This window comes from Lytechinus variegatus, chromosome 15, assembly GCF_018143015.1.
Source record: "Lytechinus variegatus isolate NC3 chromosome 15, Lvar_3.0, whole genome shotgun sequence".
Lineage (NCBI taxonomy): Eukaryota > Metazoa > Echinodermata > Echinoidea > Temnopleuroida > Toxopneustidae > Lytechinus > Lytechinus variegatus.
This window is the reverse complement of record NC_054754.1, coordinates 30,391,257-30,535,435: the sequence shown is the minus strand read 5'-3', so window position 1 is coordinate 30,535,435 and position 144,179 is coordinate 30,391,257. Positions and strand designations below refer to the sequence as shown.

The following is a 144,179-nucleotide window of genomic DNA, read 5'->3' as shown; positions in this document are numbered from 1 at the left end:
GAGTTTACGTTTGAATGAATTCAAGGAGACACTGTCTTTAACATTATTAGCGAGTGAGTTCCAGAATTTAGGACCGTTGAATAGGAATGTATTTTTGGCCAGTAAAGTTCTGTAAAGTGGGATGTGAAGTTCGTCAGAGTGTCTCGTGGGGTAGTTATGATAAAATTGATTTTTAGGGAACATGGCATCAAAAATATGGGGAAGTGCATTATTATTATAACTATACATGAAGTGCCCTAACTGTAGTAAATACAGGTCTTTGACTTTCAACAGTTTACTTTCTAGAAAAAGTGGGTCCGTATGAGAACGGAAACATGTACTATTGTGTCGTCTGCGCACAAAACTCCCTGATTCGTTGAATTATATATAGCCAATATTTTTTTCCAAGCATCTCTTTTTTTCTCTTTTTTTCTTGTCCTGCACTTAGGGTGTTTTTAAAAAGAAATCCAAGAAATCCAGTGGCCTTCCCAAAGTTTCTCGATCGGAACAGAATTCTTTCGGCAAAGAAGCTCTGAGGTCACACAATGATTACAGACGTCATCATGGAGCACCACCATTGGAAGAATCACGTGAGCTTTCAAAGAGGGCACGAAAATGGGCTAAACATCTCGCAAAGAACAACCTTTTCGAGCACAGCAAATCGAACGACATTGGAGAGAATGTAGCCATGCATTACTCTAGCCTTTCTACTGAATATTCAGGTACATTGACAAAATTTTGTACTCCATACTTCTACCACCACTACCACTCCCACCACCACTACATCTACTATTACTACTACTACTACTACTACTACTACTACTACTACTACTACTACTACTACTACTACTACTACTACTACTACCGCCACTACTACCACCACCACCACCACCACTACTACTACTACCACCACCACCACCACCACTACCACCACCACTACCACCACTACTACTACTACTACTACTACTACTACTTCTACTACTACAACTACTTCTACTACTACTACCACTACTACTACTACTTCTACTACTACCACTACTACCACCACCACTACTACTACAACTACTACTACCACCACCACCACCACCACCACCACTTCTACTACTACTACTATTACCACCACCACCACCACTACTACTACTACTACTACTTCTACTACTCCTACTTCTACTACTACCACCACCACCACTACTACTACCACCACCACCACCACTACTACTACTACTACGCATTTACTTAAAGAAAAACTGAAATACTGCAATCAAATTGATTGCAGTATCAAGTCAAGTAATCATATCAATTTTCATGTTATTTTTTTTTCAGGAAAGGAAGCTGCGGCCCATTGGTATAGTGAGATTCATAACTATGATTTCAAGAAACCAGGGTTCACAAAGGGGGCCGGTAAGTATGTTTCTTATTTCAAATATTTATTTATGTCGTATTTTAATCATATACTTATCTGTACTGTTAATAATAATAATCCGCTTTTATTTAATCCATCGGAACGACGTGTCTAAGCGCTTTAAAGATATATTATTACCCCAGTCATCGGATTCAATCAGTCATTCCCGCACACAATGTGTGCACATCCTCCACTCCCTGAGGAGTATTCCAGTCAGTCGCCTGTGAGGCGCACACAGTACTAGACAAGCTACAATGTTTTACTGTTTATTTACCCAAAGCTACAATGTTTTACTGTTTATTTATCCAAAATATCGTGTACTACAAAACTTGAAGTGTCAAACTACACATCGGTGCTTACTTTACAGATAACCATTCATATAGGACTACCGAAAATAAATATACCGTCAGTGCTAGATATATGGTGTAACGTTGTACCCCTGTAATGTTGCCAATTGGTTTAGTTATAACGTTAATAAGTGTTATGTCGATACACCAGAGGGTGTAATTCAACACCTGATGTCCCCGGTTCCATCTTACAACACAGAACTTTCTTTAACACCCAGCATTTGTATTTCATTTCTTACAGGACACTTTACTCAGATGGTATGGAAAGGATCTCGTGAATTCGGCATCGGGAAGGCAATCGACCGTGAGGGTAAAGTCATCATCGTCGGTCAGTACCGACCTCCTGGTAACATCATTGACCACTTCGAAGAGAATGTTTTCAAGCGTGATGATGGTATCATGCCCCCACCACCCCCTGAGAAGGAATCAACCCAGGTTACTCGGGTAGTAAGATCAACAGAATACGAGTCAGGGCCGAGCAGAGAAGTCAAAGCTGCTGAAGTCAATGAAACCATCAGAAAGGTATAGCTGTAAGATTTTTTGTGAGGGGGGGGGGGGATATCGTTGTTGTTTCTTATATTCATTGTTGACTAAAGCAGTCAGCCAGTTGTGTTCGGGGGAAAACAACTAAACTTTAAAAATCACTTAAGAAACAACGCTGTTATCAGGAGATGGAGCTGTTGCGATCTCTGCGCTATCTCTAACCTGCTTGTCCTCGATGCATTTCGAATTGGCGTTACAGTATTAGGATAACTGCTCCTATTTGAAGTAAAGACGAACAAGTATCGGAAAAGCGATGTTTCGTATAATACTACCCGTGCTATTCAATAAATGATGTCACATTTACGTCGCCCGTCCTCCCCCATCAAAATGTTGGGGAGGCGAGCCGTCTCTTCATGATTATGATACGCCATTAGATATGTATGGATAACACCCGCTGTAGGCCCTTTTAGCTACACCTTAATCATGCTAATCGCCTTGTCATTTCGAATGTTCTCGTTAGTTATATTGATTATTTCAGTGTAGATGATTTTTCTTGTTTTACTATTCTGCATTTAGTTCCATTTTAAAATAGATGAATGAAAAATTCTTTCACTTCTATTTTGCGTTCAGATGGGTGGAGTCAAGTTAAAAGAAGCGGACGTATCACCAGCGGATTTGAAGACATTCCAGAAAGACAGCGTGGCTGCTCTTAATAAGATCCGACAAAAACATTCCGTACCAAAACTCAAGCAATCAGATGAACTGGAAAGAAGAGCTCAGGAATTTGCTGCCAAACTGGCTAAGAAAGATGAGTTTAAAAACAGTGATGAGAAGGACGTCGGAGAGAACATTGCGATGCACTACAATAGCGCCAGTACCGAGTTTTCAGGTAAATGAAGCATTTCGTCAACATCAGTTTTTACCTCATCTTCATTATCATCGTCATCCTCCTTTCCCTTCTCCGCATCCTCGAAATCATCATCTTCTTCCTCTTCTTTCTTGTCCTCATCACCGTGTCATCCCAAATGCCAGTATGCCACCAACTTTACCATGACTACCTCAACCATTCTCAATTATCATCATCATTACCAACAACAACAGACATGTCAATATGATTTTTCTAATCTTCGTTATCCTCGTATCACTTCGGTCAATTCGTCTCCCGCTCCTTCTAATAACAATAAAATCCATCACCGGCACCACCACCACAACCATCATAACCATCATCATCACCATTATCACCCTCATCAGCATCACCATCATCATCATCATCGTCGTCATCATCACCATCATCACCATTATCATCATCATCACCCTCATCACCATCACCACCATCATCACCATCATTACCATCATCATCATCATCACCATCATCATCATCGTCGTCGTAATAATCACCATCATCGTCATCATCATCATTGTCACCATTATCATCATCACCATCACCACCATCATCACCATCATCATCATCATCGTCGTCCTTATCATCACCCGCATCATCATCATCGTCGTCGTCATCACCATCATCACCATTATCATCATCATCACCCTCATCACCATCACCACCATCATCACCATCATTACCATCATCATCATCATCACCATCATCATCATCATCATCGTCGTCGTAATCATCACCATCATCGTCATCATCATCATTGTCACCATTATCATCATCACCATCACCACCATCATCACCATCATCATCATCATCGTCGTCCTTATCATCACCCGCATCATCATCATCGTCGTCGTCATCATCATCATCACCATTATCACCCTCATCATCATCATCATCATATCAACTAATTTCCCCTTCTCTCCTCTGCTATATCTTTCGCTGCCAATCGATTTGTCTCAATTCATTCGGTTTTTTTCACTCCTGAAAAGCAATCAACAAAATCACTTCACTGTCTTTCGATCAGTCTATTAATTAGACTCTCCACATCTTCAATCTGTACACCTAATCCGCCTCCTATACCATTTAATCCTCGACCAACTATCATGCCCTCCATTCAAATCCCTTGATAAGCTGCGTAAACGAGGGAGGCTGGAGATCACCCACCCCCACATAACCATGTAACCATGTATAAGAACAAATTGTGAGTTTATGTTCAACCCCCCCCCCCCCCCCTCCTTCAAAATCCTTTTGATACCCCTGGAAAGCGAAAATTCATCCAGTTGGTCACGGAAGGCATAATTGATTTAAATTTGTGTAGAATGTGACTTTGTTTTCATGGAAATATTAGGTAATAAATTATGTTATAAGAATGTAAGATATGAAATAAAGGACGGATACGTTGCCAGGAAACGTACAGGTCTACAACTTAGATCTTCAAACAATTAAAGGCAGTAATATTATATTCTTTAACTTGAACATTATTCATATACTTTAGCGATGTTCTATCTTTTAAAAATTATACAGGTCAAGAAGTGGTGGATATGTGGTACAAACAGATAGATAAATATGATTTCAAGAAACCCGGTTTCACTTCAGGGGCAGGTAAGTAAAAACAAAGAAAAAAAAGGGAGGGGATGGTAAGAAAAAGAAGACAAAGATTCCTATAAACTTAAAACTTTTTATTCATGTATTTTTCTTTCTAAAACTTTATTTAAACTCTTAAAGAATAACTGTAAAAGTCTATAAGTTAATAAGGTTGCATAGAAAATATAAATTGTAAAAAAATGTTTTTAGTTTTTACTATACAATACTGGCGTACAGATGGGGGGGCTTGGGGTCATACCCCCCACCCTTAAAAAAAGTTTTTTTAAGAAAAATCATATTGTTTGCTCATTTTTTTGGGGGGGGTCGCTTTTAGAGTTTTTCTCCCATTTTACGTCCCTGCTTCATTGCATCTTTTACGTTAAGATCAAACTAGATTTGGTCAAATTTATATGAAAGCTAAGGCAACTTGGTGCAAATGACTACGTCAGTTATTTTTTTGTAATACAACCGATTAGTAGCCTTTGTCCAGAACGCATTAATAAATTAGAGCATCCCGTTTTTATGCCAGTTTACAAAAAAAATACAAAAAATTATATACATGTATATATAGCTCGTGCTTCGCGATGCATATAGCAATTTCGATGATGATTCATGTATTACTGTCACTACTCAAATACATAATCAGAGAGGCACTTCATAGAATTCATGTCAAACAATTAAAATTATCTTGTCAAAAGGACATGTACCTTATTTTAATCGAACAGATTCTGCATCATTTATTTTCACAACAACCTCTCATCCTTTTAAGATAAATTTTGTATATGTGCCTTTCTGGTAGGGTATATCGATTAAAAGTAAAGCACAATGTTTCTGAGGTGTAGTCATTACATTTCGAGTACTTTGTTTTAAAGTGTATTTACTCTCATTACCACGACTAAATATCATTTTTGTTGTTTATCTCTTACAGGACATTTCACTCAGATGGTATGGAAAAACAGTAAGGAGTATGGTATCGGTAAATCAATCACCAAGGAAGGAAAAGTTCTCACAGTTGCTTTCTTTAGACCACCAGGAAACGTCATGAGGCAGTTTGAAGACAATGTACTCCCCGCTAAGAAATAGATACTCTGAATTTCATAGACTAGAAAGTAATATAAAAGCAAATTAGCTGTTAGGGAACAATCCGATACCCGATTTAACAAATTGATTTCATTTTTTTTGTTATAGTCTTTATATTAAATTTTTAAAGCATGTCGTAAGGTTTGGTAAAGGGGCAGTATTGTGAATTATGCTTGAGTATCATCAAACATTACAAAATTACGTAAGTATAGTGGTCATTGATTTTTTCAGCTGTTTGATGTATATGTAAATCAAATAAAGATCATTTTTACTTATATAATTATGATGCCATGTACTGTCATTTACACACATTAATTATGATCTATCATGCCCTTTTATGGATTTAACACAAGTAAAGATAGTTTTAATGATATTTTGATTTTGGATTATTTCCTAATCACAGCATAAGGATATTCGTCTGGATCCATACTTGATGGCTGTATTTTTTAATTAATAAATACATAACAAATCGAATAGCATATCCAGCATCAATTATGACAAAGCAATGTATGTGCCCTTACACAAGCATATTAGAGTCACTATTGTCCACAGACAATTATTGGCCCCAAGGAATAATTTGTAGGATCTGCTGGATACGCGCCTGAACTCAGTCAGGTATACAAACGTATAAACAAACAAGAATATATAAACATTTCAATCAATATTACTTATACCCTTTGAGCAAAAAAAAGCATGATAAAAGGAATAAGTATTTTTATTGTCTACTCGTTTTTAATCCTTTTTAAGCAATTTGGTGATCGTTAAAGGTTTGGAAAGTTATCGATTTGTAGTTGATAGACCTCAGTAGAGAGGGTTTAATAAATTGTAAGTATATTCTAGACGTTTTATATACTTTAGAAAGATACCTAGCTGTTAAATATTTTATATACAAGGACAGTTACAGGTGAGCAGGGACATGCGGTCCTGCTTCCTATTCTGAAGTGAGAATAACGTATTTATTTCAGAGGAAAAAGGGACAAAGATTTTGGAGCGATGGCCCGTTTTTGCCTGTCAATTTTTGTGCCCCCCTCTCCATCTCATATAAGGAATCCTGGGGTTCTCCCCTGTATACCCCTGTATTCAAAACATTCGTCAATGAGAACGGAAAGGATCGATAATAGTCAATATTTGGTCCTATATTGAATTTAAAGATGTTTTTCATGATATCATCATCAATATGTAATATTGTCATTATTGTCATGTAGGATGTAAATATCAGCTCTGTATTACCACTCGTCATCACCACCAATATCATTATTTTCATCCTCATTGTCGTCTTCATTGTCGCCAACATGGTTTCGTCACTGTCATCGTCATCACCATCATTATCACCACCACAACCACCATAAATATTGCGAATACATAGAATAACATATATGTTGTGAACAAAGTTATTACGAATTATGTATTATGTATAGATGTGGATTTGAAAATATCTATAATCACGTTTACTCTAACGTGAGGAAGTATATCTCAGTTAATTTAACGAGTGAATATTCGAAATCAAGAGTTGTGTCTTTTAAATAATCATGTGCAATCATTTTTTTCAAATTATTATCTATATTTCCAATATTGGTCTTTCACATCTTTTGTATACCAGTAGCAGTAATTCGCACATCACGAACAAAATTTGTACATAATTAAAGTGAGGGTCAGTATGAATTTTCAGATGTATTTCATGATTTCTCAATACATGTAGTTTTCTATCTCTGTAGAAATCGACTCGTAAATTCATTTCACATGATATCAATGTTGCTGGAGGACTTGCGTGTAGTGCTACGTCTATTGATGTCTTAGACAGTAGAACAATGTATTTACAGAGGTTAATTGAGTATAATTATGAATAGATGTTTTGCATTTTATTCCAATAACATAACAGAGAAAGTGGTGGCCAGAGAGGAGAGAGAGAGAGAGAGAGAGAGAGAGAGTAGATCACATGCATTTAGTGTTTCTATCATTTTTTTTACCTTGATCCCTATACGTATTCTATTTCTAATAAATTGTATGAAGTTTAAATTGAAATTAATTTATCATGCCTTGTTTATATTATATATCATTGTTTCCATTTATTATCATATTTCTCGTTTGACACTTGTAAGAAAGCAAAAACAACATTACATAATACAACAAAAAAGACAAATGAAATACAAGTAATAAGTTATAACTAAATCTTTAAATCAAAGAAATAATCGGAGCTACAAAAAAAACCAAATTTTTTTAGAACTGCGAGCCCCGGTGAAATGGGTTGAATGGCAGAAGATGGATAAATTTTATGACCTAAAATAAATCAGTTGGATTTTCATTTAAATAGTTTACTTTCCCCTTTTCTGCCTTGATCTCCACATTCGTATTTTTTAAAAAAAGCAAAGACTCTAGCCATCAACAACATTTTAAATTTGCCATTTATCAAAAGTTTGATTCCATTCAATGTTGATAAAATGTTTACTGTGTAATTGATTGATTGATTGATTTTATTCGTCAAGAATATCACAAGAGATTACAATGAAATTGAAGAATACCTTGACAGGATAGCCCATGAAAGCCGAAAGGCTTATTTCCAATGGGGTCCTATAGTTAGTATAAAACATAACATATTGTCACAAAACTGGAATATGTAAAAAAGATAAAATACATAGATGTTACATCAGTCAAATAATATGAAAACATCTGAAGCAAACAACAATCCTCCTAATATGTGAAACAAGATTATATTTTAACATGCCCTAATGTATACATTATCTAAAATAGTAGAAACCAACAGTACAAAATGTGTGATTTTTAATGGTAATATTGCTCCCGAGTAGCTTCCAGTTTTAGGTGCTTCTTTAATGCACTCTTAAACTGAGAAAATATTTTAACTGCTTTTACTTTATTGGGAAGAGCATTCCAAGATTGAATGCCATTAAAATAAAAAGTGTTCCCTATATGTCCTTCACGTTTTGGCAATATAAAATTGAAATTACTATTTCGAGTACCGTACCTATGGATATTTGATACACGGGTGAAATTATTGGTTACAGCCCGATAGACCGCGGGTCCGATAGACCGCGGGTCCGTTAGACCGCGGGTCCGATAGACCGCGGGTCCGATAGACCGCGGGCCCGATAGACCGCGGGTCCGATAGTCCGCGGTGTGTTTTAAATTATGATCAGGACAATATAGTGAAATCCATGTCATCAAGAGGTCAAAAGGCCATCGATACGAGTCCATGGGGTTCTATAACGATGACCAACAGGACAATCGCCCCCTGACATCTACTTCAAGGAAAATATTATCTCCATATTTTTATCGTCTGGGACTGTTACCCCCCCCCCCCCGAAATATGCCCTCTAGACGCCATACGGAGCCTCGGAGTTAAGGCATTTTCACAATTATTATTTTCATAATTATCTGGGGTAATTGTCTGGTAAAAAATGGGATAATATTTTCCTTGAAGTAGTTGTCAGGGGGTGATTGCCCTAATTGGGATTTCAAGGGGAGGGAGGGAGAGCAAATTTGACCTGATGTTTGGCGCCCATGTGTACTTTTCAAAAATGGCGCCCACTCCCTCCCGGCCAGGCTTCCTTAAATTATCTTATAATCACATTAAAAGACCACTCTTTAATGTGTTCTTGAAAAAAACATGAATACATAAATACATAAATACCAAAAGGTAGGGAGGACACAGGGGCTTTTCCAGCCTTCGCCAATAGGGGGGGGGGGGGTGGGCGGAAATTTGTTTCAGCCATATTTTCCCCGATCGGCAGCTCGAAATTAATTTTTGTTTGCTTATTTGAAGGGCTAGTCCTCATTAGTCACTTCTTGGCTTTATTCTTATAAATTAATACATAATATCATCATCCTCATTTATATGATGCGAGCGCGAAGCGCGAGCTAATTTGGGGGGAAAATTTATGTATTTTTCCTAAAATTTGAACTGATTCTGGGCAATGTTTGTTATCCTGAAAAAGACATGTATGCAACTTAATAATTACTACGACCGCAAAGCGCGAGGGGAAATGAACTGATGAAAAAGATACATGTTAAAGTAGCATTTAACAATCAAATAATACGAGCGCGAAGCGCGAGCTGAATCTTTTTGAAATTTTCACCCAAAGAAAGAAAATTCTAAGCACTTTTTTTCAACTGACGCAGAATAGGTATATGAGTAAACAATTAAAGCAAGCGCGAAACGCGAGCGGAAACTTTCTAGATTTAGTCCTATAATATTTACTGAACGAGACACTCTATTCATAATTTGTAAATCCTAAAAAAATATGAGTATTAATAATGCGAGCGCAAGCGCAAAAAAATCATACGTTGTAAACTGGTACCTGTTAAGGACTACTTGCACTTAGCCATGAAGGCGTCACATATTTCAACAATAAAAAATGCGAACGCGAAGCGCGAGCTGAACATTTTTGAACTTATTTAAAGAAAGAATGGAAAATTTCAATCAGTTTTTGTAATCATGAACAGGATAGCTATTTAATTTAACGATTGATGCAAGCGCGAAGTGCGAGCAGAAAAAAAAAATCGAGATTTAGACCTAAAAGTGGGCCACTCTGTTAATGCTTTGTATTTCATCAAAAGGATGAGTAATATGGGGGCTTCCTACTTTAATAATGCGAGCACAAAATGCGAGCAGAAAAGTTTTGATATTGTGATCTGAAACTGGATGATGATTTAAATTAGAGAACAAGTTGGGTATCTGAATAAACATGCGCGAGCGTGTTTCGTATTTAGACCTAGAATCTAGGCATTCTAAATACAACTTTAATCATGAAAATCATGAAATTTTGATAGTCCGATCTGAAAAAAGAGTCAATTTCAGCTTTATATTTCTAGCACTTTGTAGAAAAATTGTAAGGTGGATATGGATTGCACCTAAAAAAGTGCTGATATTTTTATTACTTTGAGTTTTGACATAGGACCGGGACATCCTTACGACATGCCATCATATGAAAATGATGACTACCTTCCTATTCATCTTGCTAAGCGTGAGATGAAACAAAGGGACAATTTAATTATTAATGCCTATGAGGCCGCGAAATCTGATGATATCATGGCATAAAACATTTCACTTTTGTGATTATGAATAGGATGCATCAGTTTATATATTTCTAACCATTAATGCGAGCACAAGTCGCGAGCTATAATTTTTGATAAACTGTCATGAAAAGGGGATTTTAAGTAGTTTGTTGTATAAACAATATTGAAACATTTATATAACTCGCCAATCAAAATGCGAGCGTGCAGTGCTCTAGCTAATGCGCCTTAACAATCAGACCAGAAAAGGGATATTTTGAAAACTTTATGGAATACACGAAAATATAGGTGCCTGATAAATCAAAATTTGCGAGCGCGTAGCGCAAGCAGCAAATGTTAAAATTCAAACCATAAAATTGACACTTTTACAGAGCACTATTTAAAAACCAATTTGTAAATCACACAACATAATGAAAGTTCGATTTCCGAGGTGAAATATGTGTTGTATATTGACTTCCAAACTTGATATTCAAACTCCATATTGAACAAGATATGTAAATCACCTAATAGGCAATGTGAGCTCGAAGCGCGAGGGAAAGTTCTATATAGGTGAACGAAAGATTCTTTTTATTTTCCAAGTATTCCCCTCATCTTATTTCATGCCTTCGTCGTCCTTTTCTTTCTTTTATCCTCTCCTTTTCCTCTTTTTTCCTTCTTTCTTTCCTTTTTTTTCTTCTTTCTTTTTGCTCCGCCAAGAGGGGAGGGAGGGGGAGCTCGGCCCCCTGGATCCGCCTATGGGGACAAGGGGCGGGAAAATATGACAAGCAAAAAAAAAAGGTTATCATCGTCAAAGTAAGGTCATCTTGTCCTAAAATACATGTTTTATTTCGATTTAGAACGATGTATTTCTATGATTATCAAAGACCAAAATAGTAGGGGGACATTTGATATTGTGTCCCCCCTACTATTTTGAGTAGGTGGAACACGTCCCCCCTGTCCCCCTGGGATTTCCGCCCATGATGTAATGTCAATGGGAGCGCGAAGCACGAGTGATTTTGGGTGGTTTCAATTTGGTTTAACTTCTCATCAGAGTAGGCCCTACTAGAATATTGTGAACGGTAGCTGTAGTTTCTGTATTGTTGTTTCAGTATACCCTTCAATATTATTAATGATAACTTCAGGAAATTTGCAATCTCGACTAATTATCCTCATCAGTGGCGCATTTATTCAGCATGGGTGCAGAAGGGAGGGCCGAGGGCACCAAGATAAAAAAAAAATAAATGAAATGGGGGGGGGGATAGACGTTGAAGAAAATCAGAGATTTTATTCTTGAAAAACACATTGAGGTATCTCACAAGGCCTAAATAAATAATGAGAATTTAACGCGAAGCGCGATCTGATTTTTTTTAAAAGAATTTTCCTGTATTTTATCCTGAAAGCCTTAGTCAGGGGTCGGACCCAGCTTCCGCCAATAGGGGGAGGGGCCATTTTTTCACCCATATTTTCCCCGATCAGCCGCTCAAAGTTGATTTGTCCAAGTGCCGTAATGAGCCAACAATTTCGAGGGGGCTCGATATGGCGTATCGCATAAAATTAATAAGAAGTTGGCAGTGAGCGAAGCGGGCATGCAAATATGTTGACACTTATTAAAAAAATACAAGGTTGTGATAGATTTTGACATAATATTTGGAAAATAATAGTATATTTCATCCTAATCCCTTTCTTTTTCTCTCCATTTTTTCTTACCCTTGATTCTCTCTTTTTTGTGGGGGGGGGGGCAAACGCCCATGTCCTAACAGTCATTTTCTAGATTTACTTTATAAGCAACATAAATGTGTTAGAATCTCATAAGCCATAATTACGTAAGCTAAAAAATAAATTTCATGTATATTGTCCTGAAAATTTAACATTCTGGGCAATGTTTGTGAACCTGAACAGGACGCGTATGTAACTAGATAATTACCACGAGCGCGAAGCGCGAGCAGAAATGTTGAATATTATGGACTGGTCGAAAAGTTAGTCATTAAGACGATACATATTTCAACGATTAAACTGAAAATTTTTGATATTCCAACCTAAAACGATGAGATTTCAAATCCCCCAATGGGACATTCATTTCCATCTCTCTTTGTCCTATCTTTCTTCCCATCTTTCTCTTTTTTAAATATTATTCTCTACCTATTTTTTCTTATTATTTTCCTTTCTTTTCTTTTCTTTCTTTTCCCTCTTCCTCTTTTTTTCTCTTTCCTCCATTACTTATCCCTCTTTCTTTTTTTCTTTCCCCTTTTTTCTTTTATTTTTTTTCTTCTCTCCCTCCCCCTTCCACTCTCTCTTTTTATTCTCTTCTTTTCCCCTCTTCCTCCCTCTCTCCTTTTTCTTATTTTTCTTCCCATCTTCCTTTCGATTTGAATATTCTTCTCTTCCTTCCTCTTTTTTTTCTTCTTTTTTCCCTCCTATTCCTTTCTCCTAGCTTTCTTTTCTTCTCTTCCTTTTCCCCTCCTCTCTTTTTTTCTCTGTTCTTCTCCCTTTTTCTTTGTCTTTCCTTTCCCCCTCTTCTTACTCTCTTTTCTATTATCTTCTTTTCCCATCTTTCTCCCTCTTTCTTTTTATTCTCTCCTTTTCCCCTCTCCCCCTCTTTTTTGAGCGGGGGGGGGGGGAGGCAGTTCCCCCTCGCCCCCCATGGATCCGCACCTGATAGAACCCCATGGTCTCGTATCATTTGACCTTTGGACCTCTCGATGACATTTGATATATCTGATCATACTTTTACAAGCACTGCGGACTATCGGACCCGCGGTCTATCGGACCCGCGGTCTAACGGACCCGCGGTCTATCGGACCCGCGGACTATCGGACCCGCGGTCTATCGGACCCGCGGACTATCGGACCCGCGGTCTATCGGACCCGCGGTCTATCGGGATGTCCCCAAATTATTTGCTATATAATGATCTAATGTATCCGAATAGAATATTTTATGCACATGGTGTAATACTAATTGTTGTGATCTGTGATCTACATGAAGTAATCCTGCCCTTTCAAGTTCATTACATCCGACATGTGCTCTTGGTCCTAAAACATTTATGTATCTCACAATTTTATTTTGGATTATTCTAAGCTTTTTCTTATCCGTAATACCCAGGCTACCGTACCAAGCCGCATTAGCATAGTCAAATAGACATTGTATCAAAGCAAAGCATAAAATACGTCTAGACTTCATATTCAAACAGGTTTGATATCTATACAAAAATTTCAAGCGCGAATTTGCCTTTTTGACGATTGAGTCTACCAAACCCGTCCATGATAGGTTACTTGTTAAATTAATTCCCAGATATTTCACTGAATCTTTTCTGTCAATTACCTGATTATTATATGAAACCTTGAAATCGTGTGTATAACTTAACTTTCGTTTCGAACAAAATAAAATGCTTTCTGTTTTCCCAACGTGTAAATAATGAAAGCTTGAATGTTTTTCATTGATAATTCATCCAGATAAATAATTTGATGAATTCGATGCGATTAATGAAGACAATGTCATGACAAAGGATCACCTTGGCGACATTTGACACAGAGCCGGATGCCTTTCTAAAATCGAGTAACAAGTAACACTCGAGTTAAGCTAATACTCTAAATGTAAAGAAACGCCTTGTAACTTAAGTAAACGCACATTAAATTTTCTACAACAAGGGACCTTTCCAAAACCCTGTTTGGTTACAGTGTGATAAAACTATTTAAAACCTTTACCTTGTTCTTGGTTGTAAGATCCGAATATTATAGGTACAATTACATGACGTATGTGATAGATAAGCAACAATGATGCATTCATATAATCTGAAATAAAGGCCTGACTTGAATCCTTGTTGCTCATGATATAGAAAAATGAAAAGAATTGAATTATCGTAATATGATAACCATGCTTGAGAAAAGAATATACGCAAAATATAATGATTTTCAGGTATTCTGTCCCCTAATTTTCATCTCTCACTTGGCGAAATGACATTTCTCAAAATAGCAATATGGTTTGGTACATCTTTGAAAGAAAGAAAATTTGCATCCGCATTTTTGCTAATGATTCCGCTCAACTGACTCGGTTTAGAAAGGCAAATACAGACCGAGATGCTGTTAGGTTTGCATGGTGGTATGAACAATTGCTAAAACTTCTACCTCTAGCCTCTTTCTATTGATCCTTTACAGAACTTACTTGCACGGCGTATGAAACTACGGTTATACCAACCCACAAAGCTCAAAATACATGGAACAGCATGACACGCCACAAAAAAAATTATCACGCATTCGATTCGGCTTGATGAGCGATCAAAAGAATCGACACCCTCAGATCATTGTTTTTTAACTTATCATTAGGGACAGTGCTACAAGGGGATGCATGGTGCAATTACCCAATATGATTTTTCGAGTGATGAAAGCAATGGTGAAAGTAAAAGAAAAGGAAATCGAGGATCAAAAGAAGAAGAAAGAGTACTGGAAAGGTTTTTTTTTGTAACTTTAACTCTCCACATATATTTTTAAAGCAAATCGACGTCAACATTATTTTGTTGTCACCATGCCCCTCGACATATCAAAACGAACTGGCATCGTCCTTTACTATACTATATTTCTACTATTGCTGTCAGATGTATCAGATTAATATATTATCACGATTTCCATTGGAATACGTTCTTCAGAATGGTCTGCCGACCATAATTATGCCGTAAAAGGTTTCATTTATCATGCACTCAAATTCAGCAATCAGTCAGATTTCCAGTGGAGTGCAAAACTTGGGCTTAATGAGCTCATACGTTATGTCGTAATCCCTGGTCATAATTTCTGCACTGATCAAGGAACACTTTATCGTTTTGGCGCTTAATTCGATAACGATTTCACATCGACTTTCCTGTCTCCTTTATAATCTAGTACACTCAATGTTCAATGCAATGATTTCTTCACCCATCAAAAACGTGAACGGCGTTTATTCATTTATTTGGTCTTCTTTATACAGGGTAACCCTTTGACGGCGTATAGTCGTTAGCAGGTGTGCAGATTGACTGCGTTGATGTACTTCTTATTGACGTCAATTGCCATAATATTATGAACCAAACGACTGCCATAGATAAGTCTCTGCTGCTTGATGGTTCTCAAAATGTGTCTGGAATCGGCAAGGGATCCAACAAATTAACATCCATATTGGCAATATCCCATACGCTTTTTGCCTCCTTGTACCCTAAGAGCTTCATGGTTGTATGGCATATCTGTTCGACCTGCCGAACCTGCAACGGACGAAGAGACTGTCTCCAACGGTACGCCGTCTCGATGGAATTCTTGTGCGTGCTGAAGAGCTTGACACTCCGTTGATCATTAGATCGTGTATTGGTCAAGATCCATTCGATGACAGCGGGTGGAAACTCGAGACCAACGAAGTCATAGATCCGGCGTGCGGCACCAAGCGGGTCAAGAGCAAAGTCCTCGTAGCGGACTAATTTATATCGGTTGCGAAGCCATGACGGCCTCTCGTTTTGGACTTGGCGGATGGAATCTCTGGTCCACTGACAAAGGCGGGGAATGGTATGCACCACGTGGTCTGGGTAGTCGCCCAATAGTCCTAGGGCATCGAGTTTACCTTGTAGGAGAAAGAATAGATAAGTAAAATAGCCTTAAATGCTTAAGCGTTTCGACATGCACTCATCGGAAGAAAATCGCATGGATCAGAGTTTTTGAAAATGGAAACGTTACTGTTGCCATATTTTACTTCATTTTGCTTTGCTTGAATAGACATTCAACATCAATGAATTTTATGTAACTGTAGACCTACAAGTCCGTACCTTATTGGCTTTTTGCTACTCCCTCAGCTTTCATCCCATTCATTACCATATTATTTTTTCCAAATTTTATAACAGCCATTGTTGTTTTATTTTATTATGGAATTTTTATTGATTTCATTGATTCGTACGGTATATGTTGTTCGTTTTTATTTGTTTTTTTTTAGATATGTGAAAAAATAGATTTTAACTGAACTATTCAATGTCAAATAATCATACCCACCTTTAAATCTTGGATGGCCAGTTGTAGTTGTTTTTGGTAGATGCGGCTTGCTGAAATTGTAATAAAGTCTCCTCGAATTAGCAGTACCTCTTGGATCCCTAACTAGGTGGATGATCTTTACATTTACCCCTGCATCAATCATTGGTTTGAAGTAGTCGAGGTCGGCACGGATCGTCTTTATACAGAAGCGTCGGCGATTCTGGCTGCAGATGTTGCGCATGTCATCCACGGTGATGAGAGTGCAATTGCGGTAGCTACTAAGGGGTCTCGGTGGCCTTTGGCAGAGGGGTACGATCTTGTTGCTCCGGACTGATCCACCGTTCCACTTCAGCCATGATTGTGTGAGGTTCCCCTGAAATTCACACCGGGTGTAATTAAGCAGGAGTTGAGTTGATATGTCCTTGTGTTGGCTGACATTGACATCGCCCGATCGCAGTAAGTGATCAATAGATATCAGAGGTTCGAAGATAAAAAACAGAGATGGATTCTGGTTAAATATTTCTCCTATCAAGGTCGATCCTGTTCTCATCCTCGCAAGAATAACAATGAAAATAGGTTGTTCAGATTTCCCTTTCACGCTACCCGCAGAAAGGTCTTCAGATTGGTCACTCTTAGCGACGAATCCTTCCGTTGGGCTCGTTACGTCCACATATTCATCAAATGTAATGGCCTCTCTTAGTCTCCCATTTTCATCAAAGGTGTACCCCAGGTGGATATTTTCCATCTTAGGTTCTAACGGTCTGTGTTCTATTCCTGGTAGGTTGATAGTTCTGTGCTCGGATGCTACATGGCCCGTTTTCTCCCCCTGTCTCATCCGTCTGTTTCCTTGATCAAACGCCCCTAGTCTGGAATGGTCATTGGAAAACACTTTTCTTTGATAACTATGTATTCTCATTGATTTGTTGTCACTTATCGCTCCTGAAAGACGAGAGGCACTCGTGTTTAAGTAAACAAATAACAATACAAGAAGTATGCTCATTAACACGAGGAAAGATCGAAATATTCGAGACGTACTGGCTGATGAGATAATTTTTAACCCCCCAATTCCGTGACCGAATTTCCGTTCTGTTCCAGCCATGTTGTTTTCTATGACCACCACATGAAGATCAAATGGTGCTAAAGAAATGATCAACTTTGGTAACGTTAATTAAAAAGGAGCCGATGTGACGATATAACTATGTAACCTACATCCTCGCTATATTGTCTGGTTGATGTTGTTGCTCAATCGCGAGTGCATAATTTTCGCATCACAAGTTAATTATAAGGATTTTACTGACGATTACGTATTCTTTGATCATCTACAATCGCTATCATGTAACCAATCTGTCTGGACGGTCCCGTTGTCATTGAAACTCATAGTATGACAAATCATTTCCTGGATTGAATCAGGACGGCAGCGGCCAAAGTTAAATCAAAACATTCAGCATTGAAGTGCAAAGTCATTTTTTTATCTTTAAAAGACACACCTATGAACTAATTAACATTATGCTCTAACACCTGGTAGATCATTTGACGTCGACGAACATTCTCTCTCTCTGATATCCGGTAATGATTCTCAGTAACTTTGAGCACCTGCTTGGCTACGTTTCTGAGCAGGGCAAACGACCAAAACATTGACTGTACGACGGGCTTCCGCATATCAGTTCATGTCTGGACTCCGCTGGGGGTTCATGGTGATGATGTCATCCAAACACTTGCCAAGTTCAAGAATGCTCTCCTCAAATGACAGTTATTTGACAGCATCCTGTGCAATAATATGAAGAGAAATAATGATTATTAGGGATGTAATTTCGAATGGTAAATATTACAAAACATGAAGACCTGCACACACCTCCATCACCTTTCATGCACACACCCACCCACACTCATTCCTCATACACACAGATATAAACTACACATCCATAATTGAGTTTGGTCAACCAAAGAGTAGAGCAATATTTATGATAACACTTCCATTGAAGCATTAGTAATTTAGTCAAACATGTACAGACAAACCTTCACACAAACACATACTTTTTGGAACCGGTCGAAACCTACTGTAATTTAAATATTTCACATTTCTCTCAATGAAACTTGATATTTTCGGTTTAAACGCTTGGGCCCGTATTTTGAAATCGGGTTTGACTCAGACCATGGTCTAACTCTGTGCTATAATTATGGAAAGCCAAAAGTCTCAAAATTGTTTATTAAGTTGTATGTTTCTTATGTTTACTGTGCTCTTTCCTGATTCATCGATGGTGAAGACAATCATCTATTTATACTTCCAACACAATTATGAATGATTTGAGAACCAAATGAGGTGAAATATATCTCTACTGTTAATGATTTATGTAGCAAATTGGCTATCCATACTTAAACCATAACTTTAAACCCGAGTTTAAGTTAAACCCGACTTCAGAATACGGGCCTTGGTGGTTATGCTTGGATAACTTTTATACGAGATTATGTGATAACCTAATAGAAATATCATCGCACGGAAATCCAATTAGAAAAGATTGACAACTAAGGACACTCTAAAGTAGAAGAGTACGTATTTACAAAACTGGGTATGCTCTAATTCTGTCAAACAAGGGTTAATCATTCGTTTTATTAAATTCTCTATAATTTTCTAAATTTATGACTACTATTTGTTGGAGCATCCTTTTCAATTAGCGTCCCATGTTCCTCAAACATCATTATCCATATTTGCCATGTTTGTCAAATTGCCAGTTCACGAACACACGCGCCATGCTTGTACGGGAGTTCAAACATCTCAAAAACATAATTGCTATTTTTTTCATCTCATTTTTCGTGATAGCAAACAAATTGATCTTGATAGCAAATTGTGCAGAATTAAATCCCGTTTCTACATTAGCTTTTTTTTTCTTCAGAGAATAACAGTGAATATTTTCCTAATAAAGATCCATACATTGATGAATAGCCATTAATCATGATACATATATTATACAAGTAATTTACACCGTCTAGAACATGCACGCATGAATTACCTCAAACTATAACGTTTAGATTGTTTCAACTGTAACCGTGGTAACAAGCGCGTGTAATTATTCTTGTAATAATAATAATAATAATGTCTAGTATACATGATGATTGATGTAGATCCTTTTGATAAACTATCCTTTTATCTCAAAAACAATGACGGGCCTTTATATTAATATTCAATACCAGTCATAAGCACATTAATGTTAGCAAAGATAAATAATCGGATGCGTGATATATAATAGATCATTACGACTATGCGAAAGACATCCATAGCTTCAACTTGATCATGATTATGTTAACAAGAGAGAAAAGGAGAGAGGGGAGAGGGGGAGAGAGGGAGAAATACAGGGAGAGGGAGAGAAGTAACTAAACAGGTAGTGCAGGAATAAAGAACATAGTGAATTAAAGCAATATAATCAGCCAAATCATATTTACCAAGACTATAAATATGAGACGTCATAATTATTAATTCGACCTGAATAGGTAAGCAGCAGATTTTTCCAATTCTTTTTTTATTCAATTTTCTTTTAGAACAGGTTCATTTTCATGATTATAATGGTAAATCATCAATGCATCACATCATCTACTTGGAACGGATGTTATGTTATCAATGAAATTAGATGAACTACTGACAGAAGCTACAATAAAACATTGATCTGCTGCGACAACCAACCCTAACTGAGCTATACTCCATTTAACATGTTGAACCAGAGCCCTTTGGCCCGGGGGGGGGGGCACTCGACCAAAAAAGTGGTGGGGTGTGCCGCGGGCGAGACAAAAAACGGGGGCCTTGGAGCGGGCTTATTGTAAAAAGGAGGGTCCTCGGAACGGGCTTCGGAACGACAAATGTTTGTGAAAACGGGGGTCCTTGGAACGGATCGCCAGCGTGTGAGTGCGTATGCATCCCTATGGAATGGTCATGCGTGCATGATGCAGCTAGCGCGGCCTCCGCGGGGGGGAGTTCTGCGGCCGCTTTTCACCAAAATTGCAGCTCATTCAATGCGATCGGAGCGGCGTAACGAAAAATATGCGAAGCTTTGGAGCGGATTTCTCTCTTCTTTTTTCTCGATAAGAAGAAAATGCTATGCCTTGGAGCGGCTTTCTTTGTTCTTTTTCTCAACAAGGCAAAAATGCTATGCCTTGGAACGGAAATTTGAGTGTGAAAATGGGGGTCCCCTCCGCGGCACATACCCACTTTGCATTATATACTGAGTGCCCCCCCCCCGGGCCCTTTGGTATGAAACTCTTTAAAATAATGTTGAAAACATAAAAGTGCCATGGGGGAAATGAGACACATACAGATCATCATAATCGCTGCGGTTTACAATTTCCGTTTCTTTTTTTTTCCTTTTTGGTTATTCTATGACATTCCATAATATGAAAGATTGAGATTAGCCTACATGCAATCGAAGAGAGGATTCATTTTATTGGACGGTTAAGATTCGTACGGATACAATATTCATATAGAAGGGAACATATGAGCAGAGTTATCAAGAATTTTTCTGACAAGCAATAGTAATAATGATAATAATAAAAAAAAATAACAAAAACAACAAACACAATCATGAAAATCTTTTATTGCCAGATAGGAGCAATTCTTCCCTCCAAAGAATAAAAAAATCCTACCATAAAAGTTTAACCAAATGGAAAATAACTTTTCATAATTAGGGAGACACAATATATTTTTTATAAGGACGGGAGGTGTATCTCCATCGTTAATAAACAGGCAGTGTAAATTTCATGGAATCCTTGATTTTGATTGGCTGTTGATCATCGTTACCATGGTAGTTGGAGGGCAAAGTTACCATAATGTAGCGGGGTCCTGGGACCGTTTCATATAGCTGTTCGTAAGTTAAGAGCGACTTTAAGAACGACTGATGATCCTTTCTTACTCGCTAAATAATCACCAATGAATATTAATGGTGAATTTCATTTACCAGAAGAAAGGAAACACCCACCTGGAAGGTTGGATGTGGTGGTCCTATACCTGCAACAGAGGTATGGATGGGCTCACTTTGGCTGCAACTTTCAACTACTGAAAAGGGAAAGACAAGGAGCTATCGAATGATGTCGGAGTCAAGGAACCCTGTGTGAGAAGACGAAATACAGTGTAGTAAGAAAGCAGCATAGCTGGCGAAGTGAGAAGAGTAGTCGCCCAAGAATAAAAAGTGTATATTTTGTGAGTGAGGGGGGTCCATTATAAAATAGTGCTAATAATGATAAAATAAATTGGTATTGCTTTGATAGGGGAGCGGTCGGCTGCCCGCCCCCCCCCCCCCCCCCCGGTCTCTCCTCTCCCCCAACTTCGATTTTTCTTCGAAAGAATGTTCGTTTAGAATGATGTATATTCATTATCTTTATAGTTTTTCTTGAAAATTCAGCGTGCTTCTCTTTGATTACAAAGGACATTGTGCGAATTTCCTTACGATGAAAATGATGATATTGATGTATTTCATTATACTTGAGGTTGATCTGATCAATCGTAACTCTTTGTTAGACGGGGCCCTGGAAGCTGCTGTTAAAATAAGTTATCGGGAATACTTTCTTGATTTGAAAGCTTATTCAAATCAAAACGTGATCGAGGGGTGCTCTGCTATCATTTACCCTGATCGATTACAAAATTATACAATATAGGGATGTAATCTCCTTCAATTATTACCAATGATATACGTATAGGTTTCGTTTGTGGGAAAGCTTTGACTGATCTGTCACGTCTGCTCGAGATCAACGGATTTACAATAATGGGGAAAAAAACGCAATCGCGAAAGAATCGCCAGCTATGTTGGAGTTAAAAAACCTTGAAATCCATATATCTTGCTTCAATTACAGGAGCTTATCAAAAGAAGAAGCAACCATCCCTTCTTTTTGCATTTGAAAATGGTGACAGAGTTTGCGACTTGAATTGACTTGACTTGAATAAGAAAAAGTATGTTGAAAAGTATAATGGTTAGGAATATATTATTTTCAAAACCGATTAGTAAGAACTGTATGGTTATGAAATTATGGAGGGGGAGAAAAGTGCCGGAAAATGATAATTGGGGAGAGTGAAATCTTACATTTGCAAGGGATTTGATTGGATTCCAAGTGGAATGCGACCTATATTTGTTAATCTTGCAAAAGGAACTTTAAAACATCATTTCCACGCTTCTGAGAGACTATTGAGTAATTAATTGAGAGTATATTATACCCAACATGCAGATGAACAGAATGGCATTTTACATTAATAAATAATGTATAAGAAAAAGATATTACCGGATATTGATTCAACCTTTTTCCCCCAAGGAATTTCCACGCTTCTGAGAGACTATTGAGTAATTAATTGAGAGTATATTATACCCAACATGCAGATGAACAGAATGGCATTTTACATTAATAAATAATGTATAAGAAAAAGATATTACCGGATATTGATTCAACCTTTTTCCCCCAAGGAATTTCCACGCTTCTGAGAGACTATTGAGTAATTAATTGAGAGTATATTATACCCAACATGCAGATGAACAGAATGGCATTTTACATAAATAAATAATGTATAAGAAAAAGATATTACCGGATATTGATTCAACCTTTTTCCCCCAAGGAATTAGCCTACTTTATATCATTTATACTAATATTGGTGTGGAACTGATAGGTGATTGTTGATTGCATTGTTTGCGGGAATAAAATGATTCATAATCGTAATGAAAGAGGTATCATGCCAAGTCTAGTCTATTCTTTAATCGGTTAATCATCTTTATTAGGTTTTTAGGTTAATATTTAGGTTTTCAGGTTAATTTTCATACTTCATTATTCTTTTATACATACAAGAGAACTGTTGTTGAGCTAGCGCCATAACCGTCATAGTACGTGTGCGCTATTATTATCACCATCATCATTGAATTCAAGAAGATCTCAATTTGGGTAAGGGTTGCTGCTTTTGTGAAGTATGGACACTTTTAGATGCTGCACTCATCAGCGGTGTGTATTGATATATATATGACAAAACGTCTTTGAACACTTTTTCTTATTTATCGTTCACGCCAGAAGTAAGAATAATCAAATCCCACTCGATTTCGAACGGAAATGCATCGGACTTTAGGGAGATGAAGAAAGATTGGCAATGTTACTCCAATGAAAGTGCGTAAAAATCCATTTATTCATTTGAACGAATCGGGGAACGAATATCAAAATTAAATTCATGCATATATAGGCTTCAGAGGACATTTAAAGATCATTTCGTACAAAAAATTAAAGAATAGAAACAACCTTGAATTTCAGAATTAAGATCACCCTAAAAGAACTTTGCGTTTATCATGTTTATATGGTACTGCAAGACTTATGGCAGAGCGATTGTCCTCACGCCCCCACCTCACCCTTTAAACCTTTCCAATCCGCGATCATTTAAACAGATTGAAAAAGAGTGGAAGCGTTTAAAAAGTGAGAGTTCATGGGTATTGCTGGGACGTAAATCATGAGGAAAATATACAGGAAATTGTTGACTTTCGCTTTCTTTGCTTTCTGTTAAAATGAGAAATGTTATCTCTATCGAGTTAGTTGAGAAATATATCCATTCATTTTACAAGCAGATTTCTTTTAACCAATATTAAACTGGCAGGTTAACCAAAACCATAGTGGTTAAACCAACCTAAGAGTATATGAAGAGTTTGGTTGCGAAAGGGGTTATAGGTCCACTTTGAACCATTCCTAGAAAAATCGTGTTTTTATTCTTACTTATTGCAATATTCTTATGAAAAACTAAATTGTCATGACATACCCTATCATGCGAACATAAAATTGGGTATAAAAGAAATCTACCTGTCTGCAATTTTTTTTCTATACATTTTTTTAAAATTATGATTGTATGATCAAATTTGGTGCCGCCCTTCCTAGGTCAAACCTCAATTTGGCGCCCCCGCTCTTATATTAAATTTTTCCTCTCTCTTCCCCTCTTCCCTCCTTTTTCCTTTTTTTCTTCCTTCTCTATTTTTTTCCCCCTTTTTCCCTCCTTTTTTCCCTCACCCTTTTCTTTTTCTTTCTTCCTTCCTCTTTTTGGCACCCCCTTTTCGCCTACACGGGGTGCCCGGTCCCCGAAATCCCCCCAGAATACGCGCATGGTTAGAGCATGGACGGTGAGAGGGAGTAGATCCACTCTTGCTCTTACATTCTGTCGTGACGTAGGTCTATATGAACATGGATTTATCATCAGGGTTCGCACGGTCGTTCAAAGTCAAACGTAATTTTGATTCCAGATGCCTCGTTTCCCGATAAGCAAGCAAGGCCTACAAGGAAATCACATCCCAATGGCGGATCTAGGGTGTGCCATAGCGGACGTAGTACCCTCTTCAGGGTGGATTTTTTTTAATGCTTTTTTTTTATAGTCATGCACATTTCGCGAGACTCCGCCCCCATTCCCCTCCCCTCCCCTACTTGTGAAATCCTCACTCCGCCAATCCCGGAATATTAAAGCTCGTGGATAGTGTTGGTAAAGGATACAAAAATTGCGCTTGAATGGATCTTTTCCATTGAATAACAATTGCTGATAATAGTTCAATGAGAAATTGACAATATTTCTTCTTGGAAATATCAAAATTTCAAATAAATGCTGAGAAATGACTTCATTTTCCTCGCTGAATTTTGCTGAATTTACGAGCACTCACATAGCGCCCACTACCGTCCACGACTGATTATTTCGTCGATCGCTGGTCATTCCACTTTTACCAACCCGAAATATCCCTGCGAGTATCGTCTGCTAATTCCGTGTACGCTCGTCAATCAGCTGTTACAGCAATGCATCCGTCGAGTTTCTCCCCCAGCGAGTTCGTCGAGGAGCACAGTACAGGCAACGGTAACATCGAAAATAGATTGGTTAGCATAATGCATAGAGAATAAAAAATATATGGACCTTCTTACCCTTATGCTGTCCGTCCAACCTGTAGTTCACATGTTACCTTCATGTTACGTTCATGTAAACGTATGTTCATGAAAACGTACATATTGGAGATGTTTCTGTGAAAATTTTGGCTACAATTTTTCTCGTACGAAAAGGTGCAAGATTGGTTGAACCACGGGATACATCTTCTCCATGCATTGAACTACACTGCGATCGACATTGGCACGCTCGCTGAGCAAAACAGTCACATACACATTTTTGCGTGTACAACGTATGGTGTACGATGATTGTGTTCATGATTTTCACGTCATATTTCAACGCATGCATTGGGAAAGGGAAATGGGAAAAAGGGAGAAAAGAAAATGAAAGGTAAACAAAAGGAAGAAGAAGAGAAGAAAACAATGAAATTGATAATAAAAGGAAAAGAAAGAACATGGAGAGAAGAAAGGCGAGAAGAAAGGGAAGGAAAGAGGAAAATGAAGAGATGTAGGCCTGCAAGTGAGACAATCGCGAAATACTAATAAATGATGGGGATTAAATATATATATATATGTATATAAGAAATTGGAAAATGGAACGGGAATTTGTCTCGTGAAGGGGAAGGAAATGAGGAATAAGGAAACAGGAAATTAGAATGGAACGAGCTATTATGATAGCAGGGGCGTATCCAGCTTTCGCCAATATGGGGGGGGGGGGGGTTCACCCATATTTTCCACGATCGATCGCTATAAGCGGGAGGGGAGGGGGGCTGGGGGATTTACCCCCCCCCCCCCCCAATTTTTTCCAAAACCGTGTACAAAAACGTAAAAATTACCATATGATTGCGATTGTTTAATGGTCAGCCCCCCCCCTTGAAAACCATTCCGCGGCCCCTGTAATAGTCAACTTTATTCTCAACAGCATAAATGTTTAATCCTATAATCCCCTATTCAATAGTGCGAGCGTTTTTTTGGAAATGTCATATTTTTTCCTGAAAAAACGTTCTTAGTAGTGATTTTGATCCTGAGCAAGATTCGTATATCTAACTAATAACTACTGCGAACATGAATCTGAAGCGCTAGCCTGATAGAAGGGGACCTGTTCTGATTGCAGTATAGCCATGACGATACATTCATGTAGGCCTATTTTCAAAAATCGAGTAATGTGAGCGCGAAGTGAGAGCCGATCATTTTGACATTCAAACTAAGAAAATTGGCATTCTACAGTTCTATGCATTTTCTTTAATCCTGAACTGGATGGGTATATACAATACGAGCGCTAAGTGCGATGGGAAAAATTGAGATTTAGAGCTAAAAACGGTACACAAGATGGGTATAACTAGGTAATCTTCCTACATCTATAATGCGAGCGCGAAGTGCGAGCAGAATATTTTTGATATTAGATATGAAAACGTCAATATATAAGCACTAGATTCAAACACTGACAATGACAATTGTAAATTGGAGTTAGATCGCACTTAAGATTCGAGCGCGAAGCGCGAGCTGATATTCTATTTTTTGTCATCATATGAAAATGGTAATTATCGTCCTATTAGTCTCCCTAATCGCGAGACTGAAACTTGTCGACATTCTGAAAAAAGGACAATATAATTGTTGGAAATTCATGAAATTGTTAATTATCTCATAAGCTCGATGAGAGCGAGAAATTTGTTGATATCAAGTTCGGAAAATTGGATATTCTAAGCATTTTTGTATTTATGAATAGAAAGCACAAATCACGAACCGAAAATTTTGATAAATTGTCATAAAAGAATTTTTGAATAGTTTGTTTTAGAGTTAAATTTCTCACCAATCAAATTGCGAGCGTGCAGCGCTAGCTGATAGGTTTTGACAATTAGACCTGAATAGGAATGTTTCGAGAATTTATGGAATATATGAGTACTAGAGAATGGGTACTTGACAAAAATTGCTAGGTAGCGCGTAGCGTGAGCTGCATTGATAATGATACCATAAAACGGATTACGGCTGCAATTAAAAAATGTAAATCAAACAAAATAACAACAGCTCGATGTCCGAGCTAAAATAGGTTTTGTATATCATATATATATATATATATATATATATATATATATATATATATATATATATATATATATATATATATATATATATATATATATATATATAGGTTTTGACAATTAGACCTGAATAGGATTATTTTGAGAATTTATGGAATACATGAGATTATGAGTACTAGAGAATGGGTACTTGACAAATAATGCTAGCTAGCATACCATATCGGCCTGTTGAGGAAGATTTGTATCTCGACATCAAACATGCAAGTGCGAGCGCGAGCGAAAAACTTGTATCGTGATATTTTGCTCCGCCACTATATAGGGGGACCAGGGTACTTCGCCCCTGGATCGGCCTATGTGATAACGATGAAGATGAATTTAAAAATAATGCTAAATCCTAGCCAAAGAATTTGGGGGCATACCCCATGCACCCCCCATTTTCGTTTTTACCGCCATGTATGTATGGGTGTCCAGTGTCGGTTTTCATGGGATTGGATAACTGACACAATTAAGTTTGGTCCCTGATGGGAGTATTTAATTTTTTTTTACATTTAGGCCTATAATTTATTATTATCATTATGATTACTTTTTTAAAGGGGGGGGGGTGGTTAGTTCCATAACCAGTCTAAGGCCTATAATTTTTTTATTAACATTATGATTATTTTTTGAGGGGGGTGGTCGGTTCCATAACCAGTCCAAAATTTGTACGGGGGGCACGAGTGCATAAAAGGATAAAATTATTACTATTGAAAAGCTACGAGCGAGCAATCTTTTTTTTACCATTTGAATTCAATACAAAAATATAACTTTGTGTTATATTTTGACGTGATACTCATGTTTCACTTCTCTTTTACTATTCTTTTCTCTTCAATGGGGGGGGGGGGTCAAATGCACCATGATGGGGGAAGACCAAGTCTAATAAGTGCTAAAAGGACTATATCAGCAATGCTAGCGGGAGTTTCGATGGTACCAGAATTATGATCATAATAATGTACTCCCTCCTTATCATGAACATACTTGTCATTATAATTCATAAAAACTTATGACTGTCGAATTAAGGGAAGTTAATGTATTCCCTATCCCCCTGGATCGACACTCACCCCCCCCCCCTCCCCGAACTCCGAGCAATTCCTGGAGGGTATCGGACTCGTATTATTTTGGAGAGAAATGGGGAGAGGGAGTATTAGATGTGCATGCGCGTAAATGGATCTCAATTTATTTGAAAGGGGGAAGAGGTCATGTCCTCGATATCAATCGATGGTAGTGGGTTATTTATGTTTCGTTCTCGGTGTTTTTTGTACAGTATAATGTAATTTTAGGGTATATCTTAATTTTTTTGGTGTATATGAAAATTCACGAATATGGTATTATGAAAAATGATAGAGAAATGTTACTTCAGCTACCTTCAAGCACTATGGGAGAATTGTGAAGCGGATATTGAACGCAATTTGTGAACGCAAAGCGCGAACTGATATTTTGGAATATGAATTTAGAACTTTTCTTGTATTTCATGAAGAGTATGTGTATTGCTGAATAAAAAAGACAATTAATATTCGAATCGTGAGCAGAATAATTTGTACTTATTGACTAGACTTGAAAAATAGTTTAGGGCAGTTGATATCCTCTTGAACATGTTGAACAGATTGTTATGTCGCTCAAGTCAATGCGAGTACGAAGCGTGAGCAAATTTTCTGTTTATATTATGAACTATTTCTTTTTTATTATCTATCCCTTCCCAATTAAGTTTTATAATACTTTCTTCCTTCTTTTATAATTTTCTTCCCTAACTCATCTTTTCATTCCCTCTTTTTCTTATAGCTTCCCTTTTCGCCGCCAATAGAGGGGGAGGGGGCTATAAGTGGCCGCTTCGCCCCCATGGATTTGTAAGCCTTGCCTATACATGATCCTGTCATCATTACAGAATATTTTCACTTTAAACTTTCACAGGGGTCGACGGATCGTCCCCCTTTTTGGCGGAGCAAAAACCAAAAAAAAGGGGGGAGAAATAAGTGAAATAAATTAGAGAAGGAAGACGAATGAATGAAATAAAATGAGGGAAGACTTGGAAAATAAACAAATCTTTCATGTCACTTTATAAAATTTTTGCTCACTGTTCGTGCTCGCATAGCCTGCATGCTAGGTGATTTACATATCATGCACAATATGGAGTTTGAAGTATCAAATTTTTAAAGTCTGTATACAGAACATACTTCAGCTCAGTAATCGAACTTTAATTCAAAAAGTTACAAATTGATTTTTAGAAAGTGTTCTGTAAAAATGTCACTTTTATGGTCTGAATATTAGTATCTTCTACTCGCGCTGTGTAAAATTTGATTGGTTTATAGGTAATAGGCCTATATACCTATATTATTTTCTATACCTATACGCCTACCTATTACGCTTTGCTCTCGCATCATTGTTCAGTGATATACCTATCCTGTTCGCGTTTACAAAAAAATCCTTCGAGTTCCCTTCTTTAGGTAAAAAAAATTGCGCTCGCGCTATTTGATTGGTGAAACATGTAACGCATTCATTGTTAAATGCAAAAAGTCCTTGACAAGGTCCCTTTCGATCAGATCAAAACGTATATTACAGATTTCTACTCACTCTTCGCAATAATTATTTAGTTGCATACACAATTTGTTTAGGACCACAAACATTAATTGCCTAGATTGATCAAATTTTAGGACAAAACACATAAAATTTAAAAAACAAAATTAGCTGGCTCTTCGCGCTCGAACTATTTAGATAAAGCTTATGAGATTATCATAATTATATTCATGCCAATTTTTAAGAATAAAGGTATAGTGGTGCTCCCCTTCAAATAGTACACAAATCAAGCTTCTAGCTGCCAATCGGGAAAAATATGGCAGAAACAAATCCGCCTCCCCACCCCCATCAGCGAAGGCTGGTACCATGCAGAGGCGTCGATCCTGGGGGGCAGGGGGGGGGGGCGATCGCCCCACCAATGAAAATATTGGGGGGGCAAACATATCATTTTGCCCCCCCCCCCAATAATTCCGGATATGCATTAAAAAAACAAGATTGTAATGTTCAGCAAGCGAGATGGTGATACACAACTCGTTCTTTATTTAAAATCGTGCTCAAAATGTCCGCTTTTCAGATTGGAATATACAAATTTTCAGCTCGCGCTTCGCGCTCGCATCATTTCTGTAGCAAAAACCCATACTTTTCATGATTAAATAGGTGAATGTAAATGTCCCACTTTCAGTTCTAAGCCTCAAAAGAACTCCTGCTTCGATTTGCAATCATTCTTTCTTTGATATATATCTTGTTCTTCATCAAAAATGTCCACTAAACTGTTTTTCAGATCGAAATATCAAAATTTTCAGCTCGCATCTATTGTTCTTTTAGATACAAATCTTATCATTGGTACCAAAAATGCTTAGAATATCAAGTTTTCAGGTCAGAATATAAGGAAATTTCAGCTCACTCTCGGCACTCGTACTATCTGTGTAGTGAGATATGTATCCTCCTCATGAGTTACTACAAACAGTCCTAAACAGGCACGCTTTTCCTGTCAGTATACTAAAAAAAAATCAGCTCGCGCTTCGCGCTCGCATTAATTTGTGAGATACGTGTCTGGGTCTCATGAGTCATATATACATATGTATATATGCATATATATTTATGTGTGTGTGTGTGTGTGTGTGTGGTGTGTGGTTGAGTGTTTTGTACGATCGAGCGCCTTTGGAACATTAATGATTTTGCCCCCCCAATCTGAAAAATGGATCGACGCCCCTGGTACCATGTCTGTCTCCGATATATTAGTTGTAAAGATGCCTCTAAAAGAGCTATGTTCTTCTTTACTAAATTGTATTTCTGCTCAGACTCATTAGGAAGGTGCAAATTGGAAACTTGAAACTGAGCATGTACCCATTGCCATTATTTTGACCAGGGTATAGGTGCATGAACAACGTTTGTTTCTTAGCAATCTTGGGACAAGAACGATTTATCAGTATAATGTTCAGTCAATATCAAATTGGAATGAATGTGTCAGGCAAGCTCAAAAATTACAGTAAAAAGGTTCTTATAAAATTCTACGTTTTGAAGAAAGTTTGAAATGGTCACTCGTTTCGTGTTAGATGTCAAGTAAGATTTTTTTTTATTTATTAGAACGGGTAAAATGAACATTGAGCATTGTCACAGCACCCCAGTAACAATATAGATCATCCTCCGTGGCCAGGTCCATTATTATTTCAATGCACTATGAATTATGTTGCAATTAATAATTTAGGCCGATAACGCACCATATTTTTTTTTTAGCTTTTCTCTCATAAATACAGTCCGATTGACAATATCCTGATATTTATCCATTTTATAATGAGGGACGTACATGTGTATGTGCATGACTTGTTTGTAAAGTTAGAAACGGAAAGTTGCAATAAAGTTTTGAGGCCATCGTTGTCAGAACAAATTCCCAACGACGCGATCATTTTAGCCCCTCCCCCTTCTTCAGTTCTTTCTTTATCTACTAATTTCTCTCTTGCAATTTTTCCTTCTCGTTCTCAGTTTCTTCTTCTTGTGCTTATAATGACTGGAACAATGTGCTTATAATTAAATCATTGTCCCTGCTATTTTTGCATTGCGCACATGGTTCAATGTCCACCCCAGAAAGTATTGATTTGAATCAATTAATTAAAAAAATCAAACACTGCATAATTTTGAAAATTCCACGAAAATCGGATGTAAAATGAAAGAAATGAAATTGTTTGAATAGTCTTAGAGATTTGAAAATAAGGACCAACTTGAATGCAACCATCAAAATGTAATCCACAACGGTTATCCACATATTCAGGAACAAATAACACTTTTTGACACATTTCAATGAGGAGGAAATTAGATAGTCATATTTCATACACGTCGTCAGTCATATACAGACCAGGATGTGCATATAAATTACTGTTATGTGAAATTATGATCATAAAAAAAGTTTACATCCCATTTTGATGAAATGTTCAGTGCTTGGATTTTTCTTTTTATTCAAATAAACTTTTTTGTTGCGATGGACTCCGTTCAATTGATCGCTATGCTTCTCATGTGGATATAGGACAGTTAGTTGCAGATCAAGTGACCGTTGCCATTTTTTCCATATGAAAATGACCCCGCCCCCACAAAAAAAAACACGTTATAAAAATAATATATTCATTCAGTCTAAAGTTATAAGAAGGTAAAATCTGCGCACATCGATCTGCATAGAGATCAGAAAAGTGAGATAGATATTCATAACAGTAATATGGCGTCATGCAGTGTCCCCCCCCCCATGGCAGTTATAAAGAGAAAGGAGAAAATAGAAATATGGAGAAAAGTATGACGATCGACCAACATTTCATTTTTTTGGCAGGCCTATTTAGTTAGTGGTTTACCATGTGAAATTTTGGAAAAATATACTTTCAAACTGAATGTCATTTTATGTTTTGTTTGACAAAAATACTTTTGTTTATCTGTTTATATATATATATTCTTGTTTTGAACAAAATGTTGGCAATTGCCGGTGACGTTCTGTAATAAATTCCATAACTTTATGTACAAGTTCATTACTATTTCCATAGGATTGCCAGCTTTCCAAAATTGGACAATGATTACATACTGAGTTTTAGTTAGAGCTCGATTATCTCTGGGTAGGAGATGAATTCATATGTTCTCCTGACAGAACATCAGTGACTGAGAAAAGTGAACATGCATGGACCAGGGATTTGCATATCCTGCATGGATTCTAACTACATGTACGTGTACAACCAGTGGACTGAACTGTCCATGACCTTTTATTACTACGAGTACAGTATAAATTCAGCGTGCAGGGCAAACCTCCTTACGTAACCTGCAGTGATTCTTCAACACAAAAACACACATCCCGGCCTCGCACACACACACGTATCATGCAAGTGAATGAAATTCCCATAGGCCAGGCCGATACATATAGCCAACGTGCATAGTGAAGCTAGTCTATAAATTCAAACACTGGTAACCCAAAGACGGTTTGTATATAATTTTATTGAGAAATCGGTGCATTTCCAAAAAATAAAACAGGATGCATAATCTTGGAAATTCGTTTGTAAGGGTTTCTTTCTGTTGGTTTTATTTCCCCTTTTTTCTCTTTATTAATCAGAATCATAGAATAAACTTTTTTTATTAAACGATCTGAAACAACATATGAGCCGAGACTAACACGCGGGAAGTCAGAGAAGAACCGAAAAGATGTGTTTTTTTTCCAGTTCTGTGCCAGTTGTGTATTCATTCTATATTCAGTTTTACAAATTGTTCCCGTGTTATATCGACAGTTAGAGAGCATATTTATGTGCAACAGCGTATCACACCGTGGTTCCACTTCTTTTTTTTTTAAATGAGGACGATCGGGTTTGTTTATCGAATGCAAGCCCCAGCCGAGGCAAGAGCAAGGAAGGTAGGAAAACAGAGTGATGTTGCATGTAACGTAAAGTAATATCGATATGCGATCGAGGATTTTAGATCTAAAGTCTAATCTGATGCAAGAAAAAAAAAAGGAAAACGCAATGTATCAACATCAACGAGCCTTGTAATGGTAAACTGAGCTGAGTGACAACTAAATTGTGTAGCGGACTACATTGTCGTTCTCGCGTAGCACACGCACGGCAGCAGTGGTGATCCGCCCGCAGGACCTAGGCCTATGGTATCTTTGAAACTTTATCGGGTATCCCCGCAGAGTTAAATTCACACAAAAAGAGCATAATTTATCATGAAAAACACCATTTCATTTCATATCATCTACATCATGACTGTTTTAGGGCATACACATTCATATTACATACAAATTAATTAGAATGGTGACAGGCCGATTTCGAGGAATTTACCAAAACTATCCACCCTCTTTAAGCGCTATAGCACTTTAGCAGTGGTGACGTGTATACCGTGAGTACCTAACTAGTACAGAACATGTACTTGGTACAAATGTATAATATTTGATTTTGATTTGATTTGAATTTATTTTTCCACTTTCGTTTACAATAACAAATCAAATATGACAATACATATCAATCAAGAAATAGTTACACAAAATCGAAAAATTAACAATAATTTGTCAAAAAAAGATAACAAAAGTGGGGGAACCTAAATTAAAAGCAAAGCTTGTATTGCTTAGGACCCAGTGAAATAACATTTTTTATTTATACAACATTAACAAAAAAATAAAAACAAATTTGTTGGTTGAAAAATACTTGATTTTGTAAGAAAAGAGAAAAAAAAAATGATAACGGTGACAATATTTATAATAGCAATTATTATGCTATAGTAACTATAATCCTGCGAAGACGGACATGTAAAATAGAATATAGGACAGACAAAATTACAAAACACAAACATATAACAAGAACAAAAAATTATAGCACAAAAATTAAACGAAAATTAAATATTTCATACCCTGAAGAATTACTGTCGAAACAAAATTGTCATAGCATCAGATAAAACATTTTAAAATTTAAATATTTAAATAAGGTAACACTGCGCGTATGGAATAAATAATAAAAGAAAGCAAGAGTGATAATGCAAAATCATTCAGATGATCAGGACAGATAATGTATGGGTGCGCGCGTAGCAGGAACAATAAATTAATCTTTGTATTTTAAGAGTAACGATAATTTCAATCTTTTTTTAAATACATGTAAAGAAGGAGAATTTTTTAAGTAATCAGAAAAGGAATTCCAGAGGTTTGGACCTTCATATATAAACGTATTTTTAGCGAAGAGAGTTCTAAGCAAAGGCAAATGAAACTCTTCTGATCGTCTCGTTGGGTAATAATGAATTGCGCGATTTCTTAAAAACATATTCTCGAAAGAATTTGGCAACAAATCGTTAGTATACTTAAACATAAATTGACCTAATTGAAGCAGATATAAATCTTTTACTTTCAGAATACTACTATCATAGAAAAGTGGATCAGTATGAGCACGAAAATCTACTTGATTAATAATTCTAACCGCTCTTTTTTGCAACATTAAAAGTTTGTCTAAGATAGTTTGGTGAGCGTTGCCCCAAGCAAGTAAGCCGTAATTCAAATACGGTAATGTTAGAGAAAAATATAATGTTAGTAAGGCAGAAGGTGGAAGTTGGATCTTTAGTCTATTTAGTATACCTATGTTGCGTGAAATCTTTTTAGAAATATTATCGATATGAATCTTCCATGAAAGCTTATTGTCAATTATTACACCAAGAAACTTAGAAAATAATACCTTTTCTAAGGGAGTGTCATCAAAAACTATATCAGCTGGTAAGGCATCAATTGAATTACTAAAAAGGATATATTTGGTCTTTTCTAAATTTAGAGATAATCTATTTGCTCGAATCCACTGAGTAATGTTTTTTAGTTCAGTATTCACAATTTCAACAAGGGTGTTTGGATTTGAATGAGAGAAAAACAAGTTTGTATCGTCAGCAAATAATATAAAAGATGCCATATCTGATGATCTATAAAAATCGTTGATATAGATAATAAACAATAGAGGGCCTAGCAAACTCCCTTGAGGGACACCACAAGTAATATCCCGCAATTCAGAGGAACAGCCATTCAGAAAAATATATTGTTTTCTATTGGAAAGATAACTCCTGAACCACTCCAAAGCCTTCCCACGTATACCATAATGTGAAAGTTTATGAAGTAAAATGTTGTGGTTGATAGTGTCGAAGGCCTTGGAGAAGTCCAGGAGTATTCCAACCATATGAGAAGATGAATCGAGAGCATGGGCTACCTTTTCAACAAGTGATAATAACGCATGATTTGTACTATGTTTTGCTCTAAACCCATATTGATTTTCACAAAAAATATCATGATCATTTAAAAAAGCAATTGTTCTTTTATATATCAATTTTTCTAAAACTTTTGAGAGGGATGACAATAAAGATATAGGGCGATAATTGTTCACATCTTGATTGTCGCCTTTTTTAAACAATGGAATGACCTTTGCTATCTTCATCGTATTTGGCACTATCCCATCTAAAAAAGACAAATTAAATATATGTACGAGTGGATCAACAATAAAAGGTATTATCCCCTTTAATATAACATTGTTGATACTATCAAAACCAGAACTCTTTTTGTTATTTAAATGAGAAACAATATCCATTACCTCATTCCTGTGAGTTGGAACAAAGAAAATAGAGCTTGAATTTGGAGGATTTAAAAAATCTCTAAAAGATTTATTTGATGTAGGTATTTTTTGTGCTAACTTCTCACCAATTAAGGAAAAATGTGTATTAAACAGGTTAGCAATTAGGTTGGGATTATCGATTACATCATTATCTCTTTTTATCTTAGTAATTTCATTTTTGTTTTTGGTTAAATTCATAGCTTGTTTGAGGACTTTCCAGGTATTCTGCATGTCGCGTTTATACAACTCTAAGCGACTTGTAAAATATTTCTTCTTTTCAAAACGCAAAATTCTGGTTAAAGCATTCTTATATGAAGTATATTTTTGTTTTGTTCTATCTGTAAATTCGGATTTGTATTTGTAGTACAATTTATTCTTTTTATTTATACACTTTAAAAGAGATTTCGATATCCAGGGAAGTCTAGGAGTAATTTTATAATTTGTTTGACATTTTTGAAGGGGAATACACGCATCTAGTTCTTTATTCAGAATATCTAAAAATATGTTGTACGAACTATTAACATTATCAGTGTTGTAGACATTTGACCAGTCTACGTGTTCTAAACTCGCTCCGAGTCTAGCTATGTTTTCAGGGGAAGCTTGACGTCTTAATTTGGGAGGCTGTCCACCACTACTTAAATTAGAAAGAGTAAACTGAGAGAAAATTGGGTAATGATCAGATATATCAGACAGTATGACATATGAATTGGGATGCGGAATAATGTTACTGAAGATATTATCAATCAATGTTGCCGATACATTAGTGACACGAGTTGGCTTAGTAACAAGAGGAAAGAATGCATTTGATAAAAATGTTTCTAAAAAATCATGACATGAACTTTCATTATTATATTTTAGTAAGTTGATATTGAAGTCGCCCATTATACAACAATCTTTATTATTCATTACTGGATTATGCAAAATATTCCTGAGGGATGACAGGAAGTCAATGTTATTGCTATTTGGAGGGCGGTAAATTACACCAATTATCATATTTCTCCGGCCTGGCAATTGGATTTCAATAAAAAGGGATTCTAAGATATCATTCATTATAGTAACATCCTTGCAAATGTTGAAAGAATATTTTTTTGAAACGTATAGGCCAACACCGCCCCCAGACTTTTCTATCCGACTATTGAAAATAAAATCGTGTTCATATAAGGCAAAAGGTGGGTTAGGATTCGTGGACAACCAAGTCTCAGTGAGCCCAATTACAGAGGGAAGACATTGAGATGAATTATCTAAGAGCAATTGAAAATCATCAAAGTGTCTATTAATGCTTCTAATATTCAAATGAAATAAAGAAAATATATTTTTATCGTTATTATTGCACAAAATGTTTTTAAATTGCTCGTTAGAAATATACTCAGTTAAGGAATTGGCTATAGCATCGTCGTATTGATCATCTGGAAGAGAATTAAACGCTAAATGATTATGTAATGTATCCATTTAAACCATTGATAATACGAGCGTTTTGTGACGGGTAGAAAATACAACAAATATGATAAAGCACAGTATCCTGGAGAGGTGATTCAGAGTATAGACCTACTATTCCGGCGAGGGTATGAAAGAAAAAGGTAAGACAAAACAAAACATGTAAATGTGAACAGATACAAACGGAATACAAACACATAACATTTACAAAAACATATGAATTAAAAAAGATCTTCGCAGGATTGAAAAACACATGACTCAGGTATGAGAAATCGTAATACATCATTACAAAAAACACGAAATTTGAGCTCCCTGGTAGTAAACAAAGTTTAAGAAATAGATTTTCAATAAAGCAGACAGAAAAAAAAAATGAGATTTTTGTAGATGTAAAGGAAACACATTATGAATTAATACTTAATGTAGGAAACAAAGGAAGGGGAGAGAGAGAGGAGATTGCAAGTGAAAGGGGAGAAACAAAATTGTATCTTCTTCAACGTCATAGTGAAACAAATATATGACAACTTTGCACTAACTACAATATATACACTATCAATATACTCATATCAACTGACTCTTACGAACATAAGAACAGAACAAGAACAAAGTTAATTTTTTATAACATGCAACAATTATTGGAAAAATGATCACGACAACTAAGAACTGTCGAAAAAAAAATCTAAGAATGATTTGATCTGTTAAAGATAGTTTTCTTCTATTTTTTTTTTTATTGAAAACGAGATTTGTTTATAAAAGAAATCAACAGAAAAAAAAAGATAAGGATAGTTAAGATAATTTCAAACAGTAAAAAGTAAAACTGAGTGTCTTAAGAGAACGCAACCCGCTAAATTTATTAAACAATTACGCCATCCATAAAGGACGAATACATTTAATTTGTGCTACCTAGATGAAAATCTAATTAAGTATTCCGTAATGGCCAACAAATCTGCCATACAACAGATGCATTTAGCATGCCACGAAGAAATGAAAACAGATGGAAATAAATAAGCGAACAAATAAAAAAATAAAAATACATAGATGCATATAGGGAGGTTCATATACAGCTTTCAGAGTATAGGAGTAAATACATCAATAATTATACTTCATTAAGTAGGCGTGACGATATAATGAATACTTGCCAACATTTATGAAGCTTGTCATTAGAGCTGTGATAGAACATGAATTATCAAAAGGTAAGGTAACGGTCATTGCCTTGGTAAATCAGTAAGGTATTCAATTTTGTCTCCCTGATCGTTTGCACCGGAGATGCCAACCATTCCGGAACACTCATGAGAATAAAAATAAAATACGACGAGCCGAAGAGCCAAACAAAATAGTTTTAATCCTAAGAAATCATGAAGTGCAGCCAGACTCCTTTGCCTAGCCATCAATTTAAGAAGAACCGTACCTACATGAGAATAAATTGTATTAAGTGTTCCACATGCCTAGCGAATCTGTGTATATGAGCATGCCATAATAAAGGGATATTCACAAACGTAACAGACACCTACAAAGAATTAAACTAATCAAAATAAACAAATGCACAACAAAACGCATACCACTTACGAAGTCATTCTGTGCAACGAGAATGAATGTTACGTAATAGCACGTGTGGGAAGAGAAAAACAAAAACGAAAGAATAATTCAGTACGACCTCATCATTAGACCTTGAACAGGCCAAAAGGATGAATTAACAAATGGTCATTGCTTGAGTATTTGTATTCAGCTTGAGTATTTTTACTGCGAGCAGTGAAAAGCTGATCAAAAGGTTTGCACATGCAAACAATGACAAGATCAATTCCTTCACCCGTCATCAATTCAGGAAGAGCGTAATAGAACATTTTGGATCTAAAATAAAGTATGCCGCAAAGGTCGGCAAATCTTTATTATAATTTCATTTTGCGAAAAGAGTTCAACCGAGGAACCTTGTTTGCATGAACTGAAAATAAGCAAACAACGAAATTAATCGAAATAAGAACAATTTTTTGGTTGTCCAATGAGTGAAATTTTTAGTCGGAAAAAAGGTTTTTATTTAAGAATGATTTGCAATTTTTGGTCGGAAAAAAATTAATTTCGTAAAATATTTATTATTTTGAAACCTTTTTTTTTTTTTGGGGGGGGGGGTGGCAGAAATAACTGTCAAAAACCTTCCAAAGTAGTTTTTTAAAGCTATAATTCATAGTTCCATTTTCAGAGGGTCTGTCGGTTGAGGACAACAACCAAAAAATAATCTTATTTTTGCCTAAATACGGGGAAAGCAAAACCTTTTCAAGATATCTAGGATACATGTATTAACAATGGCATTAACACGACGTATTTGAACACATGGAAACAAATGAAACAAAATAAATAAAAAAAAATGAAAACAAATGACCATGCATTGAATGTCAATTGGAATGATCAACAAATATTAACACAACTCATAGTTGAAAAAAAAAACATATAAACTGCATCATTGAATACTTAAATCATGACAATTTGTGATCCCATGTATAGAATATAAAGTAAAATTGAACTGCAAATGGAAACATTGGTAGAATTACATGTTGGCAATTCATCGAATTTCAAATAGAGTAATTCAGAAATCCTGAAAAAGTTAATATATTATAATGACCTGAACATTTTTATATTGTTCTGTTCATGATTTCAACAGTTTTGACCAGTTCAATAAAATAGTTCGGCATTTAAAACTGAGATTTCTTCGAAAATAAGTTGTGGAGAAATTATGTATGACAGACAGATTACTTGACTTCACAGGTCTTGTCAATGTTCAGATGCAGTGGTTGCCATGTTTGAAGGAAATCTCTTCGTTCTGTTTATGCGGATTCCTGTAGACAGATTTTCCTCGCTGTGGAGCTTGAATGCAGCTACAGCAAGATAGACGTCCGCGTTCCTCGGGGATCGTGGCCATTTGCAATTCCACGTAGATAGTGTGAATGTACAGCAAATGAAACATTGGTAGGCCTATATAAAAACATGACACTCAAACACTCTCAGATCGGTTGTCATTTCATCAAATTTGAAAAAGGTAATTTATAAATCCTGAGAAGTGAATACATTATAATGATCTGAAAATCCAGTGTTCTGTTTATGATTTCGATAACTTTGATCAGGTTGGTAGACTAGTTCGGCATACAGTATAAAACGGAATTTCTTCGAAAATTATTTTCGAAGAAAATTCAATAATTTTTAGCAGTTTAAAGTTTGGCATATAAAACTGGAAATTCTTCGAAAATAATTTGTGAAGAAGTTATTACATAATTATTAAAGACAAGATTACTTAACTTCGAAGTTGGTCCACTTTCCGGGTCGAGTCGATGTCCCAGATGCTGGTTGCCTCGTTTGAAGGAAAATCTTCGTTCCGTTTATGCGGATTCTTGTAGACAAACGTTCCTCTCTGCGGAGCTTGAATGCAGCTGCAGCGAGGCGTCCACGTTCCCTTTTCATGGCGGGTGGGAGATCCGTTCTGATGGTGACACGGGAGAATGGTTCATCGGGCGTGGTCATCTGATCGGACGTCCCTGGCGTGGTCGCGGCCTGGGGGATGTTTCGAGTAGGGTCCTGGCTCGTAGAAGGCATGTCATCAGCCTGCTTGGGGCGTTGCCTTGAAGACTGCTCATACGCGTTCAATAAGCGATCGCGATCCGCCATTCTGACGAATCGTATGATAATTGGTCGAATCGTGGGCTGGTTACTAGCTCGTTGGGGGCAGGCAGACGATGTGAATTTACGAGGGGAATCCGGACAGCTTCAGTTCTCGAGATTTTCATAAAATGAACAAAGATGTCATAAACAGTTTCATACACATTCTCATTAATGCCCCGCTCCCCGACTCCATACACCAAAAGATTTTGCTTTCTTTCGTGAATTTCTAAGAGAGTTATCTTTTCCTCCAATAGTTTAGTTTTTGAATCAATCTCCTCTTTCAACCTGGGCAATTTTTCTTTTTCTACTTGATCAATCCTACCCGAATTGAAGTCTACCGACTCTCTCAGCCCCTCAATCGCCTTCCTAGACTCAGCAATGTCAGCCGAAACAGAATCGAAGCGTTGGCTCATATCGGCAGAAAGTTTGGCGAATAATCCCTTCATTTCGGTGATAAGATTGCTCCCAGTTGAGTCGCTTTGCTTATGTTGATCCGAATTGGGCGGGATCGCGGGATCTGCGGTCACGTGACTATTCCCGCCAAGGTCGTCGGCGTTTGCGTGTAGTTGCGTTAAGGCACCCTCATTGGTATGAAGAATTTGAGGTTCAAGTACTTTTTCTGAAGCAGAATTCGATGTAGAATCCATTTTTTTCTTCGCTTTCTTGGTCACTTTCTGGTGATGATGAAGTCTTGGTGGGTGTCTAAGGTTGTAGGACCTGTTGCTCATCTCAGATCTATTTCATATCTTTAAAGCGGTACAATGTTCGGGAGCTCAAAAATACGCGTGTGTCACCTACGAGAGCATGTTGTTGTTAACCACATGAAGTAGTACTAGCCTTGATCATGACACATTCATCACGGTTTCGTGACTATGATGACAATGTCATGACAATGAGAGGTTTTCATCTCCATGGTGAATTCGTTGATGCCACGGAGCTTGTTGGAACCACATGTTAATTCTTTATTTTAATTTAATATAAAGGGCACGTCCATACAAGCAGCTAGTACAATTTGATTTGAAAATAAGATTATAGAATGTAAAAAGTATGATACTTAAATTTCCATCAAAACCGTGTAAAATCACCATGTAAAATTAAACAAAGCTGTGGTATTTGAAGTGTTACTTATATGGGTTCACCAAGGGGGTAAAAACTTCTTGGTTTCACAGAATAGTCAATGTGCGAGAAGTGGATGCAATGGTAATAAGCTAAAAAGAAATATTTCACGTGTGATCATTTTTTTATTGTTTTAATACATTGAAATTACTGGGAATCAATATGAGTAGAAGCAGCTGATGGAATCAAGAGTTTCATCGATGATGAATTCATATCAAAGGGATGATCCGGGCTGAAAATATTTATATCTAAATAAATAAAGTAAAATTCACAGAGCACACTGCTGAAAATTTCATCAAAATCGGATAAAAATAACGATGTTATTAAATTTTAATATGCACATCGTCATGAATATTTATCAGGTGGGCTGATGATGTCATATCCCCACTTTCCTTTTTCTTATGTTATTACATGAAACCATAATTCTTTATTTTTTTATACATGTAAATGATGTGTCTCCATTATAATGAAATAAGTGGTGGCAATCAATAACTAATGCACTTAATCAGTGGTCAATCCAATTGTTTAGTTCTTGGTAGAAAATTTTGAATAAACCTAATATCATAAAGTTAAATACAAAAGAACAAATGGGGATATGACATCGTCAGTCCACCTAATGAATATCCATGAAGACATGCCTAGAACTGTTTCACCGGAATAATGCAAATCTTTAAAATGTAGTAACTTCCTCAGAAATCCGATTTTGATGAAATTTCAGCATTTTGCTCTGTGAATATTCCTCTATTTATTCAGATATAAATATTTTCAGCCCGTACCACCTCTTTAAGAAGGAAGTATTTCAGCTGTGTTTGTCAATCCATTTCCTATTTCAACCCCAATCTTTTCATAACGACTATTTGGAAGTCACTAGTACCACATAAGTACATTACAGAGTGTATACTGTAAATACGCTTACGTAGACTTGATTTGATTTGGTATATTTTTTAGTCTAATGCCATTACGTCCATCAAAATTTTGTCTATCAACTATTTGGTCCAATAGCCAATCGGTCCAATCATCACTTCGTCCAATCACCAGTTCGTCTATGACCATTTCGTCTCGAAACCAGTTGGTCTAATATCCATATTATTTTCATTAATTTCGCCCAATTAACACTTAGTCCAATTAGACGAAATGGTATATATGGACTAAATGGATATTGGACCAACTGATGAAATGGTGAGTCGACGAAATGGCAATTAGACCATGTGGACATTGGACGAACTGACAGGAGACCAAATGATATTACAATTTGGTAATTGGGCGAATAGAAAATAAAGCCAATTTTCACAGGTGCATATTTGTGTTTTTTTTCATTTAGGGTAGACATGCTAGGGTGCAAGATGCCGGACTGCCATTAGGACTACCTTATTGCGTTGGATTTTAAAAAACAGATTATCCGCTGAATTATCAATTTGTTGTTTTATCCGTCATGCAAATGAAACTAAAATGTACAACTTCTCACTGCACAAAAATTGTATATTATTTTTACCGTTGTTGGTACTCTTTTGAAGTTATGAAACAGTAAGTTGGGTAAATTTTGTGATCAACAAGGTTTTGACGGAATATTGCGATAAATTGTTGTTCGAAATGTTGAGGGTTTTGAGCAACTTCTTGTAATGCTCCATCAACTTATCAATAAACTCTTGGTTTCATCTCATTATTGTAGGTCTATGATCTTACTAACAATTTCCTGGATCCAAAAAGTAACTGTTTTTTCCGTTTGCAGTATACTGACTCGTCATTGCCAATCATAATATATATAGGCTACTCCCATCCCCGACTCCCCATCGAGTACATATATGCATGGGTATATTACCATTTGATTCAAGTAATAATATATCATATTTCTTGATTACTGGTTCAAACAGGAAGGAAAAAATGACAAGGAAATTGTGCATGTTGGTCCTATTTTCTTTGGTTTACACTGAAATAAAATGTCATGAATAGACACAGAAGATAGTTAGTTGAAGATATTGGTATTAAAAGAAATTCCCGTGAGAATTCCACTGACGAATTCCACTTAATTATCATAATTTCATTAATTAACTAATTCGATAAACTTATCATACGACTGTTTTACAGACCTTTACACTATTTTCAATCAGTTCTTATACGATCAGATAAAACACAAATATTGTTATTTATTTATTATGTTTTATTTATTTTATACTGCAGGGTAGGCCTGTTCAGTTCTTAAAATTGCTTTACAAAGGCGCCCTGCAGTTTAAAATACATGTCAAGATAACTATAAAATATATCATCAAAAAACAATCAACGTCAAAAATACAAAATACAAACTATTTAACGTCAGAAACAATTAACATTAAAAAATTTAGAGTGGGAAGTGACAATTTAAACATACAAGTACATAGCATTGTATAATCAATGGAATATAATTTCGCTCTTCATCAATTCAAATGAAAGGCTTATTTTTATATCTATTTTATATAAAAGATTGTAGATCATGAGCACGACCTCGCCACCACCAACACCACCACCGTCGTCGTCATCATCTTAATCATCGTCATCATCTTCATCATTACCATCATCGTCACCATCATCACAATAGCCAGGACCTTGAACCTTGAAGAAGTATACTCTCCCAAATAGCGTACACGATGTCTTGGAGAAGGGACCACCACCACCACCATCAACATCATCATCATCATCATTATAATCATCATCATCACCATCACCATCACCATAATCTTCATCACAGTCATCACCGTCACCATCATCATCATCACCATCATCATCACCATCACCATCATCATCATCACAATCACCATTATCATCATCACCATCATCATCACAATCATCACCACCACCACCATCACCATCATCATCACCACCATCATCACCATCATCATCACCACCGTCATCACCATCATCACCACCACCATCATCATCTTCATCATCAACATCATCATCATCATCATTATAATCATCATCATCACCATCACCATAATCTTCATCACAGTCATCATCACCATCATCATCACCATCACCATCATCACAATCACCATTATCATCATCACCATCATCATCACAATCACCATCATCACCACCACCACCATCAGCATCATCATCATCACCACCACCATCATCATCATCATCATCACAATCACCATTATCATCATCACAATCACCATCATCACTCCCACCATCATCATCATCATCACCATCATCATCAGCAGCACCATCATCACCATTATCATCACCATCATCATCACCATCATCACCACCACCATCAGCATCAGCATCATCAGCATCATCACCATCATCATCATCACCATCATCATCATCACCATCATTATTTCAACATGACATTCAACAACAGCTATAGCATCAGGTTAATAGATCCTTACACGACAGTCTCTTATTTTATACTCTTCGTCTTTCTGCCAATTTCTCAATTTTTTTTCGTCTCCCATTTTTGTACATTATTGGAAAAATCATGGGGATGGTCGCCCTCTACCCCCCCCCCCTCCTGGGGAGCGTTTCATGAAAGGACTTGTCAGAAGTTTTATCCGACAAGTCATGTTTCATCCGACAGTTACTATAGTAACAGTGCTTCTCAACCAATCAGAATCCATTAAAGTTGTCAGATCTGACAACTTGTCGGAAGAATATATTGATGAAACGCCCCCCTGATCATCACTATAAGAATTATCTACAGTGTATAGAAGTAAAATGGGAGAATGTACCATTTCATATTCGAATATGATTTTAATGGATAATCTTTAAACAAGAAAATATGCTATGCTATGTATCTTCAACATTCTATTATGGATGGTATAGGTGTACGTCGCCTACCTCAAAGGGTTATAAAGTCGATCAGCAAGAATACAGTATAAAGGCCAAACCTATATTCCATCTCTCTCTACGCAAAAAAAATATTGGTGTAAAATATTTATCTTATATAATGAATGGATTTAGACCGTCTTTTATTTCACTTCAAGATCATGTTTTGTTTAAAACGTATGGAGTGGAATGTATTTTCACTCGATAGCGAACTACGAGACTACAGTACAAGTAAAAAGAAACCCTGGGATAGTTGGAGCTTATTTTCGGCGATGGAAGGAAACAGGCCCGGGAAACAGGCATAATGATACGTGGCTATACTTGGGCGATCTATTTGAATATCATACAGCGGGCATACAGCATTGTCCGGATCCCAAGGAAATCCTGAGTATATACTTCAGCCAAAAACAAAAGAAAACGAAATGAATGTGGTATAGGCCTGTCCAAAAATATACTCACATTCATAAGCGGTCATCTCACGGTGTAATCAGAAGTTTCCAATCAGATATGAAGACGAGGTACACACGTAATCCCGGGGAGAATGGTGAAAAGAAGTTTATCCAAGTTCTCAGACATGGCATAGCTTTTGATAATGATATGTCCAATGTTTGTTTTAAAAGTTACTCGAATGAAGCAAATATCCGTTCAGCGAAGTGGGATTTGTTCGTAACTTGTTGCAAGTAGCTAAAATGTCAATAATACTACCAATTCAACGTACATACCGGGCGTACACATAGCCCGATCTGATTCCTGTGCGTGTCTTGTGAGAGTGCCGCATCTGTCAACCAAGCTGTCAACCAAATAACGCTGACCGCGCTCGATCTTGAACTGGATACAGGGTGTCCCATAAAAAAAGTGGATCGCTGGATCCATCGATGTGCATTGATGTTTGAATACACAATAGCGGTGCTTGAACACTAGTTACTTTCACTTACAGTCAATTGTGTACATGGGTGTCGATTTGTGTTCATGGTGGGGGGTGACTGACACAAACGCAACATTGCCTAAAATTTGAAAAATATTTACAAAATATCTTTTGATCCCATTTTTACACAATATTGGATAAACCCTTTTAGAGTGCATGATATTCATCATTATTATTATTAATATCAAGATTATTACAATTATAATAAAAACAATAATAATGATGATGAAAATCGATAATTTATTGTTCGAAATAGACATGAAATGAAATACTCCGAAAATTTGCTTTGCCCAATTGATTGTGGGCTTGGCAGCTGCTGTACAGCGCCAGATCGACGAGGCTCTATCCCTTTATTGTTGAACGCCAAACAGGGTAGCAGCAACTCCCATCTTTTAACGTCTTTTGGTCTGACGCGGCCGGGGTTCGAACCCCCGACCTCCCGGTTGTGAGACGGACGCTCTACCAACTAAGCCAACACACCGGTGTTGGTGATAATAATAATAATGATAACAGAAATGATTAGCAATGATTATAATTATGATTGATTATGATTCATCATGTCAAAATATAATTTTCGACCTCAAATCATAGGGGAGGGGGATGATCACACAGGCCATCCCCCCCACCTGAACTTTGAGGGGGTTACATCCACCACCCCCGTTCGACCCATGATTGCGTAATACATAGTTTATGGATCAAATATCAGGGCTAAAATCTGCATTTACCCCAAAGTTGAAATAATGATAAATTATTAGATATTTTTTCATGACGGACATTCAGTGACAATGTGTAAATTGTCACTTATAATCAAGTTTGCATCCATAGTCGTTGCTATGTTAGAAGAGCCTTGGACCGGTCTTCAGATAATTGTAAAACATATCATTTTATATGCTCTATATTTGACTAGTTTGTTCATAAATCTTCGGTAGATAGTAAATATGAGTTGAGGTGGATCCAGGAGCCCCGCCCCCCATCCCCAAATCCCTTTTCTTCTCTCCTACCTTTTAATTTTTTTGGAGGGGGGTCTTTGACAGGAAATTGTTGTAGGCGTACACCACACCCCCACCCAACTCCAACTGGTCGTGATATGGAATGTCGAATTATTGGTATATTTTTGAAAATCCCAATAAAGTGTAATGAAAATTCCAACGGCTTCATATATATTTTTTTCCTTCAGTGGGTGTATATATTTAGAGCGAGAATCTATATATTCACAGAGCTCTGATTTGAACGGAAGGAAATGTCCCACGCTCAGTACTTATTATAGGCCATAATTATTGCCAACTCTCTGCAGGGGGCGCTGCATTGGAAAAACTGAAATAATTATATCTAACAGGGCAAATGTTTAGATTCTAATTGATTTCGATAGGCGCGAAGTATACTAAGAATATACAGAAGAGTCGAAACTGTACACCCTAAAAAGAAATCAGTCAAAAATGACTAGTATAGGGTCAGCTGGGTGCAACTGTTATTCTAGTCATATTTGACTATTTTCTAGTCATATTTTACCAGAACAGAGTTATTTCTGACTAGAATATATGTCAGAAATGTGAATATCAGTGATTGCCATATCAGTTGCTCCCAGCTGACTACTGGTCTAATAAATTTGACTGATTTGTTTTAAGATGTATGGTGTTTGATATCAAAGTGTAAAATAATTTACAGATAAATGAATTCTTGGACTGCTTGGTAGTTCTCACCACGTAGAAATAAAATAAAAATTAAATTAAAAATAAATAAAAACTAAATTACAAAATACAACTGGGAAGTGATGTTAAGCATTAATTTGTTTGGACGTGCGTTAGTTTCGTCTTTAGAAGTGAGGAAACCGTGACTCCATTCATAGTTTTGAATAACAATAGTGTTTTTACTCCGTAGGATGGGTCTATCGAGGGGATTCATCAGCTCCAATTACACGAGCATGTTTTATTTTGATGACGAGAGCAAAATAGGCCTAGAAGTGCTCTGAATCAGAAGCCCCCCCCTTGGTTTTTGTTTTACCTAGTATCACTTTGGTTTTCATTTGTGTTGATAACGAAGCATCATCTTAATTTTTCATTTCAAAACCAAACTTATATTAGGCTAGGCATCTGAATGAAAAGACCCACTTAAATTGCAAGATGACTAGGAAAATATATCAAAATTTAAAAATATGTGGTAAATATTTGAACCAATTTTGCTCACATTCCGTTACCTATATGATCAGTCATACAAACAGTGATCATACCGGGGAACACATTTCTACAATCTTGCTGAATGCTGTTATGCAGGTCTACTCCCCATCGCATATTTTTTAATTTAGCTGGAGCTTTATCAAAAATTGATAATATCTGATACTTGTATGCTTCTCATTTGTCTATAATTCTGTATTATTGTTGTTGCTTTCTTTTCTGTGAAACAAATTTCAAACGAAAAATTTGTTAAAAGACTTATCACTCTGTGTTTTGCAGTATGCTTTGTAAAGCCTGTTCTTTTTATTGATACATTTTAATAAAGAGAAAGTGATCCATGATTTTCTTGGTGAAGATTTCTTTTTACAATCATTCTTTGAACATGCATCAATGATATCAAATGAAAATTCATGGAATATTAAATTGATGATGCGACTTACCCTGTCTCCGCCCATGTCATCACTATATCATCATTGTCGTAATCATCATCATCATCATAATCATAAGCATCATCATCATCGCCGTCGTCATCATCATTATCATCATCATTATCATATCATCATCACCATCATCACCATCATCATCATCATCACCATTATCGCTATCATCACCATCATCATTATCATCATCATCGTCATCATCATCATCATTATCATCATCACCATTATCACTATCATCATTATCATCATCATCATCACCATTATCACTATCATCACCATCACCATCATCATTATCATCATCGTCATCATCATCATTATCACCATCATCACCATTATCATTATCATCCGATCATCATCACCATCACCATCATCATCATCATCATTATCACCATCATCACCATCATCATTATCATCACCATCATCTTCATCATCTCCTCCTCCACCACCACCACCGACATCATTAAGAAAAATAACAGCATGCATCTGAATTGATTTTATTTATCTAAATATGAATTCCATGAAATGCAACACAACAACAACATTTTAACTCAAAATATAGACCTAAATATATGCAAATATATACACTTGAACAAGTGAGGCACTTTTTTTTTGCTTGACAATTTTTTCCTGTACAAAAATATATAGCCCCCCTCTCTATTTTTTTCGGAAAATCCTTGATCCGCCCCTGATTATGATTGATTTAGATTTGAGACCTTCGATGTAAAATTAACCAATCTGATACGTAACATTTTATTTAGAACGCACACGACCTTCGTAATTAGTGAGTGTTTGGCGCCGATAACGAACATACTTTAAAGGACAATTCCACCCCAACAAAAAGTTGATTTGAATAAAAGGAGAAAGTTATGACATTTTAAACTTTCCCTTTATTTCACAAAACAGTTATATGCACATCCTGGTCGGTATGCAAATTGGCAAAATGATGACGTCATCCACTCACTATTTCTTTTTTATTTTAAAATATGAAATAGGATTTTTTTTATTTTCTCCTCATTCTCATGCTGTGAAACAAAATTTCACTCCTCCCTGAGCATGGAGAATTACCATTATTTCAACATTTTGTGGTTAAATCAAGTTGGTCCCTATTGTTAAATCTGTAAAAAAAATTGATATATTGTAAAATTCAAACAATAAACAACAAAAGAAATAGTGAGTGAATGCCATCATCTACTCTTTCATTTGCATATCAATGAGTTGTGCATTTAACTATTTTGTGAAAAATAAGCGATATTACTTAAAGGCAAGTCTGCCCCAACAATAAGTTTATTTGTATAAAAATAGAAAAATTCAACAAGCATAACACTGAAAATCTCATCAAAATAGGATGTAAAATATTACATTTTAAAGTTTCGCTTAATTTCACAAAACAGTTATATGCACATCCTGGTCTGTATACATCCGATTTCAATAAAATTTGCAGCGCTATGTTTGTTTTTCTCTATCGATTCAATCAACAATTTTCTGAGGTTGACTTTATCTTTAACTGTTGCGGGGAAATTGCTCCACATGTGAGCATTGTGAGGGCCACGGTGTCTAATTTTTTAAGAGTTCTTAATAATTTGTTGCTTGCCAAATTATTTTTTTAGAGCTACGAGTGGGGTTTGCGTGTGTGGATTGCATTATCAAAATGATGATGGCAAATAGTTTGAGTTTTTTTTCCTTTTTATTTGCATAAAAAGCGCAACCTGAAAAGTATTCAAATTTCACTGTAGAATCATCATCACCGTCGTCTTTTTTGTTGTCACCATCACTAAAAATAAAAAAAGTTTCGTTAATGAAAAAAATAAATTATTTTATAAGAATTATAAAATACAAGTTTATTGTAAACTTTTCGGCGCAACAGATTTTGTCAATTCGACTTAATTCAGCACAATCACAATACCTAATTATTTCCATTATCATCATTATTGTTATTATAATTATTATCATCATTATTATTACCATTATTATCATTATTATTGTTATTATTATTATTATTATCATTATCATCATCATCATCATCATCATTATTATAGGCCTATTGAAATCACCTAATCATGGCATTTTGTATGACATACTTTCATGATTAGCATATATAGGGCCTAGAAAATAAAACAAGCAAAGTAAATGAAGGAAATAATCAAGAAATTCATTCAGAATATCCTCTCTCTTTTTTTATATATGATATCCTCTCTTTTTTGGGGGGGGAGTATGAATTTCTTTATAATCTGCCTTATAAATCACCGAACCAAAAGGCAACGAAACCACCTTCAACATCAACCCATCTAATTTTTGTATTTTACTCTAGCGCCATCTATGGCTTCTTATCAAGTAAATGCGGTCTTGAATAATAATAATTGCAAAACTCTCTTTTCTATTATTTATGCAAATTTAGAACTGGCAATTCCAGAATACCAATTGTGACTGGTAGATATGACAATACTGAAAGGATAAATAGAGTATGTACTTTGTGCAACTCCGGAATAGGAGACGAGTTCCACTACATTTTTATTTGTAGTAAGTTTGAACAAGAAAGAAACTCACTTCTTGGTACTCATTTTATAAATTATTACAATATTCACAAAATGTATTCTCTCTTTAATTCTACGGAAATACCAATCATTAAAAACCTGGCTGTCTTCACCAAATTGGTGATAAATGCATTTAAATAACTTAATAAGTACATGTGTATAACCGTGATATTACACATATTGTTTTGAATGAAGTTTCCAACTTTATTTGTTAAGTAGATCATTATGTAAAAAAAAAAAAAAAAAAAGCTGTCTAGTTTGATGGGATAGCACTCAGTTTTATAGTTATCACTCTTTATGTATCTTGCCATGTTTATTATCGTTTATACTTCACTTGTCATGCTGCTGTGAATGACCCCTGAGCCCACCCACACATGACCTCTCCACTATGACTATCATTGCTTGATTCCACATCGACCTCATGCTCCAGTGTGGAAGATATGATGGGCTGCCTCAGAGGTTATGTCATTTCATTTGTTGTATCCCTCGGTACACCCCTTCGGGGTTTTATTTGAAGGATCGTTAATAAATTTGAAACTTTGAAACTTTGTATTAGCTGTATGGAATTATGGCGTTGTAAGATTGATTGATAAAAAATTCACGACACTATTAACACATGTGTGTCATATAAGTGTCGGACAGTTAATCTGGAAAGGTTACTATAATACAGTACAAATTACCCTAATGCAACTTTACAAAGGAACAGATTATAAATTAGTAATACGTTAAACTAATTCCTCGGGATAACTTAGAAAGTCTTAGAAGCTTGCAATGAATTGCAAATCTATTTTCGTTCCCGAAATCTAACATATGCCGTGCAATTAATTACAAATTTGCGATTGATTGCTAATCTGCTCCATGCATGAAACACAAGGAGTGTAATCTGAGAAAAAGTTAAAAGTGATCAATCAACTGTATATTTGCGAAATTTAATTTTACAGGGGCCGCGGAACGGTTTTCAAAGTGGGGGCTGAGCCAAAAGTGACCATGCAAAAAGTCACAGTCGTATGGTCATTTTTACGTTTTTGTACATGGTTTTGGAAAACAAGCCTATAAATTTTACACCTCCAAATAAATAACCGGGTAAAAACCGGGGGTAAATAACTTCTCCTCTTCCAGCTAGTTCCAGACCACTGAACTCAAGTGTTCCCATAGAGATCAGACTGACGAGATCTAAGAATCGAGGATCGGTCATTGATTGGTCCGTATTTTGATGTTCTGCATAGATCAATTATTTCTTGGAGAGATCAAGTATTTTTTTCTGTGTAAACTTTTTTTTATCATAAAATTTTTGATGCAACTAAATTTCTTGAATAATTTTGTTTTTAAAAAATCAATATATGGTCAGAAGTTATAAATAAAAATTAGTAAAATGTTGTGCTTGATGACATTCTTAAAAAATAATGAATAAATATTAAATCTGCATATTTCTTTAAATTGGCAACCTCGTGTGAGGTTAAATTATCATACCACGGTTTTGGCGCTCGTGTACGTCCAGCAAGTTTACGTGCGAAAATAAACCGCGCCAAACCACGCGATGTACTCGTGCGAATGTGTTAAATGGATGAGACGAAGGGAGTAAAAGTCTATTTTAGACAAAGGTAAGATAACCAGATAGTGTTTACTTAATCATGCAAATATACGTTAATGTTGTTCAACGATATATTGTGATATTCAAATGAATTTTGTCCTGATAAGAGGCGAATTTCGCCTCGAAATTTGAAGCTGATGTCTTCCTTGATCGTGTTGATCCTTGTCATTCTTTGAATGAATGAATGTTTGAACGAAGTGTGCTGCATCAGCTGAGCTCTGACTTCTCGTCTTCTGACATCTATCTGAGTGCAGTCTTGTCAGTGTTGTTGTGGTATTGCAGATAATAATTATCTAACTTAAGTCTAAGCCGTCAGCAGAACAGTTTCAAAAATTGTACAGTCCGTTGAATTATGCGAAATAAATTAACAATCCTGAAACAAACATAACCATGAATGATAACCCCATTTAAATGGCATGAATTTATACTAGTAGCCTACATGTACCGGTATATGCTATGACGTTCATTTTTCTCAAAATTTACTTGAAATACAAAAGAAAACTAGAATTGAATTCGTCATGCGGACGAATTAGGTGGTCTGTCATGATTTTTCATTCAGAGTCGGCTGATGTATAAAATGAATCACTTAGATATGATTGATAATCTTGATTCTAGACATCCTAAGAATAAATTTTGACCATTGCTCAATGTGATTATTAATGTGGTGATGACAATCGTCAGACATACATATTCACACAGATATATAGAAGATAGATCATGACTATATATATTGATGGATGGCGCGATGGATGGATCAAGTGATGGATTGAGAGATAAATGATAGGTGGTTATATTAATAAAACATAGATAGACAGACATATAGATAGATTGATAGATAGAGACAGATAGATTGATATAGAAAGATAGACATATTCAAATAGATATATATAATAGAAATAGACAGATAGATAGATAGCCAGACAGACCGACATACATATAGAAAGATAGATAGACAGGCAGATAGATAGATGGATATATAGAAAGATAGATAGATATACATATCTAAACAGATTGATATATTATATAAGAGAGAGAGAGATAGATGGACAGATACATATGCAAAGTAGGTAGATAGACAGATAGACATATATATGGATAGATAGAGAGAGAGAGACATATTCAAACATGTAGATATATATTTGACAGAGAGATAGACATATATGTCATGTAGGTAGATAGATAGACAGACAGATGGATGGATTGATAGATAGAAAGAAATATACATAGATTTATAACAGATAGCAGATGGACGGATATGATTAGATAGATATTGTAACAGTTAATTTTGCTGGGTCTATCTATTTTACTCTTTACTCTTACTCTTATTGTATTAATATACATGTACATGTATACTATTTGTACTTTTGCAACTAACAGTCAGATGGCCATTGGTATTAATTAATACTGATTTGAATAATTCTTATTTCTCTTCGAAAGAAATATCGAAGTCAAAATATACATTTTCTTTTTTTTCATTCTTTGAAATCGTCAGTTTAGTGACGACCTCTATAAAAAAAAAGAAATATTAATTACATAGATTGGGTTTGGAAATATGTCAGTTCTGCTGATTGTTGCAAAAGTAATGACTTATTGATATTACTGTGAACAGTTGAAATTTAAGGTTCCTTCATTATTTTCTTTTATCCTCTTAAATTTTTGGCCCGTTAAAAAAAAAAAAAAAAAATTCATGCTAGCAAGAAAAAAAAAAGGTCGGAAAGAAAACATGAATCGAAGCTTAAAAACTTTGGAGTGTATATTGAAAAATGAGGACATTTTTAATGAAGAGGGAATCTTATGTAACAGTTAATTTTGCTGGGTCTATCTATTTTAGTCTTTACTCTTACATTTGGCTTTCCATACTTTATTGTTTACATTCAACTTGTTTATTTCCATTCCAACTCATCTCATCCTTCTTTCCATCCTCTCAATCCACATACATTGTCATGATCTCATCTTTCATTCCATCTCCACAATACATCTCACATAGCAACACAGGTTCATTGCATTTCATTCATTCATTCAGTTTCCCCTCAGTCATGCTTCCTGGTTTTCCATTAGCTTTCCACTCCACATGGTCTTATTGTTTAATTCTCATTAGGATTCAGTTTAACTCATGATCACCCTTCTCTATTCTCTGATTGGTTCTTATTTTTAAATAGGGTTAGTTCATTTTATAGTTCATACCATTTTCCTTGTATTTGATTGGTTGATTTCTATGATTATCCAATGTGGGTACATTGGCAGAAGAGAAGATTGGAAAGTAAAGGCAGTGCTGATCTGGACTTCATCTTGTCAACTTCTAATTTATTTTGTGTTCACCCTATCTTCAGTTTAATAATTTTAGTTTAATTAAAGGAGAGCTTAGTTTGATTGAGTACAGGAGAGCATAGGAGACTGAGTTTGGAAGTGTACAAACGGTCATGTTACAATATAATATGAAAAAAAAGTGATTATAATCTGTTTTATTAGAATTGTTATAATTGATCGTGCGCAAGATATTAAAAAAAAAATCATGTTCACCCGCGGACTCAAACCCCTGCCCGCATGATTGAATGAGATGCAAGTCTGACGCCTAACCGATTGAGCTAGAATATTTCCCATAGACTTTACACGTAAGCAATTTTGAGAATTAAAATTCCAATATTGCAAGTGAAAAACGGGCATGATCCAGGCATCTGATCAAAAAGTGGAGGGCATATTACCGAAAGCCCAGAATCTCAGCTATAACATATTAAAAGCTCAGGCAAAACTGACAAGAAGAAATGGAGATATGGCTCACGAAATAGAGGAATGTCGAATCTAGTTTTGAGAAAAAGTCATGTCCCATAAAGATTACACGCAAAATACATGTGATATGAAAAAAGCAATTATAATCTGTTTTATCTTGCTAAATTTAAACTTTTATGCCTTTTAATTATCATAAAGGATCATGTAAGAGGTGGCAAAAAGAAAAAAAAAATTGAAAAAAAAATCATCTTGTTCACCCCAGGACTCGAACCTCCGCCCTCGAGAAAGCAAGTCAAATGCGTTATCCATTGAGCTACGATATTCCCCATAGAGATTACACGTAAGCAATTTTGAGAATTACAATACCAATTTTGCAAGTGAAAAACGGGCATGATCCCGGCATCTGATCAAAAAATGGAGGGCACACTTCCGAAAGCGTAGGATCTCAGCTACAACATACTAAAAGCTCAGGGAAAACCGACAAGAAAAAATGGAGATATGGCTCACGAAATAGAGGAATGTCGATTCTAGTTTTGAGAAAAAGTCATGTCCCATAGAGATTACACGCAAAATGAGGAAAAATGACATGCCTCTTTTCATCGCTGTTTTACGCAATGATGCGTTTCTCAAAACGAAAATTCATGTCTACTGAGGAGAAAGAGTACATTCTAATCTACGACATATCGAAATCTGGGCGAAAAACGATCTATATTTGAGAAGTTACAACCAAATTTGCATAAATTTGATGACGTCATTTTTGAAAAAAATGAAATTTTTAGTTTAGGCGCCATTTTGATGACGTCATGATATAATTTAGGGATAATGGTGACATGAAATCAAATCTACAACTAATACTCTATCGATATATGAAAAAAAAATTGGGGGTCAATGGACTATTTACAGAGCTACAGTAAATTTTCAATAGGCATGTTTTTGCCCATATATGGCCTATAGTGAGAGCTCGCGCGCACACGTGCTGCAAACTTTAATGGGTGTTAATTTCTATATTAATGGTTGTAGAAGGTTGATCAAGGTATCAAATTGCTCAGAATTTTATTAGCAATGCAATGATATTAAAAGAAACGGTTTTTCTGCGTTGCGTTAAGGTGTAACGCGCGCAAATTTTTGAAATGCTTAAAATGACCTAAAACGTACCCAAAAAAATTTATAGGTCATTTGGACGATTTTTTTACCTTTGACGTGCGCGTACGCGCGCGTCATGACCTTTACATGACCTTTGATGACATTGACAGTTGACCCTTGACATGAAGTTAATGTCATGTAAATATTGTTAATTTTTGATAATGAAGATATGATCAAATGAAGAATTTTACAAAATGGCGCGTAGATGACGTCATCATGACCAGATGACCTTGAAAAGCTTAGTATGCCGTCTCTATGATAGATTCTATATATGACAGAAAAATCAGCTAAATTGATTTAGCCAATTCGGAGAAAAGTTGGCGACAAACATAGGTGATAAGAATAAATAAAGAAAGAAATAAAGAAAGTCTCCTTCTTGGCTGATGATAGAGTACCGGTAGAATAGGTGACTCGAGGAAGACGGCCGATGAAAGCACCAAGTCGATCTAGTTCATCAGTTACTCAGCTATTCGAGGAGCAGTTAAAAAATTGAGCGTTTTGTTTTGTTTTGCCAACAATCATATGCCATTAAGCTTTATGCTGGTTATTCAAACTCACGAAGAAAAAAAGAATGACAAGAGAGAGGGAGAAAAGTGGAGGAAGTATTGAGAAAGAAGAAAACAGAAAAAATAGAAAACATTTCATGTACAAGTTGGACTGTTCTTGATTACTTTTAATCACATAATTTATAGCCAAATAATGTTTATTTTGCAATTACATCTTTATGTGGTCATGACTAACCAAACATGTATAGCCTTCAGATATAAATTGCCTTATGGTTTGCTTTATTGAAATGATGAAAAAGTATGCATATTGATATAAAGATTTTTCTTTTCCAAACACCCAAAATCACATTCCATCCTACAAGGGCTTGTCTCCCAAAGTAGGTAGGATTTAAAGGCGTCTTGTCTCCGGTAAAGATCGAGACTTCACTGACGTTGATGTTCACATCAACGAGACAGATGTATCCCCATATTCCGGTACGGGTGTGAGATTGGAGCTGTGATTTTCCTAATTAGGTGGTCTGTCATTTATGACAGATCACCTCTTAATTTCGTCAGAATTTTCTTATTTTTATTTATTTATTTTTAACGATTTTTTTGTCGCCAAGTTATCTCAAAATCGACTTGATCAATTTCATTGAATTTCATGTCATTTATAGGATCTGTCATGGACACGTGCAGTGAAGCTTTTCAAGGTCATCAGGTCATGATGACGTCATCTAGGCGCCATTTTGTAAAATCACATTATCAATCATATCTCCATTATCAATTATCAAAAATCAATCAAATTAACATCACATTAAGTTCAGGTCAAGGGTCATCAAATCATGTCATCAAAGGTCACCTGAAGGTCACGACGCGCGCGTACGCGCGCGTCAAAATTTAAAAATGCTCAAAATCACTTTTTGACCAAACGAGAGTACGTTTTAGGTCATTTTAAGCATTTCAAAAATTTGCGCGCGCGCACGTATGCGCGCGCGTTTCCGCACGTTACACCTTAACGAAACTCAGAAACACCGTTTTTTTTTACTTCATTGCATTGATAATATAATTCTGAGCAATTTGATACCGAATTTAGCTCTCTACGACCATTAATGACGAAATTAACACCCGTTAAAGTCTGCAGCACGTGTGCGCGCGAGCTCTCACTATAGGCCATATATGGGCAAAAACATGCCTATTGAAAATTCACTGTAGCTCTTTAAATAGTCCATTGACCCCCAATTTTTTTTTCATATATCGATAGAGTATGAGTTGTAGATTTGATTTCATGTCATCAATGTCCCTAAATTATATCGTGACGTCATCAAAATGGCGCCTAAACTAAAAATTTCATTTTTTCAAAAATGACGTCATCAAATTTATGCAAATTTGGTTGTAACTTCTCGAATATAGATCGTTTTTCGCCCAGATTTCGATATGTTGTAGTTTAGAATGTAATCTTTCTCGTCAGTTAACATGAATATTCGTTTTGAGAAACGCATCATTGCGTAAAACAGCGATGAAAAGAGGCATGTCATTTTTCCTCATTTTGCGTGTAATCTCTATGGGACATGACTTTTTCTCAAAACCAGATTCGACATTCCTCTATTTCGTGAGCCATATCTCCATTTTTTCTTGTCAGTTTTCTTTAAGCTTTTAGTATGTTGTAGCTGAGATTCTAAGCTTTCGCAAGTGTGCCCTTCATTTTTTGATCAGATGCCGAGATCATGCCCGTATTTCACTTGCAAAATTGGACTTGTAATTCTCAAAATTGCTTACGTGTATTCTCTATGGGGAATATCGTGGCTTTGACTGCTTCTTAAAGGGCGCGGGTTCGAGTCCTGGGGTGAACAAGATGAATTTTTTTTTCACTTTTTTTTTCTTTTTGCCACTTCTTACATGATCCTTTATGATAATTTAAAGGTATAAAAGTTTAAATTTAGCAAGATAAAACAGATTATAATTACTTTTTTTCATATCACATGTATTTTGCGTGTAATCTCTATGGGACATGACCTTTTCTCAAAACTAGATTCGACATTGGTCTATTTCGTGAGCTATATCTCCATTGTTTCTTGTCAGTTTTCCCTGAGCTTTTAGTATGTTGTAGCCGAGATTCTAAGCTTTCGAAAATATGCCCTCCATTTTTTGATCAGATGCCGGGATCATGCCCGTATTTCGCTTGCAAAATTGGAATTGTAATTCTCAAATTTGCTTACGTGTAATCTCTATGGGGAATATGCTAGCTCAATGGATAACGCATTTGACGTGTTCGTCCGTATTGCTGACGTGTAGGTCCGTGTTGCTGACGTGGTGGTCCGTGTAGCTGACGTGTAGGTCCGTGTTGCTGACGTATTGGTCCGTGTTGACGACGTGCTCTGCCGGCATGATCCGTGTAGATCCGTGTGAAGCTGCCGTGTTGATGCCGTGTTCACAGTCATCTGGGGCAAAACTATCCCGGACCTCCCCGGATCATGCCGGCATTGCCGTGTTGATCCGTGAAGTATAATCATCTATCTTGTATGTATCTGTTTGAAGATGTATGTCTGACGATTGTCATCACCACATCAATAATCACATTTAGTAATGGTCAAAACTTATTCTTAGGATGTCTACGATCAAGATTATCAATGATATCTATATGATTTATTTCATACATCAGACGGCACTGAATGACAAATCATGACAGACCACCTAATTCGTCCGCATGACGAATTAAATTCTAGTTTCTTTCTCATCTCCATCCTACTTGCATACTAGTAGGCCTATATAACATATTTTTAGTAATAGCCCTGGTTTTAATTTGTGAGACACACCTACTCGACTTTAAATCCTAGTAGATATCCTAATATTAAAAAAAAAGAAAAGATAGAAAGAAAAAAAACACAGAAAAGAACAAGAAAAAAAAGGAAAAAGAAATAAATATTTGAATTTTACTTTTTTTAATTTTAAGAAAACAAATGTTAATTATATAATATATATGATGGCGAAAATAGTCAAATTGACTGATTGCCAAATAAAAATAAGAACCCCCCCCCCCCTTGACGTCTTGACACTCTTCCCATAGTCGCATAAGAGAATGACATAAACAGAGATGGATTTCCCTAGGAAATCCATCTTTTGAAACAAAAATCACTTGAAGTTTATGAATTTCATTGATTTTTTACACCTTCCTGCGCCTAATGTGTACAATCATGAAGGAAAGTTTTAAAAATTATTGTATAAAAATGTGAAAAAATTAAGGTTTCATACCTACTAGTAACTGATGCCGCGTAGACCCCTCGATCCACATGTAAACAACGGAAATACAATAGCGTCGACCCTTGAACCACTTATGTATGACGTACTTCTGGCTAGCGATACCGTTTTGATGAATAATTTTTATTAAAAAATATTTCAAAAATATTAAAATTTATTACGTAATTATAATTGTTTTGATATTAATAATTATTTATAATCACGTAATGAATTTAAGTATTTGTGAAATAATTTTATCTGTTTATGCCATTCTCTTAAAGCGACTAAGGGAAGTGTGTCAAGACGTCAATGATGAAGTATATTTCATTTTTTTAAAAGTCATCATCATTGCGTCCTCAAGACTAGTCCTCACCCTTCCCCCATTATTAAAAAGATTTGAATAAATATATTCTAGAAAAATCTAACAAAGTTCTATAGATTTCACCAAATTATCAATAATCTCTCTAAAGTAAATGACAAAGTTTGCTTATTTTCACTAAACAATGATCGCATCTAGGGTGGTACGCAAATTGAATTTAATATGAGGCAACTAATCATGGCATCACCCATTCACTATACATGTACCTTTGGTATCTCTACATGTACGTATTTTTCAATAAAATAAAATTATATTTTTGATAATTTTTTCCAGTAATATAGATATTCAGTTTGATTTCTCATGGAATATGATTATCATTGCCATATTTTATTATGTATTTTTATGGAGATAATTTTTACCATCAATTTGAAATATTTGATGTTTCATATTAACACAACACAAAAAAAATAATGACTGCATCCCTCATTTACATGTACATGTTGACCTTGATGTGCAACTGTTTTGTGAAAATGTAAATAGCTAAACCAAAGTTATGTACTGTATGTTACTTTTATTTTACATCCGATTTTTATGACATTTTCTGGTCCATGCTCTTTTTTTCTGCTTGTTGAAAATAAGCTTGTTTTTATGTGAAATTTGCCTTTGAATTGTAATAGTTAGATTGTTGGAATAGTTTTTAAGCCTTTTTCAAACTTTTATTGTTGCCATTTGCCAGTTGCATTGCCATTTGTTTACTAACATGAATACTGCAGTATATGTGACAGAGGATTGAGGAGTACGGTATTATTGCTAGGAAAATAAAACTTATCTAGAGAGCTGTACTTATCAGTTCATCAGAGAATACAAAATTCTTTTCAGTGCCAATTATTTAAGATTTCAAAATGGTTTGAATTGCTTTAAAATCTATATAAAAAAATAGTTAACTGTACATGTAGGTTTACATTTATGTACAAAACATTATTACGTACATGTATGCTTGTAAAGATGGCTCTTCACTTGATTAATATAGGTTTTGGGGGACAGCTTTCTTCATTTCACTGATGTATGAGATTTATTAATACTTTCATGTATGTCAATATATTGACTTTAGATTGCACTGGTGAATTAAAACCGAGATATCTGTACAGTCCGACCTCTCTTATCCGGATACGTTTGGACCAGCACCAATCCGGATAAGGGATTTATCCGTATCTGGGAGACCCAATATCAAATACACGCAGCTGCGCTGCTGGTTGCCTCACAGGTCCAACGGCGGTAGCTGTACTTTACATGTACCTATTGAAGTGGGCGTACAGACAGTATTCACTGCAATGTCAGAGCAAATTATAGGCAGTATTATTACGGAAATGGAATCGTTCAATGGCCAAAACTGTTGGATAATTTACCTGCTATAATGATTGAGGTATACATCAAGCATACATGTACCTTGAAAGAAAGAGAATGACTCGATGAACTAAGTTTTACAATTAGATCATCGCGGCGGGTATTGCAGCTTTGCAATGTCAGCCATTGTTACACTGACTGTAGGCTCAAACATAGATGGCACTGTCCATATTGAGGCCTAACTTTAGCTAGGCCTCAATGTGTTGTTTTTCCTGGGAGGCAAAAAGAGAAACGTGATGAAATGTTTGCGCTGCGCCCTGATTTACTACCAGAAATTATCATGCCTAAATTCTTTCTATGATTTGGGTAAGATATTTTCATGAAAAATAATTTTGTTGTAGGTAGACTACGTGTATATTGGAAAGTATATGTAATCAAAGTGAAATTACGTATAGGATTGAGTTTAGATTGAAATCTCATTTCCTCACGTACTAGATTGAATTAAAAAAAAAAAAATATCGGCAAGTGTGCGTCCGGATAATAGAGACATCCGGATAAGGGGAGGCTGGATAAGAGAGGTTGGACTGTCCGCTGTAATACAATAAATGCCTGTGACTGTCTTCCTATACATGTGTAGTCTTTGAAAAGTGTGAAATTTAATAACGTGGTGTTTTTAAAAACAAGCCTGTTCCTCCACCAACCTATTTCGTTACTGATGAAATTGTTATGTTCAGTGAGTTGGTTGCTTGACAGTAAAATCGACGATCTGCTGCAATCAATTATATTGAGTTGTAGTCTGTATGGGTACCTTACATGTAGCGTGGCATTTAATAGGGAGCAATGTCTGTGTAATGTAGTTTCGCTTATATTTATCTGGCTTGTTGAAAAGTTTGATATTAAATTTACTGGTATCAATACTAGATTGCATGGTTGCAACCTGCATATAAGTGCTACTTAGCTTGCCATATTCCAGTCATTTGAAAAAAAAATTCAACACTATTTGCAACGGAAAATATTTCAGATTTGTCTTATTATGAATACAAGACCAAGACTTCAAATCATTGGAACATACTGTTCGATTCAGAGTGATTGAAAGATGAATAATTTAAATAAAGAAATCTGATCCCAAATTCAATTTATCAAGAGTGAATTCATACAATTTTTACAACTCCATCGGAGATATTGGGAAAGGGGACGGATACACTTTGATGATGGAAGTGATGATGATGATGATGGTGATAATTATGATGGTGGTTGTGGTGTTAACGATGATGATGGTGATGCTGATTTGATGGTGATAATGATGGTGGTATTGGTGGTGACGAGGATGATGATGATGATAACTATGATGACGATGATGATGATGATAATTGATGATGATGTTGATGTTGATAAAAAATGATGATGAATATTGAATAATAATGATTTATATGTAATTATGATGATAAATACATGTAGTGATGATGATCATCTTGACCATAAAACATGTCTATGTCACACAAAATTCTTCTATTGCAAAAGAAAGCAATTTGTATTTGTGCTGGAGTTGGTTACTGTGACCATACAGGTCCCCTCTTTATAAAGCTGCAGTGTCTCCCTGTTGATGATGTCCTTTTCCTTTAATCTCCCTGTTTATGTATTTAATTAATGCCAAAATGCAATACCTACCTGCTTCTCCAATATGTTTTAACAAAATAATGCTATCCATACCTACCAAACAAGACAAGCATCTGATTTGTATTACTCATGCATGCTGCTGGTTCACAAATCTATCAGACATTATGGTCCCGATGTTTTGAATTCCCTACCTACTAGGAATACATAGGCCTAATGAGAGCATTCCTTCAAAAGTGTTGGTAAATGCATACGTGAATTAAAGATGTAATTCTCTCGCAAGACAAATATTTGTTGTCTGCTTGTATATTTTAAACTTAAAGATTGATATGAATATTTGTAGTTTTTCTGTTATCATTAGTTAGTTCATTTGACTTTCTTGATACTTTTAAGTATACATGTACATGTGTAATACATGTATTTCCAAAGGTGTGACTATGGCTCAAGCATCTGCTTATACTGCATGTCTGCCACTTCAGTTATGTACATGTAAATGATCATAATTATAGATCGTATTTATGTAAAATTTAATGTATTTTATTCTGTGATGGTCACACTTTCTACATTGTCATGAATATGCAGAAATGATATAGATAAATAATAAATAAGTAAATAAATGAATGAATGAATGAATAAATAAATAGATAAAAAAATTGATAAATAAATGATATGCCCACTGAAGAAAAATAACTATTCCATGACGGCAATGATGGAATTGTGCAATATCCTCGGTAGTTGGCAAAATTACTATTTTTCCCTGAGGGCTTCGCCCCTCTGGAAAAATAGTGATGCCTGTCCAACCTCAGGCAAAATCATTCCCGTGCAATACTACTCAAAGCCTGGTACTGTACATGTATATTTGTACACTGGCCTTCAGGAATAGATTACTAATTTCATTAGTAAAATCACTTTGTATGTCATAAATGACCACTATATGTACACTCCATGCAGACTCATTCAAGCCCTATCATCGTTTTAAGTTGCAACATACAGTCGTATTAACACTGCAATCAGAAGGTCATGTGACTGGCACATGTAGATAGGCTGCTCGTACTCCTCGTAGACATTGGAATGAGATTGAAGGTGATCGCTACCATCAGAGATGCTGGAGATTGATGCGTGTGATGCATGCTTGCTGTGCAATAACAAGATGCTGGCATAATGTACTCCCTACTGTGTGCGCATGACATTAGAAGTCTGTGTAATTCAATTTAAATCAAGGGAAAAGTGTGATTTCATCATGATGGCCGAACAGCTATCTTATAACCCAGGGTTTAATTATAGTACAAATAATCTGAACATTTTTGGACAATAATTTGTTTCTGGTGATAGAGGAAAGTGGATAATGAATAATGCACATAAGGTACATTTTGAACTGTCTTTGTTGTACTTTCTTTGATTGTATGGTTGTCATGTGAGAGGGATTTCAATAGTCCTATTAAAAAAAAAACTCTGGTACTGGTTATAACGGAAATGAAAATGTTCACAAAATTGAACAATACAAGACAGAATAATTGAAAAAGATAAATAATATCTGTGAAATGATTTCATACATGTAGGTAAGTGTATATTTACAGAGTACCTGGCAATGGCAAATGAAGATCAGAAATATGCCTGTTCATTTATAGTGCTGTCCCACATGTTGCCTACTTTTACCCTTTTTACACAGGATTTTCTTAGCCCCGGACTATCGCTAACCCCGTACTATTTTTTTCCTTTTCACACATGCCAAATTGTTATTGCTAACCCCGGATAAGCAATGCTTGCTTTTCACACACGAAACTCGCTAACCCCGGACTAGTGGTTTTTGTCGATCATTCGTAGTACAAGTACTTCACTCGTACCTTTTTACACACGCTAAAATTTCCTTAACCCCGTACTATAGGTGGGGCTAAATTGCCATTTAGCCCCACCTATAGTACGGGGTTAAGCTTAGCCCACTTTCGTTTTACACTAGCGATCTTAACCCCGTACTATCGCTCTTAGCACCGCAATTGCTGGGATAACCCTGCCTTTTTGCAGGGCCAAATAATCCCGTACTAAAGGTGGGGTTAGCCCACTTTGCAAAAATGCTGTGTAAAAAGAAAGTGGGCTAAGCTTAACCCCGTACTATAGGTGGGGCTAAATGGCAATTTAGCCCCACCTATAGTACGGGGTTAAGGAAATTTTAGCCTGTGTAAAAAGGGTATTTGTTAGCTATGTACTCCAGGAAAAGCTTGTGGGAAATGAAATGAACATAATTACAAGCAAGCCCAAATTATCTCAATGTAACATTCGAAATAAAAGCATTCTGGCGTATGATAAACACTTTAGAATTGCTTCCAATGATTTCCTGACAAAATAAGGTTTCTATACCCGAACTCCATCATAGCTTGAAGTCAGACTGGTAGCAAGGTTTGATCCTTCCACCTGTTATTGATGAATGAACTACAATACCTGGACATCAAATCGTTGCTATATTTGACAGGCCTCTGGCAAGCCTTCGGGATTCCAAGAACATGTGATGTATACTTGTAACTCTGAAACAGGATATAGGTGGTATACCATCCTTCCCTAGTCCAATTCAAACATAAATAATGTTCCACATCATATACATGTACACCCTGTCACTGTTACTACATGTAGGTCTCTTTCTTGAATTACGTAAATTTGAAAGTTGAAACTCTGTTGGCAAGGTAAGACAACTACCTTGAGTTCCTTGTTGGCGCTATTCATGCGGCAAATGGACTGCTCTTGTCAAGTCTGCTGGTCCATCTTCAAAGTTGTATGCTACTATGCTTCTAGAGTCTAATATAAGAGAGAATAAGAACCAAAACAAAGCAAATAATTCATAAACTGGTTTTAATCTAAGCCCCTCAAAAAAGTTCTGACACTCAATTTTGAGGGATATATTTTTTGTCACTGAGGTATAACTGGTATCATTGAAAAGCTTAATTATTGATCTTTACAATGATGTGCCATCTGCTGTGATTACATGTATGTGATCATGGAATGTGCAGTTACCCTAAATATCTATATGGAAGGAAAAGTCAGAAGTGGAATGTTGCAAAATGCATTATATTCAAACTAGAATCTCCATTTCAATAAAATTTTGGCCATGCAGGCAGGTGACAATGAATGTTTTGCAAGTGCCAGTGTTGAATGAAAATTCAGTAACAATGAAACTAACATCTCATCTTTTTTAAATTCAACATCCTAAAACTTTTTGAAATGACAAGGTTCAATATTGTTCCAAACACATTCAATCCATAGCGCAAATGAAAAAAACAACAAATGTGTGGATTTTCAGGCATCAATCATTCATACTCGGTCCATCCTCGAAAGAAAGAACAAATTTTCCAAAATTTCATTTTCGACATTGCTGCATAGTTATCATGTCTGCGCACTCCATGATAACATCATCATTACAAATAACTCGTGATTGTATTAAGAGGATTATTCATGCTTTCCAATGATACCACTTTTACATACATGTATGATGGCACCACTCAAACTAGAGTTGCAGAACTTTTTTTGAGGGGTTTAGTTACCCATGGAAGAGAGGTAGTGTGAGATCAAAGGTCATATAGAATTGGCAACGATCGTCTTGATGATCAATCAATACCTGCAAGATACTTGAAAGGTGTTTGGAAATATATCACCAGTCAGAGGGCCAATGGGAAGGTCCTTTCCACCCTCCACCAAGTCTGCTTGGCAAATCAATAGAGGTGAGAAAAGGAGATGTGAACAATGAAAAATCAATTGGATTCAGGGGGGTAGTGCCTTCCTATTGATTGATAGCAAACTGGGGGTATAAAAGACAAGAAGCGCCGTAGATACATCCTCTGTTTGGCGGGATCTCTCGTGCCTGGAGTGATAGGCACTCAAGAGGGGACTCTCTTTATGGTTGGAAATGGCTGCCATCTTTTAGTATTATTTTTCTTGTTCTCTGGGTTTTGTGCAATAGAAAGTTATGAATCAATATATACATGTAAGGTAAGACTGTCTTTGTGGGTTGTTTAGTTTCTACTCTTTTGTTTATATAGATTCATGGTATTGCAATGGACTTCTTTCTTGTTTGATGTTCTTCAGCTACATCGCACAAAATTGACAGAGTTTTGTATGTGTTCTTGTTTTGTTAATTCTTTTCAATCTTGCCTTAGCTTGGCCTCTTTCTAATCGAACTTTCGCTATTCTTATTACTTGTTGCAAAATATTTACATCTCACAATATGTATGTGCCATGTGTGAAATGGAATCAAAGGCAGACAGAATGAGACAGGATGTTTTATATACTCTTCCAATTCGAGTAATTGATATTTAACAAGTTTTTCTAGGAATGAGCTTTTTACAAACAATCATCAATACGGATATTCTACATGTCACTGTCTGATAAGAGTAAAAAATCTTTTCTGTTTACAGGTTCTTACAAATAGTTGGTATTATGGTGATTTTCCAGGCTTGAATACAATTTGACACTTTATCCATTTAGGCCATATTAATGCAAAAATTAATGGCACGGCTTCTAATACATATAACACAGCCCCATGTTTAAACAATCTCACATGTGCAAGATATGAGCAGTTAATAGATACCATCATTATACCTTTAATGAATATTTAATTGCAATTTTGTTTGATCAGATCTTGACCATTATAGAAAGTGGAACTAGTGCGCTTGTCATCTTGCAGTTTGTCTGCCTTGCTTTCTCATACATCAGTAACAAAGTCTCTCTGATAGTAGGATTGAAGGATGATTGAAGGATTTTATTAAAAATATCCATTCTCGCAGTCCAAAGACTGAATTGCAATGGTTACAATGTATGTACAAGATAAAATAACTAATACAATTAAACATTTGGTTCGAGAAATAAATAGTAAACGAAATAGTTACATGCATGCATAATTGAAAGTAGTACATGTACTCTTTGAAATGATTATTAATGAGAAATAAAAGTGTATTCACTGAGAATAAAAATGCATTCTAGGAAGGATATCTAGGATAATTGTTAAAGCTTTAAACAACTTTTTATCTGGCATTTATTACTGCTACATGATTTTATGTTATTGAGAAGTGCCTCAGATTGCTCAGTAATATCTTTAATGGTGAATATCAATGTTGGCAGCTCTGCAAGTGCAAACGATTGATTCATTGCTCCCATAATTTATTGTCAATGCTCAAGACAATAGAATCGGGACTGGCAAGGTTTAGACTAGGCAAGATCATCCATCATGCTTTCATAGCCTCCCTAGAATGTTACTCCCCCCTCTCATCCATTGTTTATATTTGCCCCCTTCACCCTTCTTGTAAAGAAAAGGTCATGTTCACATCTAATACAATGTGAGATAGTTGTTTACATCACTCAGTAGGTCTGGAAAAGGGGAAGGTATTGATCATGTAGTCTGCAAGTACAGAATTCATAAACAGAGGTACAGGTGTAGAATGATATATCAGCATGTTATTTGTGTGTCATGTATTGACTGAATCATTGGGAAGAAAAGATGTATGTACATCTAGAACAAGGAAGTAGAAGAAAGCCAAGAAATGTGTAATGGGGTGTTGCAAGAAACTTGAGATCAATTGCAAGTCTATTTTCGGTCCCTAAATCAATCATATGTCTTGCAGTTTATTGCAAATTAGTGATTGATTGCTAATCTGCTCCTTAAAACAAGTTTAATCTGATTTGCAATAACTAACAGTGATCTATCAGTTGTAAAACTGCAAGAGAATATTTGCAATTGATCGCAAATATTTTCTTGCAACACCCCCTAAGAGAGATAGATAAGAGAAATGAGAAAAAAGGGGATGGGTAGAAAGAGAGGGATGGAGGGGGGGGGGGGGTAGGGAGAGTAAAGAGGAAGGGCAGAGATAGATCTTGTACCCACTAAAAAATATAATCAAATGGCGCCATAGATGTACATGTATAATGCAATACAGGAGCAGTCTAGACTGTTACATAATGATAGCTCACCTGATAAAGTGCCAGATAATTGCTGTAATTTGAGAGCACCTTTACAAATCCCTTTGGGTAGACTTGATACTAAAACATTTTATGTTGACATGTTACTATAGTAACATGTTCTGTTTTTTTTCACTGAGCCACTCTACCCCTGTCCATGAAAACAACACTTGTCCACAGCATCAAAGAATTTTTCATTCGTTTGTCAGTCTTTGAGCATTAAACTTCACAATGCAAACTTAATTCTGTTTATTCTTGTGATTGTGGCATAGTGCCAATTATTATTTTTTTCTGAATCACCTAAATTTTCTCTTCAGTTTGCTTTTGTTTCTAGAATTCAAGAGTTTTAGATCATGCATTTTTTTTGGAGGTACTGTTGACTTGGAGTCTGTTATTCAAGACTAGCAGTCATGACAACACAGACTTGACTGCAATGCTTTGAGTTGGTGAACTGTATATTTCAGAGTATGGATTGTAATTTTAGGCACTTCAGTGAGCAGGAACATTTCCATGTTTCCCTCATTGTTATCAGTATGTACATGTAGGAAGGCCCTTGATGTGACTTTCTTTGACTGTACTGTCTATTATTTCTTCACATATGGACTGACCAAGGGATAGACTTTCAGTTTGCAAACTGATAAGGAAGTCCTTTATTTTTCTAGTGTGTATCTCTGACATTATGTCATGATGGCCAAGGATGTGAATACCATTTGCAGTTGGTAATGACATGCAGTCACATGGATCTGTTCAAGGTTAATGGTTTGTAGGTATTTGAAATCATTTGACAAACATGTTTTTTTGTTGATCTTGTTTCATGCCAAATACAGGTTCATGGACACAAAAGCATGTATGTATTTGTTTATTTGGTTCAGTTTTAAATGCATGAGAAGAAAAGATGCTGTGTTCCATTGTGGTATGCGATTTAAACTGAAGTAGACTTGGATCAAAAGAGTTTGGCGCATTTCATGCAAAAGGAGGGCAGGTTTTTTGTCTCGCCTGCCTAGCAGAGCGAGACCATACACATACATGTAGGTGCCACTTTTCCGATGGTGGAGGCGTTGTCAACATCAAATCTTAACCAAAGGTTAAGTTTTTGAAATGTCCTCATATATTAAAATGTGTATGAGCCTAGTTCATGAAATTTTGACATAATGGTTATCAAGTGTAACTAAACATCCTACTTGAGTTTGAAGTCAAATGACCAAGGTCAAAGGCCATTTTAATAGGATCAATGAACTTTGGCCATGTTGGGGGTATTTGTTGATTTCCATTATGTCTTTGAAAGTTTATTGATCTGGTTCGTGAAACTTGGACATGTATAAGGCCAATCAAGTATTACTAAACATTCTGCTTGAGTTTCAAGTCACATGACCAAGGTCAAAGGTAATTAAGGGTCAATGAACTTTGGCCAAATTGGGGTATCTGTTGAATTACCATCATAACTTTGAAAATTTATGGATCTGATTCATGAGACTCGGACATAAAAGTAGGAGTGGGCTATACATGGGTCAAAAATACTTTTTTTGTAATTTCAATATGGGAACAGTTTTTTTTTATTCCTTGTAATGTATCTCAACATGAAATGACAATATTTTTTGTCTTGGGTCCGAGAAAAAAGTGTGCCGGGCCAAAATCCAAAATGGCCGCCAAAACCACCCAAAATCACAGTTTTGGCCACAACTTCTTTATTTGGTGGTCTTTTTCTTTGGTTTTGGTGTCTATTCATATGTATTTGGGGGCAGGCAATTTGTTTTTCCTATAATTAGTACTTTTAAACCATTATTTGTAGAGTTAAAAGGTAATTATACCTAAATTTTTCAATTTTTATAGCCTTTTTTCAGCCAAAAAGTAGATTTTATCGTCCTGGGGTTCTTGGATATTAGATGGTACGAGGTCAACAATAGCAAGCAGCTTCATAGAGCTATATCGCTTTTATTCCTCTACTATGGGTTTTACGGATATTTGTGAAATATATCTTAAATTTAAAAAATGTTAATTATCCATAGGGGCTATACAGTATACAATGTACTGTACATACTGCACTGCATACATGCATTGGCCACCATGACAAGGCATGTATAAACTATAGTGTTATACATGTAGAAATGAGCTCTTAGGTTTAGAATTAGATGCCTCAGGAATTGAAGATATGTTTTGTCTCAGAAACTGAGGACATGTTTTGTCAAATATGCTAATTCAGGGGGCGGAGAAAGCTAATTAACCCCACATCATGGCATTTAAACTGTAGATATTCTGGGCCCCGTTGCATAAATTTACCATTATGTTAACTTAATGGTAACTTACATGGAATCCTTGGTTCTGATTGGCTGTTGATCAACGTTACCATGATTATATAGTTGCCTGACCCCATAAACATAGGCCAGTTAGACACAACCAGGTAAAAAAAGCCTCCAAATGAAGAAGATATAGCTACATGTAGATATGTGATGTACGTATATGATATGTGATATTTTATGTGCAATTTACGTTGTTGGTTTCATCATGTACATCAGCTGACAAGCAATCAAATTCACAATTCACAATCTAATTTTAAACCTTAAGAGCTTATTTCTATGACACTATAGTTTATATACAGGCCTTGTCATATGTCATGGTGGTCAATGCATGGAAATATGCAGTGTAGTGTATACAGTAACAGTACATTGTATACTGTATAGCCTTAATGGATAATTAACATTTTTATTTAATAAGATATATTTCACAAATATCCGTAAAAACCCATAGTAGAGGAATAAAAGCAATATAGCTCTATAAAGCTGCTTGCTATTGTTGACCTCGTACCATCTAATATCCAAGAACTCCGGGATGATAAAACCTACATTTGGCTGAAAAAAGGCTATAAAAATTGGAAAATTTAGGTATAATTACCTTTTAACTCTACAAATAATGGTTTAAAAGTGCTAATTATAGGAAAAACAAATTGCCTGCCCCCTAAAACATATGAATAGACACCAAAACCACAGAAAAAGACCACCAAATAAAGAAGTTGTGGCCATAACTGTGATTTTGGGGGGTTTTGGCGGCCATTTTGGATTTTGGCCCGGCACACTTTTTTCTCGGACCCGAGACAAAAAATATTGTCATTTCATGTTGAGATAAGGTAAAAGGAACACAAAAAAACTGTTCCCACAGTAAAACCAAAAATCACCCATTTATAGCCCACTCCTAATAAAAGTAATCAAGTATTACTGAACATCCCCTCTCTAAGTTTCAAGTCACATGACCAAGGTCAAAGGTCATTTAAGGTCAATGAACTTTTGCCATGTTGGGGGTATTTGTTGAATTACCATCATATCTCTGTAAGTGTATTGGTCTAGTTCATAAAACGTGGACATAAGAGTCACCAAGTATCATTAAAAATCTTGTGTGAGTTTCAGGTCACATGACCAAGGTCAATGGACTATGGCCATGTTGGGGGTATTTGTTGAATTACCATCATAACTCTGTAAGTATATTGGTCTAGTTCATAAGACTTGGAGTCATCAAGTATCACTGAACAAGTGAACATCATATGAGTTTCAGGTCACATGACCAAAGTCAAAGGTCATTGTAAGGTAATTGAACTTTGGCCATTTTTAGGTAATTATTAGGTTGCTGTCGTAACTTTCAAAGTTTATAGATGAAAGTGTATAAAATACGGATATAGGGGTAATCAAGTATCACTGACAAGTTTAAGGTCACATAATCAAGGTCAAATGTCAATGAACGTAGTATTGTATCATATGAATGGTGTTTTTTGTGAATAAATGTTTTATAGTAGTTTTCAAAGTCAGCACTGCTGCTATATTGAATCGCGTGATGCAGGTGAGACTGCCAGAGGCGTTCCACTTGCTAGAATCTCATAACTCTGAAAGTATGTGGATTTAGTTCATGGAACTTGGACATACATGTACATGTAAGAGTAATCAAAGCATCAGTGAAAATTCTGCGCGAGTTTCAGGTCACATTACCAAGGTCAATGAACTTTGTCCATGTGGGGTTATTTGTTGAATTGCCATCTGATCATAACTTTGAAAGTTATGGATCTAGTTCATGTAATGTGGACATACATGTATGAGGATAATCAAGTATCATTGATCGTCTGTCTTCGGTCACACGATCAAGGTCAAATGTCATTTTGGGTCATTGAACAAAGTATTTATCATATGAATAGTACTTTTTTTTACCATTAACATTTAAAAACTAATGAAACATGCATCATTGGGGGGCGGTGTTTCTTAAAGGGGAATGAAACCTTTGGAATAATTAGGCTTGTGTCGAAACAGAAAAATCAAAGAAACAGATCATCGAAAGTTTGAGAAAAATCGGACAAAGAATGAGAAAGTTATGAGCATTTTAATATTGCAATCACTAATGCTATGGAGATCCTCCTATTGGCAATGCGACAAGAATGTGTGATGTCACATGTGAACAACTTTCCCTTTGATGGACTATGGAATAACCCCAAAATGTCTCTTTGCTTTTTCTTTTGGTGATACAAACTATCTGTATTGCATGCCCTCCCATAAAAAGAACACATGAACACAAGAAGGTTTCATTCTCCTTTAAATGTATTAGTCTGTGTACATGATTATACAATGTAGGCCCTATATTCTACATTACGTGTATGGTAGTTCATTGTTACTAGAGAATGCTCAAGGAATTGACATCCAAGCTACATATATGCTAATGAGAGCACTTCACCCTTTAAAGAAGAGTTATATATAGAACATTGAGTGGCCTGCTCTTTTATAAGATGCTACCAAATTGGAATCGGGATATTCTGAAGAAAAAAAATCAATATGTAGGCTAATGATTGCTGCAAACCTACAAAAAATGACTTGATATGTCATACAGCCAATTAAGATGCAAAGACTCTGATACCATTTTTTCCTTGGCATTATGTTTTTATGTAGCGTGAGGATTTGGAACGGCTCAGAGACAATGCCTTCAGCTTCATTGGGTTTTTTTTTTGCATACAAAAAAAATGTTGACTTTGTTATGGACCTTTAAAATCAACTTGTTCTTGTACAAATATCATTTTCAAGATCACACGTGTACGTGTATACTCATGTAATCAAATGGCTAGGAGCTATTTGCTCTGCATGTAATATACACCATCCATATTACAACCTCTGCTATTTTTGTAGTTTGATTATGATTGTCATTTGACCTTTCATTGCTATGAATGAATCTTGACAGCTACAATTTCCCCCCTCTCTTGTTGATGGCGGCCGGTAGCTTTCAGACAAAAAACATTTGGAATCAATCCTGCTTTGATTATTGTGCATGCCCATGAATGCTGGTTTTTCATTAAAAATCACCTCAATTGGATGCTGCTTGTTGTTGACAATGGGCTGGCGAGAAAGATGACAAACTTGATTAAATTCAGTCTACATGTACATGTTTGTTACATGTACCCCGTAAACTTTGATTGTTTATGATTCACATTGTCAATTAATTGCTTTGATACTCTCAAGTTTCCTGTAAATTAACGTTTTGATAATCAATAGTTACAGTTAAACAGTGAATCTGATACAGTCTGCCTAATGCATGTAGTACAGGTACAATGTATGTTTTCTTGATATCTTGTGTTGTCTAGTCTACTTGTGAACATTTGTGAGATGCATGTATTATTAATTTTTTTATTACCATAATCAATATAGGAATTAAATGCCTATCATTCATGTCCAAGCACCCAGTTGATTATTCATGTTAATTATAGAAAATGGAAAAAAAAGATGCTTCTATGCTGTTATACAATACTAGGTCCACATCTACCGTAGATGATGTGATTCAGTATTATTCATTGCATTATTACTGAACATGTAGAATGGGCTTTGGATTCATATCTTTCAGTTCATTAAAATCATAAGTAGTGGTACTGTTGGTGCGGGAGGGTGTCTAGATATCAGCTCTTCATCTCAAATTGAGTTCATGTTCCGAAACAAAGTGTTGGATGTTTGAGAGGGCTTGTGCTGATCTTTGATACAGTTGCCCAAAGGTGTATCATTATGTACTTGTTGAAAATGGCAGAATCCCTTATCGGACACATTGTTCTGTGTATATGTACTGTACATGAATTTTCAACGAACCTCATTTCGTTTTCGAATTAACGAACCTTCGGAACATCGATTCTCATTTCGTTTTCGGATTATCGAACCTTCGGAATAGCGCCACAAATGTTCGGATTAACGAACCCTTTTACGTTTTCGGATTAACGAACATTGAGGTGTAGGCAATTTACGTGTTTCGGAATTACGAACCTCATTTTGTTTTCGGATTAATGAACCTTCGGAATTACGAACCTCACTTCGTTGTTGGACTAACGAACCTTCGGAATTACAAACCTCATTTCGTTTTCGGACTAACAAACCTTCGGAATAATGAAGCTTCGGAATTACGAATGTATGTGCATGGGAGGAGGGATAGGAAAAGAAATTTGAATGAATGAATGAAGGGAGAAAGAGGTGAAGGAAAGGAGGGAATGGAATAGAAAAGAGAGAGGTAGAAGGTCAGAAATAAACGGGATACTTGTAAGCATCCAGATTGTAATTTTTTTAGCTTTGATCCAAGCACCCAATCTTTATTAAAGTGGCATTTATTTTTAAAAAAGGTTCCATACCCCCTACCTGTCAGTTGTTTTGTTTTCCTCAAGTTACATATAGATACGTATGGGGCATAGTCAAGTCGAAAACAAATTGATAAAGCAATCTAGAGATTGGTTGGTTAACCACTTGGTTTGATTCTAGAAGGTATGTCATTGATCAACCAGCAGCCATGCATTGCAAATATAGAAAACAAATATTTCTGTAAATTCATTGGTTTACCACAAAAAAAATGGGATTCAATTATTTTTTGTCAAATGCTACAATTTTTTGTCAAGTTGGTTATAGTTTGGCTGGCTTCACTCTGAATGTTAAAACTGTGCCTTTGTCAGAGTCGCTAACCCTTACTTTGTGTTCTAACGTAAATTCAGTGTTTACTACCCGATTGAATGACTGAACGAAAAAACAATTTTGTTTGCATGTTTTGTCTCGGAAGAAAACATTTGGTTCAGCCGTTAGTTATTCACAATGTAATATGAGGAGGCGCGATAGCTCAGTCGGCAGAGCAGGGGATTCGTATTCCGGTGACCCGGGTTCGATTCCCACTTGGTGCGCTAGTGCCCTTTGGTAAGGCATTAATCCTCAGTACCAGGTCCTTCGGAGAAGACCTAAAGCCGTCGGTCCTCTGGTTGCTTGCTTACAAGCATTCATGCTTTCTTAGCAATCAGGTAAAAAAAATCACCACCAAAAAAAATCTTATCTGATTAATATTCCGTAACGGTTGGCATCTCTGCTCTATAAATGTACATGTGGACACTAGAAAATACTCTTGCCTCTTGGACATGATTGCATTTCAGTCCTGTGCAAGGATGCTACAAGAAGGCAGGATATAGTACTTGATCTGTATGTAGCGGGCCGACTTCTAACTTGAATATGAAAGGCAAGCCTTATCTCTTCGACTACTTGACATTTTAGTGAAGGTCTTTCGGTGGTCAGTCCTAATCTCAAGAAGGCATTTCAGAGATCATCGTCATCTATTAGGTATCCCCACTAGACTGGATGGGATAGCGAAGAGGAGATAAAAATACCTTTGTTTTTATGCTTCTTTTTTTATGGGAAGAAAGAAGCAATTATACCCTGAATGACTGTATGTGACAGGGTAGATTGAAATGAACCTGTCTTGCATTCTCTCTTGGAAGATGTCTATTGCATTATTGAAGCAGCTTATGTGCATGCTCAGGTAGAAGGAGGAACAAATAGCAAATTTAAAGTTTGAAAATAAAAATGTAATTTGACAGAAATTATGAAAAAAACTTTGGATGAACAGATGGCAACAAATCAGTAAATAGTTATACAGAGAAATTGATTAATGAATAATTAACTAAGTCTTCAACTTCCATGAAAAACAAGAAAACAAAAAAAACAACTTCTACTTTCACTGATCACCAGACAAGCAAATTTTTATACATATTGTCTTCATTTGATATGTTGTGTAAAATATTACCTTTTGCTATAAATGTGTCATACACGAAAAATGATTTTTAATATTTTGGGATTATTTTTCAAAACCAACTGCCTAAAACTAAATTGCAGTGAGTGGGTATTTCCAGGACCCTTTTCAGTATTTCAGGAGTGAAATCAGCTCAAGCCCTCATACATATGATTGAATAATATACTCAAAATTTCCAATAACGAACCTCCTCTTTCTTTGTTTTTCTTTCTTTTTACAGAACAAGCGACAATAGATTCACCAATGGAAGATGATAAATGGCTTCTCATATATAAGGGTTCTTACCTTTAGATCACATCGACCAATCACCTCACATTAAACCAACCAACCATACCAGCTAAACCCAAACTTGCCACTGCCGCCAAACTTCTATCGTCCCTTGTCTACTGTACATTATTTGTTTTATTTGGATGAAGAGAGTTGGCAAACATTCCCAGCATCACCTTGTTCAGACAACTCTTGTGATTGACAGAACGGAAGATGAATAAAGATATGAACTCATCAGGAGGTAAGTTATTTTTTGCAAATTTTGATATTTTGAATTTATTACAATTTTAAAGCAAATTGAATATTTAAAAAGAAAATTATTAAACATTTTATCAACTCGACAACTTTAAAGAAAGGCATATGTTGTAACCTCCTATTCATTTTGAAATTTCTTTATCTTTATGTGCAAACAGTACATGTATGTAGTAAAAAAAGCAAGAACTTTCTTAAGAGAATAGTCTGAAAACCAAGATTGATCAAGATCCTCTTATCAATATAGTTTTGATAATTTTTCGGTGTGGCACAATAGGGCTGTTTCGTAAAACTGCAAGTAAATTTTTGTATGAAAGGCCTAATACATGTACTTTTCTAATATATTTCAGACGTATTTCCCAGAGCTGCCAAGTATTACGGATTTTCAGTATTTAGTACTGAAAAATGAGAATACTGATGGTTTCATGCAAAATACTGATTTCTCAAGTTTCATTTTTATGTATTGTCCTATGGTATTTCTTTGAAAATACTGATATCCTCGCCAAAATAGTGATTTTCAGCTTTAAAAATACTAAAATGTTCTTGTTCAGGTTGGCAGCTCTGATTTCCAAATAAAAAATGTATTCTTTGTGTTTTAAAAAATTAAAATTATTTTTGACATCTCCATATTCAACTTTAACTTTACATGTATGATTGATGTAAAAACTGCCACATTTTATGATGTCCCTGGACATCTACCCTTTTAAAACTGGTACCAACTCCTAGGGACCAGCCCCTCGACTTTTGAACCCATATCATGATCTACTACTGCTCAATTTCAGAACCATTCTGCTTCCTTTTATTCTTCCATTATGTCAATCTTTGCATTATCAACCACATCCATTTCCTTTGCTGACCTACATTTGTCCTACATAATTTTATCTAGAGGTCGCGTCCTAAATGCTTTATCTGAAGGTTTTGTCCTTCGCCATGTTCACCTCGTATCCTTACATTTTTCCCAAAATAGACTCGTTCAGATATCTTGTGATTAAACATATAATTATGATAATATCTTAGTCTTATATAGCACTTTTTGTGAAATCCATATCAAAGCGCTTTACAATGTAGAACATATGAAATATACAAACAAACGTGAAATTAGAAATCACATAAATTTTTTTAATAATATATCAAAGACACTGTAAATGGGGCTATGTTGAATATGCTTTCTTCATGAGACACGTCTTTAAATTGGATCTAAGCGATGTGATATCAGGGATACATCTTTTCACATCAATAACTTTGTAGAAATTGAATAGGATGACATTTGGTGACAGAAAAAAGTGGTTGCAGAGTCTGAAGAAGACTTTTTTTCTTCTGGATTAAAAAAAAACCCAGCCCAAATAAAATTTGTAAGAAGTTGTCACAATAGAAATCAAAAGTGAGGTTCGATGCAGAGGTTTGTCAGACCATGACTGAACACACTGAGGTTTGTTTTGGTTATAGCTACATCTTCACCAGAATGAAAGCAGATTCTTTCTCCCGCTATTGTTGATCTTGTGAATGAGCCCAAAACGGTTTGGATTTATGTCCCAAATTGACCATTAAACCACAATTAGCCCTTTATTATGGCGAGTGTCTTCATGAGATTGTAGTAAAACCTGGTCCTACAGTTCCTTATGAACCAGGCCAAATACCAAGTTATAGGACATTTGGCACAAGCATTTACGCTTCTGCGCATGCGCGCAAGCTTCGAACTTGAGCTCAAAGTTTATACCTTGTTCCGACTTTGTCCTAGTGAAGACGTCATGTACTGAAACTATTCAGATGATGAACCTTGAAGCAGACCAGAGCAACCATTATGTTCCCGTAAAGAGACATTCACGTGTGTAATACAGAGATTTGTTGCGGTGGTTTGTCATGTCTGAACAATCCTTCAGGAAGCTACGTCATGTGTTGTCATAATAAGAGTTCAGAAGGTTTAACATTACGGATGTAATAAACTTGTATACTGACCTGGGTATACATAGAGATCATTGACAGTATTATCACGCGGCTTATCGGTCACATCTGATAGGGCAGTTCCAAAGGTATACATTAACGAGGCCTGTTCATTGATAAAGTCCTTCATGTACTGTACGTGTGCTTTGGAGCTAAGAATGAAGTTGTATCTATAGACTACAAATCTTGGCTACCAATCAGAGTCTTGGAGCCGTTTCGCGCTCGTTCCTTCGGTGTGTACTCTACATGTTCTCAGCGCTTGATTTGTCTGATTGGCAGTTCTTGATTTCATTTCAACCTTGACACTCTCTGAAGGGCGGGAGACAGACATTCTTCGTATATTTCAGTATATTATGAACTAGTTGAAGCCCTCGGATGTTGGTGCTTGATGCTATTGGATTATTATTTTGGATTGATTCCCTAGTTTCTTCTTTGATGTATAAAGAACAACCAATTGGAATATAGTCCATGGATATACAACCTACTTTGTGGTGAAGAGTTGAAGGCTTCGTTTAATTGGATATTTTAATTGGAGGTTACAAGCAGAAATCTGTTATGTGTTCTGATTGTACTGGAGTAACAAGTTGCCATGGTGATGACTTGGAAACTTGGTATCGCCAGAGATGCAAGAGGAGAGAACAATATTTCTTTGGTAAAGAACAGATTTCAGTTTTTAAAACTTGATCTTGAGTAAAGGATTTTAATTTATCGAGCACTATTTAATGGTTGATCTCTCACTGTTGTAGAATTTTTGTCTCTTTATACATACGACCATCATACATGTATTATCATTTCAAGAAATTATATATAGCGGAGTGTCACTAAAATGTACATTCTATTTCATAGATGACGACCTCCTTCAGATGAAGAAGAAGTTCTCTGAGATGCCACTACAGTACGGGGAAGACCAGTGGCCGGCATCGGTCCTGGCCTGCATGAATGAGATGCGCAAGCAGCATCAGTTCCATGATCTGGTGCTACTGACGGACGAACATGAGATCCCCGCCCACGGCGCCGTCTTGGCCTGCATGAGCCCATTCTTCAGTGAAGTCGTCAACCGGGAGGAGAAGCGACGGAGTGGAGTACTCAAGACAACAGTCGATGGGGTGTCAGCGGCTACCATCGAAGCCCTTGTCAACTTTGCCTACACTGGAAAGTAAGTTAGTAACCTCCTCCCCCCAACAAAAAAAGGAGGATTGCATTTTCTATGATTTAATATGATCAGTGTTGTTTAGCTGTAACAAGTGCCAAAATACAAGAAGTAAAAATATTTTTAATAAAAGCTAGTTTTTATATAGCGCTTTTCCCATAACGGCTCAAAGCGATTTACAGCATATTATTACCCCGGTCATTTGATTCATTTCAATCCCTTACATGTAGTGCACAATTGCCACTCACTGTGGAGCATTCCTTGCATTCATCGCAGCCTCGTTCGTAATGGCGCTGGAAAATTCAAACATACAATAACATTCGCATCCTACTGGGTACCCATTTAGCACTTTGGTCGAGAGTGGCAAAGTGTGGATTAATGCCTTGCCAAAGGATGCTAGACCGCAGTGGGATTCGAACACGTTACCCTCTGTTTACAAGGCGAGATCACCCTGGCTCTTCTCCAAACTATGTCTGGTGATTGTTCGTTCACACAAAGTGTTATAGAAAACTACATTCTTATACTGTGAAAAATTCCAGGATGGTGTATTTGGTTTTGCATTGTATGTACATTTGGGGGATCAAAATTATTTTCTGAGTAGTCTATTCTCATAATTCATGGACCCTCCTCCCCTTATATTTTGGTGCATTTTGAGCCACCATATTTATTTAAGACTATGTTGAAATCACATGTATTTGCAACCCTAGAGCTGCTTTTGGTATCTCCACAGACACTGAGACAGTCACCTGATCTATGGTGCTGTACCACTGTTGATTAATTAATTGAGAAGAGCGATCGTTCATCTTCTGATAATTTAAAACCACTTTAAGATATGACGTTGTATGCTGTTGTAATGGGTGCTGTCACCCAGCCAATCTGTTTTGGACTGAAAAGACAATAGTACACACGGTCCCTGTCCTAACGAGTTACATGTAGTCTTTATGCGCAGGCTTTTTTTAAATTTCATCGTAAAAAAAACAGAATTACTTGATGTAACAGATCTGTGACGTTTTAAAAGGTTATTAAGGAGCACTTGAAATATAGTTGATTTGAATCAATAGATAATAATCAAGCAGGCATATCACTTGAAGAAATTTAAAAAAATATGATGTAATTTTATACAGCATTTTAGGATCTGATTAAAAGTGATAGTGGTCTAATGTAGTGTCAAGCACTCACTTTTCCTTTCAATAATTCTACTTTTTAGGTATAGCATTGTTTGACTCTATTTCCTATGTTTATGTCATCAGTAACAATTGTAGTCATATGGCATTGAAATGGAAATAGTTATTTGTCATGGATTGCTAGGTGAATGACATACATACTGGTATACCCTTGTATCATGATATTGTGGGTTTCTTTTAGCTCATCCTGCACATACTCTATGGTTTCATGAGGTGTGCAAATAGATACAAACATGTTAATTTTAGAATTAAAAAAATATGTCCCTGTACATGCTGGAGTTATTGTGATATCCAGTATTATTTACATATTTCAGTGGACATCAATCCTTGACTAACCTGGATATTAATTTTTTTTTCTTCAAGGATTGAAGTCTGTTCTGAGCTTGTCAGTGAAGTCTATCATGTTGCCAAAGAATGGAAAGTTCCTCGTCTGAAGAAAGCCTGTGCTACTCACATGCTTGACAATATGAACACCAGGAATTGTCTTGGTAAGAAAGATGATTATATTTCTTCCAAAATATTTAGACCTTATTAGTTGGCACCCATCTTGCATTTAATATGGCCTCACTTCAATCTCCTCCCTTCTTCACTTTATGCAGTGTTTGTTCTTGTTTTTCTTTGATATTGCTTTTGTGATTGTTTAATTTTCATTTCCCTTAATGTCCTTCGTTCTCTCTTGACTTGGCTTCAGAATTACTTTTGGTCAATTTCATTTCATTTATTGATTTATTCAAGCCCATTGAAATACATCAAACATGAAAAAAAGTAGAAAGGCATTTATCACAATCACAGTAATAGCATTGTTTTCGAGTGTGATTTTAGAGTAAATGTCATGGTAACCAGCGCTTGCCAGGAGCTTACCAGACATAGCAACATGACCATGCAAACCAAATTCCAAATGCTTAACCCCTTCATAACTTCTAACAGATTATAAAGAAATAAAACATGAATCAGTTCATAATTCCCAGAAAAGAAACACCATTTATAATTTGAATCACTTTGATAAAAAAAGGTCCATTTTGCACAGTATGGCATTCCCTGCTTTCTGAATATCAAAGTGTATTTGTCTCTTTTATATTATCCCTAATTAATTATTCATCAGTGTTCTATTTTCACCCCAATCACCTCTCCTTTCTCTATTTCTTTTTTTTTACCCCTCATCTATTTCCTCAAATTTTTTGTTGGCACCAAAAATAACACATTCTCCAACCTCAAATGCATTATATCTCCCCATCAAGTACTTTATAAAAGGAAAGACATGCTGCACAGTATCCCTATTAACAACAAATCAAAATGTCAGAGGCATGCATTACTATGAAGGTGATGATAGTCAGAGTGCACAGTCTAAGTGTGTCAGTGGGGGATAGTTGTTATTGTAAGGATCAATTAGCATACTGCATAGATTATTTGTTTTGTCTGACAATACTAGATGGACCGAAAGCCATTAGTTAAGGCCTGGTCACACCGCCCGAGCGTTGTTGGTGCGGTCGTGGAGCGGAAGGGAGAGGGTCGAATTTCGCTCACAAAATTGGGGAAAAACTAGAAAAAAAACAATCGAAAAAAAAAAATCGAAATCGAAAATGGTGAACGGTAGCGAGCGGTGATGATTTTTTCTCTCCGCTCCAACAACGCTCGGGCGGTGTGACCAGGCCTTTATCTTGCTTGTATCTTTTGCTTCTATAAACTCTTCGTCCATCTCTATATGTATCTCTGTCTTTCTAATTTTCTAGTATTTCTCACTTTCTTTTTCTCCAACAGTATATTTACATTCTTGATTTCTTCTCTTCTCTAATTTTTCTCACTCTTGGGCAGTTCCTTAAAATATACATGTACGTCCGACCCCCATATGTGGGTCCTTCATAAAATTTTCTGTCTATGATTTCTTGTCCTTTCGACAGTCTGTAATGTTCTCAAATGACCCATGACTTGGTCAGTTTATAAGGTGAAGTAAGACGTGAGAAAAATGAGGGTCGGACATACAAAAAGGTTCTATCATTTTATGGAATTGCCCTCTTTATTTATTATATTTCTTTAATTTTTTTTATTTGTCATTCTCTTCTCCCTTCTCTCTTTTTCTCTATTGCCCAATGCTTCACTGTCATATTCTAACTCCCTCTCATATTCTTGCCCTTCACCATTTCTCAGTGTGCAACTTGTAGATGCTGTATCTCCATAAAAAATCTCCCACAGCGCATCTCCTTCATGTCTTTAGTCTCGGCCCAACGCTGACCATTTATTATTGACTACAATATCAGGCTGATTAACCCCTGATTTGATATTCCCTGGGAATCAAGTCTCCAATTCAGAGACTTTGCTCGTAATGTTTTATTGCTGATAGCTGACTGATAAAGAACCTTGCTTTCATAATGAGATCACCAAAATTGGATTACTTTTTGTCTGTCTTTTTTTTTTTTATACTTTAATAATTTGCTCTTCAGCTTGTTGACTTGCCTCTTATCATTACATTGCTATGTCGGTGAATTAATTATCTAAAGCAAGGCATTCTTAAAAGCCCCCATCACCCCCCCCCCCCCACCCTGACAGACAGCACCCAAACCAAATTGGTCTTTTCATGCAGTTAGTATGGATTGGCTTGATAGTTATACCATGCATCTGAAATTATTGAAAGTTTACCCTGACAATTAGTTGGTTAACATGGTTTTAGAATTGATAAAAAGGATGGAGTTATGAATTTTTTAAGTTTTGGCTTTTTTATTTCGTAGCTCCTTCATGTCATGTGATTATATAAATCATATGATTTATAAAATATTCAATTTTTCAACAAATTTGAAGTGACCTTATTTGTGCAGTAGATATATCATTAGACATATTTCATACCCTTCTTATAGAAAAAATATATTCATTCCTAATCCATCAAAAAATGGAATTAATGAAAATTATATCATGATATATGAAGGAGCTGCTTGCAGGTGTCATCACAAATTGAACAATTTTAAAATATATGTAACTCTGTTATTGTTTGGTTAATTTCCATCAAACCTGAGCCTGTATTTTTCTCTGATTTTCTGCTGTTATAAAACAATCTTGAGTAAATTCCCCCTTTAATTGTAACATGCTTTTTAACCATCAATGGTGGTAAGGTCCATTGAACAAGATTATTATATCTGGGGGCCGGTAACACAAAGCTTAGCAATAATTCTAGAACCCTTTTTAATGGTTGTTTACATTGGCTACCATGTACAATTAATTGTGAAAATCAAGCATAAGATTAATCACAAGCCTTTGTGTAACTAGACCCAATATGTTTGCCTCCATTTCCAGACTGAATAAGAGAAGAAGCCAAAATCCAAGGCACAAACAAGCAACTGATCTTCAATCTCTTTTATATTTGATACAAAACACAACACAATGAAATGTGTTATGTAATCAAGTCTTCTCAGCAGACCTAGTTGACAATGTTGACAATGCCTTTAGTATTGAATTAATTGTGTGATGTTATCAGAAGTATCTACATGTATTGTGTCTGTCAACATGCATGGGTAGTAGTAGTCCATTTGATTTTAACCTTATCATTGATGAAAGCACTCTCCTTAAAAGAAACAAAATGTGACTTAATTAAAACAAAATGTATTTTCAATTGGTAAATTCTGCCATACCATAGTAAGCAAAAATAATTAGTTGACCAATTATCGGATCTAAAACCTTGTTTTTACCTTGTGAAAGGGCGGAAAATCCATCAAAGAATAAGGGAGATACGTTTTTTTAAACTTTTTTTAAAAACTTTTTTTAACTTTGTAATTAGTGACATCATACATGTACATACATGTATGTGAGCTGCTCCCTGTTTATCATCATGTAATATTAATTATATATATTACATGTAATTTTAAGTTTTAATGGAACATACTTCATAAAATCATGTTTCTTTTAGAATTAAGTACATTCATGCATTATGCAATGATGTGTCTGACCATATAATTTCACAAATGAAGTATCTTTTATTAAAAAAAAAAAAAAAATTCCAGTCTGTGACTTCACAGAATCAAACCTTCCAAGATTCACAACTCTCCTATTCTTCCCTGGATAAAAAAACATATTCTGGTGTTAGGTAAGGGGAACTTCCCCTATTTGATATATAATTGATACAAAACACAGCACAAAGGCAGATGTTCAACTGAAAAGTCTCCCATGCAGACCTATTTGTAGATGACAATGAGTAAAAAAAAGTCTAAAGAATTGAAGTAATTGTGTGATGTTGTCAGAAAGGTCTATTTATCAATTTGCATGGGCAATAGTAGTCTATTTGATTTTAAACCTTATCAATGCTGTTGAAACTCCCCCTAAACGAAAACAACACATTAATTTTTTTTCAAGAAGTACCTCAAAATCCGCAACTTTATTCACTTGGGTTTATTTCATTAGATTTGGTCCTGTGACCAATCTATTTATGTCTAGATGTAGTCACTGACTTCTATTTCACTATGCCATGTGGTGGAAGTTACATTATACATCGCAGATTTTAATTGATCAAATATGTCATGCCGTCATTAATGAAGATTATCAGACTATAAAGCGATTGATCTTGTCACTTCAGGAGTCTTCATTATTTTTTTTCAAGCATTTGGATTTGATTTGTTAAAATTCAGTTTATTTTGTCTTAATGATACATGTGTTTGTGTAGGCTTAATCTTCAAATTCTAGATTCACTCTTCTGCATGTAGCCTTTATGAAGAGAACTTGGGATTTTATTACACTGACTGTCTCGAAACTCGCAAGCGATAGGTGAAGTATGCCATAGAACAGAGCTATCGTGTTGATTGAGTGTGTTCTATGGGTTGATCCCCCTCTGGACTGATCTATGACCTTGATCGACCAATTACGGTAGGAAGGTGGAAGACTGATGGGCGTTATTGGTCATTAAATTCTGAAACGGAATTGCTTGACGCTTGGTGATATCTTTGTTTGCATTGGATTTGATTGTCATCGTTAGGTCCTGACCTTTCACTATGTGTACATAGATGCTATAAGCCCTGACATTTGTATGAACGATTTGTATACGTATGTGTGCTGTACACTCACATGTCGTCCAGGCCGGATACATGTACATGTACACTCTATAGCCATTTTACTTGATACAAATAGTAATATCTAGGCAATAATTTTCTCAGAAAATAGTTACTTTGTCACATAAAAATTTGTGACAAATTTAAGTTTGTATACAGGGAATGACTCATTTCATAATATTTCTCAATTATTTTTCAGCTGCCTCGTTGAGAAACAAATTTCTATACAGCTTTACATATGTGGTATCTTGGAAATAAAAACCAAGGACCTTTTAAAAAATTACGTCACAAATGACATTGCTAACTGTGTGACACCACTACCAGGTATACTCTCCACAATGATATTTCTTCATACATGGTAATGCATGTAAATGAAATGAAATATGGGTGTCAGACACACAAAGCTCATGTTATTAACATTTTATTAATCATGAAATACCAGGAGATAAAATCTAGTTGGGCCATAAAAGAGATCAGTTTTCTGACTGCATAGAGGTTCTTTCATATCACTTTAATTGATGTAGTTGTGCTCCAGTGAACTCAAGATTTCTAGAAACTGTAAGAAATTTAAACTTCAATAAAGATGATGAAAGCTTTGTATTAGATAACGAGAACCCCGATAACATTAATTTAAAGGTGTATTGTGGACTCGACATTCCTAGAAATGGTAAAAAAATTAAATTCCAAATAGGATTATGAAAGCTCTTTAGAAGACGATTGGATAACTAGAAGCCCAATAGCATTATAGGAGCGCCTTGAGCACCTAACAAGGTGGATATTTGCGCATTATAAATACCCTATTATTATTATGTAATTCAAAGGTTTGTGGACTCAAAATTCCTAGAAATGGTAAAAAAAATGTATTCCAAAAACGATTATGAAAGCTCTTTAGAAGACGATTGGATAACTGGAAGCCCAATAACATGTAATTCAAATGTGTATTGTGGATTTGTGGACTCAAATTTACTAGAAATGGTTAAAAAATTAGAGATGTTACCAACATGAATGTGCAGATGTGGATGATAGATAAAGATTAAAAACTTCTTTCCTAGAATATCAGTCTGTCAACAAATTACATCAATAAAACTATAAAAATGCATGCATGTGTACATGAAAAATGCAGGTGCTATTACATGTACATTTACATATCAAACTGTTATCAGGAAAGTGAATTTTTGCTCAAATAAGCAAACAATCATACTAAAACAGATTATGATGGAAGCCTGAACCTTGTTAGGCACCATTCTCTTTACAATCCTAAAAATAAGTTTAATGGAAACCAGTTTGGAAGATCGCTTTGCTAGCATTCCATTTGATCATCCAAAAGTGGTTTTCAAAACCACCTCATGGCCGCTGCACGGAAAGCATTCTTGTTGCTATGGCTACGCTCTCAGTTTTGCATGAAATTTGTAACCGCAGCATAGGCATTCTACATACAACATGTGCGAAGATATCTTTCCAAAGAACGGTTGTGTCCTCACTTGCGCTAAACCAGTCTAACTAGGCAAACGATCTTGGAAACTGCATTGCGAGGTGGTTTTTTTTAATTGGTTTGGGAGATTACTTGGAAGACTGCTTTGACCGTTCATATTACACGCTAAACTAGTTTTAGCTGGGTAATGAGGTTAAGTTAAAGTAAAGGTGTATATTTCATATAGAGGAAGTTCTAACTGATTTCACTGCTCTCTTATCGTTTTATTGTTGGTGTAGGATTTGAATTTACAGAGCTAGGGCAACCCGCAAGGTGGAGGATGTATTCCAATGTTGAACAGAGAGAAAAAAAGCAGGGAAAATTACAAGAGGGCTCAGGGTGATTCTGCCTCCGAAATGATCCAAGGAAAATCCCAGTTCACTGCAATGCTAATGTTGCAGATTTAACCAGTAGGTCGTGACAAGTAACACCCAAAAATAAAATATAAAGTAATACTTTTTTTACCAGGTAAAAAGAAAGAGTGAATATGTTGCTGTTCATGACTATGTGTAATAGAGAACATTCTTGACAATGAGACACTCTAATCTTTCCAACATTTTTTGTATTTCCTGTGCAGAAATCCGTTCCTTGGCAACGACTGAGGGTGATGAAGAGTTGATTTCCATCGTTGATCAGTTCATCAAAGGAAATGTTGATGAAATCACCAGCACTTCTGACTTTTGTCAACTTCCATTCATGAAGGTTTGTCATTTCCATTCTATCATAGTTCTTCCTTGATAAAACACATTAGTAATAAATATCACAGTTTTTGCACTAGATACTTATCATATACCCCTACTCTAGCTGAGCCGCCATATAGGCGCTAAAGCATTCGAGCAATAAGTACTACCAAGTACCCATTCATCTATAAACCCTGGGTCAATGATTAAAATGAAATAAAGAGTTGGCTGTGCCCTATGATGATAATAAGATGCCTTATTCTGATGTGTGGTGGACAAGGAAATAACCATGTTTCTCTTCTTTCCTCTCTTCTTCACATTTTCTCTTCCCATTCATCTTCTTCCTTTCTCACTCTGTCTTTCTATGACCTTTGACCTTCGTCTTTTGAAATGTGGCTTTTCTTGTCATTGGCCACAGTGTTGAGGTTGATATCTGAGGGTGCATTCATTAACATTTTTTGCAGGATTTAATTTTTTTTTAAATGACGGTTGGTTAGTATATTTCCTTATCATAAGTAACTGCTATGGAAGAGTAATTCTGTAATCATGAATGACCTTGATTGCATTGTATTGTTTTATTTTCAGTTGGAGGTAATCTCTAACAAAACCTCCATCTCGCTGAGTGATCGTCAGATCTTTGAGGCTGCCGTAGAATGGGTCAGAAGAACAATGAAAGGAGGAATAGAGCTTTCAGAACTCATCAGTGAAGTAAGTCAGGAAAATGATGGTAATAATCTTAGTGAACTCGTGATGGTGTTGGTGGTGGTGATGAGGCTAGTGGCGATGATGAAAGCGATGGTGTTGGTGGTGGTTGTGATGGTAATGATAGTAGGTAGTTTTCACATTTTTTACCTGGTAACTCTCTACAACCCATTGATTCCTTTAAATGTGCAATCGAAATCACAGTGGAGAGCTGAGAGGCTTTTGTCAAAATTTAGTGGACTGGGACAGCAGCTCATCCAAAGATTTGCACTGGACGACCAATTGCAAATATGTCGTCCAGAGTCAAGAGATTCCGATGCTGTCCCGGTCCAACTTTCGACAAAAGCCTCTCAGCTCTCCATTGTGATTTGACTTGCATTTTCAAAGGAATTTGTGCATTGTAGAGGTTTCTCCGTAGTAAATGCGAAAAGTCCGAAATGATGGTGCTGGTGATGGGGCTTGTAGAGATGATGATGGTGGTGGTTGTAGTGGTGGAGATGCTGATAGTGAGGATGGTAGTGGTGGTTCAGATGGTAGTAAAGGTGATGGTGGTGATGAAGGTGACAGTTGTGAGGGTGTTGGTGAAAATGTTGGTCATGCTGGTGTTGATGGAAGTAATGATGATGCAACTGTTCATAATGGCATAATTCTTTGACAAAATCTTCAAACTGATCTCTTTTTAAAAAAAATTCTCATTGGTTAGTACCACATATAGGTTCTAGATAACCAACAATCCTCCAAATGTGGAAACATGGTGAAGAAGTGTATTTATAAATTTGGCTTACTATCCTACATTTGTACAACTTTGGAATGTGTTTAGTTTACTTCGATAAAGATTAACCCAGATCTACTGTAGATTATTCACATACAATGTTGAAACAGAGTTTCTGTAATGTTTTCACTTGATAATTTTCAACTTATCCCCATTACAGCCTCAGACTCTCCTCCTCTCTGGCAACAACCTCCTCAAGAACATCACAGAGGTCGATGAACTCTCCTCGGAGGTCATGGACACCTATGACATCGACGTGTCAAAGGTCGGAGTATATACACCTGATAAGAAGAGCGGAAGGGTGGGGCACCAGAACGGGAGCGGCAACGGTCACAGTAATAATGGAAGCACCACGCCTAGGAAGCTTATCATGACCCCTGGGGACGCTCCTAAACAATCCAAGGTGGCCCACAAGAAGTGGAAAGTTATTGCTTCAACTTCCATGGCAGGTAGGATCAGTTTACAATGACATTGACATTCTTTGCAGGGTTGCGTTGTAGGACAGATTATGTAGATGGGGGTTATGATGCACGATGTGGTTAGTCCTGGTAAAGGCTGTTGAGATGGTGGAACGAAGAAACATTAATGAGAAATGAAAATGATAGAGATATATTGGGTATTGGAGAAGATGGGCTGCCAAGTCTCCTCCACTCTTTGGTCTTAATCTATCATCTCTTTAATTCTTCAATCCATCATATATCATTTGGAGTCCTTTTAAAGGCTTCAGCTTATAAAAAGATTGCTTTTCTCTCTCGCATATTCTATTCTTGTCTTTTAATTCCTGCTCAATCTCTTATTTTTATTTCTCTTCAATTTCTATGTATTCCACCATCCCAACTGTCTTTTGAAATAGAAAACTTGAAGGGTTTCTCGTTCTTTTTCTGTTCACCTAAAAAAATTTCAAGGTTGACTTGTAAATGAATGGATCGAGAAGGAGCCTTCCATTATCTACAGTTTCATAACGTGCTAAAAATAGTTTCCATTTGGGGACTATAATTTTCATAATGAAAATTCTGCATTTTCTATTTGCCAATTCCTTATTGATGTAGTAGCTATTGCCTTTATAGTCAAAAGAGAGATACACAGAATGTTGCTTTGGTATTTTAAAATGTTCTTTGAGGGGATGCATGTTGGTAATGATCACGTAAAGGTAGTTCACTGGTAACCATTTGGTTAGCCTTGAAAAGGACTCGTTAGAGGATGGATTGGAGAGAAGTTGATGAGAAATTTAGTAGGAGTCAAAAAGCGAGAATGTGCTCGATGAGAGAGAGTATTTGAGATAAGGTATAAGGACTGTAAAGCAGATGAGATGTGATGACTTGGAGCAGGGGGAGAGGAGATGAAATGAGGAGTCTCATTCTGAGCGGAGTGACTACCCATCGTCAGGATTTGATCTTAATTTTTTTGTAATTGCTTATTTATTCCCCTTGGTTCTAGATGAGCACTATGTTGCCCTGACTGTTCTTGACAATCAGCTCGCCACCCTGGTGCTCTACGAGAAGCGCATCAAACCAAAGCACAAACACCGTCCATCCCGATCTTTCTCTATCGAGAAGGATGCCCTTCATCCAACCCTGTCTTCGATGAACCTACCTCGCTGTGCTGTTGGCATTGCAGAGTTTAAGGGAAGGCTCATCGTTGCAGGTAAGTAGTTAAAACAGATAACGCTTAAAAAATGTGTTTTTATATTAAAATGTTGATATTGTAAATAATTTGAAATAAAACTTTTTGTTGTGCCAACATTTGAGAAGTAGGTGGGTTATATCACTTGGAGTCTTGCAGAAGGTGAAGGAAGTTGTGTGGCTAAGAACATCACAAATAGAGGTGTAATCAAATGTGAATTAAAAAAAAATTGCATGCCAAATGATTTTTAGAACTGTATTTCAGAACTCTTTCTGTAATCAGACCTTGCTGTGGAAGAGTGAAAAAAAGAGTGGATGGAGTTATTTTTGCATAGCTGTTTTCTTACTACAGCGATTATTCTGTTGTACTTGAATTAACGATGAATGTTTACTTGTATCCAAAGAAATGGCCTGTCTAGGTTTTTGCCGTTAAATAATGATTATACTGAAAATTGGGCCAAATGCCGTTTTCATATTATAAAAAAAAAAGTTTTCTTTAAATGTTCTAAAATATTCACTTTTTTTTCCTTAAAAAAAGTCAAATTGACAAAAAGTGTTTTTGTAATTTGATATGAGATTTCCACATGGCAAGCATATCTTTCGCAACATTGGGGTACCTCTCATTCCCTTAGACATTTCATGGTTAACACTTAATTTCATTTTCTTCTAATCATTCACAGGTGGCTACAACCAGGGCAAGTTTCACAGTACAGTGGAAGCCTTTGACCCTACTACCAACAAATGGGAGTTCTTGAGTCGTATGTACGGACCAAGAGGGCGCTTTCAGCTCTGTCCAGTCAACGGTGTCCTGCTTGCCATTGGTGGCTCTGATGGTAACTGTGAACTGAAGTCTTGTGAAAGCTTTGATACCTTGACAAAGTGGGTTAGAGCTCCAGATATGCCTGGTGCAAGAACGTGTTTTGGTGAGTACTTGGTTTGGCCTTGAAGCCTGATCCTCAAAGCCTAAGATATTATATGTACATGTTCAGGTGAATCTTATGAGTCAAACTCTTAGGATCACAGATATCTGTTTGAATTAGATGATGTAAAAACAAATGCTTTGCAAGATACCGACTTACTTGATTATTTGAAGATAGGAAAGCCTTCTTACACAGACTCTTAGATCAAATAGTGTCCTGTAGGGTGTATTTCAATGGTAAAAAACCTTCAACATTACATTACGTTTTTCTGGTTTTGCCTTTTAATTTCTTGCTATAAAGCTTAATAGCTGTAATGAATCCGGAGACTTGGAAGCCTATGGTTAAGTGGCTATTCAAACTGAACGGTATAGGAAGTAGAAGTATGAAATAAGCAATTAATTTGAAATTCCATCTTCCTTTTATAGCATTACTGGTATGATTGTTCATTGATTCCATGAATTCTGTTGAACTTGTATTATATCTTTAACTCTAATTTGACATTCTTTCAGGTGCAACTGTGGTGGATAATATGGTGTATGTGATTGGTGGTGCTAGCGGTAGCCAGGGTACAAAGGATTGCTTGAGATACGACCCATCCAGCTCAACATGGTCATCCATAGCCCCTCTCAATGAAGGTATGCTTAAGTTGTTCATTCATGAGAAAGTTAAGATTTTTGAAAGGTGTATGATTTAATGTTAGCGTTCCTATTATTTTAGAAAAAAAATTTTAAGTGAGTCTACTGCAAAAGAAAGCTCTTCAATTACCCATCAAATGTGCTCACTTTAGAAAGGTGTTGAGAACTGTGTGAAAGATTAATATTATATGTAGTCCCATATACTTCCTCCTGTGTGTCATGCAATGATCTTATTAGGAAATGTTAGTGAATCAGTATAATAAAGAAATATGTTTAGATGTATTTATGTTTATTACTTATAAATTCATAAAAGCAATTTTTTTATGACATGAAAATTATGTGTTCAGGGGAGCATTGCTGGAAGGCTTTTTTTTTTTTTTACTTTCAACGCAACTCCATAAATATATCACAAATATACTCCTCTGGAGTTGGGTCAATATCAAAACTGCTCTGTTCTTTTCATTAGTGGACAATACAAGACTATATTAATCATATTCCCTTGATTTTAAGCAATACAACTGCTTGATGGTGTTCATTGGAATGAATTGTACAGAAATTTGATGGAAAAAATGCAAATAGAGAACGAAAAAAAATTTAAACCCTGGTAATGGCCAAACTTCACGCCAGGACACCGCTTACTATACAAAACTAACCATTCCTACTTTTTCAACTTATGGGGGCCATACTCATTTTCAAATTGGATATAAGGCACAAGTAATAAACAAAGCTTTGGAATTTCTTTCCACACACCAGGTCGTGCTCAGGTTGGAGTTTGTTCTGCTAGAGGACATATCTATGCCATTGGTGGATCAGATGCCTGGAATTGCTACAATTCTGTAGAGGTTTACCATCCTGATGAAGACCAATGGAAGTATCTATCACCCATGAAGACCTGCAGGAGGGGTGCTGGCACTTGTACTCTGGAAGGTAAGATCTTAGGGGTGCCTGGCCAGCTTCTGTAGGGCCAAACAAATGTGTATTGTCTCTTGGTTAGGGAAGATAATTTCAAGGCTCTGATCTTCAACATCTTTGTGGTAATAAATAAATTTGATCTCCGCAATGAATTCTAATCACCCTTCCCCCCAAAAAAAATTCAAAAAAGTTTTTCTAGAATCCTCCATTTTGAAAAGGGCAGTCATAAGAACAAGAAGAAGAATCAAATAGCATGAATTTCCTAGTTGGCAGTGTATGGTCCAGTAGTCTTAAGGATACAGCCACCCCATACCAAGATTAAAGTAAAGCAGTGAGATTAGCTCATTTATTTTGAGGATTTTCTCAAGTTTTTCACCCATGTCTCAGTCTTGGAGACATTTCCCTTCAAGACAGTGGCTGTAACCAAGTCACCTCACTAGACAAATCTGCTGTCTCTAGAGATTGCCTCAAGATCATATTTATTATTTTCATTTGTATATGTGCATTTTTTTTATTCTAGGTAAAGTTTATGCAGTTGGAGGTAGTGATGGTCAAACAGTGCTGGACACTGTAGAATGCTATGACCCTGAGAGGGAAGAATGGGCCCCCGTAGCCAGTATGGCCACGCCCCGTGTCAACGTTGGTGTTGGTGTCATCGACGGCAAGATCTACGCTGTGGGAGGTTTCAGTGGCAAGGAATTCCTGAACAGCGTGGAATTGTATGATCCCATGCAGAATCGTTGGTATCAGATTGCGAGGCATCTCAGAGCCCCAGTAACGGCCTCTCCACCTCTTTCTCCTGTCATGTCATCCCCTCATAACGGAGCTGCTAAGGCTATTGTACCCCAGGAGCACAGTAACGGCAATGGTGCCACCAGCACCACCAACGGCAAGAGTTCTTCTACCAATGGCAAGAGTGCCGCTGACAACATTGAAACCTTGACCTTGCCCGTTGCATAGAAACTGCGTTGCTTCCAAGACGCATTTCTGGAGAAGCACCTGTGAGTCAAGGCCATTCTAACCACCTTGGTCAGTGTATGTAGTGTTGTTTTAAGTGTGGGTATTGCCGGACATGAAAATGAACATGTGGGACCATCCACCTTGGTATGTTTCTAGGTACCTCATTGGTCAGGGTATGATAAATAAACTGTAAAGAAACTGCAAAATTTGTCCAATTTTAAAACAACAAGACATAATAAAAACATTTTCCAAAAGATTTTAAAGATTAATTTTGTTGCAAATGACAGATATTTCCATCTTTATATTTTATCTCAGCTATCACTTTAAGCTTTGATAATTTTTTTTTCTTGTTTCCTCTCCATACTAATCAAAGGTGTTTTTATTTGTTTCTATTGAATATAAAAACTTTTTTCATGAATCTAAGGTATTCCACTACAAAATAAGCTTACCTAGTTAATTGAAAAGAACACAGATACATGAAAAGTGCTTATTGTTAAGTGTTATGAGTTGGCCTAATATGAGTGGAAAATCAGACATGGTTTCCCATTTCAATTGAGAATTTCAAATTTGTAGAGAAATTCAACAAGAATTCTAAAGGCCCAAATTTGATATCTGTCTTACATGTCATGCAATGCAACATGATCATCTTGAGTGACTTTTTTTCTTAGCAAAGTTTTGATCAGTCATTTCTATATCCATTAGTCATATATTGGTTTGCATATTCAGGCTTTATTAATATGATATGGGGTGATATTAGAGTTTATATAGGAACCTTTCAACATGCTTTATTCCGAGATGTTCCAACTAAAAAAAAGATTATGTGAACTTCATGTAAGTCTGTATCACGGCGCTGGTTTGCAGTGAAAACTAAATACTATTTTATTAGAAAATGTTTGTACATATTGATTAACGTATCATGTAATTTACTATTTCTATATGGCAGGTTGTGAAAATCATGTACTCCTGAGATTCATATCGTGGACAACACATATGACAAATCCTTTCATTTATTTTTTTCTTAACAAAATTAAGTACTTTCACAAAACAAATTATTCAATGAAGCTCTGATATTGTGATTTGAAACTTCACAAATACCTGCTGAAGTATTTTCCTTGCCAAATATAAGAAGTATTTCAATGCAAGTTGTTCAATCCTGAGCAGCATGTAGACGACCAATCCAAAGTTATCATCTATCCATGTTGTGTGCTTTATTATTACTTTGACGTAAGATTTTAAATCCTTCCTTAGCTTTTGTTAAACTACAGTTGCACTATTATCATTTATTTCCTTTGTTTATGCTTTCATGTAATACTTTGCTGACTTTTTTGTTATTTTTTTAAGCACTGGGCATAATGTAACCCCCTTACCACTTTACAATAGTTTCTTGAGTACTTGTGTTTACATCATTTTCTTAATATACCAAGGCATATCTTCTGTGTAACTGTAAGGTTAATATCAAACAAGACTGCCATCCAATGCTGTGTTTTTGTGAATCTTATTTTTCATACATTAACAATATTCTTTACTATGATAATACCTTGGGTTGTCTTTTAATAATACTCAACCGGAATTTCTTGAAAATCAAAATATTTTGATTAATCTAAATAGTGAATACATTTGATTTGTCAAATTTGAGGAGGAAAAGGTGACAAAATGTGATAAATATGAATTATTTTGTATTCTGAATTGTTTATTTTGTTTTAATACCATTATGGCATGGACTATGTTATGCAGTTATTTATTTACTGCTGGTCGGTGAACGTGGAATATTATTTGGAAAAAGAAATCTTTCTTTGGAAATTTGATAACCTATATTCTAAATATTTGGGAATTCTATTTTCATCATTAATCCATTTGCATTTTATTTATTCCATCCAATATTATCCCATTTTCATTTCATTTAAGGACTTTTAAGTTCCATTGTTTGTTAATTCTATGAAAGACATTTCTCTCTCTTGTATCTCTTTCATTTTGTGTCTTTCAATATTTTAAATTTGTATCCGTCTTTTCAATATAGACTTCAAGTGATCATTTTTTTTCAGAAAAGTTGTATCTAAAATTGTGAAGATTACTGTTCAATTAAAAGGTAAGAAAATTAGACCTTGTTGTGTAGGTGCTATTTGAGGGACATGATTAATACCTAGTGGTGCTAAGTATTAATACCGTAATCTGTAATTTGTGAACCTTCTGTTTCAATGCACTTATTGTATTGAGTTGTCATTTGTGATACAGCGAAATGTTTCAACAAACAACAGGAATTGTGAAAACTTAATCCAGATGGAGGCTGAATTTATTTGCTTTTTTATGGAGGGGAATTATCTCTCGCCATGTGCCTAGTTGCATTAGATGGCTGTCATGAACAACAAGCTTTTATAATTTATTCTGTTGTAGTTTGGCAATTCCATAAAATATTGTATGTCTATCCCCATTTATATTGGACCTTCATGAAATTTTCTGTCCCTGATGCCCGGTTCTTCTGACAGTCTGTAATGTTGTCAAATGACCATGACTTGGTCAGTTTATGAAATGGAAGTAAAAATTAAGAAAAATGGGGGTTGGACGTACAGATACGAAGAATATTATATGGAATAGCCCAGTTTCCTTATAAAAATCATCAAAAATTTGTTCTACAAGTTTGCAAAATATGATATCTGTTCATGAGGGAAACAAGGTTACATGTACAAGAAACTTGAATTATTGATTGCACATAATGATTGATGTAATCAATCATAATAGCAGTCCTATATTCAAGTGCTAAGTTATGTTACAGAACTCTATATAGCACCTACCATCGCATGAATATTTATATTTCTTTGATGATTTTCTTTTTGGAGGGGGGGGGGTGGCTGGTTTCATGGTGTGCTTAGTTTTCTTTTAAGAAGAAAACATTTAAATTTGATATTTCAAAATAATTTGTTGAAATGGTAACTGAAATTGCCTAGCAGCTGGTTGGTATTGAATATTAAGAAGATAGTGTAATTGATGATTTAGTCAGAAAGGATAAATGTGTTTCTGATATTATTTCACCTTAACCCTTCAAAATTATGTATTGTGAAGACTAATTGTTCTTGTTCAAACTGTGAACTATTAATATGTCGTGACATTAAAAAGAATGAAATGGAATTGTTTCAATACAAGGCAGCAGTGTATGCCAGTTATAAATGTGACATAGAAAACCTATTATTTTTTTACAAGTTCAAGACATTTTGTGATGCTGTGATGTATTAAAAATAAATGAAGCATTAGATTATGATGGTGATGAATGTTATTATGAGATACAGATTTATTGTTGAAAAGAAATTCTGACAAATAGTATTACTTGATTTATGTGAATATTAATCTATGTGCTTGGTCCATGATTGAAACATCACATCATAGGTTTAAAAAAGTGTGTATTTACTTTTGTTTATATTGTGTGAGGAATATTGATATTTTGAGGGGAGGTTGAAATTATTAAAAACTATTGTGTTTATTTAAAGTAAACACAAATTATGCAGATGTTGATTAAAAATAAATATATATGACTGCTATATATTCATTAGAATGTGTTGAATGCCAATATGCACTGTGAAGAGGGGTTAGTGGACCTCAAGATTTGGTCAATATTTTATTCATAATACGTATTTGTAATTACTAAGAGCAACTGAGTGTGTAGGTAAACTATGTACCCCATCCTTCCAAAAACAATATATATTGTAGATATATTTTCTTTCTTGACAAATGTGTCCCTTGTTCTCTGTGAATATGATCTTGTATGAAATAAAATGATCGGTACATGTTACATGTATAAATGATAGAAATTAATCATGATAGACATAATTTTCAATTGATGAATACTCACGGCGTTCATTATGTGGAAAGTTTTATTTTCAACTGTGGTGTATTTCATTACTTGTGAATCATTGTACTGCTTTATGTGTTTGATTGCAAGCCACTAGTACTCGACCATTAAGGTATATTTTCAGTCAGGGAAATTAAAGTGAGGTGAAATGTTCATTCCTCGATACTTAATATATGATTCCTAATTGACTTATTTCCAAGTATTTAAGGCATGCTATTTAGAACAAAGCTTAGTCAAAGATTTAATGGATTTCAAAATCCTACCCTTGAAATTTACGAGACTTTATGAAATTCCGATAAAATGACATTATCAATGCACTCTCTTAGATCAGAGAACTTTTATCAATGCAAATCTGTTAGAAACCCTTTTGAGGGAGCAGTTTTATCTTCTTTTTTTTGTTATTTGAAAAAAGAATAATACTTTACATTTTCATTAATGCAACTTAATTTTGTTTGTATATTGTTAATTTTATTTTTGTTTTGTTTGAAATAATTTTCCTTGTTTTGATTTCTTTCTTGTATTCTGCTTTGTGAGTGAATTCCATTTATTTGAGAGTGATTCTAATTCATATTTTGACTGATATTCAATCACGGTTTGTTTGTTTTTTAGTTCATTCATTAAGAATTGCAAAGTCTTATCCCAAGAAGTGATACAAAAAATTATAGTTAATGCCTGTATTTCGTTATGATCGGGGGCCTGTTTCATAAAACTTGTTATAATGACAAATTTGCAAAAACAGTTTAAAGCTACTGAAATCCTTCAAATTGATTGGCTGGTAGTAAGCTTCTGATTGGAAATTGTGCATTTGTTATTATAGCAAGTCTTAATGAAACAAGACCCAGGATGACATCTAATTTGACCTGCCAGATCATGTTAACTTAAAAGAGTATCAAGGTTGACATACAAACATTGTTGACTGAAGGTCAGTTCAGATGTCCCCTTTTCTGACTATGATTTTGTAAAAGAAAAAAAGAATTGAATTATGGGTTCAATAAAATTATTTGTTTGAAGGCAAAATTAAGAACCAAATGTTTATGATACGAGTCATTTGTTTTTGTATTCTCTTTTGCAATTGAATGTCATCTTACCAAAGCCTATAATATATGCATGCATACATTCATATACATGCTCAAAATGTGTGTAGTATATTACGATTAAGAAGACATTTATTTTGGTGTCTGGAGACTTGGGGGATTTACGCACACGTTGCCCATGATCATTAAAGTTCTCCCTTGATTGTGCTTGTTATACTAATTCATGCCTGATTTTTTTTTTTGTAGGAGGGGGGGGGGTGCTGTTACTGAGTAGATAATCCTTCCAAAGGCTAATTGTTGAACTTTTTATTGTTTTCAACAAATTACTTTAAAAAAGCTTGTAATATTTTTACTGCTACTTTTTTTACTACTAGTATTTCAAACAAAAAATAATTATGCATTTAGATTTTTCAGTTTAAAACTGATTAGACTATCACATTTTTATGTAAAACGTGGAATCAAGTAGACAAAATTTAGTCTCTAAAAGTGTTAAACCAAAATACATGAAACATAGCAAGAGTTTTTCATGTTATACATTTTTGGGGGAAATGTTGATCAGGAGGCCTTTCCCACACCCCTTCATCTTTTATGAATAAAAGAACATTTCTGCCTGCTTTTAAAGAAGGAGTCCAACATGACAAAGTGGTTTAAATATAAGCAGAATATTTAAACAAATTAAAAGTTTTGACAAAAATACATTCAAGCACAACAAACAGGTAGCAATATTTCATTTTTTCCATTAAGTGTTACACATAAGCAGTTTCCCCAATTTTTCATATACATTCCATGAAATGCAATTTTTTCAAACATTTTTAAATTGTGTTTCAATGTATCATTATAGATACATTAATTTATAATTATTAAAGGGAAGTATATTCCAGTCATCTTGATCCCTTGAAAAATTGTTATTTATATGCGTATATGTCGGTACATACATATACCGGGGCAGCTGCTCACATGACGTCACAAATATTTTTTTTGTTCAAATCAAATATATATATTTCCCAAAATGTTTATCTTACGGACCTACACTTTTTCTTGTTTTTCTGCAGGTAATATAACCACTATGATATCAGTGTGAGCTTCATGATCGAACAGCTGCAATATTGACTGAATGGATAAAATAAATAAGACTGCTGTAATAACCTACAGAAAAACAATTTGAGACAATCATACAGGGGTTTATCATTGAAAATATATTGTGTGCAATATCAATATTCAGTAATGACATATTTTCAATTAAAAAAAAAGTTAATATGAGCGGGGAAGATCTATTGTATGCAGTTATAAAATGAAACCTTTTCAAGATATTATTTCTTGTACTGTGCATGACAAGTTGTCATTCAATATGAAAACAAAGGTTTTTTAAGTGAAGGGGCTTCCAGTGGTGGTTCTCGGGGGCCGGTACTCCCCCCCCCCTGAATTTAAGGAAATTTTTTAGATTAAAATAGTGTCATTTTTCTCATTTCTTTATAACATGTTATCATTCATATTATTTGATATTTCTTTATTAACATGATCACCATATTCCCCTTTTATGTGATCGTTTTTTATAATTATTATTTTTATTATAATGAGAGCGAGGGCGACTCATTTAATTTGCATGCATAATCAAAATCCGAGGTCATTACATTTATTGCCAAGGCATGCAATACCTACGCACACAAATTCATATGGATTATCAGGATATTGTGCTACAACCTATCGCATTGCATAGAAGCTAAATCCCGGTGCGCGCGCACGGACCGTACGTATTCAAAGTGTGAAGGATAGGAACTGCGATGGCGAATCCAATCGTAGAGAACGCGAACTATCTCAATCGGGCCATTTTAACGACTCAAAAATTGAGAATTAGCGTATCTAAAACATTCAATCACATGAAAGATGGCATTAAGGTGTCGAAAGATGAGCATGGAGCCCCAAAGTCATTTGCTTCGCAACTCCAAGAGGATCTTTTCCTCATAAACGAAAGCTTTGTGTGAGTATTCTGACACGGAAATAAGTACACGGGACCGAAGTAATGATTTGCATGGAAGAAGGGGGGGGATGTAGACAGCTGGCAGCTGTCTGTTTTCGAGGATTTTTTTAACATTTTTAAAATTTTTTAATTTCTCCTCGTCCACAGACGGCTCGCTAGCGTGTCCCCGCCATTAGGGGAGGTACAACGCAAAATCCCCCCGGCGGGGCTCATCGATTTATTTCTTAATTTCAAAACGATATATAAAAAGAAAGGCAAAATGCAGCTTGTTATTTCCTCTTGGCATTAAAGTGGTAAAACATCAATTCGAAAGGAACAAAAACAGTGACTTTCCTTGGCTGTCGTGTAGCTCCCAATTCACTCATTCCTCCGAAGTCGATATTGTACACAAACATATGAGGTGGGATGAACTTCCGGGTCAACTGCTTATCGAAACCGTTGGCCAATCAGATCATCTCTTTTCCGTCAGGCTTATGAATATTAATATTCTTTTCCTTTTCAACGTTTCCTCGCGCTCGCCAAGCTATATGTGTGACGTAAAGGTCATGGGGCGGAGTCTAACTTTCGCCGGCCACTTTTTCATGAATAATTCATTACCAAGATGGCTGCCCACTCTCCGAGTCGCAAGTGTCAACTTTAGAGACAATCCTCTGAATGCCAGTTTCAAAGCGGGAATTTAGGGTAAGAAACTGTCGTTACTTAAACATTATCACCTAAAGGTGCATATGAATGCACTGTTTGTGTAAAATATCACGGTATTGAGGAGAAAAACAAGAAATTAGCCGTGGTCATTGAGCCCCCGTACAGACGACGGTTTAACTTCGGTCTATGTATTTGGTGAGTGAAGCCAACGAAGTTCAGCTGAACAACCAACATAACAGAGACCGAAGCTTTTGGTCTAGGGGGGATGGTGTCTGATGAAGAAGGATAGTGAAACATTTTGATGGAGGCTGGATTTAATTTAAAACTACATCCTATCAGATAATAAACGTTTCACACATATTTTCAGTCGATAAAGTTCCTTATTCTTGTGCATAAGTGTGCCAAAAATCTTGTAAAAATTTGAGAGAATTTTTTTATTCTCTTCTTGACTAAAACTCTGACTGGGCCTCTGGTGGCCTAGCCTGGAGGCATCTGGGGAGTAGAAAATCATCTACTCTACGTAGGCTTACTCCCCACTGACGCCTGGGACGCCAAGCTATATTCTTCACGTACGGGTACAAAACTTGAAACTTTCGCCCCGAGATTTTTACTTTCCCTCTAAAAGGTCTAGCCCTAATACATGTATACCCAGTTATTGTGTATCCGGACGGGTTGTATGTCCGGACGATCAATTTTAGAATGCCATTTGGAAAAAATTACCAGCGAAGTTTCATCAATTTCTAGTACAAAATATTAGGAAATATTATAAAGAACAAAATAGAAATTGATTACAAGTAATGAATTCATATTTTTAGTGTAATCCACAGACAAAAAAAGAAGGCTTCAAAAAGATAGTGTCCGGACACCCCCATCCTACATGGGGTTCAACTTCATTTCCAACATTTCTGCGATATTGATTTCATTTTTAAAGAAGAATTCATTAAAAAAACAAGAAAAATGTTATGAAAAGATGGGAAGAGCTTACGGTCTTGATTTCTTTGTCTTCCGCTTGTCGCCAAGCGGAAGACAAATAAATAAAGATGGCGACGTAAACAAGGCCGTAAGCTCTCGTCCCCCTTGTCTGCGCTTATGCGTATCTTCACGATTCTGCTAAAAGAAGATACGACCACAGACTTTACACATGCTATACATAGAAAGATATTCATTAAAAAATCTGACACAAAATTTGGGTCAAAATAATGAATTTTGGGTATTTCATGTGAAGGCCTCAAAATGCAGATTTTTTTTTCATCAAAATCCCTGAATCGTGTGCAAAGTGAATGGGTGTGCAGACATGGGGTACAATTTTTTGGTTCAATCTAAAAATACCACCCGAGGTTTTTTTGAAGAAAATCATATATTTCAAATTTTTATGAGATATTTGGTACACTTTCTCATAATAATATAAGGAACATTATTAACTGAAAGATTCATGTTAAATCTTAAGTCAAATCGTTAGGTGTGCAGACTTGGGGACCACCATCATACTAAATAGTTTGTGGTCGTGTATCTTCTGTAACTAAAATCACGCAGATATGTGTGTGAGCAGACTTCGGGACCTTACCATACCCCAAAAGGCCCAGAAAAAGAACGGAAATCATGCATGGTGATGCACCCACTTCAATTATATTGATGTTTGTCCACAGACTCCCTACCATCATTAAGTAGTAGTTCTGCAGCTATTCTCCCCCCCCCCAGCCAGGAGGCTCCTGGAGATTAAAGTCATACCACTGATGTGCTTAATCTCCAGGGAGCCAGGGACGGCATGCCATTGCACTACACGCTCTGTCATTTTTCCCCATGATTAAACTTGGTCAAAATCAAAACTTTTCTTTACGGTTTTGACTGAGCCCAAACTTATGTAAATGGGCTACAAGTATATTCACCCCCCTGCACGCAGTAATCGTGCGTGTATTTATTCCAATAAAGTGTTTAATTTAAAAAAAAAATATCAGAGCGTGTACTCAGTCTGTTATTGTCGCCATCTTTTCTTCCTTGTTATGTAGCCTAACTACCAGACACGTATAGAGGGCAGCAAAATCATGAGCGGTGCTAGATAAGAAATGAGTGCATTTGCTGATAAATATGAATCTCACCTCGATGCTAAATCCCGCTTCAACTGGTCTAGCATGCGGGATATTCATATAACTAATTTCAAACACAAAGTTACATTTTAAAAACAAACATGTAAAATTAAGGGCACTGGGTTTATATGGGGAACTTGGCCAAATATTTTTGACCAAGATAATATTCTTTTAATGATTTTAGAGAGTTGGAGAAGCTGACAAATGCTGTGAGAAGACAGAGAGAGGCGGAGACTATTGGGAACACAGGATCACTCAGTATGGATCCAATCACAGACAAGACCCCTCTCTATCCAAAGGCTCTAGAGACCTACAAATGGGCAACAAGGGTAGGTTATGATAATAATAATGGGCATTTATATTGTGCCATCTATCTAGAAATAATCTATTCTTAGCACATCGTTATTATTATCTATCATTTTCTACTTTGATAATTGTTTCTGCATTTTAAGTTCTCTTGACAAAGTTTCATTTGTTTCCACTGTTGAACCACAGTTTCAATATTGAACTTTCGCCTCTCATGAAACTGCATTTTTTAAGACCACAATAGGTGAATCACAGACTTGGTGAAATTGCAGTTGAATGTAACAATCTTTGTGAGAACCCAGACTCAGTGGCTGTCTCAGGGGCAAAAGACAATTTTTTGGGGCAGAGGGGCATTTACTATACTTTTTTTTTCTTCAGTTTTCATAATTTCTATGGGGCAATGCTCCTGACGGGGGGGTGGGGGCTTTTGTTCAAAGTAATATTTCGGAAAAGTATGAGGGTGTGTGCATTGTTCAGAATGAGATTTGGGAGTATGAATTTTTAATGGGATCAGTTATAGCCTTAGTAGATGACTTTTGAGAGTCATAGTGAACATTTTGAAAGTAAACGTATATCGTTCATACACAAGTGTTGCCCCCCCCCCTTAGAGAAAATCCTGGATCCTCCCTGTTTTGTCTCCCATGTCGTATGAAACCATTTCCCAATGTTTAAACTTATGGGGAGTGTTTCATGAAAAGGCTTGTCAGACGTTTTATGAAATAAGCCCTATTTACAGTTACCATGTAGTAATAGTGCTCAGCCAATCAAAATCAAGTAAGGTCAGATTTGACAACTTGTCAGACAAAAATGTTGATGAAATGCTCTCCAGTAGAGCATCACATTGATAGGACAACATGTGATGGAGGTCCAGAGGTGACTGATCAAGATAGCTTTCTTTTATTCTGATACATACAGCTTAGGGAGCATTCCACCTTCGCCCATACATTCCTCAATAGCAGTTCTATCAAGAGATCCTCAGGGAGCGGAGGAAGTCCAGCTAAGAGAAGGAAAACAGCCCCTACCAATCTAAATATATCGACACAGTAAGCTTACTGGCATTCACATTTAGACATTATGTAGTTCAGATCTTGACTTCGTATTTAGTACTTAAGGATAAACAAAAATTAAACGTATGTTTGATATTTTTTTTTGGCAGTCCAAAAGTGATTTCAATAAACTGAGATTATGGTCTAAACCACACCAGTTGGCATGGATTCGGGACCGTTTTTATTTTTATTTTTAACGTTTTCTATCAATATTAAATGTGCTGTATAGTGGTAACACAACCCGATGTCTATAAAGACAGCATACGGTATTTACAGTAAGACTGAAGGCTTTGAGTCCTCTCCAAGGGCCTGGTACAAGCTTGATGCTCTAGTATTAAAGGGTTTTTAGGGCACTGTCAGTCACATCACAGAGTCATTGAGTTACAAGAATGCTGGTTTTTAATACCAAGTTGGCTATTACATCTCATTTATAATCTGCCCAATGTGAACTGTCCAAATCTAATGCATCCGTGTACCTAATCACTTTATAGTATCCATGAGATGTGGAGTGTTATAGTAATAAAATTGTGTTGTTTATTTCAGAGCTGTAGACAATCTTGTCATGAATGTAAACCGTCAATTCCATGAGGTGAAAATCACCAAAATACAACTCAACCCAACAGTATTGCAGGTATGCGTATAATTCCCTTTTCATAATAAAAATATGTCGCCTACATGTATTTTGTTCTATGCTTCAGCTTCATATTTTGTCTCGCCTGCATAGCAGAGCGAGACTATATGCACCACTTTTCCGATGGTGACGGCGTCAACACTGAAGCCTTAATCAAGCCAGGTTAAGTTTTTGAAATGTCATCATAACCTAGAAAGTATATGGACCTAGTTCATGTAACTTGGACATAAGAGAATATTCAAGTATCGCTGAACATCCTGTGTGAGTTTTAGGTCACATGACGAAGGTAAAAGGTCATTTGGGGTCAATGAACTTTGGCCATATTGGGGGTATTTGTTGAATTACTATCATAACTTTTACAGTTTATGGATCTAGTTCATAAAACTAGGATATAAGAGTAACCAAGTGTCACTGAACATCCTGTGCGAGTTTCAGGTCACATTATTAATGTCGAAGGTCATTTACGCTTGATGAACTTTAGCCATGTTGTATGTAATTGCTGAATTGCCATCACATCTTTGAAAGTTTATGGATATAGTTAATGAAATGTGGATATAGGTTTAATCCAATATCATTGCTCATCTTGCACAAGTCGTCGGTCACTTGATCAAGGTCAAATGTCATTTAGTTTCAATGAATGTAGTAGCATATTATCTTAATGGTATTTTTTGTGAATAATGATTTTATAGTCATTTTAAGTCAGCACTGCTGCTATACTGAATCGTGTAATGCAGGCAAGACTGCCAGAGGCGCTCCACTTGTTCATTCATTTGGGGGCACTTTGGCTGGAATGCACAAGCTGGGTATTTTCTATGCTTAACTCAGATTGGCCAGAAGATTGCCTTGTTCAATCTTCTAGTCATAAGATCAATCATCTTGTGATTCAATTTAATTCAAGTCATACGTTATTTTGCACTCATAAAAAGCAATCAACAAACATAAACATTTACAATATACATGAATTCTATAACATTTCAGTGTAGTGAACATGAATGAGGGCAGTGGCACAAAAGGACAAACCTTATAATACCAATCCATGGTACTTAAAATGGTAAAAATTGAAATAAATATATAGAAAAAATAAATATACTAAAAGTGAGACAACAAAATGCCAAACAAGCTCTGGACAAAACAAAACTATAATCTGATCATTCAACATCTTATGTGTATATGCGCCAAGATGCAAAGACCATCAATATCATCTGTTCTTTTTTACCATCCGTTCTTTCATCAGGTCTATGTAAGCAGAACATTACAAGCCATTATTGTCCTTCGAGGTCTGCTCATAGAAAGGGTACTGATCAGAGCTCACAATGAAAATACTCTCAATGATGATGGGACGGTAAGCTGATCACTTCTTCTCATCATTTCTATGTAAATCTATACTCTTCAGATTAAACCTCTGGCCCATTTTTAGGAACCATAATTGATATTATCCTTACATAAAATAGGCCATTGCTTACCATTTGTAAGCTAGTTTGGTTGGAAATTCAAAATATTATTGTCCATTTTTTTAAGTTGACGTTAAAGAGTTGACTGTGGCATATTTGCTCAAACAGAATAATTTCTATCATGCTCAGTTGTGTCTAAGCAGCTTGGAAGAGTTTGAATTTATCTTAAATCTGAATGGTCAACTTGCTGAACAGAAAATCATTTGAAAATCTGAAATTTCCTGTCAAGTGAAATTGTGTACTATTAGTTCCCATCACCATCATTTTCACTGATATTTTCTAACAGTAAGGAGAAGTTTGAGTTGTTTATTGCAATTGAAGAATTACTATGAATGTAAGCAGATTTTAACTTTGTGATTTCTTTCACCCTTATTTATTGTAGCTGGATTTGTGGACACCATCAAAATATGAAGTTTTCCAGAAGGTGAGTTGAAGATGATGTTATATTATCAATGTTCTGTACAACCTTGTTTATCAGAACATCCAAGAAGTTCTTGGCCCCATCTTATAAAGAGTTATGATTGATCCATTCAACCACAACTATGGAAAGCCAGCAATGTCAACATCTAAATTATTTGTAAATTCTTAACATTTTCTGAATATGTTCATTTAATTGTGGCTATCATGAAATTCCAGTGTGCTTCTCTTTGTTGACAAAGGACATTGTGCTAATTTCCTGAAGAAAAAATCATGACATTTAAGGATTTCCATATACTTGAGGTTGATTGCATCAATCGCAACTCTTCATAAGACTGGGCCCAGCTTAGTTCACTTCCAGTGACATCTCTTTGTGTTGTAAATAATTAATCTTGTTACCATTCCTGAGACAAACTTGCTATGGAATGGGGACTGTTCTGCTTCTTAGTAGATTCTGCTTGATTTTGAATCCCTTATCCCTATAAAACAACTTATTCCTTTTTTCTGTTTTTATCATTATTTTGTCAATCATATGATTTTGAATTAGCTTTACTACAAATCAATTGCTAAAAACAAACCAGTCAAAATTTTGAAACTAAAGTAATATCTCTGTCGAGTGTTAACACTTAAAATGAAAATGAGTCATTTGTGTGATATTGTGGTACTTATTTTTATTGTTAAAAATGTTACACATCATATTGGAGGCCTTAAAATTTTGGGGGCAAGGCTACTTTTCTACATTGCACATTTCTATTTTATGCCACATATCAGAAACATATTTTTGAAATAAATGAAATGAAAAAATATCAAAGCAAATGGGAGGAATTTAGGCTAATAATAGTATTTTAAACATTTGCATATTCTGATATAACATATCATAGAGTTGTATTAAGAATTTCTATTGCCATCTCCTATTTTGGTCATCTTCACAGATAACTGAGCATGCGACAGCTGCTTCTTTACGATATTATCTACCCACAATGCAAGATCTCTCGTTCAGATCTTTCATGGTAAGAATCCCAATATTTGTATCTTTTACAATATCTTTAAATTTATCCTAACACTACATCAATTTGTCACAAGATGGAATTATCTGATTCGTTTAGAGTCCAGCTACCCTAATAAATTGAAGATTATATTCTTTCGGAGGTAAAAGATTTGGAACACAGTTGAAATTTAAGTATTTCTTTTCAACTCTAAAAACCCATCAATTATTTTCATCTTGTGCATTTTTTACGGACAAATTGTTAAGTTAGATAATGTACTTGTATATGAAAAAGAAAAATTATCAGTAGTATTAATGAAGATAACAGTGCTAAGTAGCGCTTGGTGCTCATGGCGCTTCAAAAAAGTTAATGTACACATGACCTGTAATAGAAATAGAATAGAAAAAGAAATAGCAGAGAATAATTGTGTAATTTTCACTGGCATAATTATACTATGGTAATTTTACTCCATTAAAAACAGTATAATCTTTGTCAAAACACTGTAATAGCCATTGATGTACTCTTTTGATTTTATTTTCAGCATTGGTTGAACAGTTTCTCTAAGCTATTCTCCACACCATGTAGACTATGTGGAAAGTATATCAAGGACAACCTACCTCCTACCTGGCGATGTTTCCGTACTGTGGAACCCTACCATGAATGCTGTCGTCCATGAATGTGCGAACAATCCTCTCACTATCTTGTTGCAAGATGTTTATATACTTGAACTGATGTGAATGGATACATCTGATATGAATGGATACATTCACATTCAATCATATCAGAACATTTCCAGCCAATTCGTAACTAATATGGCATACTTCAGAGCTGGCACCTGTGAATGTTCTTCTGATGAATGTCTCCATATAAGTGACATTCGTTGTCACCATTTTCATCATTGTCATCGTTATCATTGTCATCAGACTTGTCATGTAATAATAATAATAATAATAGGCATTTATATAGCGCCATCTATCTAGAAATATTCTATTCCGAGGCGTGTTGTTATTATTATTATTACCCCGGCTTTAGCTCGAGCTGCCTCTCAGCGCTCATGCATTCAAGGAATTAATCCTGCCGGGTACCCATTCACCTCACCTGGGTCGAGTGCAGCACAATGTGGATAAATGTACTCTTCTCTCACCATTCTCAACCAAGATGAAATTAATGGTTGGTGGGAAAGAAGAGGCAAGAGACGTTGTAAGCACTGTCAAGGATATGTTGCCTTTGTCACTGCTTACTGCACAAGTATAGGGGAAGAATGGACACTTGCATGAAGGAGATAATGAAGACTGTTATGTATTGTTTGTAGGACCCAGAGTATGTGTCTAAATATTCACTGTGAAGGTGAGAAATGGATAGCCAGTCTTCATCTAGACCCAATTTCACCTACCGCTGAACTGTGGTTAAACTTTATCATTTTGCTTGATGTAGTTAGCTATGGGTAGCCAGATATTTCATTGTATATAAGCTTTATAATGATATTTGTAATTGCTCATCAAATCTTGTGACGAGTCAATTAATTGTAAACATGTTGATGCTTTCATCTGTCCATAGTTAAAGCAGATTCAAACCATTAGCTAAGTTAAACCAGAGTTTGGAACTGGCTACGGTAAATGTTTGTTTTATTTTTGTTATTTAAACATATGAGCAGAACTGTATATAATTAAAATGTTCCATGAAATAAACTTTCCTGGTTAATGTATTTATCATTAGTCTTTGAGACAACAGAACATAATGGCTATCACTATCGCAAATGCCATTGCAAACAGTTACCCCCCCCCCCCCCATACACACACACCCACCTGCATATGGACACACACATAACTGAAGAAGTTAACACGTTAATACCCCCCTCCCCCCTGAATAAAACCCCTACTTTTGCCAATTTTATAAAAATGACATCTTGGTGCCTGAAGACTTCAGTGAGAGAAATAAGATGTTAGACTTTAAATACTTTCAATTCTTTTAGTATGACTCAAATCTGAATGAATAAATATCATTGACATGATCATTGAGTAGACACGCATACAAATTCATCCATAAAAGTCAACCCAACAGATGGACTTACATGTATATACATTATAGTAATATATATTTACAGTAAAAAAAATCAAGTGGGATTCAGTTAGTAATATGATAAAGTAGAAGATAAATTGCATAAATCGTTGACGGAAAATTAGGAAGTATAATGAAAATTATTAATACAAAATAAAGCAAGGCATTACATAACAGACTTTTGAAAGCAGTCAGAATTCTTGTCATGTTCACAGCCAGCATGAACTCGTACTAGTCATTCATTCAGTCATTCATTGCACAAGGCAATTCATATGTAGAGTTTCAAATGCATCTGTCTACAAGTGCACATAGAATTTATCATTGATTGTGAAATACATGTACTTGTGTACTTGCCTTGAAATTGCAAGCTGAATGAAGTTTCTTGTTTTGAAATGTTTACATGTCATTCCATGTGCATTATTGTGTTGATTAATAAGACAATTTGACTGTCAGCAAAAATCATTTTGTACCCCTTTCTATACTGAATGGTTTGTAAGTCAAACAGAATTAAGTGGTCCCAGGAGGTTTGACGTATGCAAAGGCCATGCAGATACATGTATAGCACATTAACGGTTGGTAATAAGCATCATTCTGTGGGATTTTACCCATATTTCTTGATCATCATCAACTCTTACAAAAAATTAACATGATGATAAACTTCATGCCCATTTATTGAGATATAGCGAAACAGAAATAGCATTGTCCTTTTTCTTTCAAGTTGCAAAATTTGTTAAGTACACGATTAAAAAAAAATAATCAAATGCAATGATCATTTGACAAAAACATAACTGTGTAGTAGGTACACCAGTATTCGTCAAAGAAGAATTACTTTCTGTGATTAATTGTAGTCACTGAAGTGGAGTTAAATAATAGGGAAATATTTCATTTACAGAAAGGAAATCAAATACTTTTTGGAGCACAATTACACTCCCAGTCTCATTCTGGGCTTCAAAATAGTAGAGTTCATTACAGTTATACAAAAAGTTCTTTAGCTTTTAGCACTTTCATATATTCCATGTCCAAACACTCCAGTGCGAGCTGTACAGTCGGTGGCATGATGGGCAAATGCTTCCTGGCGGGCATTCGGTGAGCGGAATGTCTCAAGGTGGGGTAGCTGACGAGAGAATCTAGACATCTGCCAGAGAGGTGGGTCTTCAACAGGGGGGCAATGTTTCCTGAGGAGGGAGGCACGCGTCTCATAGATTCCTCTGTTCATGTTTTGCTGTGTAAAGAATGAAGAACAGGATTATTCATATTGGAAGATTTTCTTATGAAAGTGTGTTAGTTTGTATCTTTCTTTTGGGGGGCAATTACTTTAAAATAGTATATAGGAATTAAGACATTCTTTATTCTGTTGAAAATGTTTTAATACCCTATCACAACTGTGTTTTATATCAATTCATTCTGGGTTCCATGTTGTTAAAATGCTATTAAGTATTAACTGTTAGAATTGGAATTTCACAACATATTCATTAAAACTTTGAAATGAGACTTTGTAAAAAAAATTGATTACATGGATACCTGCCTTGAAATCTAAAACAACAGCAAAAACATTTCTAAGCAATAAGTTTTGAGTAACTATGTATACACATCGAATTACAAATCATTAGTTACCATCAATACCTTTGAATAAATACTCTTCTCCTAATACAATTATAATCTTTAAATTTTGTTAATTCTTCAAGACCTCATACATTGTAATTTTAGATTTTTCTTATTTTCTGACTTGTACAAAAATTAACAGAAGAAAGTAAGCTCACCTTTTGTTGATGTCTTTCTCTCTTTGCTAATTCAGACTTTCTCCTTTCCTGCAACCATCTATCTTGATATTTGTGTTCCAATAAATCAAATACTGGAGTGGATGGCCTGAAATGAAATAAAATAACAGATTATCATTATTGTGATCATAATTCAGTCAGTAAAATGTTGAGGCAAAAAAAGATTACAGGAGTCTCATTATGAATCGATCAATTCAGCTCTGGATTATTGTATATTGATATTTGTATGAAACAAAATATCAATTTTCATTTCAATTCTTTGGTCCAATGCAATGGAAATTTTTTATTTCTAATTTGCATTATGACAAAAGTTTTGCTTTTGACATATTAACAGACAAGCCTTCCTGAACTAATGTTTTACCTGGAAACTTCAATTGCTTATAATTATGTGCTGCAGACTCGTGCAAAGTAGTTAAAGGTATTTTTTGGGCAAATATCTTGAACTCTATCTCAAACAGGAGTGTGACTAGTTTATGTAAAACTATGGCTCATTAATACCAGATATTTACCACCAGGATAATCGACTTATTTATTAGGAATGCTGCAAAAAAAAGAAGAAGAGGAGACTGAGAAGAAGGGGAAGAAGTGACGGAAGAGGAGGATGAAGAAAGAAATCTTTCTTTACCTGGTTGAGATTCCAAAGGTCATGGATGCTGGTATCCTCTTAACTTTGGACTTGCTCTTCTCTTCATCCGATATCCTACGCCTTACATCATGTGTTGCTCTGTACTGAAACTGATCGCTAGCCGTCACCAACCCAGCACCTATACATGCTTTGTTGAGAGCGATAAAGTCTCTTTCTGGTTTACGTTCTGTGTTGCTGATGGGCATCAAAGGACCACTAGGAGACCATCCTGATAGGGCTTCGGAGGCTCCATTATCTTTGCTCAGGTTGGGACGTCCATATGTGAAGTTGGCATCAGCTGGAAGGCTGTATCCTCGTTGTAAAGGCCTTCCAAGTTGAGACTGGAATGTAAAAATTTTAAAAAGAGGAAAAATAATTTTCATTCTTGGTAGGGATCAGTTTTAAAAATTGAAATAATAAAAAAAATATTCTGGGAATAAATCCATAATCTAGATCTTAACAATTTTATTTTTTCTCTCTTTTTCTGCTTTTTATCACCACTTTAGGGTACCGTTTCTATGGCTGGGCTAAATAACATTACTAAAATTACAAAATATTATTCATTATGATTGCCCATGTCATTGATGGTGCATGAATGTTGATGATCAGTAATAGTATGATGGTGGGCCCCAAGTCTGCGCACCTAACAATTTGAGTTAAGATTAAACATGAATTTCTTCCTATTTCACCAAATCTTTCAGTTGATAATGTACCTTACATCATAATGAGTTAGTGTGCCAAATATCTCATAAAAAATTGAAAAGAAATATATGATTTTCTTGGAAAAAACCTCGGGCAGTCATTTTCAGATTGAAAAAAAAATGGTAGGCCTACCCCATGTCTGCACACTCATTCACTATGCACACGATTCAGGGATTTTGATGACAATGGCGGTATTTTGAGGCTGTCACATGAAATGCCCTGAATTCAATATTTTACCACCATTTTGAGTCAGATTTTTGAAAGAAAATCTGTCGATGTATTGCATGTGTAAAGTTCGCGCTCGTTGCGTATCTTTTTTTACTAGAATCGCGCTGATACGCGGGTGCGCAGACTTGGGAGACCGCGCAGACATGGGGGAACTGACCATACAAGTAATAGTAATAGACCCAAACTTACATTGTTACTTGTGTTAGACATCTAACAAGTAACAAATAAACCAGGAATTAGACTTTAGTTACATTATTCAATCATTCCAAAGGGTTAGAACTTAGAGAATTCGAGATCTACCTTCTAATTTTTTTATGGAAATAAAAAAAGAAACACCGGCCACCTCCCCTTTCAACTTCAAGTTTTAGTTTCATCTCAAAAAGTTAAAACCATTGGCATTAGGCCCTAAATAAACTTAAGGAAGACTAGAAACGTTAGAGCAAAATTTAATACGATAATATTCACCTTTTTGAGCAGTGGGTTGTCAAAAGGAGCTGTTGATGGTGCACTCATTGTTTTTCCTCTTCAGATTTCTATAAAGATTGGATTTACAGCCGAAAATAATGTCCAGTTTAGCTTATTCCACGCCGCCAGTTCTTGCATTAACGCCTTGTTTTCAATTGTACAAGCGATGAGATTCACATGGACAATGCAACAGAAGCAAAACAGTGAACAGGTAGCCTATACTAGGTAGGTGCATGTAACCATAAACAAAGCTGTATTGGGCGTGTATTGATTCGCATTTCCATGGGGATGAGTCGCAGAGGGCGACAAACATGCGACCGAATTTCCGGGTGAATCCACGGCCAGCAGTCCACGTGCGACTTGTTTACAATCATATTTCTTGATCGTAATCATGAGAAAATTGAAGTATCATGAACAGAAATTGCTGAAGAAGGTTGACTTTATATCATGGGAAGTTGATAACAACCTACATGAAGTAAAAATTATGCGGCGTTACCACATTCAAAAGAGGGAAGATTACACAAAGTAGGTGCAGAATTTTTATGTGGTCCCATTTGTTTCTTTTCACGTAGGGTAATCGGATGAGTGATAAAGTGAGTGTACATGAACTTGCGATGGAAACGTTTGTAAACTCATGTAATTTATTCATTGTTCAAAGTGTGAGTGTCTTATACAAAGAATTCAGAGTGGCAGTGTGGCCATTGACAAAAATGAATTGTCATGGGATGTGACAGAATTTTCTTTTTCATTTGCTTGTCTACTTGTACTTGTAGACCACTCTAGGCGACACCGCAATACTTACCCGTGTTAAAGGGGAAGTTCACCCTGGCAAAAAGTTTATTGTAAAAATAGCAGAAAAAATAATAAAAAATATTGACGAAGGTTTGAGAAAAATTCATCAAATAATTAAAAAGTTATTAGAATTTCAATTATTTGATTTGTGACGTCATATGCGAGCAGCATGCAGCATTCCTACATGGCGAATGGTAAAAAATCAATGAAATGTCATTTTCTCAGAAAATTGAAAATGGTGTTTACTGTACCTTTTGTATATCAATAGACAAATCATTTCACACCCGATCATGAATAGAAAACAAAATTAAGTCACCAGCAACCATATAAAATTTGAAATTCATGCATTTTATATTACATAACACACGGGGCAGCTGCTCGTTTATGACGTCACAAATCCAAAACTTTGAACTCTAATAACTTTCTTATTCTTTAACGGATTTTCCTCAAACCTTCACCAATATTTTTTACTATTTTTTCTGCTATTTTTACAACAAAGTTTTCTTCAGGGTGGACTTCCCCTTTAAGAAACTGAGACTCCACTCACGCGCATTTGGGCAGCCCTAGCTTAGAACTAAGCTTTCTTTCCGTAAAAAATCTTTATTCTTATGATTCAATAAATGTTAATGAATATATAATTACTCTTAAATCGGTACTCACCGGTTCTTTTCTTGAATTTTCTGCCAAATTCCCACGCTTCTGGCTTCAATTCTGCGATGGATTCTGTTGCCATAGACAGCTACACATGCAACTCTATTTATAAATGGAGCGCCCCTTACGAGAGTTGTTAATGCCGCGGAAAAATTGTTAGGCATTTTGGCCTGTGGTCAAGGCGTTCTTTTGTTCTATTTTTTTTATAGGTATGAGATCGAAATCACAGCGACTATTCACACTGTTCCATAATGATTCCGAAAGGAGGTGCAGCGGGGACATCCCGATAGACCGCGGGTCCGATAGTCCGCGGGTCCGATAGACCGCGGGTCCGATAGACCGCGGGTCCGATAGACCGCGGGTCCGTTAGACCGCGGGTCCGATAGACCGCGGGTCCGATAGTCCGCAGCTGTGCGTGTAAAATTATGATCAGATATATCAAATGTCATCGAGAGGTCCAAAGGTGAAATGATACGAGACCATGGGGTTCTATCAGGTGCGGATCCATGGGGGCAAGGGGGAACTGCCTCACCAATCCCCCCCCCTCGCTCAAAAAAAGAGGGGAGAGGGAAAAGGAGAGAATAAAAAGAGAGAGGAAGATGGGAAAAGAAGATAATAGAAAAGAGAGTAAGAGGGGGAAAGGAAAGACAAAGACAAAAGGAGAAGAACAGGGGGAAAGAAGAGAAAAAAGAGAGGAGAGAAAAGGAAGAGAAAAAAGAAAGCTAGGAGAAAGGAAAAGGAGGAAAAAAAGGAAGGAGAATATTTAAATGGAGAGGAAGATGGGAAGAAAGATAAGAAAAAAGAGAGATAGAGGAAGAGGGGAAAAGAAGAGAATAAAAATAGAGAGAGTGGAAGGGGGAGGGAGAGAAGAAAAAAAAATAAAAGAGGAAAAAGGGGAAAGGAAAGAAAAAGAAAGAGGGATAAGTAATGGAGGAAAGAGAAAAAAAGAGGAAGAGGGAAAAGAAAGAAAAGAAAGGAAAAGAAAAGAAGAAGAAAAAATAGGAAGAGAATACATGTAATATTAAAAAGAGAGAAAGATGGGAAGAAAAATAAGAAAAGGAGAGATGGAAATGAATGTCGAATGTCCCATTGGGGGATTTGAAATATCATCTTTTTAGGTTGGAATATATCAAAAATTTTCAGTTTAATCGTTGAAATATGTATCGTCTTGATGACTAACTTTTCGACCAGTCCATAATATTTAACATTTCTGCTCGCGCTTCGCGCTCACGGTAATTATCTAGTAACATACGCGTCCTGTTCAGGTTCTCAAACATTGCCCAGAATGTTAAATTTTCAGGAAAATATACATGAAATTTAATTTTTAGCTTGCATATGGCGTATGAGATTATAACACATTCATGTTGCTTATAAAGTAAATCTAGGAAAGGACTGTTAGGACATGGGCGTTTGTCCCCCCCCCAACAAAAAAGAGAGAATCAAGGCTAAGAAAAAAATAGAGAGAAAAGGAAAGGGATTAGGATGAAATATACTATTATTTTCCAAATATTATGTCAAAATCTATCACAACCTTGTATTTTTGTAATAAAAGTGTCAACATATCTGCTTGCTCACTTCGCTCATTGCCAACTTCTTATTAATTTTATGCGATACGCCATATCGAGCCCCCTCGAAATTGTTGGCTCATTACGGCACTTGGACAAATCACCTTTGAGCGGCCGATCGGGGAAAATATGGGTGAAAAAAATGGCCCCTCCCCCTATTGGCGAAAGCTGGGTCCGCCCCTAACTTAGGCTTTTAGGATAAAATACAGGAAAATTCTAAAAAAAAAAATCAGATCGCGCTTCGCGTTCTCATTATTTATTTAGGCCTTGTGAGATACCTCAATGTGTTTGCAAGAATGAAATCTCAGATTTTCTTTAACGTCTACCCCCCCTATTTCATTTATTTTTTATCTTGGTGCCCTCGCCCCCCCCCCCCTGCACCCATGCTGAATAAATACGCCACTGATGAGGATAATTAGTCGAGATTGCATATTTCCTAGAGGTTATCATTGATAATATTGAAGGGTATACTAAAACAACAGTACAGAAACTACAGCTCCCGTTCACAATATTCTAATAGGGCCTACTCTGGTGAGAAGTTAAACCAAATTGAACCCCCCCCCATCACTCGTGCTTCGCGCTCCCATTGATATTACATCATGGGCGGAAATCCCAGGGGGGAAGTGTCCCACCTACTCAAAATTGTAGGGGAGACACAATATCAAATGTCCCCCTACTATTTTGGTCTTTGATAATCATAGAAATACATCATTCTAAATCGAAATAAAACATGTATTTTGGGACGAGATGACCTTACTTTGGCGATGATAACCTTTTTCCCCGCCCCTTGTCACCATAGGCGGATCCAGGGGGCCGAGCCCCCCCTCTTGGCGGAGCAAAAAAAGAAAAAAAAGGAAAGAAAGAAGGGGAAAAGGAGGAAAAAGAGAGGAGAAAAGGAAGAAAAGGACGACGAAGGCATAAAATAAGATGAGGGGAAGAATTGGAAAATAAAAAGAATCTTTCGTGCAACTATATAAAACTTTCGCTCTCGCTTCGCGCTCACATTGCCTATTAGGTGATTTACATATCTTGTTCAATACGGAGTTCGAATATCAAGTTTGGAAGTCAATATACAACTCATATTTCACCTCGGAAATCGAACTTTCATTATTTTGTGTAATTTACAATTGGTTTTTAAAAAGTGCTCTGTAAAAATGTCAATTTTATGGTTTGAATGTGAACATTTGCTGCTTGCGCTACGCGCTCGCAAATTTTGATTTATCAGGTACCTATATTTTCGTGTAATCCATAAAGTTCAAAATATCCCTTTTCTGGTCTGATTGTTAAGGTGCATCAGCTAGAGCGCTGCACGCTCGCATTTTGATTGGTGAGTTATATAAATGTTTCAATATTGTTTATACAACAAACTACTTAAAATCCCCTTTTCATGACAGTTTATCAAAAATTATAGCTCGCGACTTGCGCTCGCATTAATGGTTAAAAATATATAAACTGATGCATCCTATTCATAATCACAAAAGTGAAATGTCCAGTTTTATGCCATGATATCATCAGATTTCGCGCCCTCATTAGGCATTAATAAATATGATATCAATTTAATAATTAAATTGTCCCTTTAGGCTTTGTTTCATCTCGCGCTTATCAAGATGAATAGGAAGATAGTCATCATTTTCATATGATGGCATGTCGTAAGGATGTCCCGGTCATATGTCAAAACTCAAAGTAATAATAATATCAGCTCTTTTTTAAGTGCGATCCATCCACCTTACAATTTTTCAACAAAGTGCTAGAAATATAAAGCTGAAATTGACTCTTTTTTTCAGATCGGACTATCAAAGTTTCATGATCTTCATGATTAAAGTTGTATTTAGAATGCCTAGATTCTAGGTCTAAATATGAAACACGCTCGCGCATGTTTATTCAGATACCCAACTTGTTCTCTAATTTAAATCATTATCTAGTTTCAGATCACAATATCAAAAATTTTCTGCTCGCGCTTTGTGCTCGCATTATTAATGTAGGAAGACGCCATATTACTCATCCTTTTGATGATTTACAAAACATGAACAGAGTGGCCCACTTTTAGGTCTAAATCTCGATTTTTTTACAGCTCGCGCTTCGCTCTCGCATTTTTTGATTGTTAAATGCTACTTTAACAGGTATCCTTTTCATCAGTTCATTTCCCCTCGCGCTTTGCGTTCGTAGTAATTATTAAGTTGCATACATGTCTTTTTCAGGATAACAAACATCCCCTACAGAAATTTAAGCGTGCCGCTTGCTAGTAACTAGCATGCGACTAGCAGGGCACTCGCTTAATAAGCGAGTGCATGCTAGCGAACAGTCCCTGCTCGCTAAAAGATCGCTTAACTATTAGTCTGCACGCATATTACACGCTTACTAAGCTAGCCGCATGCCAGTTACCAGCATATATGCCGCAAGCCAGTTACCAGCATCCCCAGCATATGCCGCAAGCTTGAAAATTTCTGTGGGGGATTGCCCAGAATCAGTTCAAATTTTAGGAAAAAATACATAAAATTTCCCCCAAAAACTAGTTCGCGCTTCGCATCATATAAATGAGGATTATGATATTATGTATTAATTCATAAGAATAAAGCCAAGAAGTGACTAATGAGGACTACCCCTTCAAAGAAACAAACAAAAATCCTCTTCGATATTATGTATTAATTTATAAGAATAAAGCCAAGAAGTGACTAATGAGGACTACCCCTTCAAAGAAACAAACAAAAATTATGTCCCCCCCCCCCCTATTGGCGAAGGCTGGAACGGCCCCTGTGTCTCACATACCTTTTGGTATTTATGTATTCATGTTTTTTTTTCAAGAACACATTAAAAAGTGGTCTTAATTGTTTTTTTATTTGATTATAAGATAATTTAAGTTAGCCTGGCCGGGAGGGAGTGGGCGCCATTTTTCGAAAAGTACACATGGGCGCGAAACATCAGGTCAAATTTGCCCCCCCCCCTCCCTCCCCTTGAAATCTTGGATCCGCGCCTGGGTTCTATAACAATTACCCAATTAGGGCAATCACCCCTTGACAACTACTTGAAGGAAAATATTATCCCCATATTTTTTACCGCCGGGGACTGTTACCCCCCCCCCCCCCCCCCGGAAATTTACTCTCCAGACAATTACCCCAGATAATTATGAAAATAATACTAGTAATTGTGAAAATGCCTTAACGTGACGACATGGCGTGGTACTTTATCTTACCATGTCTTAATTAATCATTGGCGGCCGAAGGCAAAACATTTAGGGGGATCCACCTGAAACTTTGGGATGGACACAGGTAAAAAATTGACAAGCAAATCAACCAAAATTTTAGGAGGGACCACCAAAATATTTTGACAAGGAAAAAAAGAAGGTTATCAACCAAAATTAGGGGGGGGTAAAAATATTCTAGGGTGGTCTAACTCAATTTAGGGGGGGGGGGGCGTATAAAAGAAATTGACGACCAAAAAAAGGTTCTCAACTAAAAATTTAGGGGGGACCGTCCTCCCACCTAAAATTTAGGGGGAAAGCCCTCCTCCCTTCCCGCTTCCGCCGCCTATTAAAGTAATTAATAAGCTTATTATTTCGACATAGCGATATATTCTATCTTGTCAAGTCGATATGTCCACATGGCGAGATATGAAGTGTACAAGTCCCGCCAAGAATCCCGATATATCGCCATGTTGACATGTAACATATTTAAGTCGACTTGGCAAGATACAATATCTCGCCATGTTGACATATTATGTCTTTTTATAAGTGGACTGACTTCGCAGGATAACGTATCTCGCCATGCGGACATAATAAGCTTATTTAGTCGACATGGCAAAATAAAGTATCTCGCCATGTCGTCAAGTCGATGTCATTTTAGAGGCTCCGTGTGGCGTCAAGAGGGCATATTTCGGGGGGGGGGGGTAACAATCCCCGACGATAAAAATATGGAGATAATATTTTCCTTGAAGTAGATGTCAGGGGGCGATTTGTCCTGTGGGTCATCGTTATAGAACCCCATGGACTCGTAACAATGACCTTTTGACCTCTTGATGACATGGATTTCACTATGTTGTCCTGATCATAATTTTACACACACTGCGGTCTATCGGACCCGCGGTCTATCGGGCCCGCGGTCTATCGGACCCGCGGTCTATCGGACCCGCGGTCTAACGGACCCGCGGTCTATCGGACCCGCGGTCTATCGGGCTGTAACCGGTGCAGCACCCCCCACCCACATGGGCGCAAATCCCAGGGGGACACTTCCCCCTAACCCAAAATAGTAGGGGCACATTATCAAATGTCCCCCTACTATTTTTGTTCTTTTATATATGATGGAAAGAAATAGGCCTACATCATTTAAATCGAAGTAAAACATGTATTTTGGACGAGACGACCTTCTTTTGGGGGTGATAAACCTTCCTTTTTGTTTTTTTTTGTTAGTTTGTTTTTTTTTTTGCCTGTTTTCCAGCCCCTGGTCCCCTACCTTAGATTTCCACCCTTGCCTCCCACTACTCTTGATATTGTTTGCGAATCTGTTTTGTAAATTAAAGGGGAATTTCACCCTGATAAAAAGATGATGAAAATATGAGAAAAATCATTTCAAAATATCGATGAAGGTGTTATTTGACAAAAAATGGAGTTGATAGAATTTAGAATGCTTGATTTATTGTGACGTCTATAACGAGCAGTTGCTCTATCCTAAATATAAAATGCCCAAATTTCCCATTTTTAATGGTCCGTAACGACCCACTTTTTTCTTTTTGATAACAAGTATGAATTGATATAGGCCTACTAAAATGTACCATAAAAATCATTATCATGTATTTCTTGACATTTCATTTACTTTTTTACCATAATAATAGCTGCTTGCAAAGGCCTACGCCGTCACAAAAAAACCCGGGGGGCCGGGGGGGGGGCACTTACATTGACGAGTGGATACCATGCGCGACCAAAAAAAAACGTAAAAAGGATGTCCTTTTCACGATAGGGCACGTTACCTACGTAACGTGATAAGGGTGTCAAAAACACAAAAATAACGAAAAAAGGGTATCTATTAATTCGCTAGGAAAACCGTCGTGTTTAGGGTCTAATTTGCGGGGATGATAAAACAAAATCAAAATGTTTTATAAAGGATGTCCTTTTTGCTCCAACACTTCGTGTTTAGAGTCCGATTTGCGCGAGGTGTAGAAGGTGGGGTCGTACTAAACCAAATAAGGTAAAGCCGACGACCGAAGGACGTACCCGTAACAATAAAACATTCCTGTACTTGTTTAGGGGTTCATTTCAGGGAATATTTGCCAAGAGTATCGTTTTGTTTCCAATACTTGTTAAGGGTAGGGTTTCACACGCCAATACTTGTTAAGGGGTGCATTTTCAGAATATGGAAATTACGTGTTTAGGGTGCTTTTCGAGACCCCATGGTCGCGCATGGTATCCACTCGTGAATGGAAGTGGCCCCCCCCCGGGCAAAAAAAATCTTACCTTTGAAAAAGATTGGTGGGGGATGGATTTTCCTCGAACGCATACCAATTTTTTTTCTGCTATTTTCATAATAAACTTTAAATGAATTCAACTTTGCACTACTTAATTTTTTCAAAGACAAAATAACAAAATTACATCTCGTCATCATCATCATCACCACTATCATTAGCATCACCATCATCATCACCACAACCGTCACCACAACCATCATCATCACCAAGATAATTTTCATCATCGTCATTGCCATCATCATCTTTTTTTTTTCTTTATTTTTTCCCCATCCCTTCTTCTTTTTTTTTTCTTCTAATATTCCTCCTTTTTTTAGAGCGGCACACCGTCATGCTCCCTCACTGATTATCCGCCTCTATATGCTTGGTGTTGTATAAATTGGCGGATACCTGAATGAAATACTGAAGAGAAAATAAGGAAAGGGAAAAAGTAAGAAGAAAAAGAAGATGAGGAGAAGAAAAAAAGAAAGCCAAACAAATGAAACAAAACAATGTCAAAATTTCGTAATAAAGTCTTCTACATGTACGTCAGTTTAATAATGATGTTTTCATTGAAATGAGAACAAAAAAAGAATTGAAACCATAGGCGGCGGAAGCGGGGACGTTCCCCCCTAAATTTGTTGTTGACCTTTTTTTTTTGCTTGTCAATTTATTTTCCTACGTCCCCCCTAAAATGTTTGGGTTGAGAGCCTTTTTTTTTGCTTGTCAAAATTTTTTAGGTTGTCCCCTCCTAAAATTTGGGGCTTCCGCCGCCAATGATTGAAACAGGACTACATTATAATATAGTGTAAAGAAATAGAGGGAAGCTCCGAGACAATAAAAAGGTTGAAAAAGAAAAAAATGTGAAAACACAAAGCTCTCACAACATGAGCATAATAACAAATAATAACAAATAAGCGAGGACAAGTAGCTGAGGGACCCCCCCCCCCAACTCTCTCTCTCTAGTTATCTATCTATCTATCCGACTCGATTATATAAGAGAAGAATTTACTAATCAAAATATTATGAGCAAAGAGCACGAGCTGATATTTTTTATGAATATTCAAAACTGATAGAGAGACGCAATCGAATTATTCGATTGCGACAAAATTGATGATCTGAGAATTTATTGTTTTTAGGAATTCATTAAAAGCATAAAGTTGATCAGCATTAAAATATGGCAGGCGCAACGCATGAGCTAAAGCTTTATAGGCATACACCGATAAAAAATTTTAAGTATTTTTGGTAATCATGAAAAAAATTGATATTTCATGAAAGAAAGCTCAAATCCCGAGGAGGAATATTCTTATGAATTGACTTTAAAAAAAACTGTGGTAAGCCCCATTTAATATTTGATTATAAGTCGAATAAAACAGTAAAAGCTGACAAACGTTCGCGTGATATTTGGCAACCTCCCCCCCAAAAAAAAAAAAAAATAAATAAATAAAAAATAAAAAAAAGTTTTTAACTATAATAATGATCGAAGGTAATTTTGTCTCGCGTAGAACTGGACAAATGAAAAAAATGAAGGTAATTTTGACCCACGTAAAATTTGGCGAGCCCCCCCCCCAAAAAAAAAAGGAAAAAAGGTTTTAACAAGCAAAAAAAGGCTAAAAAGGAGAAAGAAGAGACAAGAATAATTATGAACGAAATATCCCCATTACAAATAATGCTGTGATCATCATAAGGGAGGGGTCGCATAACTAGTATGAACAACGTATTTAATTCCAAAATATTTACTACAAATCTCAATAGGGGGATCGGGCAGAAATGCTCACCCCCACCCCCACCCCCACCCCCCCCCCCCCCGATCCGCCACTGATTCCAATCAATAATGACATTTATCTGCAATACTGATACTTTGGAATCAAGATACTGAAGATTGATACGCTTTACATAAATTATGAACTTCTGACAAAAAGATAATCTACCGATCACCTGACCGATCAGCTGACCAGTTCGCGTATCACTTCGGAGTTGATCACTCGTCGCAGCTGTGTGGAACGCTCACCGAAAATCAACAAAAAGGGCCTCAAATGTAAGTTTAATGATAATATATTTTAATTTGAACTACTTAATTAATACTTTTAATGTCTCCCCAACAAAAGAAAGTCATATCACGTAACTCCAATTTGTATTAAGGCGTACATTTACCAAAGTCTTGGGTTGGAAATCAGAACAGCATTGTCTAACCCATATTTTTGGGTAATGTCGCCTATGAGGTCCATACATGTTAATGTTTGGACCTCATTGGTACTAGGAGTGTTGTAGACGTAGTGAAAATTTAAAATACTAGGATTTAAATTTGGTCTTTGTTTTTTAATGGGATCATTTATTTCAATAGTTGATTTATGATTGACTTCAATAAAAGCAGAGGAGGAAGAAGGAGATGGAATTTTCTGTTGTGCTTGTTTTGATTTCTCTCTTTATTACCAATTTGACTGTAAAGCTATTTTTTATAATTCATTTTTTATTGATAACAAAATTATACAACAGCAATAAAAAAATAATTACATGGAATATCACTCATGGCATTAGAATATGAACAAAAATTTAATTAAAAAAAGGAAAAAGGAATAAAGGAGCGACATGAATGTACATGACAGTGTTATTCTCTGATGTAATTCATGTCGCTCCATTATTCCTTTTTCTTTATAAAGATAACCATGAACATTCACAGCAAAGTACATGTACAGCTCAAATCTTCATTTGCGGAAATGAAGAGTTAGATTACCTTGCTTTTCGGCTATCCTATACTATACTCTGTTTCTCTATTAACATTCAAATGAAGTTTAAAAGCTTGGTAGGTAGGAGAGTTATTTTGGAATTTACAAATATGAATAAAATATTTCAATGAAACAAAAATATAAGTTACATATCTATCGTCTTTGAATCCAAACATTCTTTCAAAGAGTGTAAATTTAATGTTATGCATTTTCATATTTATAGATTTAATCACTTCATTCCAAAGAGGTTGAATGTGGGAGCATTCCATAAACAAATGTACAAATGTTTCTGGTTTGCTTTTACAAAATTTGCAATTTGCAGAGTCCTTTCTTTTAATCTTATTTAAAAAGGGCAATTGCTCTATGAAAGAATTTAAAATAAAAAGAATTGAAATGGGTATTGATTGAACATTTACAATTTTTCAGATGAATTTCTTTCCAATTCAAAAGTACATCTTTACAGAGAGCATTCCAGTTTGATAAGGAATTTCAGAGATACAGTCCTTCAACATCGTATTATACACATATTTAGGAACCTTGGATTTTTGCATTTATATAAGCATCTGTTTGGATTTGATCCTATCAAAAATATCATGCTGGTTGAAATCAGAGCTAACAAGCCAGCCTTCTACGATATTTTTCATTAAAAATTTATAAAAAGCCATTTTTTGGAGGGGCAGGGTTATGAAAAAGATGATTTAAGCAAAAAAAGGAAGACAATTTAACAAAGAAAAAGATTGATGAATTTCAGAATAAATCTTTTGTACAACAGTATTTGTTTTTTGATTTGGAAAATAAAGTTGTGGGGCAAAATTATTTATTGAAGCGACTGTTGCCATAAATACTAAGAGAAGAAGAGGACAATACAGGTATCCAAAAGGGAAAAGTGCTTGTATAGCCAGTAATGGTTTTAGCAGTTATGGTATGTGGAGGATATGAACTGAATATAGGTTTTATTTTTAGTTTCATTTTGTTGAATAAATTTTGTGATTTTGTTTGAAAAATCATTTTGATCCGAATCAAAACAAATGCCAATTTTTTTTTTTTCAAATCAATTCGCAATCTAGACAGAAAAAGTTTCAATCTCTGCACATTAGTTGTTTCACTGAACTATGTTGGTTGTGGGGATGATAGTTAAACGTTAGATATTGTTAAATAAATTCAATTACATGTAACTTCATTTACGAATTATTTTCCAAATGTAAAAAAAAATATCAAAATATGTATATTCATGACATAAACAGCTGAAATAAATCAAATGCCAGTGTCAAATATAAAGCATAGCAAATAAAGATTATAAGTAAAGAATAAATTCCCAGAAGCAATGGTTATTCCTGTCCATTCTCAATCAAGCATGGCTAGGTTGCAGTCTTTTTAGCTTTCTAATCCGTAGAATATGCGAGGTACTTGAAAAATAAAATTTCAGATTTTCAAAACAAATAAGGTCATGCGTCATGAGCTCGCCCCCCCCCCCCCAAAGGGTGGTGCTGTTACACATTTTCGCTTCGTGCTATAGTAATTCTTAATTATTTTCAAAACCATAAAGGCTATTCCAACAAATTTAGTATCATTTTAAAGCTGAATTAATAATGCAACAGCCTGGAAAGTTTCATTGCTGTAGACTTTATAGAACTTGAGTTAAAGCTCTCAAAAGTCAGGACACGAGAGGTGATGAGGGGTGGTGCTGGAAGCGGCACTGCCTGTACAAAGTCAATGGGAAAACAAAATTTTTGGTGCAATTTTTGGGAAAGCATCAATATTTTTGTCAAAACTCGGCCTAAACCTACAAACTTGGTATCAAATTAAAGCTAACATACATGTACTCTACTTTACTGTCTGATGATTGAAAAGTATGTTTTTCCATGTCATAGACCTGTGTGATTAAGTTGAAACATAAAAATCTGATAAATTTGCAATGTCTTACATGTAATTTTGACATTTTTTTCCAGATTGACACATATTTGAATGACAGTTATTGTTAGCACTAAACTTGCATCAATTAAAAAAAAACACTTCCTACAATTCTGAGGGGATGAAAATACTGCTCAGTATTAAGGCAAATCATCCAAATTATTAACTGACAAAGGTCAATGACCTTCAAACATCCAGAAAATGTGTTATGAATTTTAGAAAGTTTAGCATTATTTTCTTAAAAGCACCAAGTTTGTACATCTTCACTGATGTCTTATTACACATTCACACATACATATTTTACTAAATACACACACTGACATTAAACAATAAGTGTCTGTGTGAAATGGTCAAATGGACATAACCTACCTCAAATGCTATCATACCAAAGGACTGCATACTATATTTTGGCTTTGAACTCATCAAAACCCGCCATGGCTTTAAACTATCAAACACAGACTATGTGGATATAATGCGTGCAATTGCACTTTAGAAACTTCTTTCATGAAGCTGCAGTAGTCATATAAATTTATGTATGTTTGTACATACAGCATCTGCAAACTTGTTTCAGTCTTTACTCCTGAACCTATAGACATTGTCTCTTGCATGTCATCATCACTTGGCAGATCATTGTAATAAGAGCCTCGGTATTAAGCAAATTGTGTAACTTACATTTCAATTGTTACTTTTCCTTTGAATTGTTTATGTACCTACATGTACCTTCAATTCATTTTAAAATGTTAATAACTTATAAATTCTGATGTACAAGTCAAAGAAAACCCAACAAATGTTGGTATTGCAAGCATTATAACACCTGATATATAGTATATGATTCCTGAAACGCATGATTTTTTTTGGCTAAAGTCAGGGTCAATTTTCAGATCATTAATTGAACATGAACCCTACACAATTATATATTGTTAGAAAGGTCTGAATGTGTTCTGTCATAATATAGCATTATTTTTGTCATAGGGGTACTACACAAAATTTTATGACAAAAACCATGAGATTAAAAAAAATATCAGAATTTCCCTATTCAAGTCCATGTAAAACTGTTGCCTTACACCTAATGCTATTTTTGAGTGCAGATTTGGATTCCTTGTGCAATTTCCTTTCAGAAAATGTATACTTTTGCTATCATAGGGTGTATACTTTGTCAGATAAATGTTTTTAAAGTTGAAAGTGCGTTGGGAAAGCAAAAATTACCATGTAACGCAAAAGGGGGCGACCTCATGACGCATGACCATAAACATCTGGAATAAAAACAAAATCAAAGGCTATTTCACTCCAGTAAGATTAGAATGTTAGATAATATTAAGTAGAGGTCTCCATGTACATACATTATTCATCCTTGGCTCTACCACATCTGAAAGGCAAATTCTGGTAATTCACTAAGCCTTGAAGTTAATAAAGTGCCCTGTCAAAATATCAAATAACCCCACTACCCCCCCCAAAAAAAAATAACCAAAAAGTATTTACCTCTATTTCATATATGCGCTTGGCCCTCGCTGCTGAACCAAAATTGTTCCTGTATTAACCCCATTCTCAATATCACACATTCCTATAAAGATGGAGATAAAATTTGCCTAACCTCTTTCACAGAAAGTGTATGGTCGACACCCTTCTTTGCAGAGTTGGTTTGGGGGCTTTGGTTGTTGTATTTTTTTTTTTTTTGAGGGGACGTTGTCATTAGGGAGGACTATCTGTGATGACCTCGCTCATATTTCTGTTGGCCCTTGACCACTGCAGAAATTTCAACCTTTGCCCTAGGGTAATGTATTGCTAAGGTAGCATGTTTATGTATTACAGTAAACTTCTTGTTATCTAAATCGCCACATTCTAACATACAAACTCTTTACTTTGCAGGTATAACAAATTAAGCCGTCATGTCAGAACCTTAGCCAATAAGATCAAGCAGCTTGACAGCAAGGATCCATTTAGGAATCAATGCACAAATCAGATCTTAAACAAGTTGTAAGTCACCTTCCTACATGTATTCTTTTTGCTAACTTTTTATGATATTTATCAGGTGATAATATTGATTTATTAGCAGATAAGCACAAACAGGCTGAAATTTATTAAAGAATAGTGTTTTATGATACATCATCATAATACTTGTGGAAAGATAGACTTTGCAGTTGAGCATTATTAGTATTTAAAAGCAATGTCATTGAAACATTACTAATTTATGTTTATTGTACCGATATATAAATTGCTTGTATATTGAGGTTTTGTATCACACTCATTGTTTACATGTAGCTGAATTTCACTGATTACAATTTTTCTAATCACTTGTGCATAATGTAAAGGTACAACATTGGAATCATAGCAACCAAACAGAATTTAGCCCTCTGTGATAATGTGAGTGCATCATCATTCTGTAGAAGAAGGCTTCCTGTTGTCATGGTCAAGTTAAAGATGGCAGAGAAGGTGGAGTCAGCAGTCAAGTTTGTTCAGCATGGCCGTATCCTTTACAATAAAGTTTGCTAAATAGATTTTCTTATTGATTTTCAAGCAAGTGCACTTTTGTCTAGATTTGGTGGTTCTGACTAACAAATGTAAAGGGCAGCAACACTTTGCATTAATAGATATTAATTCTATTAGAAAATGAGTAATGTTGATTGATAATAAAACTTGTGTTGTAAAGTTCAGGTTCTGTAGACAGGTGCCCTTTCATTTTTCTTTCATTTTCTGTATTAATGCCATTTCTTAATTTGTATTGAGATCATTTTGATGTGTTCACTGTGTAGAATTGGAAAATAACCTTTTTTCAGTCTGTTTCCTTGACCTTAATTCTTCAGATGTGAGAGTCGGTCCAGAATTAGTCTTGGATCCAGCTTTTCTTGTTACGAGGTACAAATTTCAATTTTGTATTCAAAGTCTCATTGTACATTTTTGTTGCTATCTTACTCTGTCATGATAGCACCGATATATTGGAGTATACAATGTCAATTTTCTTTGTGCATCTTTATGTACTACAGTGCAATGTGCAATGAAAAGTTGTCATGTGATGTGTTTTGACTAATTGCGATATTTGAAATAATACACCTATTTTATCAAGCATTTTATCTCACATACAGTAGACTTTGTATAAAGTCGACCTTCCATAAAGAATAATTGCATAACTCGAAGCATTTTATCAGAACATAAAAAAAAATTAAGTCACTCTGATATGACAATATGCAATACTTGTCTTATATCTTCAAAGTCAAATTTTGTCTAAACTTTAACAGATTTCAGTGGTGCAAAGACGATTGACTTAGGCAGATTCCTATTTACTAATATTATTGATGTTAATATGTTAATGTTATCACTCTATGAACAAGTCTCATGTTTCTCTTTGTCTATATCTTGTTTGTTTATTCAGATCAATGGAAGATTTTGTAACGTGGACTGATACATCAAAGATCAAGAAACACATTGTGGAATACAACGAAGAGGTAATTTGTTTAATACACTGTCAATGCCTTTACGACCCTCAGTAGTACTTCACACAAAATATAAAGTCTATTCCAATTAAAGTTTCAACCCAAGTTATGAAATCATTCAGGGGAAGTGAAGAAACCAGAGCTCCGTAACATAAAAGTTTGCAATTGATCTCTAAATGGCAATGACAAATCATGATCATTGATGCATGTGAATTTTGTTCAAAACATTGACCTGTGCCCCATCTTACAAACAGTTATGATTGATCCAGTCAATCGTAACTCTATGGAAATCCATTAGTGTCATAATTTTTCCACAGGAAATTTGTAAACAAAGGAAAACACCAAATTGTCAAGAAATCATTGACTTAATGGATATTCATTCATATCTAGAAACATGTTTGAACAAACATGCATGTCATATGTTGACTTTGCTGGCTGTCCATAGTTGTGATTGATCGGATCAATCGCAACTAAGATGGGCCCCAGGAATCAGTGCGGTTCTCTCTTATTTGTAATCATATGGCCCTGATTGATACATCTCTTTTCTAAATTTTATGTCCATACTATTAAATCTTTCATATTCAACCTTGATGACTAAACTGATAGCTCACTTATTGACTCCTTAGACTATATTACTGTAACGCCATGGTAGAGTAATTGAAATTAAATAAATAGAAGTTTGAAAATATCACTCCTATGTCTATTGGGCTTTATTGATGATAGGCTTAGTATCCAAGGGCCATATTGAAAATGAGAATAAAGTCTTGTGATAAAAGAGTAAATTATATACCCCCGGTATAGTAGGGCATATAAATAATTGATGGAAAGTGACTTATGGGCCCCTGAATTCAAGATGTCTCTTTGATATAATATTTTATGGCCCTGCTATTTTCCCTTTATTTAAAACTTAATTGAATAATTCCAGTATACAGTAGGGGAAGGCGGGGTAAGTTGTGACAGTTTTGCTTTTTGCATGTTAGAATTGATATGATTAATAATCTTGTCGAAATAAGTACCTTGCCGTGAAATTTAATTTTTCTGAAATATTTTCCACCTATATATAACTTTCTATCCCCACACTGAAAGTCATCGTGACCTTTGAAAAAAATGGTGTCAAATGGCTCAACTTGCCCCATATATGGGGTAAGTTTGAGCCACCTTCTGGGGTAAGTTGAGCCACAAAAACTATGTACAAAATGTATGAGGGGAGAACCAGCATGTCAATTTTTTGCTTAATGTCTTTTCACTTGCAAATTCTCTATAAATACTAACATCCTTTAAAAGGAAAAGAGCAGTCATGTAAATTTGCTCCTTTCAGCTAGCATTTCCATCAATTTTAATGGTTTGTTTGTTTTTTTAAGATACATTACCATAGGAATTACCATGGCTCAACTTGCCCCATGCTGTTTGGCTCAACTTACCCCAGTCTGAACTTAGTGCGATAATTTTATAACCACACATTTATTATGCATCCATCATATAAAAGACTGACAAGAATGAAGATCCATACCTTGACTAATAATGTTGTTATCATGTCTTTATTATATATAGACATGTGTGTTTATGAAGCACTTACCTATTTCACACTCTTTTTTACTTTTTTGGCTGAAATTCATATTTTTCCCTCTAAAAAACTACTTTTTGTTTCAAAGTTGAAAACAATGTTCAACTTACCCCGCCTTCCCCTATATGTAACCTGCCACATATCACCACAAGTTTGATTTCCTTTTCCCAAAACATATTTTTAATTTTTCCTTTTCTTGTTTCAGAGGGATGATTTTGATCTGATGTGAACGATGCTCAGAACAGCTAATGGCTACTCACAGAGGATAATTATTAAGGATGAAGAAAAGGAACACATTTTCGACTGGAGGTTGGCCCAATCGTTGCTCTAGGAGAATGCTGTTGACAGAGATGCCAAGTTCAAATACCCAGATATGCTTGAGATTTTCTATGACTGCATGAGATCTCAGCCATTGTGTGTCATGTATAATTATGGGGATAGGCTGTGATACTCGCATGGCAAATAGATTTGAGCGGGTGAGCAAGATAAATGCAGGAGACTCACACATAATGCATGAGACTTGGCATGTCTGCGTTGGTAGCTATAAAAGTGCTTCCTCTGGATGTATACACTGCTGGACCAATTGGTATGAAAACAGCGGGTGAGAGAGCGCGGTGATATCCAGTCGTAGCGTAGGTTGCTCTTTACGATCTTCGACTTGAACACCTCTAGCGATGTGCTGTTCACTACGACAGGTGGGAGATGGTTCCAAGTCAAAGGGGTACTCACAAAAAATGATTGTTTTAATTTGTAATGTTAGCATTACTTTATATGCCTGCTTCCTCAAGGATGCTGCTGCAGATGATGATAAAAATTCATTCTTGATGCTAGCTGTCATTTGATAAGACTTTATTAAAAAAAGGCCAGAGGATATTTTTGTAATGTGAGCATGACTTTATATGCCTGCCTAGTGACCTGTTCATGTGTTTAACTCTGGTGAGTGAATGACCACAAGTGAGAGTAGCTGAAATTGCAAATTTTTCAATACTTTACTACAAAGTACACAAAAAGATGAAAATAAGTTTTCATAAATATCTAAAAACAGCTAACTTTCAGCCCCCTGCAAACTAGATCCATGTACCCTCTTATTTTTTTACAGATTAAAGAGAGTGATTTCCATGTATATTTTAATCCAATTTTTGACAAATAATAAACTTTGCATTCAGATGTTTGGCACTCTGCATTTTACATTACAAATTTTAATTGTACATCTCGAAAATGGGGGGGGGGGGTTGGGGCATGGGCCGACTGTGCCTCCCCCCTGGATCTGCCAGTGAATCAGCATTAAAATCAATCACTAAGCTTTGACAGGGCCCAGGAGGATGTTTCATAAAGCTGTTGGTAAATTTAGTTAAATGCGATTTAACATACGACTGATGATCCTTATGTCATTGATGTTGATTTAGCACATAAAAAAAGGTCACCAGTCATTTTTAAAGTCGCTGGTTACAGCATTATGGAACACCCACCAGGAACAGCTACTTCTCCAATCTGGTCAAATGTGAGTGAATAGGACTTTAAATATAACTGAGGGTTGGGAGGGGATGTGATCATGTTTGACCTTACTCCTGACAGGAATATGGCGACACAAACTATTTTGTCAATCACTTTTTAACCCGATTTCAATTATTCCAATGAATTCAAATTCACAAGACCAAAGAAATTGAAATTAATTTTTCCTGGGGCCCATTGCATAAAAGTTACTATGATGGTAAATTTGCCATCCAATGGTAACTATAATACACTGATCACCAACCAGTCAAAATCAAGGATTCCAGACAAGTTAATATTGGATATAATGGTAACTTTTATCCAACAGACCCCGATATCCAAATCATTTCATACTTTCTTGTGAGGTATCTATTACAAATACTCCATTTACCTATTACATTTCTCTAGAAGGAAAGTAAATGAATAAAGTACTGTTGGAATGGAAAGTCTACCTGATGAAAATGAATTATAACAATTCATGTTTTAAATTGTGAGAAATAATGATTAACAGGTAAATGGAGTGATTTTATATGGTACTTTACAACGTGCACTTATTTGGTACCATTTGAATAATTTATGCTATGTTACTTTAGTAATAGCACATGTTCTGTAATACACTGTACAAATATGTAATGTTTGATATTGATCATGATTTTGTTTTACAGATTGGGAAGTGGATAATTTTTTATCATTTTCTGTTTTAAAGGATGAACAGTTTGTAATGTGAATTTGTAATCTCCCATGAAATGTAAAAAAGAAAAAAATAATTGAAAGCATGCAATGAAAACATTTTCCTTCATTATACTCAATATTTTTATGTATGTATATTTCTCTTTGGGGGTGGTATTTTTCATCAAACTTTGACATTTTCAACATTTTTTGCATGGAATATTTCTTTAAATGTACTTCCTGTTATGTGTTCGGGGGGTTCACAAAGAGTTAGGTATGACTTAAGTCACACTTAAATGCCAACGCATAAATGAAATGCAATGCCCAGTCTTATTGATCAATCTGACCAATGCTGTCAAGTCTCTTATACCATGCACAACTAGGCATTTAAGTGCGACTAAGTCATACTTAAATCTTTGTGAAACTCCCTCTGTTCCATTTTTTACAGGGAGAATACTGTTCATGGTTACCAAAGATTCAGTATTTGAAAACAATTTGCACACCTAAATTATGAAACTTTCTCTATTTTATCAACTGTAACAATAGAATGCCATTTTAATTCATGAAAAGTAAATAAAGTACATAAGATGATAAAATTCACTTCATTTATATCATTTGCATTATTTAAAAGAGCATTGATCAATGCCGTATAATGAAGAATAGAAGCAAGTTTTATATTCAAGTTCTTTTTTTTTTCAAAAGCAAAACACACACACAAAAAAGCAACTGTTGACACTAATAGAATTTAAAAAAGTTTGTATCAAGTTTTGCTTGAAAATAGTTTGTACTGGTATTATATTATGAAATATTACATTCATATTTATGAAGAAAATTAATTTCACAATCATTAGTAAAGTAGAGAACTCTCCAACATGAAATAACTATTTACCAAATATATTTGATATTTACACTTTTTGGAATGTGAATAAAAGACATGTAAGACATGAAATTGTAAATTGAACTTGAACATTTGTGCACACAGTGAAAAAATACTGAAACGTGTGTGTACATTAACAATTACATTTTTCACATCTGAGCAGGTCAGTTAAAAAAAAGAAATGTACCAAATACTAAATACGGAGTACTTGCATAATATCAAGCTGTTTTAAAATTTTCTTTTGGCTGGAGAAGTATTCCAAATAAGATGTTGATATGTTAATTCTTTATGAAGTAGGATTTGTTTACTTGAAATGTCGACTCAAAGCTGGCATGAATGCCATGATGTCACAGTAATTTTGGGGACTACAATGTACACTATATAAATGGAGGTTAGCCTGCTTATGCCGATTTTCTTGGGAAATTTAACTTAAGCCCATCGCACAGTGTATAAGCCAACTGCAACCAAATTTATGTAACAAATCACGTTTTGAATTATATATCAATTTAAGCATTCAATCATTAAAGTTAAATCAAGATATCTTATTTGTAATAATACTATCAATGTTAACATCAAATTCTGCTTTAATGCAAGCCTTACCCTATGGAAGGTCAAATAAACTTCAAATCATAGAAAATATTGAGATTGCTGACATCACTTTGATTTGGAATTAAATTCACTTTTACTCCTACAGGAAGGCTTGGAATAGACTAGAATTTTTACTTTTGGAACTTTGATCGTCAAGAATTAATTCTAAATTTTTGACCGCGCGACTCACAGAGATTATAGTTTTAAGTCTCGCGCATCTTTTGAGACCAAATTTACGACGCCCAGGTTCTGAAATTACGCAATTTTTCGTGAGTGCATGTCAGACCAAAAATTGTTCCAAAACGTGATTTTGTGTACAAAGTCAATGCAAAGTGAGTTTTCTCATGTTATTCACAAAGATATGATTATTTTTTCTTTAAACAGCTGAAATCCATTGATTAAGCATAATTATGCTTCAAAAATGTTGTGCAATAAATCTAGTGCAAAAACAAAGAAAAACAAAAGGTTGAAAAACAAAGAAATACATAAGAAATTCATAAAACAATGAAATACATAATAAATTGATTCCCAAACCAAATTCTTTTTCAATTGCGATTGTTAAGAAGGCTAAAAAGAATATTTTTACCAAATATTAGCATTCTAGGAGCTTTATTTAGTGAACTTGAGCCAAAAGTATGATTTTTTTATGCATAAATTAGTATAATTAATTCATATCAAATAAAATCTCATTATTTTGGAAAATTTTACCATACAGTCTTGCAGAGTACATCGCACACTACCAAAGTGCAAAGTTTTGCAGCGCTCGCACGATCAGCGGCCAAGATCTCAGATCTCCCCCCCCCCCGGCCACAGAACAGCCAAAAAAGCCCGGCCTAGTTAGGGTTAATACATGCAGGTTAAAATTTATATCATATGGTGATACAAATGTTTCCCGAAAGCGGATCATTAAGTTTTTTTGCATTAAATGATCGTAGGGCGTGTGCTGGGCTTTAGAAGACTTCACCCTAATACTCCCTGGGTATTTTAAAGTTTGTTATTACTGGGGAGGGGCCATTATTCACATATAATGGAAAAGCTGATTTTGTCCATTGGGTTATACACTGTCGTAAAGAGAAATTTCAGTGACATTACATAATCGTAATCTGACACCTGTACGGTAGGTTCGATCTCCATAAATTTGATAAAATGTACAAAAAGGATCAGAAAAAAGTAAAAATATTGAGGTGTCAAGAAGTACAGACAAAAATTTGACAGGGGGCCATAATAACGCCCCCCCCCCCCCCCCCGAATATTACTGTTAATAAAACACATACTTTGCAATAATCTAAGTATGGAGCATAGAAGTTATATGGCCATCCAAGTGTAAATAAAGCAAAGGTAACAATAATCAAAAGCCAATCAAAGTTAGGTGCAGACCAGGGGGGGGTGCAAGTGGGTCATGTTCCCCCAAGTTCTTAGAGGGGAAAAACAAACAAATTGCATGTCAAAATATTTCCCAAACACTCTTTGTATGGTGATAACCATTTTTTTTAGAATTGATTTTTTTTTTAAGTGCCCCCCCCCCTAAAAAATCTGATACGAAACTTTGGGGGAAACTCAACAATGCACCAATTTCTTTGAAAATGCCAGTTTAATCACAATGGAGAGCCGGGAGTCTTTCGTTGAAAATTGGTGGACAGCATCGGGAATCTCTTGACTCTGGACAATGACATGTTTGCAATTGTTCATCCAGTGCAAATCTTCGCATGATCTGCTGTCCCAGTCCACCAACTTTCGACAAAAGCCTCTCTGCAGTCCATTGTGAATTAAATTGCATTTAAAAGGCAATCGATTGTAGAGTTTCCCCCCGTAGTAATGCGAAACTCCCTAGTATCTCCAAAACTCTCATAACCAATCAGTCCTCCTGCACACCGTTTTACTTTGCTTCTGCCTGCTACTGTTGATAAAATGGCTTTCCTCTTGTTCTACCATACTCATTCCGGTGTTGTGAATAGCTTGACGATGATGTACCTTGGGATCTCTGTCTACGGAAACTACCCATCTGTCTCTTGAGGTCTAACACAGTAGCACTGCAATATATTTGGGAGAAAAGTGAACCATTCATGATTTCACCTAAATGTATTTTAGCTCATTTAGTTATGAAGTAGTATTAAGGGGACCAAAAAAATTAAGAGTACCAAACGCTGAACAAACTTCTTCATGGTTGTTTGCATATTATCATCATTATAAACGTCATTAGCAATAGATTTAACCAATTTGTGGAAAATGTCAGAAGATAGTTTTAATATATTTGAGTGGGTATGGACAAGCAACAAAAAAGATGTATTAAAGGGAATAAGCCCAGAAAATAGATAATTTTTGAGGCATGGGCAGCAATACCCCTTTCCTTAAAATTTTAGCTAAGGGTGAGGATCATCTCATTCCCCATCCCCTTCTGAAAAATGTAAAGAATTTGACTTGGCTGAATCTAGGCCAAGTATAATGAATTGAAGTTAATTGGAAAATGGTAATGGGCATGTAGTCAAGAACACTGTTGCATGTAGTTATTGTTGAATATGCCCATTCTCAAGCAATCAAAATCATTGTTTTAAAGTATACGATTGATCACAAATATGACATGGACTGATTTGATCTGGAAGTGATGACCGGTTGTAGTCACCAAACAACGGAATACTGAATTTTGAAATAAATAGTGTTACATATGAGAAATTCACATTTGTACAGGGCCATATTTTATAGAATGTTTTCATCTTGAAAATCTATTGCCAATTTGCACCCATCCCAAGAAATTCAGGATTTATGGAACTTGGAATTGCACAATGTATTTTTTTATTTTTAACATTTTATCAACCAGGACACTGAATCAGACCAAGGGCCCATTTTTTCAACATTTGCAAACTGATAATAATCTATAGGCATTTATATGGCTCCATCTATCTTGAAATATGCTATTCCGAGGCACACAAGAAAAAGAAAGAATGAGTGTCAAAGTGCCAATAACCAATGCTGTTAGAAAAGATAGGACTTCAGTGTAGCATTTCATGAAATAATTTGTCAGATGTTTTCTCTGAGAGTTACCATCATAACGGGCAATTGAAAATTAAAATCATTGAAATTTTTTGAAAGATTATTTTCAAAACTTTTCATGAAACAAAAAACACAAAGTTTTTTTCTTACTTAAGTTGTCTGAGATCTCTGATCATTGACTGTACCACAGTGGTAGACTCTGACTTCTCATTATAGGTATTTAGTGTCTGCACACCTACACTGACCTGAACCTGTGAAAGAAAAGTTTATTTGATATTAAGAATAAAATACATGCCCATATTCTGAAGTCAGGTTTAACTTAACCCATAGTTTAAGTCTGGTCTAAAATAATGTGGAGCCAAAAACCTAAAAGTTCTGCTTAATTTCTATTGTTTATTTCTTATATTTACTATTCTGTTTCCTTTTGCTTTTCTAATGAAGAAAATAATTCAAAATACAGTTGTCATTCCCAAACAATTTTGGCATCATATGAGGTATTGAAAAATAGCTTAAACCAATATATCTGGTTCATTACTTTGTAATACGGTATTTTCAAATAGTAACTTTTTATATGATCAAATCCACTCATAATTTTAAAACCTTAACGCATGTACAATACCCCCCCCCCCCCCCCCCCCCGGCATACATGTTGTCTTCATGAGAGAGAATTTTGTCAAGGATGCTGTCCTCAGAACAGAATCATATCTAGGTTTTCCATGTGCATGTTGAAAATTTTCCTTTAGCTAAATACAGTCCAATGTCATTAAAGCCACGCAGCCAAGAATAACTTTCATTGATTGCACTTAATGTATATCTCAAGGAGCTTCAACAGCTCATTGGCTTACTCAACCTAAACCTAACCATTACTAAGTAACTTACCTTGTCCTCAATCTTGCTTTGAAATTTATCAGTCCCCACCTTTTGGGTAGCTGTACAACCAGTCAATGGGTTGACCATACTGCACTGTTGGTCAAGCTCTATCATCTGAGAATCGGTCAAGTCTATCATGTCATCATCAAGAGGCTCTTGTTCCAGAAAATCATGCCCTACTTTGAGACAAGGAAGAAAGCAACAAAATTGAATTTCCTGCAAATGTGTCATTTAATGCATTAGAAGAATGTTTAACAATATCAATGTTGGTTGATATCATAACCTCTTAATAACTGTTTGCATGAGAACTTGTGACCAAATTCAAAGATTTGCATGAGAAGAACTTGTGACCAAATTCAAAGATTTGCATGAGAACTTGTGACCAAATTCAAAGATTTGCATGAGAAGAACTTGTGACCAAATTCAACATTTTACTTTTTGTTTGTAAAATTGTAAAATATCTATACATGCTCAAAAGGTCATTGGTGAAAAAACCCTAATCCTGAAAAGCCACTGATCTTTTGTAAGATTGAAATGATAAAGATGGCAATAGGCATATAGGA

The 144,179-nt window shown here is 35.8% G+C and overlaps 6 protein-coding genes across 8 annotated transcripts in view; 4 read left to right on the top strand and 2 right to left on the bottom strand.

Annotated features, from left to right (window-relative positions):
• The window catches only part of LOC121428670, a 27,647-nt gene extending 19,859 nt beyond the window's left edge, over window positions 1-7,788 (top strand). For all 3 annotated transcript variants that reach the window (XM_041625460.1, XM_041625461.1, XM_041625459.1), the window contains exons 5-10: window positions 428-701; window positions 1,303-1,380; window positions 1,970-2,250; window positions 2,842-3,100; window positions 4,637-4,714; window positions 5,625-7,788. In XM_041625460.1, the coding sequence (XP_041481394.1) occupies window positions 428-701; window positions 1,303-1,380; window positions 1,970-2,250; window positions 2,842-3,100; window positions 4,637-4,714; window positions 5,625-5,779 (1,125 nt within the window). In that variant the 3' untranslated portion in view covers window positions 5,780-7,788. The remainder of the gene's footprint in view (window positions 1-427; window positions 702-1,302; window positions 1,381-1,969; window positions 2,251-2,841; window positions 3,101-4,636; window positions 4,715-5,624) is intronic.
• A 6,403-nt stretch (window positions 7,789-14,191) lies between these two features.
• Window positions 14,192-21,838, bottom strand: LOC121428671 (carbohydrate sulfotransferase 3-like). The gene is made up of 3 exons (XM_041625463.1): window positions 21,717-21,838; window positions 16,777-18,520; window positions 14,192-16,354 (listed from the first exon to the last, which is right to left on the bottom strand). Exons 2-3 carry the CDS (start codon window positions 17,852-17,854, stop codon window positions 15,873-15,875), a joined length of 1,560 nt encoding a protein of 519 aa, XP_041481397.1. The 5' UTR covers window positions 17,855-18,520; window positions 21,717-21,838; the 3' UTR covers window positions 14,192-15,872.
• A 32,471-nt stretch (window positions 21,839-54,309) lies between these two features.
• On the top strand, window positions 54,310-102,033 carry LOC121429103 (influenza virus NS1A-binding protein homolog). The gene is made up of 12 exons (XM_041626006.1): window positions 54,310-54,448; window positions 79,523-79,810; window positions 82,609-82,918; window positions 84,460-84,584; window positions 91,169-91,293; window positions 91,857-91,979; window positions 92,906-93,194; window positions 94,183-94,389; window positions 95,048-95,290; window positions 95,797-95,922; window positions 96,676-96,849; window positions 97,355-102,033. Exons 2-12 carry the CDS (start codon window positions 79,783-79,785, stop codon window positions 97,792-97,794), a joined length of 2,190 nt encoding a protein of 729 aa, XP_041481940.1. The 5' UTR covers window positions 54,310-54,448; window positions 79,523-79,782; the 3' UTR covers window positions 97,795-102,033.
• A 2,369-nt stretch (window positions 102,034-104,402) lies between these two features.
• On the top strand, window positions 104,403-113,142 carry LOC121429101 (mediator of RNA polymerase II transcription subunit 27-like). The gene is made up of 8 exons (XM_041626004.1): window positions 104,403-104,647; window positions 107,558-107,702; window positions 108,595-108,722; window positions 109,269-109,356; window positions 110,591-110,698; window positions 111,190-111,231; window positions 112,157-112,234; window positions 112,752-113,142. The coding sequence occupies exons 1-8, from the start codon at window positions 104,451-104,453 to the stop codon at window positions 112,884-112,886; spliced, it is 921 nt and encodes a 306-aa protein (XP_041481938.1). The 5' UTR covers window positions 104,403-104,450; the 3' UTR covers window positions 112,887-113,142.
• Window positions 113,143-114,164: 1,022 nt separating this feature from the next.
• LOC121429102 (cilia- and flagella-associated protein 77-like) lies at window positions 114,165-118,285 on the bottom strand. Its single transcript, XM_041626005.1, has 4 exons — window positions 118,067-118,285; window positions 116,672-117,012; window positions 116,029-116,134; window positions 114,165-115,490 (listed from the first exon to the last, which is right to left on the bottom strand). The coding sequence occupies exons 1-4, from the start codon at window positions 118,112-118,114 to the stop codon at window positions 115,257-115,259; spliced, it is 729 nt and encodes a 242-aa protein (XP_041481939.1). The 5' UTR covers window positions 118,115-118,285; the 3' UTR covers window positions 114,165-115,256.
• Window positions 118,286-118,455: 170 nt separating this feature from the next.
• Window positions 118,456-136,743, top strand: LOC121429100 (U3 small nucleolar ribonucleoprotein protein IMP3-like). The gene is made up of 6 exons (XM_041626003.1): window positions 118,456-118,591; window positions 133,008-133,115; window positions 133,451-133,605; window positions 133,943-133,994; window positions 134,509-134,581; window positions 136,339-136,743. The coding sequence occupies exons 1-6, from the start codon at window positions 118,458-118,460 to the stop codon at window positions 136,360-136,362; spliced, it is 546 nt and encodes a 181-aa protein (XP_041481937.1). The 5' UTR covers window positions 118,456-118,457; the 3' UTR covers window positions 136,363-136,743.
• The last annotated feature ends 7,436 nt before the right edge of the window (window positions 136,744-144,179 follow it).

What these genes read in the sequence shown, in the direction of transcription:
- LOC121428671 (XM_041625463.1), bottom strand. Translation starts at nt 17,854, where the DNA reads ATGGCTGGAACAGAACGGAAATTCGGTCACGGAATTGGGGGGTTAAAA. An exon ending in TGGCCATCCAAGATTTAAAG is followed by an intron (nt 16,355 to 16,776) that starts GTGGGTATGATT and finishes TTCTCCTACAAG; the next exon opens with GTAAACTCGATGCCCTAGGA.
- LOC121429103 (XM_041626006.1), top strand. Translation starts at nt 79,783, where the DNA reads ATGAATAAAGATATGAACTCATCAGGAG. An exon ending in GTCAACTTCCATTCATGAAG is followed by an intron (nt 91,294 to 91,856) that starts GTTTGTCATTTC and finishes TTTTATTTTCAG; the next exon opens with TTGGAGGTAATCTCTAACAA. An exon ending in TGCTTCAACTTCCATGGCAG is followed by an intron (nt 93,195 to 94,182) that starts GTAGGATCAGTT and finishes CCTTGGTTCTAG; the next exon opens with ATGAGCACTATGTTGCCCTG.
- LOC121429101 (XM_041626004.1), top strand. Translation starts at nt 104,451, where the DNA reads ATGGCGAATCCAATCGTAGAGAACGCGAACTATCTCAATCGGGCCATT. An exon ending in CTCATAAACGAAAGCTTTGT is followed by an intron (nt 104,648 to 107,557) that starts GTGAGTATTCTG and finishes TAATGATTTTAG; the next exon opens with AGAGTTGGAGAAGCTGACAA. An exon ending in CTCTCAATGATGATGGGACG is followed by an intron (nt 110,699 to 111,189) that starts GTAAGCTGATCA and finishes TATTTATTGTAG; the next exon opens with CTGGATTTGTGGACACCATC.
- LOC121429102 (XM_041626005.1), bottom strand. Translation starts at nt 118,114, where the DNA reads ATGAGTGCACCATCAACAGCTCCTTTTGACAACCCACTGCTCAAAAAG. An exon ending in ACAACCCACTGCTCAAAAAG is followed by an intron (nt 117,013 to 118,066) that starts GTGAATATTATC and finishes TTTACATTCCAG; the next exon opens with TCTCAACTTGGAAGGCCTTT. An exon ending in GAGAAAGACATCAACAAAAG is followed by an intron (nt 115,491 to 116,028) that starts GTGAGCTTACTT and finishes TTCTTTACACAG; the next exon opens with CAAAACATGAACAGAGGAAT.
- LOC121429100 (XM_041626003.1), top strand. Translation starts at nt 118,458, where the DNA reads ATGAGAAAATTGAAGTATCATGAACAGAAATTGCTGAAGAAGGTTGAC. An exon ending in AAGAGGGAAGATTACACAAA is followed by an intron (nt 118,592 to 133,007) that starts GTAGGTGCAGAA and finishes TTTACTTTGCAG; the next exon opens with GTATAACAAATTAAGCCGTC. An exon ending in CCAGCTTTTCTTGTTACGAG is followed by an intron (nt 133,995 to 134,508) that starts GTACAAATTTCA and finishes TTGTTTATTCAG; the next exon opens with ATCAATGGAAGATTTTGTAA.